We start from the raw sequence: 126,520 nt of genomic DNA, 5'->3' as shown, positions 1-126,520 counted from the left end.
GATACTTGAATCACAGTAGTGTAAAAGTGCAGCCATGATATGCTGGAATTAACTTATTTTTAAGTGATCAGTGTTTTCTAATGCTATCTAGTATGGATTTTTTCCTTCTCTTAACTGTGATTAGTTATGCAACAAGTGTATTGTAAAGCATTCTTAAAGGCTAGCCTTAGAGTTCCCTTTAAAGGAAGATGTCTCAACCAAGAATGCAGTCTTACTAATAAAAGTGTTCAATTAGGTTGATGAGTTAGAGACGAGGAAAGAAAGGAACTTCTGTGTTGTGGAGGGGGTGTTTAATACATAAATTTATGTTCAGATACATTAAGTCAAGGTAGAAGTTAAAAATATATTAATAAAATTTAAATTTAACTCGTGTTGATCATTAACATGGATGTTTCTATGGATATCTCCCAGTACCATCTGAAATCCCACTGCAAAAAATAGTGGGCTCAAAAGGTTACCAAGATTTTATAGAAAAAATAAACCACAACTTTTATCTGTCAAGAAAATCAGCTGTGTGCAAGTTCAAATTTCTGCTTACAAAGCTGCTGTTCAAAGCAGTTATTTCTATGTATAATCTATTTGCTTCTTTATTAGGTGTGCATAGCCAGATGGTTTGTGCAAGTTCCTTTCCTGAGCATGGAAAGAGGTTTCTTGGTTATTCTAATCAGGGATATGCAGCAGTGTCAGGAAGAGGTGGGTTGCTTGGTTTTCCCTTCACATTTTGTGGTTAAAGGCTCTTGCCAGTGGTCAGGACACAGTCAGATTTTTATTATGGTGCCTGAAACGTCACTGGGAAGTTTAGAGTGGCTGTGCACATTGCAGATTCCTATGTTTCTTTATATGTTCTGATGAAACCCATCCTGTCACGTGTACTCAAACAGAGGAAGAAAGGGTTTTTTTCAACCCAAACCATCTATCATTCATCTTGAAACAGAAATATAGCCAAGTTAGATTATTATGAAAGCAGCTAGTCTTTCATGTTAAAAATCTAAGAAAAAAGTGTTATCTTCAAAGCCTTCTTTGAATTTCTGCATCATTTTCTTTCCTTGTAGTCAAAAGCAGAGTCAGGTGACAAGCAGCCTGGAACTTCACAGACAGAAGCTGTTTTAAGGGAGTGATTTGGAAAATACAGTAAATTCAGGGATTAAAGAGGGATAATATGCCTAAGCAAGTTCCATGGGGATTGACTTGGGCAACTGAAGACATTTTGCCAGTAATCCTGCAGTGAATGCCACAATGCAAGAATAATCATCCAGTTGGCACTTTAAAATGGGAGAGAAGGGAAACTTGGACAATATACTTATGTGAAATAATGTCTTTCAGAAACCAGGCTTAATCACAATCTCTCTTACACTGCTTAGAAACCTCTTAGTTACCTTTGGCAAGTCTCACCCATGAAGATTGAACACAATTGCTTTTACTGGTGAAAGGAGCACATTTGTTGAAGTGCCCAGCCCTGTTCCCTGCTCTGCTTGTCCACAAACCAACATCCTTTATTTCCCACCCGTACCTCATTGTGGGAAATAAGTGGCATCTACACATGATGCTGAACCAAAATAGAACAGAACTGGAAAAATGAGGTCAATTCTGTCTAGACAAAGAAAAAAGTGCTGAGACTGGTTTACTTGGGTAGAAATAGGGAAACTCCACCTACGTGACTAAGCAAATTTTCTCCACTAAAATGACTTAAAAGTTTGGCACAAATCAAAGCTAATTTTTTAAGCTTGATTGTTGAAAGTTTGAGGGATGCTGCTCTGAAAGACACACTTCATGTGTGCAATTGAAGAGGCATTCTATGTAACCAAATATACACTTAATCTCCTTATCCTGAGTGGTTTAGTGCAAGTAGGTCCTAAAAAGCAGTTGACTTTTAATCGCTTGAATCACAATAAGTGTAAAGGTACTCCCCAAAATAAGCTAACCTTTATTTATTTACTTAATTGTAGTATTTTATTGCAGGAATGTGTTGGCACAAAAGCAACATCTAAACACAGCTATGTCAGAAACAATTGATGGGACAGATATGGAAACACGCTGAGAGATGAAGTATCTATAGAGGGGTTAATATGTTGGGAAAAAATAATAGTTAAAAAGCAAAGCATGTGTGCCAGAGGCTTCTTAAAACTTAGATGCAATATATATTGCAACAAGAATTCTCTGAAAAGCCAGGAACCATTCGGAAAAGCTTTTTGGAGCATAGTGGGGAATTAAGGGCCAAGGTCAAATGTACTCAGCCCACCAGTGCTAGCTAGATTAAGAAAGAAACCTTTCAAATTTTTTCAGTTATGAAGATAGTTGTATTTACAATAGTCTATGCAGAGAGTTTTAGAAAGGCTGCTTGAGGTTACGTGTGCACATTCTCTTCATACTTAGGGTGTTACCTCTGTAACTGCCCCTCAGGCTCTGGGGTGCCTCATGCTGGTGGAATGGAAGGTACTGGAGTAGGGATATGTGTGACAGCAATAGTTCCTGCATGCACCATCTATTTTATTGTCTCTGAATTTGTTCTGTGGGCACCTGCTTGAGAAACAGGTACAGAGGAGCAGCCTCTCACGGGACCTGTTTTGACTTCTTGTGCCTACCACTGGCTGTGGAGTGGAAAGTAATTTTTTTTCAAAAGGTGTTTTTGGGGTTGCTTTTTCAAGACAGGCTCAGCAGAACTCAAAGCACATACAGCCCAAAATAGCCCTGGTTTCAAAGACAGCTATTCCAGCTATTCCTGTCCATGCCTTTCTTTTCCTTGCCACTGGATAGCATGTTATCACAGTTCCAAACATAGCTTGCACTTCAACATAATTCACAGGGCTTTACAGATCAATTTATGTGCAGCAATAGTAAAACATTTTCCTGTAGTTGTAGAAGATTTCTGTTCTTTCTGTGAGGTACTTAGTCCATTCCTCTAAGAGTTAAAAGGGCAGTAACAGGACTCTGTTTTCTGTTTAAAGGATAACTGAGGAAAGAAAGTCTGGTAAGAAGCTTAACAGCATGAAAATCTGATTCTGAGCTATTCCTGAGTTTCTGAGACTAAAGAAGTTTGCCAGGAGAAGGGAGTATGGTTTTGTGTAGCCTTCAACACCAACATGCAAACAATAGGTAAGTACTGATGGATTGTTAATTGGGGCCTTGTTTCCAGCAGTGTTTGCATATTGGACAACACAGGGCATGTTACAGCCCAAGATTACTGGAGAAGCTGTCAGAGGGAGGCACTTAATAGGACATAGGAGGTGTTCAGGAGAAGGGAGCTGTTCCCTTAATATCAGATCTTATTGAGCTGTTGAGAGACTCTGTTCCTTTTCATTATTAGAAATAAATAAAATTCTAATAAAATTCTTGTGCCCCTTTCCTCCAAATTTTGGTGAAATTGGATTCAGACTGGATCTCAGTGTGAGTCATTTAGAAACATTTGGGTTGTTGGTGTGCTGATTATGCCCATTTTTACCACTTGGTGTCACCTTTTCCAGGCACACGGAGCACAGGCAGCAGACAGTGACTGCAGAGCGGTAGGAGTTGTGCATGCAGGGCTGCTGCTGGGACAGATCGCTGCGAGGGCAGGGAGGAACAGGCGGGGTGTCCGCGGTCCCACCGGGGTGACTCCTGCAGCACCACACACGGGTGTGCTGGCACCCTGGGTGCTTTCTGGAAACAAGTGATCGTGTTAAGAATCAATTGGAAAGTTGGGAAACCAGACTGAGTATTATCTCTGTGGGGATGTATATATTTACAGTGAATGGATGGTAAGGTATGAAGGCAACAGAGGGAAAATTTTTGTGTTAATCAGGGTTGCGCTCTTTAAAATAAAAACCTCAACTAACAAACCCACATTTTTCCCTGGAATAATAAGTGCTTCCTCTTGAAGTAGGTTTTAAAATCTCATTTGTTGTCCTAGCTTTCTACGCTAACTGTTTAATTTAGTTATGTAATTACTGAATAGCTAATTTAAAATTTACCATGTGATCTCACTGGGAAAATATTTCTCTGTTGAAAGGCAGGTGAGTTTTAATTAGACCTCTTTTAATAATTTTTTTTTTTTTATTTAACTATGTCAGTACTTTGCTACTTAAATATTTCTTGAAGTAATAAGGTAGAAAACTTGGAAATAAAGGTAGAAGAAAATGCATCAGGAAGTATAAATGAGATCTGGAACTGTAAAGTTTCTTTAAGTTCATATTAATATCTTTACTGCTATTTTAAACAAGACACTAAGAAAAATACATTTAAATGTAATTAGGTAAAGTAAGGTACTTGGAATGTTCTGGAAGTTACTGTCTCAATAATAGTGACCAAGGGGAGCTCTAGAAGATAAAAAATAATGCTTCCATGCTATTAATGTGTTTTTGATTGTGATTAAGGGGTCAGCTTCTATATTTTGATTAAAATGAGATCTTGCCTAGCTGTCTGAAGAAATAAGGCAGTAGGGTAATGTCTCATAAGTAATAGAATAAGTAATGGGAATGAGTAGGGGGTGGAGGAGAGGAAGGGAAAGATCAACAAAAGAGCCAGGGGAAGTCAGAAGCAGAAGCATTTCAAGCTTTTTACAGGAGCCAGTCACTGAAATATGTCACTAATAAGGTGCAGATTTTGACAAGATGAGAAACAGGCACAACCTCTGCAACTGGGCATCTGAGACAGGGCCTGGCTGTGAAACCCTGGAGGCAGTCCAGTAAACAAGTGCATGTTTATAACCAGGTGCTGGCAGGTTTTACTGGAAGAAACCACCCCTGAAGGAAATCTTCCTATGAACTTGGCTAATTCAGCTACAGTTAGAGGCTGAGGAGTTACAGGGAAAGATGTTCTTTCTGGTCCTTTGGGGGGTTGCTGCAAGAGGCTCTGTGGGTTGAATGAGAGCTGTGCCAGAAGAAGCAGAAGGATCTCACTAGTGGGAAGGTTTTTCATTATGTGTTGTAAGGAAGAGATCTGCAGCAGGTCTTTATGCCCTGAGCTTTGCTAAAAGTTCTGCTGTAGAGCACTGGAGGGCACACACCATCAAATAGGGGAAGGGCAGCTCTCTGTGGCAGTTTGTCTTTGTAAGGGACTGACTGGGTGTAGTCTGTGAGGGAGTGTATGCCATGGTGAGTAACACCACACCTAAGGTTTGTGGAAAGATTTTCAGCTGACCAGTTCCTGCTTCTGTCCTGTCCAGCAGGTTGTTCTTTTCCTGTCATTCTCAAACATGAACACCAGGACAAACATAGACTATAGAAAGCAGGGTTAGTTGTATGCGGATAAATTCTCTGTAATTAGAACATTATTCAGTTGACTCTTGGGTCTGATAATGTGTATCACAAGGTTCTGAAACTGTGGCAATCTCTAGTAACCTGCAAAATAATCAGCTTTCTGAAACTGAACCGAGAGGGTAATCTATCACAGCTGTTTATTCTCACTTCATGCAGAAACTCTTTGTCCTGAGTTGCCACATAGCTAGTGATCCAAGTTAAGCTCATAATCACGTTCTTATCATTACATACCTCTCAGCAGCAGCCTTCTCACACTGGAAAGCTGAGTCTGCTAGAAATAGCTAAGCTGTTTGTTGCCATATTCATCATACACATATTAAGTCCTCTACAGTTGCTCATTTTAAGTAATGACAGTAATTTTATTGTCTGTATTGCTGTTAGGGCTGACAGAAAACTAGCAGAACAGCATCAGCCTTTATTCTCTTGCATGAAGAAGAATGTGGTTTTAAAGCAGGCATGTTACAGTATGCAGTGTTACACATTCACTTGTACAAGGAGAGGACACAAACCCTGTGTGAGAGAACTGTGCAAATGTATTTATCCACTTGAAATAGTTGGATACCTTTTTCAGATGACAGGGAGCAAAGTGAAACAGGGGAATAGGGAACATCAGTAGGAACATGCTTGCATATAGAAACCTGCTTGGAAGAGGAGCCAGGAAACTTAGGTGCATAGGAAAAGCCTTCCCTTTCTCATATCCATTCTCTATGTGTCTGGCTTCATCCTGAATCCATACAGTGCTGAAGTGGCCACATGTGTGGGCCTAGTCTTTCTTTCTAGTAACAACACCTTTATTGGTATAATAATTTCTGCCCAACCCAATACTCTGAGAAAGTCTCTGCATAAAACATTTTGTGTGGGTTCAGCCTGAGCTGTAGAACTTACAGAAGTTTGCAATTAGAAAGCTCCTTTCTCAACCATCTCCACAAACAGAAAAAAAACACTGTTGGAAATAGGATCTGTGAGCCCCGTGACTCTGGTTACTCAGCATTGTTGGATGATAACACACTGCAGCTAGGAAACAGAAGTGCTTCAGGCTTCCAAAACTGTGTAGTCAGGGGTCTCTCTTTTGCCATTTAAGGCACTTGTTTGCATTTCTGTGGGTGTCTCTTCTCCTCTCTTTCCGTGCCCCCAAATTCAGAACAAACCAAGAATATCTTCCTGTAATGAAGTATGATTTATAGGATCATTCTGTGTAGTTTATGACAAGCAACTACATGGTCTAATTTAATAAATGCTATACTGTATTTACAGGCTTTCCTTTTCCTATTAGCTCTTCCCTTTAGTGAGTCTGGCACTGACTGAAGCTGAGGAAGCAGAGTGCCTCAGGGAAGGGAAGTAATGATGACAACTTTGGAATGTTTTAAACTGACTCCCACGAGCTCTCATGTTTTTGATTGCTGTTGTAAGATTCCTTCTCCATACAAGGCTTATGCATCAGCAGAAAATGCATTAAGGATTTTGGGAGGGAAATTCTGATGTTTTTCTTCCCTCTGTAAAAAGAGGAATTGAGTACCCAAGAAAACCCCCCAAGAATCACACTCACACGGTCCTAGGAGTCTTAAACCATACACAGATGGTAGCTATAGCACAGCAGGGATGAAAAATATAAAATACAATTCTGTACTAATTGTTAGATTGGGATATGACTTTTATAAGGTATAAGGTATATACCTTTATAAGGTATTCCTTCTCACGAATACAATGGGTATCTTCTTTTAAGGCATGTATAAAGTGTTGAGATCCACAGCCAACTACTTCCAAGATTATTTTTTTTCCTATTCTCTTGAATTTCTGTGTTTTGTGTATCCTGGCCATCATCATTAGGAGTTCTCATCTCTGGGGCAGGCCCCATAATGCCTTGAATTAACATCAGTACCACAAGCACAAGTACAGGTAGCACTATGGGAATGGAAGGAGAAGCTGTGAGTGTAAACCCTGACTAATTGCTCATGTAAGTGAGCAGCAGAAATGTGACTCAGGACTCTTCAAAACCTCCAGTTGGGGAACTGTGGCTTCTCCTTGCAGGTACCCTGATAGTCTGCTTCATACACTTGTTATTGTGGCAGCTTGCCTACACTGCTGTCCCAAAATAAGTTTCCTAAATGTATATTTAATTTCATTCTGGAATGAATACTGTACATTGTTTTGAAAAGGAAAATACAGACTTATGTTTCCAGTCATCTTTATTTCACTAGAAAAGTATAAATTACCACCATAAATACAGATAACACCAGTATAAAAATTAGATTCTCATTTATAAAATAAATACTAAAAGTCAAAGCAACAGATATCTCCAAATCCCATCACCAAGATGATTTGAATCTCCACCACAGAAAGCATTCATCAAGTGTTTAATTAAAAATTATGTTCAAAATGCAGTAAGGACTGCTTCCTATTCAGTGCTAACTGAAGTGAGTTACTACTGACTCAAAGCCTGTAAAGTATTTGTTCTAACACTTACTTGGAACCATCAGACTCCCCTGTCTGTATAACTCTAGGTGTAGTGTAATTGGATATACTCTCCAGATAAATAACAAGTATCTGCTTCAATAGTGTTTCTTACAAGTTGCCAGTGCAGTAGTTTCAATTTGTTTACCTTTGTCTATATCCAAAGATAAACAAAGTTAATTTTATCCGAGAAGTGCAGAAATAATAGTAGCAATTTTGTCACATCTGAACTAACAGATCATTTCACTAGTTAAAATGTTAAAAGGCAGATAAATACAGGGTTTGTTTCATAGAAACAGAAAAATGTTCCTTTTAGTTAGGTAAAGGACACCTATTTTTCAAAAGTAGTGTGTTTTCCCCTCACAAGTACCATAAATCTTCTGGCTCAATAAGGCCATACTGATCAAGTTAAAAGTACCTCTAGTTCAGAATCCTGTTTGACAGGACAATAGAAGGGGCTTGGGAACAGTCTGGGAGCAATCTCTCTGCAGAGACCTTGACAATTTAGAGACAGGCAGTCACCAACTCTAGGCAGTTCCATGAGGGAAAGTGCAGGATCTGGCACCTGGGATGGGGCAGCCCTGGCTGTACAGACAGATTGGGAACGAGGGGCTGCAGAGCAGTGCCATGGAAAGGGACTGGGGGTCCTCATCCAGGGAAAGTTGGACATGAGCCAGCGGTGTCTTGGCAGCCAGGACGTGATATCCCTGTCCTGGGGGGATCAGGAACAGCATGGCCAGTCAGGCAGTGCAGGGGATTATCCCCTCTGCTCTGCACTGGGGCAGCCTCACCTCAAGTGCCAGGGCAGTTTGGGGTGCCACGATATAAAAGAGAGGGTCCAAAGGAGGGTAACAAGGATAGTGAAGGGTCTGGAAGGGAAGCCATGAGGAGTGGTTGAGGTTATTTGGTCTGTTCAGCCTGGAGAAAAGGAGACTGAGGGGTGACATTGTGGTCTTCAACAACCTCACCAAAGGAAGCAGAGGGGCAGGTGCCAATCTCTTCACTCTCGTGACCAGTGACAGGACTCAAAAAAAAGCATGAAGCTGAATCAGGGAAGGTTTCAGTTGGGTATCAGGGGAAAGGTTTTCACCCAGAGGGTGTTTGAGCACTGGAACAAGCTCCCCAGGGAAGTGGTCACAGCACCAGCCTGGCAGAGGTCAAGAAGCTGTTTAACAAGGCTCTCAGGCATGGGGTGTGCTTGGGGATGGTGCTGTGCTGGGCCAGGACTTGGACTCGATGATCCTGATGCGTCCCTTCCAACTCAGCACATCCTATAATTCTATGCTTGTAACAGATCACCAGAACACTCTTCCAGCCTCTGGCTACTAATGACGCAGGGCTTCCTGTCTGGATTTTTCATCTGTACTGTATAGTGGATTTTTTAATCCACATAAAGTTTGGGCTTCAGAATTCCTGTTTCAGCGAGCCTAAAAGGCTCCACCCAATTACCCAATTTAGGTTTTTTGTTGTTCAGGTTTTTTTTTGCTTTGGTACTGCCACTAGTGTCTGCAATACTTTTTCCTTATACACCATTAAGCAGCTCCTTTTCTCTCACAGCTCTTGCTCTCTTTGCTTTCTTGCGTTTACACAGAACCACTGGAAGGACAATGGCAAGAGTGATGACTGCAACTGCTATCACTGCTAAGATGATAAAGACTTCTGTTCCATACTCTGTAGAGGAAAAAAAAAATCCAAGATTCAGTTATCAGAACCCACAATGCCACGGTGCTACAAACTCTTAGTATTCATTGCACTGAATGAAAAAATGCTTTCTGTATTTTACAGTCTCGCAGAATTGGAGTCACCACTTCAGTGTGAACTGAATACATTTTAACATGAATTTGTTGAACTGAAGTAAAGCTTTCTTTCACCTGGTTCACTCTAGGTTTTAATCTAATTTAGTTAGTGCACTAAAGAACCATGCTAACACCGTAAGAATAAGTCACCATTCCCCCTGCCTGTACATTATTTCTGTCGTAGTGAAAATCTATTCTAGGTTATAAGCTAGAAAACACCAAGAGAAGATTTTTCTGTTTAAATTGTAATGAAATTGATCACCTTTGTGATAAATTTCCTGGATAAGAAAGCTAAGTTGAGTTAATTTGCCATTTTAGAGTGCAAATATTCTGACCCAGGGAGAAGAAAGATACAGTACAGCAATGTGATATTATTTAAGTAATATAGATCAAATATATATTGAAGAAAGTGTTATCCAAATGGCTAGTCTGAAATGGCTGGCTAATTCACCCACATTTGCTAACTTATTTACCAGTAAAGAAATCTATCTGCCAACCTCTGACCTTGAAACAGGAAAGAAAGTCTTATTCTCATCATCTGCTTTTGGCATAAACTAAAGGTCAGTTCATACTACAAGTAAATGGATATGCAGGTTTCCAGTACTTCTATGTTTTAGAGCTAATCCTTCAAGCACTTACTATGGCACCTGCTATTGGAGGATCTGAGGAAAACAATTGGAAAGAAAAATGAAGCTGAAGGCTAGTGATGAAATCTGGAACCTCAGACACCAATCGTCAACTCAGACAATTTAACCAAAACAGTTGGGCAAAACCCTAAAACCAGCTTCAACTAACTAAAGATGGTGGACTCTTACTTAAAGTCAGCTCTTCCCATGAGTTTCCACATTCCAGCTGTAAACAGCTTATTTCATAGCAGCCATCAAAATTTAAAGGTGTGTTTCTTTTGTTAGAATATGAAAGACTAAGTGACAAATGTCACCCAGTACTCACCATCTAAGATATTCCTTCCTACACTGGTACAGAGCACTGTGCTTTCTCTACCATTCCGGTTTTCCCTGCGGGAGGGAATGATTCCCTGGACATAGAAGCAATAGTTCTTTCCGCTGTCAACACTTACTTCAAAATTATGGCTTTTTGTCGTTATATCTTTCTGTAAAGGAAAAAATCATTTCAAGTGTCAGCTCTTAAGGAAGCACAGAAATTGTGTAAGTATACAGAATATAACAATTATTACAGGACAAAAACTAGAGTTAGACCTTACCTTTCCCGAACTTTGATCTTTCCAGTAATAGAGTTTGTATTCTAGGTCATGCTGGAAAATATCTCGAATACTTTGAAAGCTTCCATTAGGAAATACATATGGTGTAAGTGGATCTTTGAACACGACATTCAGTTTGGAACCATCTTGTGAATAATTCTTTATCTCTGGTTTTCCAATAACAGCTAAACAAAGAGTTTTAGAATTTAAAAACTGACAATCTTTTATATATGATGTGCTCTTTTTCTTTCCTCCCTCCATTACCTTCCCTCCTCAAATCTATTACAAGTTTAGAAAGCCAGTGAAGACCTAGATTATAAACAATCTTCATCTAATAATATTAACTATGTGGTCTACTGACTGCAGTGAGAAACAAATGGTAACTAAAATCTTATATGCTCCCCTACAACATAGAAAGCTTTATGCCTGAATATCTTCTTCCCCAATATCAGTAGGGCTACTGTAAGAACCTATAGAAAAAACTTTAAGCTCAGTCTAAACCTAGTTTAAACCAACAGAAGTAAACTTGAAAAGAAATTTATACTAATATTTAATTGGCAATCCTACTTACTCTGACTATAAGGTGTAAATTTTTCAGAGACTACAAAAGGTGGCTCTTCAAAGTTATCCATCTCTGCAGGCATTACAGACAGTATGTGTGCTGTATAGGTCTCCTTTACATTCCTGAGTGCATCAGTAACATCACACTCTGTTTCTGAAGTCAATATGCATTTTCTCTTTACGTCAGATGTCTGTCTGAAAAGAGCAAGAAAGAAGTGTCAACACTTTTAAACAAGACACATATATATATATATATATATATATATAGTATGTATCTAGATATGTTGAAAAACATATCTAAAATTTTTCCCCTCAAACTATATAGATTTCCCTCATCCAGTAGAACAGTCTTGCAGGTATTAGGCTAAAAGGAGAAGAGAAAACCTCAAAAGCCACTATCCTGTACAGCTGCATTTCACAATTCAAAGCAAAATCAAATACATCAAGTATGATTGATATTAATTACAGAAATATTCTATAGGACACATATATGAATTAAAAATTCAATCTTTTACATGAATTGAATAGAAACCATAACTAGTTCTGATTTTGCATTTTTTCGCAGTTGCAGAACGTATTTTAAAAAACATAAGATCCATAAATCACTTTGAAGGTGTTATCCTTGATGCATTTGAAGACGTTTGCCTTAAGAAATATCAGTTTTTATAGGAAGCTCTACTGACACTGATTGTTTAATGTGACAACAATGTCTCCATGTAGAGGTAATTTGGTTTTGCATCTATGCAAATGCCACTAAGAACCAGACAGTAGTAGCAAATTTCAATGCAGAATTACAATTTTAAAACACTGACAAAAAGCAGGACCCGTGCACTTCTCTTGATTTTTAAATGACAGAAAGCAGGTCCATTTACTTGCCAAGCACCAATGAGACCATGAAAAAGCTGTTATTTTCTTATTTTACTTCTTCCCAAGAAGGAACAAAAAACCAGATTAGATATCACTCCTTCAATTCTACGAACGTACTTTGTAAATACACATACACAAGAAAGCAAACATTTAATCCCACTTCCTCCAGAACGGCAACTTCAGTCAAAAGAGGTGCCTCTGCTGAACTACACCTGATTCTATACTGAATCTTGGGCAAACAGATTTCAACTTTTTGCAAGCAAGATCTCTGGAAAGAAACTCCAGATTCAAAAATTTAATAAAATGTGCTCTGCTAAGTGTGTGCTTTTAAGTCCATTAACCTAATCACTCTCTTAAAGAATGAAAAAGCACATTAAGACATTACACTGGTATTTTACCTGTTAGTCATGAGAAAACACTAATTTTTATGCCGCTTTTAGAGACAGTAGAGACTACATTACTACTTTTTCATTAACATGAAGGAATTTTGATGATGCATTTTTCCTTTAGGGCATGTTTAATAATGCTCTGTGTATTAAAATGGGAGCTAAAACCAGCACAGATGTATTACTGAAAGTCATGGAAGGTTTTGTGCAGTTCTGAAGGAGGCATTAGGCACTTCACTAAGCTGGCTATGTTTTATGTCCACGATATTTTACAGCTTACATAAAACATGATATCAGAGGAAGTCTTGACAGAGGTAGACGAACAAAGGTAATTTTTAGTATTACCCAGCAAGACAAAATTATTAATTACTGTGATTCACCAATTAGAATAAAATGCAGACTCATTTATTAGATGCCTCTCAAGACTGAAGACACAAGTCCAGACACCTTGAAAGACATAAAAAGGTGAAGTACTAATACGTGGTATGTCAGATTGAGTATCAACTTTTTCAAAGTATCCTGGCTAGGTCTCTCAAGCAGCACTGAACCCCAGAACTGAAATACTAACCTAAAACTCATCTCTCCATTTCAGAAGTGGGCTAAAACAGAAGTCTAAACCTGGGTAATACCAGAAGTATTAACACCTGGGATAGCAATTTTCCTAAATCCTAACGTTTGGGCACTTTTCCTGTTATATTCGCTTTCAGAAATACTCAAATATGCTCTCTTTTCATTTTCTTCAACTGCCATTAATGAACGTATCATAGTGTTATCTACTTACCCATGTATTTCTACAGTATAGAAGTAGCCTGATGGTTTTGGTTGCCACTGTAGTATAGTTTTAAAATTGATTGAAGACCAAGTTATATTGACTGTTCTTGGTAGTTCTTCATAGCCTTTAAATACAGAGAAGAAAAGAGTGCCAAAAGTCATATTATATATAATTCCTGCAGTCATTGTTCAGTTAAATGAAGCAGTTGCCGTTAATTGGAAAAGTCTTCTTGGGGATAAAGGCTCAGTCCTGCACTTACAAAAGGACTGTTCATCTTACTAAAGGAATGTGTCCCAGCAGAAGTGAAAAATGAGAAGAAAATTATTTTCTGTCTTGTAACTACTAAATTGATGAGTTAATTTGGAGTTCTGTTTAATGGTTCCTTTTTGATCCAAGACCTCTGAAGAAGATACAAAAGCTTGAACATGCATGAGAATGTTCAAGCGCTGAACAAAAGAGGCATAGTTCAAAATCATCCCTAGTTGTATCTGTTGCAGAAAGCGTTAGCTCCTGGATTCCCGTTTACATACTTTGGAAAGATAAAGTCTTTTTACAAATCAGTGGTCACCCTACCTACCTACAGTATCTGAGAGGGATGAACTCGTGTCCCCCTCAAGCGGATGGGCGGCCAGCCACAGCTGCTTCGGGGAAATGCCTGGGACGAAGCCGGATGGGAAAACCTCTCTCAACCCTGTAACCTCTGGAAACCCCTCACCCTTTACCTTCTCTACCTCTCCGACAAGCTCGCAGCCGGGAACAAGGGCAGGAAATCTTGCGATTTCACTGCAGCTGCCGACCCCCGGGGCCGCCGCTCCCCAGCCCGGCCGCGGCCAGCGCGGAGCCCGCAGCAGCCGGCAGAGCGGCGGCGGAGCGGGGCGGCGAATGTCGCTGTCCCCTTCCCGCCAGCGGCTCTTCCCGGGGCGGCTCTCCGCGGGCTCCCTCAGGGACACCCCGTCCCGGCGCTCCGAGGGACCGATCCCCGGCGCCGATCTCTCCCATCCCGTCCCTTCGGCCGTCACTCACCGGCGGCGGCCAGGCGCCACAGCAGCGCGCCGAGCAGCAGCGCCGGTCCCCGCAGCATCCTGGGCGCGGTGAGGGAGCTGCGGCGGGCCGCCCGCGCCGCCATATATGGAGCAGGGCAGCAGAGGCGGGACAGGCCTCGCCCCGGAGCCGCCCAGCGGGGGCGAGGGGACAGAGAGCGGCGGAAGCGCCGGGCAGCGCCGGGTTGAGCAAGCACTGCGGGGGATCTTCGAGGGAAGGGACGGAGGGAGGGGCTCTGAGGGACGGACGTGTCCCGCGGGCTCCAGCCCCGCCGCCGCGTCCCCCGTGAGGGGACACTTGGACATGCCTGCGGTCCCTCTGCCGGTTTGGTCATCAGGCACTTGTACCACCCCTCCCTTCTCTTCTTGGAATAGTGGTGAAACTGGACACCTCTGGACGGTCAGTTTCATCCGCTGAAAACCTTTAGCTGGCTGTCGGGGGACACGCCGGCTCGGAAGTGGCTGCTCTGTGGAGAAGCTGGTCACGCAGAAGAGATGTTGGGTTAAGTAACTTTGGTCCCGTACATTCTGAAGGGCTGAATATGTCAGTCCTTGCTTCAGCACACTGGACATTGGACACAACTGCTCAGCTAGATCCCGTCCTCTATCCCCTCACACCTGCGTAGCGAACCCTGCCAAGGCTCTCCGCCACAGCACACACAAAGTAAGTTTCAGGTGTTCAGAGTACCTCACCTCTCTCATAAACCAGGGGCTGTTCACCCTTTTCCTACAAGGTCACGTTGGAAAGGTGTGCCACTTTCAGAGGAATGGGAATCTGTTTCTGGCAGGTTTTCCGAATCCCAGCTCCGGGCCGTGCGTGGCGGTCGCGGCGTCCCCTGAGGGCTTTCCCCGCGGGACTGTGGCTCTCTCCGTGTAATAAACTCTAGAGGGAGCTGTGCTCAGGGGCTCGGGACTGCCGCAGGAAGGTGGGAAACAGACCGTGCAGTGGAACCTGCGTCATAATTCAGGGGAACAAATGCATTTAGAGTCTTAGACTGACTCTTCTTTTTATTTTGATGCTGACTTGGTACAATGTACGTGGAACATGTAGGTAAGAGAGGAAGACTAACGGAGAAGTTGCATATTTAATTACCTTTAATTTTCATGGTTGACATACTTATCTGCAAGCAATCGATTCTCTTTCATAATGCAAAATAAATGCATATGGAACAAACTACAACCAGAGTCTGTATCAGAATTCATATAATTCTAAGGCGCACCTAAACCTTTGATTTTTAAGTTATTGGCATACCTTCATTAAAATCCAGGCATACACCTTCTCATTTTCCTGCTTTGTTTTTGATCAAATTTAAGCACTGTCTGTATGTAGTTGTATGCCAACATTACATCAACCAAAAATATTGCCTGCTTTTAACTTGGTGTAGAATACAGATCTTGTGTGTCTAGCTTTTCAAGATGGTGACCTTATAAGATCACAGTTGATTTTCAAAGGACTTTAAAATGATAAACAGTACTCACATGTTTAAAGAAAGAGACGCTTATATAAACTTTAATAACATCTTTAATCTTTAATTCCACTTAATTTCATGCAGTTAAATCACAAAAGATGGAAAGTGAGTCAGCAGTGGTTTCCCATTTTTATGCAGGTAATCTTGGCATCCCCTTCTCCTGCCCGTTCCTTCTTATTCATATCTCTTCTGTCAAGAGCTCCCACCAACTAGTTGTCCAAACTAACCAGTGTGACCACTGCTATCTTATTCCAGTTTCCAGCAAGGTATTTCAGTGTTCACTAACACTAGGCTCCTAGATGTTCTCCTTGCTGCAGCATGAGAGAAGGAGAACACCAGTTTGCCAGAGCTGATCAGGTTGGCATGGCAATGGCCTGATGGAAAAGGGAGAATCACTGAGGTGAGGAGCAGCTGCTGCCACCTCTGCTCTTCTTTCTTTTCTTTGGCCAAGAGCAGATTTGACCAGAGAATGAGAACTGCTCAGCACTGCCTGGCTCCAGGCACCAACCAGCGTGGGAGATGAGAGGAGAAGAACCTCACACAGCCTGACATGGGCTGAAGCCTCTAGGGTCTACTCAGCAGCCAGTGACTTAACTGTGACATTCTGGTCACATTTCCTGCCCACTTTATGATATTTCAACAGCTCATTTAACACAGAAAAATTGTGCCTTATTTCAAACATATGTTGCTACATGCAGGCGAGCCTTCTGCTGATGTAGAGCTCTGGCAATTTGTCTAGAAACTTAGTATTTGGCTCCCAGAGTGGAATGCCAAACTGTAGGCACCGTCTCTGTTCATGTCTCTAACCCATTTAGTCATCCTGTGCTCATTTTACAATCAGCTGAGAAAAAATTCATTCCTAAGGTGAAGTACATATTTTCCTAGTGTAGGCATCTAAAGGAAGTCAAATGAATCTATTTCTGTGTTGAAATAAATAGAACATTTCTATTGATGGAGATGAGGATCTTGCTGTGACTTTTTAGAGTATGTGGGAGATACTGAAGAGTACAAGCCTTTCTGCACAATTTAGCTTAGACCACCTCTTCCACTCTGTGACATCTTCATTCTGATGAACTGGATGGAATCATGGTTGTTCCACATTTGGAAGGTTGCATTTGCCAGAATGCAAGCAGATTCTACAGATTTTCTTTCCTTGATATGTATGCTATGGAACCAATGGATTATGGAAAAAGTGAGGAGAAAAGCGAAACTAAATCTGTGAAACTCCATTTTTTTTTAAAAAGATGCACGTACTTTTTTTTTACCATAGGACCTGCCAAGTCTCAACTGGTTTGCTTAGAGAGAGCTACAAATAATTCTTTACTTAGCAAAGCAATTGCCACATCATGTTTTCTGTACTGTCATATGTAATTATTGAAATGGAATGCCTCAGGTGACATCAGTGACAGATTGGTTTCTTTACGCTGATGGTTTTGCAAGACTGTGAGTAAAATTTTGTAATAGTAATTAACGTTTTGAAATTTTGTAGTGCTATAAAATGTTCATCACTCCTTGGCAACATACGAGTCAGCAATATCATTGTATCCAATAGTGTGAAATTTACTTGTATGAGCAGGATTTGAAATCACTGTGAACATTGTCCATAATGTAATTGCTCCTGATATTTATCTTAAATTTAAAACTCTAATTTGTCTTAGTGACCCATATGTTTGGGTAGATAAAGTAATTATACAATTAATTGTATTTCATTAGAAGACCCACAAGTTTAGATAACAACCTGTGACTTGGTGTTTGCTTTCATAAATATCTTAGCATTTATTTTGCAGAGCTGCTGTATCATAAATACTGTGTTATAAATGCATACACAAACTCACAAATGCCACTGAGAAATAGTATTTGTAATTAAGAGGATTTGTATTATGTTGTAAAATTATTTACTAAGTTCCCTTTTTGATGCACAGAAACTTAATTTAGTATAGTCTCCCTTCGGTGAGCAAAGTCATTAAACCCGTGTAATGGAGTGAAGAATCAACTTTTATACCTGAAATGTGTGTTTTTCTGTGAAATCTCTATACCAGTGGAAGTCCATGTATTGTGGATTCCTTGTGGATCCCTGATTTTCTTATTATTTAAACTATTATAAACTATTCTGTGATTCTAAAGCTACCTTGTGATTTTATAAAATTGCATATAGCTGAACAGAAAATAATAAAGTTTCACTGGGATAGAACTAGTTAAAAATTTAAATCCAGTTCCGACATTCCACTTCTTGGAAGAAAGTAATGAATAAACAAAATTTATAGAAAAATTTGGATTAGTAAAAGAGATTTCTTACAGGGGGATCACAGGTACAATATTAATTTCTTGTTGATAGTAGAAATCCTGAAGTGAATATTTGTATGTTTTTCTGATATTCTGCTTTCAAAATCTGTGTTGTTGCCACATTGTCTTCCACACTTCTCACTTATCATATGGATACGTTAAAAAGAGACGCTAGCACAGGAACAGATCTCATGGGAGTTTTTGGGTCTGAATGGGCTCTGGGATCCTGTGTGGAATTGGTGCTTGCTTGGGAGGCAGGACAGGCATCCCAGAGAGGGAGGCTTTGAGCCTTTTCCACTCTAAGAATTCTTGTCAGCATTGCTTTGGTGTTACCTCCAAGTTCCTGTCTCTCACTCACAGAATGATGTGTGATGCATTTGTTATCCATTTAAAAATCTTGTTTTGCAGCACTATTTAATGAAAAAGAATTTGACAAACATATTTGTGTGTATTTTTTTTCTGTGATCTTCAGTGATGCCTTGGGGTAAATACAGTCATGTAAATGAAGACTGAAACCACACTTTGGTTGATTTGGTGCATGGAAGACTTCTGAAAGCGAGTGGCTGCAGCAATAGCACAGCTGTGCTGTGAGGAGTGCCAGGGTGCTGCTCTGGGGCTGTGAACAGCTGGGCTTGTTTACTAGTGACGCTCTCCTGCTAGAGGACAAGCAGTTACAAAAGCCGTAATAAATGTCACTGGAGCACAACAGAAACTATGGAGATAGAGACACTAAATTGTGTCGGTTCCTTCTGTGCCCAGAGGCTTTAGTTTAGCCAAACCAAAGAGTTAAAAGATAGAATCTGTTGTTTGACACTGTGATGCAGACTGGCTTCCCTTTATTCCAGGTGTTCCATCACAGCTGTGAAGTATCCTTTTAGGATAGCTTTCCCTGTTATATGTTAATGACATAAATTTATCTATGGATCTCCCTCATAAGATTTATTTTTTTCAAGTGTTGTTAGACACAAGTGCAACTACCAGACCTTGTTTATTTATTTATTTATTATTTATTTAGGTTTTCTTCTCATGCCTGAGTTTGTGAAGAAGCAAATATTAAATATTAAATAAAAATTATATAAAAAGGGGCAAGTACATTAAGAGAAACCTCCTTTTTTTCATATTTAATCCAGTCTCAGCTCATAACCCTTAAATTTCAGGACTGAAATAAATCCATTTTACTAGACAGCTATTTTTACCTGTTGGTAAAACTTGTTCCCCTTTCTCATAGATTGTTAAAAATACGGACTTATTAATTAGATGTGGCATATATAACTTCTCAGTGAAGGTAGTGCTAGTCAAATTCAATGTTCTTTAAAAATATTTGGTATGAGCACGCCTTGAAGGTTAGGCAATTACATGGGTAAAGTAAACAAAGCTGCAGTTTGAACAGATGTGGTCCCTAGGTTGTCATTAAACCTATTCTTAGGAACTGTGAGAGAGGAAAAGGTAAACAGCACTCTGTTTGACTTTGCTATTGTAATGTTTAATCTCTGTGTAAAATGGCTTTCTCTTTTGGAGAAATTTGATACAACAAAAACCGTGTTCTTTTCTAACCAACAAAATTAAATTGAGTTTCTTTAATATCCTGCGTCTCTGTTCTTTGGCATTACATTACCCGATAAGGGTCAGGGTGTGCACTGGCTCTCAACTCAATCACCACTCCCTGTGCTAGCAGCACGTTAGTTTTTGAAAGATACAGAAAGATTTGGAAAGATTTAGCTAGATATAGGTAGCTTTGCCCTTGTTTGTGATTAATCTGTAGTGTCTGTGCTGATCTTTACCTTTATCAAATACAATATTGTGCAATATTACAAAACTCTGAAGGCAGATAACAGTGTACTGATTTAATTAGCAGTCCCAAGAATAGTAAAAAATCTTTGGATCTGCGAGTGCATTCCTTGATAGGGTTTCTATTTTCCTGCCTTTTTTGTTTCATGATCAACCCTGATAAATTGTCCTGAAACACTTTAGAAAAAAGCCTGTATTGTTATCCAGATTACCCAATTCCAATCTTAAATATTATATTTTGTTAATAACTTTGTTGGAGCTTTAAGATCTTAAAAGTATTTCAATTAAACATAAAACCTGGCTGGGCAAACAAAATCTTGAACTGCATTTTTCAGATGCTTCATAGGATGCTTTCCTCCCTCTCTCCTCTTATTCTGAGAAGCATGCTTGACATAGGCACCTTTGACAAACAGCAGAGGCTTGAGCTAAGATTGTATCACCTTGGAATTTTAAAATCTCGGGAGGAATTTGAACTCGAGGTGTTACATTTTCAAAGTACTGCCAGGCGGAGACAGACATTCAGTGGGGGAGGTGGAATTCCAGTGCAAGAGCCCAGAATTAGCTGAATTTCAGCTTCCAAACTCTTTTAATATAGTATTTAAACTCTTACTGCACAATTCTGCTTAAACCCAGACTTTGCTATCTTGTCTTGAGTCCAAAGCTATGTCACCAGAATCTGAAAGATTGTATCCAATTCTTCTGTTCTTCTGGCTTCAATATTTCTAAATACTTTCTAGATTCTTGTCCAAACCCCAAACTTGTTCAAAGTTCAGGGTTTATTCCTTGTTACGTGTTTGAAAAGACTGAATGAACTAATTGGGAAGACATGTGTAGTGGTGTGGAAAACACATTCCTAACAATTTTGATTCTTAGCAAGGTTTTAAATTCAGCATGCACTGAGAATTTTCTTTCGTTAGTTGTGCTAATTCCTGTGCCTTTTTATGATAAAGATTATGCTAATTCCATTTTCTGGCAAAGAAAGGATGGCACACTAAGAACTGAAGCTCAGACACTTTTGGAATATAAATATGGCCTGCTTTGCTCATGAATTGACTAATGCATGCTTGGTGATTCACTTGAACCAGGATTCTGAGAAACAAAAAATACTAGACTCACAAAGGCTTTTATGTACTACTTGAAAGGAAGAATGGGGTCAGACACTTTTTTGGACTAAGACTTGATGACACAGGAGAAATTTAAAGTCAAAAGAAACTAAAAGAAGTATGCAGGGAAACATTTCTTGCTGCCAGGAAAGAAACAGGCAAGTTTTGTTCTGCCTCTTTGGATATTTTGCCAGCAATCGGTAGTGTAGACTCCCATTTGAGAAAGGCAGGCAGAGGACCAGCTTTTATTACACTCTTTTGGTACCTCCCCCTTCACTGTAAGTCTCCTGTAACTTACATTCATAACTTGTTCTAATTTAATTCTGACAGACAACTGTTTTTAAGAAGGAAGATTGCAGCTAAAATGCTCTTAAGCTAAACTGTCACCCAAGTATCCATAACAGCTCTATATTTTGCCTTGATCACTTGACAAATACATCATGTTTTCCAAGTGTCCATAGGCTTTGCCCAGCAACTAATTCCCGTATTAGTTGTGTGTTTTAATTGCCTTCAACCCGCTAGGTTCCTCATCTCCTTTCAGGTTGATTCCACCAACCCTCCCAGTTCTCTCCCTGTCAGTAGCAAGGGAGCAAGTGCAATGGAGATACTGTTAATATTAGGTTATTTTTGTGTCCTTAACTTTATTTACACTTCAGAAGAGTAGTCTCAGGTGAAATGTTTTATAAGCATTTGCTTTCAGAGACAGGAGTAATTATTATAGGAAAAATAATGCCAAATATATATTTATTACATGTGTTTTTAACCTGTTTTTTTCCCTGTGTAGCTTACTTGTGCCAGATAAAAGAATTGATCTATAACAACAATATGGCTGGAGAATGCAGAGATCTATACAAAAATCTTTTTACCAAGAAAATTACACAGGTTTAACTGTATTACAAAACTTTTCATCATAAATCCAGCTTCACAGTCAAAATATTTTTCTGTTCAGAGGCTTTGTTTTCTCTTAATGACATTTTTTAATTGCAAAAAATATATTTGAACTGGATATACCCAGAGACCCAACGCCAGCTTTTCAAGTATTTTTGTCATCAGTCTTGGAAGTTTTCTGCAGTGCATAATGGCCTTTTTGATTTTGTTTTCTTTCAAGTGTCTTTTATTTGAAGATGAGTGGCCCAAGCTGGCTGAATGCTAAAGTGTTTACTACTGAGACAGATCAAAAACTACCTTGCATTACTAAAGAAGCACTAATTCTCTGTAGATCTGAGAGAAGTTGCCAGAAGATTTTTCCATTACAACCTAGATTTATAATTTGATGGTATGTAGTTCATGACAAGTCTGAACCTGTAGAACCTGGAACTTTTAGATCATTTAGTTCCAATAAATATGCATTTATTTGTAATCTTTGTGTAGTTGTGCAACTCTATTAAAAGGACACGTATTCTAATCTTGTTTACACTGTCTTTATGAATTTAATTTGATGATAGAAAGGAGAAGAAAATCAGGTTCAAAGTGCATGAGATTTAGACGTGTTAAGGCCTGCATGTGTCAGCAATAGTGTCTATCTTGTTAGCAGGCTTAAAGCAGACATACATAGGTTTTGCTTCCTTCTCAAGACCAGTACCTCTGTGTCAAGGGATCATCAGCTAATGTCATCTTCTGACAGCTCAGTGAATATCACATCAATCCTTCTTTAAATTTGCCAACAAAATTCTTCTACTTATATCCATTAAAGTGTGATCATTTCCAGACAGGAAATAGCTGTACTCCCGACTGCTAACCCTAGTGGGGAGGCAGGGTATGGCCACACAGCACAGCTGTATCTTGCAGACTTTCCCAGCCTTGTGGTGTCTTGTGTGTCTCTGTGACAGCATAAAGTACACAAACCTGCCTGTACATTTTTATGTTTGCTTCTACCCAAAAGGATGAGCTGCTGCAAGTGAAAAGGAAGGAAACTTTGATTCTTGTTTAATATGAGCTTGAATATGAACTTAAAATGCAATCATTTACTTTGGGATAGAACCTGACCCAAGGACCAGCTCTTTTCTGTTTCCCAAGTGGGTACCTATATTAACACAGATGCACTGAGATATTGCTAAGTACCACTTTCAGCTTGACAGAAGAGCTTTGTGCAAAACATCCATTTCAAATCTTTATATTGATACTCTAAAATTCTACAGCACTAATTTTAATGTATTTGAAGAACCAAATTATCTCACTTTATTATTCTCAAACTCTAGCCAGCACCAGTAATCAGCCCCTGAACTGTGTAATAAGGTTTTGTTTCAAAACTTTGATGTTTTTTGCTTTTCATTTGGTCTCTATTTGAGGCCAAGTGAATTTTTCCTTTTTGTGCCTTGAGCTGCGGTATTGCTTGGTATACTTCCTCATGTGCTGCAGCAAATGAAAAGGACATGAGAGACAGAGAAAGGATTTCTGAAGAAGAGGATGTGACATCAGAAAAAGGGAAATTTGGAAATTGTAGCTTTTCAGTGCATTAAGACACTCTCTGTCATGCCTTAATGCAATGCTGGATCCTAATTTACCTGAGTTATGGTATTCCTGTTACCATTTGCTCTTGTAAGCAACATGCTCTCAGAAACAGTAGTGCACGTGCAAACTGCCTATTACTAAGTTTTGACTATGAAATTTACTACTTCGATTCTGTGGTGTAATCACCTGCTTTTTAATATATGAATGGCTTTATAAGCAATGAGACATGGAAGAAATGGGCCTCATTTTATTAATGTCTGTGAAAATTAGTAAAAAAGATTCAGCTTGAACTATTTTATTTTTTGCTCTTCTATGCCACAGGTCATGAAATCACAGGAATTTTTTTATATGTGTTGTATTGGTGACAGTAATTTATTTGTGGTGTGGTTTTATTCCTTCCTTATTTTTACTTCTGTTTGCTAGTAGTCCTAGTTCTCTTTACTTAAAAAGGCAGTTTTAAAATGACAAAAAAAGGCAGCTCCCCGTGAATAACATCTAGATTTACATGGTATTTTCAGATATAAAAATAAACTGATATAATTTAAAGGCAAGAATTCCGAGGAATATATCCAAAAGTGACATTATCCACATGTGTGATTAATATTATTTAGCTGAAGACTGCCAAGACCAAACTAGTGATTCTCTTTTTAGTAGCACTGTGAATACACAGCTAAGAACTTCCCCCACCTTGCTTGAATTCTGATTTTATTAAAACAAAAAAAATACTTTTAACGATATGGTACACTTCATTGTTTTTATCCCACTGCTTTTGGTCTTGAACTCTTCTCCAGAATTCCAGACTTATGCTCAATTAGTAATGTTATTAGCACAGGGCGTTCAAAACCTGGAAGCTGAGCTCATGACTGACTTGGTCTGTACCTACAGTACAAGGAATACAGGGAAACAAGTCATTTTTCATCAGTTCTTTTGATCAAAATTCTTGATTTTGAGACAAATTTTGTTTTTAAATCACTGAGCTAAGTCTATTAATTTATAAGATCTTGAAAATGTTTATGTAGTATGACTTGTAAAACTCAACCCATTAATTCAGCTGTTATTACAGCATACAGTTTTGAAGAACAAACTTCAAAAAAGAGACCAAAAAAACCCAAAGGAGAACAGCTAATACCATCACTGGGAATTTTAACTAAGGAACGTGACTCCCTTATTTAAAAAAACATTAAACTGAGAAATGTGCAAGTTATTTCAGAATATAATCTACTCAAATAATTAATTCTTACACGTTCTTAATATTATATGAAAACAGCAGGGACACTTTTTTTTGTAATTATAGCAAGCTTTTAGAGGAAGCAAGGCTTGTATTAAAAAGAGCATCATGTTTTCCTTTGTTGATCACTTGATCTCGTAGATTTTCTAGGAATCTTAAGACATGACATACAAACTGCAGAAGCTGTGAAGGAGCATCATGTGTAGAGATGGAATGATGGATCTGACCCAGCATTTCTCAGCATTCCCACTGCTGGGGCATATTGTAGGAATGCATAACATTGGTAAATTTTCTTAGCTCCAAATCTGCACCACATTTAATGTTTTTCTTTTTTTGTTTGGTTGTTTTGTTTTTTTTTAAATAATGCCTATCTTATAATATCCACTAGCACTCTCCTCACCCTCAATTTATAGTTAAAATGTTTGGGTTCAGCCATGTCAGTACATTTTTACTTGATTCATTGAGTAAAATGACACAAACTTATATTCAATGTTAACTTCAAAAATTTCACAATATTAGGAAATAGCTTCAGCCAATTCTGCAGTTATAAGGCTTTTGATTACTTCTGATAAATCTAAATGTTATCTAGGGTTATTTGCTTCCTGAGTGACATTTGTAGTTCCAGTCTCAGCATGTTGATAAAATTGAAAACAAAAATTTTCATCACTCTAACCGAAATTGTATATTTGTAGTAAGGCACAGCCAATTGACCCATGTGATGAAAATGGGCTGAAGCCCAAGGAATTCCAGGTCACCTGAGATAAAACACTAAAGCAGTATGACAAAACAATGAGCTTGTGTCTCACTATGCAGCAAGACAAATAAACCAATAGGAAATGTTTCGTCTTAGTAAGATAGAGAAATTGTATTTACTTAATGTAATGCTGATTGGGATTCATAACTCCAGTGAGTGAGACACTTCTGGGTGTGTACTGTTATAATAAATACACACATTCCACTGAAGAGATTAAAGCTCTTGGCACTAATAAAGAAAGTGATCAAGGTAGCATTTATTGCTTAATGATGTGTGTCTGCTGCATCTGTTCAGAGGTACTAGCTTGCCCTTCAGTAAAACTTGCAACAGACACTCTAGAGATAAGTATGGGTGGGTACACGAGTGAGTCTCTCTCCAGTCTTGCTTCATGACTCGCACAAGGACATGCCACAAAGCCAGGTACAGGACTGAAGTACATTTTTTTCCAGTGAACAAATAATAAAGTACTCCAGACAGACTAAGGCTTGTCAAATCAAATCACCCCAGCTTCTCTCACCTTGGGAGACAGGATGAGAAGAAAGGGCTAGTTTCAGAGCCTCAAAAAGGCTATGCAACTGATGGTGTGGTGACCACTGCTTGATCAAATGCAGCCAAGTCACACCCTCAACACAAGCCTCTATGTAAATTGTACCATCCAGCCCAAAATGCCTGGCTGCAGTTTGCTAACTTAGGTTCCTTTTGGATTTTATTTCCTGGTGGTTTGTTTGTTATGCAGCTCTCTCATCATGTCTTTGCCTCTCTTTCTTCAGAATTATATGTTTTGTTGTGTGCTTTGGCATTGATCTCCACAGTCAGTGGTATGATTTTCTCTCTATTGTTATTTATTTTTTCTTGTACGTATTCCGATTGCTGTAGCAGGTCATGTGTGCCCTTCCTCAGAATGATTTTTTCACTGGGATGAGGGTGGGAGCAGGACATACAGCCATATTGTGACTTAAAAAGCCTATCTTTTAATTGATTTTCTTACACATAGTCTATAGTATTGGTAACTCAAATTAACAACAGTAAATACTATTTAGTTAGCTTCACTGCGGTATGTAAACATAAATAGTCACACCTGCTTATACAGCCTGATAAAGACAGATAGAGAGTTAAAAAGGAAACTAATGAATCCAATGACTGCTGAAACACTGGAATTACAACTAAGGCTGGTAAAAAGGAATTAAATGGAGCTTGTCCTGAAATAGGCTTTCTGGCAGCATTTCAAAACTTGACTAGACTAATTGTAACAAGAAAGGGCTTAATGTAATCCTGCTGTTGATTTGATTTCTGATGTTGTCTTTGTCTGCAGTACTAAATTAATTACCTTTCAGCTTCAGGTATCTTCCCTATTCTTCAGCATAGCCTAGTTGTGATCCTAGCCACTTAAGTTTACTAATGGTAACACTTTAAAGGCACACATTGGAAGTCTAACAAACGAGATTTGTTATAACACCACTTTTCCCTTGATTCATAATATCATTTTAATCCCTTGTATACTTTCCCTAAAAGCTTTGACAAAAGGCAGCAGCAAGTCTACTTGCTATGACTATAAGCTTGTGATGAATATGTTGTTATACAATGTCAGTATGCTGGGATGTATAGCAAAGAAGAGTTGGAACAGAGAGCTGTTGGAATTTGAGACTATTGCAGATACCAAATCATGTAATCTTTCATAAAATTCTTGATTATTTGAGGCACATTTAGTCTGGATTTTTTTTTTTGTTCTGTTTTTCCCTCAGGACTCTTCTAAAGTGTGACTAATAGTTGCTTAATTCCTTTGAAAATTAGTCTAAGATAGTCATCTTGTACTCATTGGTTCTTGTACTCAAATTTGGTTTTAACCTAAATAGCTTTTTTAAAGCTTGTCTTTGTCTCTGTGCACGTGGCACAGAGATCATAGTTTGGGAGTTTCCATGTGTTACTTTTAAACAAGGTAAGCTCTCTGAGGTTTCACTGTCAGCAGGGATCTCTTATCCCCTGATCAAACTGTTAGCTCCTTTTAGCACTTTTGGAACCTTCAGCTCTCCTGTCATTAATGTGGGTGATGACTTGCACAAAGCCACTAATAATTCTCTGTTGGAAATAACTCTTCTCATACATCACAGTGTCAATATGTCTCATCCAGACAGGAACAGCTTGAGTGCCTTAGAGCTTGCCTGCCATTCTGGGATTACTGAATATCCTAGGGCTTTTTCATCCTACAGTTTGTTTCCAATAAGGCTCTCTTTTATGCCAAAAGACTGGGCATTTGATGGGGCAGGATTAACTGTCTGTTGGTCATTATGTTTGTTTATTTATTTTTATAGGTGGGGTTTTTTACATTTTTTCTGTCTACGCTAAAACATTACAAAATATTAAAGTAGGTCTTTATGACCAGTACTTGTCAATTTACTATTTTATGTGGTGAAAGTACATTTTATAGTGAAAGTACAGTGAAAGCCAACAGGTTTACAAAAACTTAAAAAGAAGTGAATTATATTAGATTGCTTTGTCATGACATTTTTTTGCCTTGCTTACTATACATTACCTGAACTTGGAACAACATTTCTGGAGTTAAAAGCCAGTGTTTCTGGCAAGGTAACTACAACATACAGAACATATAAAACTCTGTAACCCTTTTCAATATGATTTGGATATCTTCAATTGCCATTGAAATACAGTGGCTACTTTAAATGAAAAATGAAGAATGAATGTGTGTTTAAAATGAAGTGGATCATGATGGGTGTGAGTAACAGCACTGAATGTACCTCAGACATGAGGATAAGAGAATATTCATGTGGTTTGGCTTCATACCTTTAACTTTAAATATTGAGATTAGGACTTTCAGTTTTACCTCAGCCCCTTTTCAGTCAGTGGAGATAGAACAAACTTGCCCTCTGAATGGCTCTCCAGAGTAGCCCAACTTAATTTTAATGGTTATACAGGAAGATGAAAGAGAGAAGCCTCATAATTTAGACTAAAGTTGAATGCTAATTAATCTAAATACACATCTCTGTTCAATCCACTGGTTGGTACTGAAATATTGACTTTGTAATGTAAGGCAGGGCAGACCGGTAGTGAGTTATGATTGCTATTCTTTGTGTGCAAATCCACAAACTTGGCTAGGTGTGTAAGGCATGTAGGAAAGAGCATGATAAGAATTCAGAAGTTTGGTCTGCAGCTTTCAATGTCAAAATTCAAATACATATGTCTTTATGAAATAGCTGAATTGTATCTACAGCCAAGAAGGAATTTATTTAGGTAAGATACAAAAAGATACTATCATTGTATTGCTAGAGTTGCATTTGTCTTAGAGAACTATTTATTGTTACTCTCTTAGGCATTTTGGGGAATGTCCATAGTAATTACCTGGAGACCAGAGAGAACATAACATGAAAGCATTTAAAACTAAAATGGACTAGTTCTTTAGTCTTAGAATTTGCAGTTTGCAATCTGCCATCACTGTGAAAATTACATCACTTCAGAAATGAGGGAAAGAGAACAACTGCAAGAAGTTTCAGGAAGTTTGCACGGAAAATAGCTCTTGCTTTGCTTGTGATGACGTGACACTGTGAGCGTGGTCCTATTACAGGGAAATTGGTTTAACTCTAAAGTTTTTCATTTCAGGCAGTGAGAGACACATGCTAGAAGATTTCTTTACCAATGCTGTCAACTAATTATAGTTACTGCTGTGAAAAGCACTGTGGAAATACTGAAATTGTTTTTCTAGCATCTTAGGTAGACTTGCTGCAAGATGCAGTCTGCTAAAAGGGCACTAGTTATAGATAGAATACTCTATTGTAACTGGTGAGTATTATACTGTAACTGGTGTGCTTCATTGTCTAATGATGAGGGACACGGAAAACAAAGTTTCACTGACTCTGCTCAGTTTTGGAGTATACTAAGAAAGGGGGTAGTACTGAAAAATGAAGTGAAATAGAAATGGGGCTGTGGATATGACTACATGTGCTAAGTGGACTGGGGTTAAGCATGGCAGGTCACATGCAGTGACTGTAATGAGCAGGGTGGGCTCAGAGTAGAGGAAATAAAACCAGGGGATTAGCAACTGCACAAAAAACTCCTCAGCTACTGAACCTGTGACCCTGCAGCTTACACTGGACAACAACATTTTAGTCAAAGAGAGAAAGCTGATCAAATATTTTAATTTAAAATGTCAGGATATATTTTTTTGAAACTCTACTGATACTGGGAGGAGGAGGCTTGTTGAGAGAGGTTAGTATGCCTGTAATACTGATCAATTCTTCCTCTAATTAAAAATATCTGAGACCTTAGAAGTTCTTTTCTAAACAAATAGATATACCAACTTTATGATTTTTCCATTTGAAAATAGTAGTATTACTGAAGGAACATGCTGATCCTCAGGTTCCTTTGCTTAGACTTAGAAAACTGATTCTTATGTGAAGTGTAAATGGTGCAACTGCATGCATTATACAATGATGGTACTGCCTGTGAGCACTGAGAGTGTTTCCTCTAGGGTTAGCTTTCCAAGACCAAACTGAAGACAATCATTTGCTTTCCTGTCATGGTCACTCCTGAAAATGATGTCATAGGAATGGCCAGATCAGTGGAGTCACATCTCCAACCAGAGGAACTGTCAGTTTGACACATGGCTTTCTAAGTCCGGAAGATTGCACAATTTCTTCAGGAATATGCAAACACGTCTTTGTTTAAATATCGCTCTTTTACTTTCTTTTAGTATTCTGTCACGTAAAGCAAAGTATGCAAAAATATTTCACAATTTTGAAATTTCAAATAAAAAAAAAATATTCCCCAATTTCAAAACATCACTAGAGGAAAAAAAATGACATAAAATTCAAATTCACAGGTGGTTATTTCCCCATATCATTATCATCTTGATCCTCAGATGAAATAAATTCATGGTAGTTCCATTATATTCTGCAGTTATACAACTTCATATGAGCAAAAAATTTAATTCAATATTTTAAATTTAAAATGTCCCTAGAATTTTAAAATGGTTCTGTAGTTATGTAGTCTTTTGAAATTCTTGTTATTAAACATTGGCCATTATTCCTCTTTAGACCTTCCAACCATCTCAAACACTTGTAATTACTGCTGCTAATACATAAGGTATTATGTATTAACATAATGCATAATATAAACATATAAGGAAAAATACTAAAAAATGTTTAAATCAAAACATTGAGAATTTTATTGAAAGAGATAGGGCTATTTTCTTATGAGTGAACAGATATTAAATGGATATTAAATGGATATTAAATGAATATTAAATGGAGCAGTTAAAAACTAATTGTGTTAAGTACTTGTAGCCTTCCACTGCTTTGATCTGTTACATAAATGTTCTAGGTTAGGGGATGTGTGATATACAAACACTGTGTAGTGAGTATATTGTTTAGTTTGGGTCAAAGCCCAGTCTGACATGGCATAAAATTCCGTGCAGAAAGATTTTATGATGTTTTCTTTAGTGGACAGTTTGGGCAGAAATCCAAACAGAGTCAGTAAAAAGTCAGTGTCAGTCAAGCTTGGTTTTGGTTTTCCCTGGTTTTCTGTAATTTGTGTTGAGGTTATAATCTGTGTATGAAGCTTAGAAAGGCTCTTTTGGGCTGCAAGAATTTGCCTGGCTTGGGCACTCAGAGCTTTTAGAAACTAGAACAGAATGCTGTAAACAAAAGAGCACTAAAGCCAATTCTCCCTGTTCTGTTTTCTGTCCCTGGGTCTTTCACCGGGCTGAGCAGCTGTTGACATGTGATGTGTGAGGACAGGAGGCCTCGGAAGGGGAGCAGGAGAGCCCAGGGAGGGCTTCTGAGGAGGCACCAGAGGGACCCCAGGGGCTGTGCTGTGCCTCCTGTTCTCCTGCTGGAGTTTATGACCCCTCTCCGAGCTGGTTGCACTGTATGTTGCGTGCAGAGCCATTTTTAATATAATCCCAAGATTTAATGCTCCTGGAAGAGTTCCTTGCCTCCTCTGGTGTCTCACATGCTGTTAGTGGTGGAAGGAGCCAGAGGAGTAAATGCATCAGAGCTGAGCCAGGCATGGGACACCAAGGATTGAAGTGCTACAGGGGACAGATGGGGGGGAGGATAAGACAGCAGGCTAGGCAGGGGTATGGTCCTGTACTGAGGTCTGGAGAGCAGGAAGAGGATGAGGAAAGTGCTGGGAGGCAGCAAGGTGGAGGTGGGAATCCCTATTCAGTCACAAAACCACAGCCACCTCCGCAGTTACGCAGTTCATTATAGTCTAAGGCAACCTCTGAACTTCCTTCTCCCGGAGAAGCTCTGTCAACCTTTGTCACCCCTGTGACCACTCCCCGTGACAATGCCCCAAAGACCCCATTTAATGCACCAAGGCTCTTCAGACTTTGTTAGCCCCTCACAGATTCATTCTTGGAATCTTCTTTTCTGCCACTGCAAAGCTGAATGCTGCTTTTCACCCCTCAGGCCATAAGAGTAATTTTGACCTTGCTTTTTTCTAAACTGAAGCTGAACAACTTGAACTTTCCCAATATGATATGTTTCTTTAGTTACTACAACATCACTGCTACAAGTATAGTAAGAAGTAAGGCTAGAGTTAAAGCACACATCTCTTGCTGATTGCTGGCTTTGCTGTAAAGAACCTAGAGCATAAATCATTGTCATCTGCAAGAGCATTCTTGTTGCCTAGAGTAAATAGACTCATAAGAGATGCTTTCATTTGCAGATGTTAAAATCAGATCAACCCTACAGCGAAACTGCAGCTCCAGAATGACTTCAGCCAAGTTAATTTAGTTTTGGCACAGCCCTATTTACTTATATGTTTTGACATAAACATTTGGTGTAACAATTTTGACAGATAAACTGCCAGAAAACTGATAATATAAAATAGTAATTTTCTACTAGCTTAGCTCCTAGAGTTGACTCACCATAGATCAGAGCATGGTAACACCATACATTTAAAACATTTCTACGCTGCACTAGAGGCACAATTAATGCTAGTGATTACAAGAGAAATAATTGTAGTCCTTCCTTTCAGCTGAAGACTAAAAGGAAAAAGGAACAAAGCATTATGTTTTGTAATACCTTCTGTCTCTTTCCTGGCTAGACAGATGAACTGATTTGAGTCATAGAATCAGAAGAATTATGATCTCTTCCAATTGTTTTACTTTCTCTAATTACTGAATTATTCCAATTGTTTTTAGTCACTATCCAGTGTCACTTTTAGAAACAATGAGCAATAAATGGAGAGTTTAACTATTTCTTTTTAGTGTAATAACAAAAATAATTAGTATAATAACAGAAAAATTTTGGAATAGAAAACTATGCCTTCCTTTAATAACAACTTTAATTGATAATAACTTAGTTCTACCCCTTTGCTTGTTGACATGAAGAACAAGAAACAGCTGCTGCTAGCCTAAAAGAAACTGCCTGCAGAGGAGGTGACTCTTTTAAGTCACAGATGCACTTATGATGCCAGATAGTGTTAGGTGTCAGATTTGAAAATTAAAGCTAGACAATCTAGACATCAGTAATAAGATGCAACTTTTCAACAGCCACTGCAAAACAGAACATTAAATTACTATAGGATTTGTAATGCTTGAGATTATTCACAATGGCAAAATATTATTATGAGGCAGATGCTATTACTCAGATACTATTAAGCTTCAAGTTTAAAACCTCTAGGACTGGGCTGGGCTGCTTCCTTCACAGAAATGGCTTTAGTGACACGTCTCATGTAAGTTAATCTCAGATAAATGAAAAAAAATTCTGATCATGCATCTTTGCATCCTCTCTGTGCGCCTAATGAAACCTGTGTAATTTGGGAAAGGTGCCATATACAACTAACAAGGCTTCACAGTTTATGGGCAAATCACTCAGAATGTTGTAGAAAGGCATATAGTAAAAACAACTTGTGTAGTTGAAAGTTTCATGACAAATACGGAGATCTTGGAAACATAATTTAGTAGTTAATCTATTTTAATCAGGAAGACTAAGTGTGACAGGCTTAGTCCTGAGTTAATATATTTAACAAGTTAGTGAATTAGAGCTGTAATGCCTGATGGCATCACAGCTGTCTCCTGTGGTAAAGCTCATAAAGCAATAGGCTTTATCAGTACCTCTTTTTCCTCATAGTTTCTCTCTTCTCTAAGTGGAGGTCATTTGTTCAATCTTGGGCAGCCTGAGTCCCACCAACCAAAAAGAAGGACAAGTCATTGGAAATCTTTCCTTTGCACTGTCCTTAAGGGAGAGCTTAAGGCCTGATTATGCTTTGCTGCCTTCTTTCTGCTCATTTTCCCCCTACGCTTTGGGAAATGTCCCAGTGTGTGTTTCTGTGCCTGCTCATAGGTGGGTACAATTTGTTCCTTTTGCATAACTTCTGTGGAACACTCCTTGACCTCTGATGGGTTTAGTTTACCCATCAGATTAGCCCACAGGGAATTATACAGTGCAGCTGCATTTGAAGCTGCTTGCTGTATCAGGTTCCTGTACTGATGACTGATGTATGTATTGACATAGTAAATGCCACTCCTCTTGGCATGATCAAGTTTCTTGTCCTTGGCCATATTTAGTATTTGTGTAGCTCCACTGCTGAAAATCTCTGGAGTGAATGTATCACAACGTGTCCTGTTCACAAGGAACTCTTCCAATAACTTATTTTCTGCAGAAATTACTTATTAATTATTTTTAGTTATCTGTGCTAGTACATCTCTCCTAAGGTCAAGTGTGCTTCATTACAGTAAGCACAAAGAAGTAGATGGAATTTTTTTTTTATTCTTTTAACCTGTGGGATGACAAGGTGGAAGAAAAGATAAAAGAACCAACTATAACAAAACCCCCAAACTATCCATTTTTATATTCCTGTGATCAAATTGGCTGGGCAATGGCAACAAGGCTCAGAGGAGGAGACCAAATCTAGGTGTTAGCAGTCCAGCTGATGAAGTCTTCTATTACTGATGACAAAGGCTTTTAAACTGAAATACTGTTTGCTTCTCTTTTCTTCAACAGTGATCAAGATCTAAGAAAAAGTCATAGTAAAGGAGCCAAAGTTGCTTCACTCTAAAAATGAAATCAGATAAACACATGCTGATTTCAAAATTTTTATAAAATGAATTTGCATTTTTCTGATTAAATAAATTAGTTCACATCTTGTGCTATTAGAGAGAATATAAGCTGAAAACTCCCTTATCCTCAGATATGAATTCATGGATAAGATTTTTGACACTGTTTCCTGTACTACACCTCTTCAATGATCAGTATGTAGAGATACTTCCTTCTCATTCTGCTGTGAGCTTGTCTTTTAGTGCCAGAATTTCCATTTCTCATTTCCTTGTTTTATCATTGCATCATAGGATGAATGGTGAGAGCTGGCTGCACAAAACAAAACAAAAAAAAGGGTCTGGAATTTATTATTAATACTAAAAACAATTTCTTCATGTTTGTGAGTTTAGTAATGCAATGGAATTATCTTTAATATTGTTACAAATGCAGCAGCTCAGGATTCCTGGGGTACTGGTTCATTAAGGAAGAACAAGATGGCTGTTCTTCAGGTGATTGACAAATCCACTTTGACTGTTATCTTTTCAGTAAGCCACAGAACATCCTCATGGGTATAGAAAACAGGAAAATACAATATTGAGCTGAGCCAGTCAAAAATGTGAGGAGGACCTGAGGCTCTTCCATGCCACATCTGCTTTTTCCTTTAAGATAGGTTGTACATCATTAGAATTGTGTATCATTAGCTATACAAATAACAAACCAGAAGAATGTAAATCTATAATAATAGAAAGCACCATTCTGCTATGTTTTGCTGCTGGACTCTCTGTATCTGCCCAACTATAGCTGGGCTTTTTGGCCACAGGACTGTTCTAGAACTTGTCTGTAAAACCACTGCAGATATCGGGTCTTCTGAACAGGTGCACTCCTACCTTGCATTATTAAAGCTGCCTTCTACCCATCATGGGTCATACTGGCACTAGAGCTGCTCCCTGCAGCAGGTGAGTCCCCTTTACACTGGAGTCTCCTGGTCTACGTGGATTTCTTGCTTACTCAAGCAGCACTTACTCTGTCTTCCTCAGGCAGCTTTTCCACTCTGAGTGTGCCCTGTTGCTGTCAGGATGAAGTGCTCTCCTTTCCCAGGCAAGCAGGCAGCTGTTCTTCATCTGGTCACAGGAGTTGTTCAGCAGAATGCTCAATAAGCCTCTCCTTAAGTAAACCCAGGATTCAGATGTTACTGCCCTGGAAGCACTGGTGGCTTTTTGGCATTTAATGTAGTTCATAATCATGGGCAGCAGATACCCCAGTGTTAAGGGGGAAAATCAGATTTTTCATGCACCTGTTTCTAGGCATGGCTCGAATGGGAATAGTGGAGCCTTCTTTGCAAAAATATTATGGGATGGAGAGGGGTTTGGGACCTATACAGCTGTCTTCCAAAGTATGGATTACTATAAACAAGCTTGGCAACACCCCTGAACAGAACAGTGGGGAGCAATGACGTCTGCCTCTAAAGAAAGGGAGTGGAAATTAGTCAGCCTAAAAGGTTAGAAGCTGCTGGCTTTTCTTATACAAGCTTCCATAAAATAACATTATATCAGAGGACTTATTGGGCAACTTGGATATTTCATTGTTTCTGGGGAAACGAGCGAGCAGCTGAGAAGAAAAGCACATCTGAACAAACAGAGGATTGAACAGTAGGATTCTTTAACACAAGGATCCAAACTGTAGCTTTGAGTTATGTGCCTTTTCTGTGAAGTTCAGCTTTGATGCTGGTGGGAAGTGACTGATCAAAAGTAGAATTGGTATAGGGGATATAATTTGGATCAACAGCAAAGAAATAAAATCAGGAGATGTTAAGACTGACCCCACTGAATCCATTTAAGCTCACTGGCATCTTCATCCTCAATGCCTTTCTGTCTCAGATACTATAATAACATTCTCCTTATCTTGTTTACTGAAACAAATTGTATCATTGATCAAGATACAGTTTTCCTTTCTAATTCAGCATTTGAAATTTCAGGATTAAAGTTCTTTAAAGCTAATAGTAGAGGACAAGAAGTGTCCTGGCAACATAAAAAACATGCTGGCAATGGGAAAATGCTGAACTGTCACAGATATTTTTCTTTTCACATTAGGTGCTGTCACATGAAGGGTAATTTCCTGCTTTTCAAATTCCTAGTCAGGACTGTCTCATTTACCAGAGGGTGTGTCTGCTTGTTCTTTTCTGGAAATAATAGTTGTGTGCAACTACATTGAAAACTGCTCCTGAAAACATCATGGTCCACAAACTTTTCATGCTCCCCATTGTCTGGCTGCCAGTACTCCTGAAGCACTTCAGTGAACATTATAAGAAGTATTGCAACTTTTGCTGACTGTGGAACCAGGGCAGAAAAACATATTGGTGTTTCTTTTTTCCATAGGCTTGTTCTTAACAGGAGCATTGAAGGTAACTGAAAAATAGGCATGAAGTCTTTGGACTGCAGCACTAAATCTGAAAGTATTTGAAGTACAAGTTTTCCTGGTAATTACAATCAGGCCATTCTAGAAGCAGCATTGTGTAAATTCCTATTAAGAGAGAATGAGAACAGGTTAAAAAAGAGTTTGAGAAATCAAGGACTGTGAGGGGGAAGAGAGAGGTGGCTCATGAGTTTTTAGGAGTAGGGATGAAATTCTACTAAGAGGGGAAGTACTCAAAAGGGGAGACAGTATAGGAGAAGAAGAAATACTTAATGGAATGGACAAGAGACTGGAGGGCAGAGGGAATGATACTAGAACCCAGAGACCAGAGGGGAGAAGATGAACAGGAGTCCAGCTGAACAGCCCTTATCAGCAAAAGGACAAGAGTATTCAGAGTGCAAATGTGACAAATTGTTAAGCATTGAAGGGGATTTGTGAAGTCTGGCACAATTCTGTGTTCCACATAAGCTATACCCAAGTCCAAAAAAGAGGGCCACCCTTGTCCAGCATCTCACATTCCGATGTGTTGCTGTGGAGATAGTGTCTCCTTCCGCCACAGTTTCTCATCTATACAGCTTTTTACAGCTGACCATCTTTTTACAGTGTGAAGTCACCATGCTGAGGTCTTGGTGTTCACTAGTATAATTAGGCATTGTGAAAAAAAATATAGAAATTATATAGAGAGGGATAGTGTATGATCAGATGAACCTATGTATTTATACGGTATAGATAAAGATATTTTTAGCTATCCACCAGTTATTTACAGTGAGATATTCCCATGATCTTTCAGTATTTCACGCCATAGACTGGATAAAGTATCTCTTCAGAAGAACTGAAAAACATACTTGTATAGGAGTATAATTAAAGTATCCTAAAGCAGCACGACTGGTATAGAATACATTAAGAGGTACAGGCATTGTGAAAGTAGATATTTTTATTTCTTCATTGTATCCATAGTTACTATTACATACAGCTAAAATCTATAAGCTGTGTATTTGTGCTTCTTCAAGTGGGGCTGTTCTCCAGTTTGAAGGGAATTTTTACTTGGATTATGCAGACTCTGACTATAATATGAAGCAGAAAGTGGAATGGAGCTTTTATAAAATTCCAGAATATGCTGAGTTGGAAGGGACCCATTACAACCATCGAGTTCAACTCCTGGCCCTGTGCAGGACCCCTCAGCAGTCACACCCTGTGCCTGAGAGCGTTGTCCAAGCGCTTCTTGAACTCTGTCAGGCTGGAGCTGTGTCCACTGCCCTGGGGAGCTGTTCCAGTGCTCAGTGGCCCATGGGGTGAAGAACCTTTTCCTGATACCAACCTAAACCTCCCCTGACACAGGCCATTCCCTTGGGTTCTATCACAGGTCAAGAGAGTGAAGGGATCAGTGTCTGCCCCTCTGCTTCCCCTCACAAGGATGCTGAAAACAGCAATGCTGTCTCCCTTCAGTCTCCTCTTCTCTGAGCTGAACCTATGACTCTGTTTATTCTCTAAAATCTTTATTATTCTCATTAAGTGAAACGATAAAGACTCAAGAATCTCTCATAATAAACCAAATTAAGCCATGTCACTGGAGACTACTGATAGCTGTTTTTCCCTTTGTATGTTTAAACCCCTACACTGCTTAATCCCTGCAAGCCTTTTCCTCACCGTACATCTGCAGGTTTTGGATTACTTAACTTTTTATTACATACAGATCATGCAAAACTATCTCAGAAAAATATGCTGAAGACCAAGCCAGGGAAAAACCATATAAGGCATTTCATAGCAGTTCCAACATGTGTCACAGAGCACAGCTGTGAGCACAGAGCGCTTTCCACTCATCATCATAGTATGTGAGTCAAATCTGCAATGTCATGGGAGAGGAGCTACTTCTTAATATGTGTATGAAATAAAAAGGGGGTTGAGAGAAAGTGTCCTCTAAAAATGGAGTTATTTCTTTGTCACTCTGAAGATCATTTATCTATTTTCATTTGTAGCAAAACCAAAAACCATACAGAAAATTCAAACTGATGTTTAAGCATTAGCAAAATATATTCAGATATTTTGTTATGCTAGGAAAATATTTTTTCTTAAAAATAAAAGGGGGAATGAAGAGATGTCTGAATTTTTCTAAACCTGAGGGTTTCATTTAAACAAATTGAAATCAAATAATGTATAGTTCCATAATAAAAATTTTGTTTTAGTCAACTAACTTGTTACTAATTTATATTTTCTGCTTTTGTTTGCAGGCAAGCCATTGGTTAAACTTTTTCATTTACAGGCAATCTTTCCCCTCCCCTCACCACTCCAGTGCATTGTATGTATGGCAATCAAATAGGTTAAGTTTTTAAAAAGGCACAAATAACCTATGCCCTTAAGGTGCCTGTAACTGAAGTGATTGATTCAGCCATTAGTGTGGGGTCAGCTGCAAAATTCAGACCTCAGTTAGTACATCCCCAAAATATGTGAAGAATTTGGGCCTGGAATTCAAGTTTCAGTTGCTTTCAAATTCACCATTTTCCAGAGAATTGAGGAAGGAGTCATGTACTACAGGATGAAAAGAATCCTTTGGAATTGGAAACCTCTGAAGTTAACATTAGTCTTTTCCCAATTATTTCTTTAATGAGCTTTAGACCTGATTTCATAGCCTTTTGACATTCTTCATGGCTTTCTGGTGAAAACACAATATCACAGAAATGTGATATCATCGGCGACACGCTGACAATAATGCAGTAAGCACAGGGTTAGTAGAGGGTCCTTTCTGCTGTTTATGAACCTTTCCCAGCAATAGCCATGGGAATCTGATATAGAAACCAGAGTGCTTTCTGCAGAACTATAATTATTAACAGATTTTTTCAATAAAGAATACATGTGGCGAGTTCCAAAAGGAGACAGACTTGGCAAAGGGCTGAAACTTTGACTAGAAATTGTTACCATCTCCTTCCTACCCTTGCCTCCCACACTAACCACTAAAAGCTAAATTTCTTTGTGGGAGCTCAGGACAGCAAATCCAATATTTATTTTTCTTTAAACTATTTGATATACTTGCATTTTTGTAAGTTTTAACAAGTGCTATTTGAACCAGCCGTGTGTTAAAGTTGCTGTTAATTCCTTGAGGAAGATCCCCCTCTAAAAGTGGCTAATAAATTTTGCTGGTTTAAAAAAAAAGAAAAAAAGTAGGAATTAGACTATTTATAGCTCTAGTGACTAAGCATATAGACTGCAATAGTCATATGTGAGAGGAATCTCATGATGTGAGACCATCTGGTGCTCTGTGAGAGAGGCTAAAGGCGGTTTTCAGTACACATCTGTAGGCCATCAGTCCTGCATATCCCTTCCAGAAAGAAGAGGTCCTTTCCTAAAAATTGCATGAGGCTTCGTTTCAGAAATGAACGTTATGTTCTTAGGTTGCTATCCACATAGGATGTTTTGTCTATCTGGCAGCACAGAGTTTAAGGATGGGGCTTACTTCTTTTAAAAAAGGTTTAGAACTGAGTGAATTGGTATATGCTCTTAAAATAGAGTACAAATTAAAATTAGAGATCTGTTCCTTGCATTTATGACATAAAGTCAATAGATTTTGCAGCTCTTGATGTGTGCCTGTTAGAGATTACCTATTAGAGATTATAATAGAGTTTAAAAATTGATGATTTGGGTTTCATAACACTGGAGGAAGACTTGGAATGTGAGATTTCCATTCCTGTCCATTCATCTGACTAGGTTTTTATTGCTTTAGCTTTTTAGTTTTAGTTGGATCTGCTACATCTTATTTTGAAAGACCAAGTGGAACAAATTTTTTAAGAAATAATGTTTCTTCCAACTGTGAATGGAGGCTTTATAAAAAAGCAATAGTAGGAATGGTCATCAATTTTCTATCAGTAAGTTTTCACTAGTAAACTGTGATTTATTTAAATGTTTAATTTAAAGGATATATATATTATATATTTATATATATTTTAAAGAGTTTGTGATACCATGCAGTATCTCGTTAGAGAGCCTTGTCTGCTTCCTTTCTAACTCACTCAGTTTGCTGCTGTGGAGCATTGGCTTTCACAGCTTCACATCTGGGGCATATCTGCAATCTGTTTCAGGACTGGAGATTGCTAAACTGCCAAGAATATTTTACTGGTTCTAGTTCCCAAGCATGAATTTCCTCCTTCAGGTATGGTTCTAAGCATGTTCTGGTCCCTAGGACTCAACTTCTCAGCTGATCATTCTTTCATAGGGGTGAAAAACCGTAGTTAACCCTGCACTCTAGTTTGCTCCATCATAAAAGCAGCATGCACTCCCCAGTATTTCTTCTGAATATTCTGTTTTTCTTTGGTTCTTTTAGGTGCAATAGAAATGACAGGAATATCAATCAAGTCACAATTCTTAGTCATCAAAATTAGGAGGGAAAGAAAGTTATCTTTCCACTTAATTTCTTTTTTCTTGTTTTTGTTTTCTAGATGGTGTAGATGGAGTTCAAATTCTACTTAGAGAAAAAAAGAAAGGTTGTGGGCAAAAGATGCTCTATTATTTTACTCTTTTTAAACAGTTCAATTTAAACTGCTGGACAGGTTTTTTAAGCAAAATTCCTGTATTTTTGTATTGTGAAACAAATTAAAGCAATAAGCTGGAGTTTGTGTTTTAGAATGGGTATAATTCTGTGTCTCAAAGAGGAAGAAAAAAAGAGCAGAATTTTGTTTGCTTTCAGGTTCTTCCTTTTAAGGGTTGAATTGTATTACTTTATGGAATATGTTTTGCAATGAAAATGTAACAATCTTTTACCCCAAGCCCTCTGGAACCTCTAAGCAGCTCTATTAGACAGCCATCTTAGATGAAGTTAATATCTCCTGTACGTGCATTTCAGATATTTTATACAAAACTTTATTGATTTCCTTCTTATCACATGAAATGGTGAAGATTTTATTACTCTAATCATCATCATCTGCAAGCAATATGCTGAAGGAAAAGGATGCCAGGGTTGCATTCCATTGCAGTTTCTGGCCTGTGAGCACTGTTCCAACAAAAATACTGTCAGAGAATCCAGTTTAATTATGTATGTATTCATTGGAATAAGGAATAAGTTCACATTGTGCCATTGAACTCCACAGTCTATTCAAAACTGTTTAGTGAGAAATTAAAAAGCAATAGAATGCTGAGAAATACCAAAGATTAGGTAAATTTTACCTGTGGCAAAGAAAGTACAAGCATCTCTTGAAAGCGTTATGTGCAAGTTTTTCTCAGTAAGCTTATACTGACTGCATTACACACATATAGTAAAGGAGGAATTAATTATATCAGCCACCAAGTAGCAACCAAAATCCCACAGGAGTAAGTAGACCATTTAGAAGCACCCAGCTGCAGAGTAAACTCTAGAATGCTCTACAATTGGCTTTGTATCTTGCAAGTACATCTGTACAGGTCTTCTCTACACTGGAGTGTTACTCTGCTTTCACATTGTGGGCAAATCATGTAATGGTTTTATTGAATGGTTTCCTTATTGAAACCATCCAAAAAATTTCCTTTGTTGCTCAATAGAACAGGAGATTCCAGTGAAAATCTTACCTGACCTAAAGAGGGCTTATCTTAATTCTTGATGAAATGCAGTTTAATCCTTCAGGCTTTACCTCGTGTGTTTTGTCTATTCATGCCTGACTCGACATTTAGCTAAGTTGATGTGGAGACTCCTGGGCAGTTTGCACATTCTGCAAAAGCTCTGCTCTGACCATAAAATTCTTGTTAGAGACCATCAAGGTGTATCACCTGCCTGGAAATCACTTTCTAGAACATTACTGGGACTCTAAACAGGAGAATGAACCTGTCAGGGCCTAGAACATGCACCAAGTAGCTCTGGATTCTGGCATCCATGCTGTTTGCTGTTGTTGTTGTGGTTATATAATATTATGCCTTCCTGGACCCCTCTAGTGTTTCATCCATCCAGGATGTTGAGAAAACATCAGATCTGGATGCTGCATTTACTACGAAAGACAAAAGAACAAACAGACCCTCTGACCATATTCCCAGGAGGACTCCAGTATTTTTCTGGGCTGCCTTCCACACAGTCATTCAAATGGTGAAAAGCTCAAAGAACATATTGTTTCTTTTTAGGTGCTTTCAATTCCCTGTCCACTGTGTCGGGGATTTTCATCCCCAGGAAACCTCAGATTAAAGGAAGCCAGTCAACCATCTGCTGAACAGCATGTGCAAAACACAAGGTTTTCTGACCTTGGACAAGATCTGTCTTGTTTCCAGGGAGTCAAAGTCACAGAGGGATTGCAGGAGTGGTCTCCCTCCCAAGATATTTCCCCAGGGCTTTGGTACTACACATCACTCCAAGGCTTTTTATTCCCTCCTCAGGTTCATTTGGCTATGGACATGTCCCTGCTGTATCAGGACTGTTTTCAGCAGAATGCTGGCTAATGATCAACAAATGAGGATCAGGAAGTATTTTTCCTCTGAATGTTCCAAGACTCTTTTCAGGAGCCAGGCCCATGCAGCCCAAATGTTCCTCTTCAAACTGGTAAGTCTTGATGGTGTCTGACCACACTCAGGATATCTTAAGCCAAACTGTGACAAGAACTGTTAACATTTGGGTTTGCACCCTACAAGATGCTTTGCTTTCCCAGCTCTCAGTTGGTAACCCAGTACCATTTTCAAGTAATTTTTCATCGGATATTTTTTCTTTTGTAGCTGAAATACAAACCTCTAGTGGGTCCAAGTTCTGTCTTAAAGACACATTGTTGCTCCTGCCCCTTTAGCACCATTTCAGGATCGTTGTGTTCCCACAGCCGTGTTGTTCATGTTTTCCACTGCAGTCAGGTAACCCAGCCCGAGCAGTGTTTGTCACAGCTCCAACAGAAAACCTGTCTGCCCTTATTGCTAGTCAGATCAGAAAGAATGAAGTGATTCAGCTGTCTGCATGAAAAAAATAAATAATCTTTTTAGGCCAGTCTGGGGACTAATAAGGAGGGAACAAGCCTCAGTGCCTGCCCCTATATCCAGCACCCCTTGCACTGCTACTGCTCTAAGTGACAGTGGCCATCCCTGGGGACTGGGACCTTAGCCAGCCCTTGGCAGTGTCTCTGTGCAGCTGCTGTCCCATCAGCCTCTCTACTCTCACATTTGGAGAGGTCCCACGTGCCCTGCTGAAATTCTCCCACTTACAGTGCCCTGGTTACTTAATTTTTCATGTGCAAAGGAAATATTTTGAGATCTCAGGTGTTAAAACATTTAATAGTGGACATCACTGTATAAGATTTTGCTTGGTAAAGACAGGCCTCCCATATATACAATAAAGGCAACTAAACAACTAAAACTATTTAGTAATGAAAAAAATTATGACATGGCTCAAGTCACATGCTTTACTGCAGTCTACTGTAACAGTTCCAAATATCAAAAAGGGGCTCCTTTTTTTCCAAAATAGAGTTGTCTTTGAGTACAAACATTAAATTAAGCAAGTGATTGCATCATTTTGAGCATAAAAATGGATTTTTAGTCAAAAGAAAATTTTTATTTTGCTTACATAATTATCAGCTTATTAATATTTACATATATACACAAAATTTAATATAGAAATATCCAAACTATTATTTTGAAAACAGGCCTTAGTAAGTGTGCATTTATTTTATTAGGTTTTATTAATTCAGTGGTTACTTGGGTTGGTTTCTCTCACATTAAGTTTAAGCGTGTGTAGGTGAGTACATGTTTAGAGCAGTACACCAAATACAGAGATTCACACAGGCCCATTGAACACAGCTGGCATTTCTTGTTTCAAAATAGTTTTCAATTTTCCCAGGACATTCTACCTCCTCCTTGCAGAATAGTTTGGCCACGATTTCTGATTGTGTGAGTCAGATGTTCATCCTTTTCCATAGCCTCCCATTTTTGTATCAATCTTTTCCAGATTCATGGAGAAAAGAAATAAAAAGCATTTGAGAACTGAGTGATGTAATGAAAGATTCTGAATTTTAAAAAATAGTAGTCTCTGAAAATAAACTGGCTAGTTTGTGAATTGAAAGTGTACAATTACCAAAAAGCAAGCAACACATATTTTTTGATACAAATAGATTTTCTTTCTGTAAATATGAATTTTAATTTAATAATTTTCCAGTCATTTTCTTGGCATTGATTTTAAGCCACAGATGAGACATTTAATTTTTTTTTTTCTATTCCCTAGCACACAGAATTCCAGTTTAAAAAAAAAGTAACTCTAATGACTCCCTTGCATCAAATAGTCAGACTTGAGGGGCCAGCACTGAAGCCAGATGAAAGTTTCTTTTCCCACACTTGTGAAAGCAAAAACCTAATTGCAGACAAATTATTATGGCAGAATGTGTTTCCCCTAATATTCCCCAATGCAGTAAGTGTTTGGATAAAAGAAAGCTGAGCAAAGCAATTTGATCCCTTCTTCTGCTGGCTATAGGGCCAGCACTTCAGCTTGTTAGCTTGTTAGAAACCCAGCTAGTCTGACAACAATTAGGTAGACCCAGTCAGTGCCAGGAATGTACTGATTTATTGCAGCTTTATTGCAGAAAGAAGCCAGATTAGTAATGAGGAGAAAGTGCACTAGCAGAAACTTTTGAAAAAGGAGGGGTTTGGCATCCAGTGACAATTTTTTCAGTTTCTTAAAATATGCCATCCAAATAGAGACTTGAAAATAGGTAAGTGGACTGATAAACTTTACTGCAGAAGAAAATAGTCTGGCTTCTGATCTGTTTTGCCTGTGTCTGTTCTAATTAGGAACTCTGAAAGCTCTTCTCAGAAACTCAAAAAGTACCAGTGAGCAGTGGAGAGCATGACACTCCCTCAGGGGGCCAAGCCCCACCAACAGGCTAATGACAGACATCTGTCTCAAATTAAATAAATATGCTGGAAACTAATGAAGACAGATGTTTTTTAAAGTCAAATATATGGCTGAAAATCTTTCCAAATTCATAGGAACTTTGCTCTTAATGTGTGATTCCTGTGTACTCAGAACTCTGCCAGAGGCCTCCCACTCCAACAATCTGTTCCAGGACCCTACAGGAAGACATTAAATACTGAATTTCTGATTCTTCCAGAGTATTTGGAAATAACAGATTTCAAAACAAAATCTATTGGAAATGTTGCGAAGTATTTATACCGAAAGATCTTTATTTATGTGGGAACATGTATGAGACAACTCTCTAACCCTGTTTTGGTATATAGCCCCCTTTTATTCTGCCAGAGGAAATACAAGTCCCAAGTCCAGGTGGGCTGGGAGCTTGATGTGCTCTAGGTACCTGCATTGCTTAAGACAGGTTTGGTAACCTTTCCTTCTGGTAAGGCATTTGTGTGTGAAAATTTAAATTGTGGAACAGCATGGCACCCTGGCTGGCAGCTGACACTGCTGCAAGGTGTGAGAGGGTGGGCAGTGGGAGGCACGGGCTGAGCAGGCAAAGCTGTGCTTGTGTTCAGGGAGTCTGGATACACAGCTTAATTATAAAGACACGCTCATGTTTAAACCACTAAATAAGCAAAGCTGTCAAAGTGTAGTCTGAATATGTGGATAACTGTTTATACCTAACAGATGCTACTTCAGGAGAAGTCAACATAATTCCCACCAACAAACCCTGTGCAAAAAGCCCACAAAAACAGATTCATGCCTTCAAAGTCAACAAGACCTTCTCCAAACAAATCTCTAAGCTGAGAGTTCTCTGTATCTATGACATTTTCATTGGCAAAAATGTGCTGGATGATTCCGGTTATCACAATAGTGCATAAAGACAGATGTCCTGTAAGTCAGGCTCCAGAATGTCTAGCATGCAGATAGTCTCAAGCACTACCTGAAATAATACTCAGAAATGAACAAAGAGAGTAAACACCATGCATTCTTTATGGTTTGCATCATCAGGCAAACAGACACATATCTTATGTCGTCATTACTAAACCACATTGTTTGAAAATTTTGTCTCTTAGGAAAGAGTACTTGAAATATTGCAATCTCAAATTTAAGAGGCTGTGACTGTGCAAAACTAATCCTTATTAGTATTGTGTTAGTTGTAGTATCTCATACCATATTTGCATATGCTGCAAAAAGGATTTAATAGCCTAAACCATAGATTTAGGACTTCTGACCAGCATCAAAGCCAAAGGCATTGAAATTCCTTCAGAAATAATGTGCTTATGTTATTTCTATCTCCATGACTGTCATAAATGCGTTGGAGACAACAATCACTTTTCACAAAGTCATCATTAGGGTTTCAAAATCTTGGTAGGTTCCAAGAGTTTAAAGATACAGTTAAATACCTACTCTGCATCTAGAACCATGCTCAAGTTTAAAGTTTTTAGCTGTCTCTGCCTCTGAACCCAAACTAATTATCTTCAAATAGTTCAGCACTGTAGTGATTACTGACAATATTCCATAAAGCACTTCCTCCCTGTGGGAGGAAAGTGTACAGTAGGAAATGATGAGATGTAAGGATATTTTTAATATCCTTTCCCTACTACCAGACCACTAATAAGGAGCATGGGTTTGTATTTGTTGTAAGGTTCCAAGGTATTTTGGAGAAAGCAAACCAAAGTAATTATACTAACAATACTATCCTTTTTTCAACTGAAAAACACTGTAAAAGGAAGGTAGAGATTTGGTACTGTCTTTCATTCTCAGATAAGGAAAGTGGGTCATGGAGAGCTAAGTGCCTTGGTCAAAGACACCTACAAACTTTATCAGCTCTGCTGACAGCTAAGATGCTTTTGTTTATATGTACAAACACATATATCTTTTTATTGCTGTAAAGATAAGTCATACCCATTTCCATATTAGCTCCGCTCAAAAGTAGCTGTGAGAGCCATGATCTTTACTCACAGTTTTACATCTGTAAAATGTCTCATGAAATAGAAATACTATTTGATTGACTGTAGTGACACATCAAAGCAAGTGGCATAAAGTCATGTGCATAATAAGCAAAACTTCTGGGTCAGTGGAGAAAAGCCTTTGGCAAAGGGATTGGAATCAGCAAGTATATGTTGATGGGGGGATTAGAGAAAGTTTCACTTGTATAAGAGACAATGGCTAAACCTTCCATGACTTCAAAAGCCCCTCTATTAAAATACAAAACTGTGTTCTCTTATTGTCATAACTGAATACATCCCAGATTTAGCTGCTGTTTCATATTCTGATACTTGAGATTTCACTGCATTTTTTATAAATGTTAGAAAAATAGGTTCATATTTTTATAAACCCATTCCAGTGTGTTTAGAGGTTATGTATTAGATAGTATGTGATCCATAACTTCCACATCTTACTGTGTTTCTGGACTTCTTTACTCATGAAACTGTTTAACCAACAAAAGATATAAGACTTGGAAGATCATTGATTGTACAAATTATTTTTTCTACAATAAGATCTATTTCTGGGGTAAACATGCCATCATCTCTCTGGTCTAGTGTCCTATATTTTAGGACTGCTGTGGTCATGTCAATATTAATTCACAAATCCACATGAAATGACTTTTTAAATCCTAGCTTTCACTTTACTGTGCTTTATCAACTTTGATAGGAATTTAAGGTTCACAAAAAATGCAGAACTAAGATATGGTACATTTTAGTAAGGTAGATAGAGAACAGCTTCTCCCTTTTGTACTGTTATTTTCTGCATAAAGCTTTATTTTCCATGACACAGAATTAACTCTTTTGGTGTTTATTTCTGTCTTCTTACCAGTAGGCATTTAACTCTATAATGTCTAAGCTTTAATCCTTTATGTGTAAAGTACTATATGCAGATTATAGGACGTATGAACTGCAACATTCAGAAACACCATATTTTGGGTCATGTATACAGCAGTGTGTATATATATTGAGATACATGTGTATTTAAATCTGTATCTATAGGTGTATCATCTATATCTATGTATACATATGCTTGCCACATACTTATGTGTATGTGTAAATTTACCTGCACCACACAAGAGAAAAATCTCAGTTAGGAATTACTCTTCTTTATGAAGAAGCATTACTGCTCAGTGCTAAGGAATGTAACAGTCCTATTCATAGCAATTTCTGACACAGCGTTTAGTATAACCATGCACAGACATAACAAGCAAAAGAACTGGAAAATATTTGTATAGTTATTAAGTGCTAATAAAGATGATAACAAGCACAACTACCACAGACATTATGCAACATGGAGTAGTAAGGTCTGTTTATAAAGGATGTGGTTTGCAGGAGTTGGAGTAGAGTTTTTTTTAAGGGCTAGCATTACTCAGCAAGTTTCATATGTTGGAGTCAACTCATTTCTCTGGGGATTTTAGATGCTAAATTTTAGCTTGTCATAAGGAGTATATAATTCATGTTTGTTTTTTAAGTTAGGGAAAGGACATATTTTGGAAAAAGAAAAGGAATAATAGTAATAAAAGACACAATAATGATACCATGAACTATTTCAGTTCCGTAGTTTAAAATAATTTAGAAATGTAATTTGTCCCATGGCTGATGAGATGTTAAAAGCAACCCTTCAGCTGAGTAGATGGAAAAGGGGAAAAGGAAAGAATGACAAGTTGTTCAATCAACTTTGCCACAAAGACAAATATATTAGGCTGCAGTCTCATGCCTTGCCCCATATGTGCTGAAGACAGTGTTTGGCTCCTCAGACATGTTGTTGCCACTTGACACAAATCACTGTAGACAGCAACCCATGTTTTGCCAGGTGTTTCCAGGGAGGATCATGGGCCATGATCAGAGCATGTTACTGCTTGCTCTGCTGCTCTTGCTTTCTCTTTCCTCTTCATCACTGTGTGGGCACAGAGCCAAGGTCTGGCATTTCAACATTCTGTGGCCTCCTGGCTGTGCCGTTCGTGCTCTCACCGCGCCCGGCCGCCACGCCTGTGCCTGTCCTGTCCCTGGCCAGCAGCCCTGCAGGGCCTGGCAGCTGCCCCTCGAGCCCCAGAGCTCAGCCAGCGCCTGTGCTGCTGGGCAATGGCTTCTCTGTAGCCCTGCCGGGGACTGGCTGTAATTCTGGCCCATCCTGGTGGCTGCCCTCAGCCCCAAGCTCCACAGCTCCATGCCTGCCCCCCATCTGAAGTAGTGCCATGAGCTGCACCTCCTCATTATGCTCAAGGTTCATTCTCATGTTCCTCCCTTGCCCCAGGTCTCACTCCTTCATCCCTGCCTTGTCCCTGGAACCCTGCCCTGCCATCTGCCTTCTTACCACACCTGGTTCAAATCACCCTCCCAGCCCCTAAGCTTTACCCCACTATATTCACTCTGCTTCCAAAAGAGCACGAGGTCCCAGCTCCTCAGTGCTGCCCTGCCTGTCCTACCACCTTTCTCAGCCCCCAAAGCTCTGTGCTGCACCCACACTCACACCACACCTCCTACCAGCACTCCAGATTCCATATCTCCTCTCTGCCTTTCCACAAACTGAGCTCAGTCCCACTGTCCTATATCATGACTGCTTGGTGGCACATAAAAAACTCAGACACTGTCCAAACCTCAGTAATTCGTGGTTTATTCTCTAAAGATGAACACTGAGTTTATGCTTTACTGAGTGTAGAAATCTATTTGTTAATCTGTCAGATAAGCATGAAATGAAGTGCAGGACAAGATTTCAAGTGTCACAATGCTCAGATGATTCCAGGGATGGCAGGTCTCCACATGGACCTGATGTGACTCCTCTCTATATCTTCTGTAGCTAACTTCACATGATTAGATGTTTTCCAAATTTTATTTTTTATGGCCTGATCTTCTTAGACTTAGACAGAGTCCACTGACAACTGTGGTTATCATTAGTTCTAAGCTACAAAAACTCTTAAGCTATGAGAGATTTATTTTTCTGAAGTTCTTCTTATCATTATGGCATTAAGTAAGTTTGACATCTTTTTCTTCCTTTTTTTCCTGTCTGCTTAAGTGAAAGTGTGAAGAATTAAGTCCTTTCTAGTTTCAGATTTGATATCATAACCAAGAGAGTTCTCATATACTATCTAAGCACATATGTTTTTGATCATCAGAAGAAAACAAAAACATCTTTATTTCTGGCAACAGGATCTCTGACATATACCAGAAATACATCTTCTGCTTGTTGACAATGTCTTGAAGACAAAACATTGTCTTTTCATCTTGTTTTGACATGTCGTTATATTACTTTAAATTACTTATTTAAAATGAGGATTTTCAAATCAATTGTTAGGGTCTGAAGTGCAGTTCCACTGGTGTCTGGATCCTTGTTAATAAATAACTACACTTAGTCTTAAAACTCAGGTGCAAATCCTCATCTTCTTCAAACTCTGAGACCTAGTTGGCAGAGGAGAGTTTCAGGTAAGTTTCAGAGTTTGCGAGAGTGTAAATAATATACTTTTATTTTACAAACACATACCTGGAGTGAAAATATCAGTCTTACTTATAGTGTTTCATTAGTGCATTGAGAACATTTTCATATTAACAAAAGTATTTTATGAACATTTAACTCTGAAAATACTTTGGCTACAGACTTACTAAAACAGTGTAGATCCATGTCAACTCACCCAGTAATGCAAGAATCAGAATGGAGAGCACCATCACTGAAATGTATTTTCATCACAGTGAAATATTGACTCTTCATAGAGTTCTGAAGAAAAATAAGAACCGAAATGCCAAAATACTGCATTTTGACATCATCAGAAAAAATCCCCCACATTGAAATATTCATTATTCTAAAACATTCATATCCATTTTCTTACGTTTCAAATTGATTCAGTGTGATCGGTATTTCCTTCAAGGTCTTCAGGGAGATGGAGTTTGAGGAGTTTTCATGTCCCCATTTTCTGAAGCATTCCAGTAAAAAAACTCATTAAAATGCACCTCACAAAGATTTTTAAAGGCATCATCCTTTGCAAGTTTCATTAGTTGCATCCTACAAGAAACAGCAGTGGCTCTGATGCCAAGAATGAATCTGCAGCATCTGCAATCTACTGAGTACCATCAGGACTGTTTATAAACATGTGTTATTAGTTTAGAAAGACATTTTTGTCTTTGCAGGATAAATACAACCTCTCGGGAGCCAGCATGATATATATGGTTCTTCAAGCCTCACTTCTCTTACTGTGTTCAGATAGCAATGTCCTGCAAATGGCAAAGCAGGTAATGGTTCTGATCATCCTTCATGTGTGTCTGAAAAGAGGGCACATCTTGTGTTAGCACCACCTCCCCCATCTGAGGCATCTTCTGGTTAAGTTAATGAAGTCAATGACTCAATATTGCAATGACTTTTTCAGGGCTCCATACATAATGTGATATAAACATTTTGTATTTACTGCTACTAATCCATCAAATTGTTATTTTTGGCAGTCATGATCTCCCCAGAGGAATGAAAACTTTCATTAAATTGAAAAAGGCTGGACTCTGTATAGTATAAATGAAGGAGAACTAATGATGTCTCTTGTTTCCACTTTTATGGGTTTACTTTCTGTTAATTCTAAGCCATCATCAGAGAAGACTGTTTGGAGCAGCTGCTTCCTTTAAAGATGATTGTTAAGTAAATATTTTGCAATGGTAAGAGACTGCATAGCTCCTTCCTGCATTGCTTACAGACTTTCAGCCCCATTGACTTCAGGCATTTTTACAATATTTTCTACATCAGTCAACAGCTAACTGACAGAGGGAGTAAGATGAATACTGACAATTCTGCCAATGGAATAGCACCATAACAGCAATAATAGAATGGGAAGGAAAAAGACTAATAGGCTAATTCTAGGGACCATAAATAATCCACAGTAGAATGACAGAATGACATTTTTAATACCAAAATATCCTGCAAAAGTGCCAAAACCTTGATCATTTCACCTCGGTCAACACTGATCCACATTCAGCTGTTCATGTCTGGCATCCTCTTAAAGCCTTAGAGCAGAACAGTTAGCAAACACATTTTAAAGAGTTTGAGAAGTGTGTGCTCGGTTAGTTACCAGTAGTTACCAGGTTTTGGACCAGATGCACAATGGCTTGGAGGAGCTGGAGCAAGGTGAATCTTTCTGTTCCCTTCCAGAGAGGCAAGGTCAGCTCCTGGAATGTATTCTGGGGCCCCTTGTCTGTCTCATAAGGACCCTTGCAGCAGGGCAAGCATTGGTCTGGTGCTGTGCCCCATCACCGCAGGGATGAGCACACTATTTAGTCTAGATTAGTGTTGCCTGCCTTTTCTGGTAAAGTGGCTGTTTGACTGCAATGGGGAAAAGCCATTATGTAACCCACTACTATTTGGTATTTCAAGGGAAGATAAATAAATTCTAGTCGTTTGGGTAAGCACTCTGTTATTTATTGCTTTATAGTATTACAGCTTAGCTGTTCTACACATATTAATGAAAAATACAGGGAATATAGACATAATGTGACTTTTGAGCCTGTAGGAGCCTGTGGGTGGTTGTGTCTGACACAACTCTGATAACTGCATGCACTGCTGTGCATGTGTGAGATGGATAGAGGAATAGACTTTTTGCAATAATTTTGCATTTTGCATTCTGTTGTCTTGCTGACCTGCAGTGGTGCCTCTCAGTAACAGGCTGATTACTGCCTGCCTAGGGTTCAACTGGAAGCATAGACATACACACAAGATTTATTTTTATACTATATTACGTATATTTGTCCATTCATCTTTTACTACAACTGGCTTCAGTCAATTTTAATTATTACAGAAATTCCAGCCTGGTAGTTCCAGAGACATTTTCTGTCTGTCCAATAGGCTGTAACTACAGAGCTACTCCAATTTAGACCACCTGAACTCTCCAAGCCCCATTTGATGGGGCTGTGAATCAGAGTGAGTCAGTGTCTATCACTCATTTTCCTTTATCTACTTTAATTTGTTTTCTCCTTTCCAACAATGGTGTAATGGGATAAAAAAAAAAGATTAAATAAATCACAAAAGGAGTATATTAGAGACAAAAAAATAAGGTGTTGCATATTCTATTTTCTGTCTTCCTTATATTGCTTCCTTTCAAAAGGAAACAAAGCAATGACTCTGCCCATCTTTTATTGTGCCTGTTCCACTCATTTCTATGAATCAAGGCACAGATGGATAGTTTAGCATTGCCTGCTCATCTATCCATTGTTTGCTCATATATCCACCCCTCCTTACTGCTCTTTTAGCTGTTCACATTCATGCTCAAGGTTCACAATCTTGTGACCTAACAATTCACATTTCAGTTTAGAGAGCTCTACAAGGTACATATGGCCATGAAGCCATCTAGTAACCAACTGATCTGTCACGTTTGCTTTCAGGAATGCCCTGTAACTCTAAATATCTGGTCACCTGTATCCTCACAGAGACATTACTTTCAGGTTAAATGGTCCCAGCATACTCATAAACAGGCCTATATATCCCTGGGAAAGATGCTGGCAAGTGGATAGGCCTGAGTCAAAATAAATACAGGCATCACTTATTAGGCTTAATCTAGTTTTTAAATATCAGTTATTCAACTATAGTTTTTAACTATTGTAGCTTTATTTGACAGCCTCTGATATTATTTTGTCATCACTTTTTAAATACAGAAAATACAGACAATTATCTCCTCAGTGTTATTAAATGTATGCAGTATATTGGCAATTACAGCTGATTTGTGCTCCTAACCATACACCAATCAGATTTGCAAAAGCACAGGGCAAGAAATGTCTGTGCTTTTTGTCAGCAGCAAGTTGATTATAGACATTTATCTATTTTTTTGCATCCAATTTATGTGCAAGAACACTTGAGCAGTTCTATTTACCATCGTAGAATGTTTATTATGAAACTGTCCGTTTGGTATTTGCTTTCTTATAATTGGAAATAACAGTAACATTTCATCTTTTGATCAGCCATGTCACAGCTGAATAGGTAAGTTGGGTTTAGACCTGGTCATCAGTGAAGGGGAAAAATGTTTAAAAAAATGTATTAGTTGAAAAAGACAACATAAAATAAATTAGCCACTGTCATTTAATAAACAGCTGAATCAGACATTGGAATCATTATTCAATTAGTTTCATTTTAGGAGGAAAACGTATACACAGTAACTACTGTAACAGAGGGTGAGTGTCTCAGCAGCTGTTACCTTGTGGTCTGTGCTCTGAGAATATCAAATAAATGGCATCAGTAACTAACAGTATGGCTGATTCAAAGTCCCTGGAAAAATGGGTACAAACCACACAAAACAGGAACACTCTGACTCTCTCCTTCCATCCCTAGAGAGGTCTAGGCATGAGGTGTGACAGCTACAGAATTAATTTGTTGAGACATCAGGAAGGGCAGCAAATATTAGGAACAGTTTTGTGTGTTCTTCTACATCTCCCTTTCTCTTTTATAACAATGAAAAATTACAGAGGAGAATAATATTGAATGCCTGCTTTTGGTTTTGTCCCCAAACATTACTGTTCTGTTGCTTAGTATTTCCTAATCCTTCTGCATGTTTCTTAATAGAAAGAGAGGATTTAGTCCATTTCTATATTTTGCCACTGAAATAATTACTAGGAGTGAGACTTGTGAGATTTCTGCATTCATTCTGTCTATAATATTCATTCTTACTTGTAAGTAAGAACAAAAAAAAAATCACAAGAGATTGTCTGAGAAACTTTACTGTCTGACTTCTAAAATCTGTTTTCTCCCTGATGACTCAAGTGTTTAATATCTTTGTCCTGAGGCACATCTCTCCTCTCTCTCCCTCCTTAACTTTTCTGTTTCTGGAGCTTTTACTTCTGACCATGGGACTTTTGAGACATCAGTAGTTTTGTTTTCTCTGTCTCACCAAATTTTCTGTACTACACCAAGCACTCTGTGCCACATGATATATCGAGATAGAATCTAAATAAAAATGGACAACTACTTGAAAAATAAAACTCTTTAGCCACTATTAAAAAGCTTCTTCACTGATCACTAGTAGGCAGGAAGTGAGATTTACACATGGGGATTTCTAAATTGTAAAAACTTGCAACAAACTTGAGTATGGGCAAGAAGGAACTTCCTTCCAGTTACCAAAATTACAGATACTTCCGAAAATCTATACTGTTGTAGAATAATACAATACCAGCATTTGGTTCTCATGGAAAAGCCTGAAAAGCAAGTTGCAACATGAAAGATGTGACTAGTGGCTTGATTTATAAACATATTTGCAGAAAAGTTTCCAGAAGAAGGTATAAAGGAACACAATGCCATGTTTGTAAATTATGTTGCTTTACACTTTCAATTTTAACTAAAGGTTTTACAGCATTCTGCAGCAACACAAACTGAATACAGCTTGTTAATATGGATAAGAGAACTTACAGCTACTTCCAACAGATCTGATCAGATGCCATTTAACAGGCTACATCTATGGCATGCATTGTTATGTGATGGCTGAAACACTATTTACTTTGGCCCCCAGTGCTTGTTTCATAACCCTCTTAGAAGAAGAGTGATAAGTAATGCAGACCACACATGCCAAAATTCTGTGGGTTTTGCCTTCCTCTCTCTTTAAAGTATCAGATATACATTGAATATATACTTCTCTGGGACCAGTGAGAATGGAAATTGCATTATTCTTTGGGAATATGGCATAAAAAACTATTGTGTTTATTAATGATTTTCAAAATAATTCAAGGAACTCTGGCTCCAGCTGTGATTCCTGATGATGTGGATGTTGAAACTTCCTTGCAGATAGCTGATTCCTGAGGGAAACATATCGCAGTTGAATGTTTTTATTTAGATTACATTATCAAAAATAAAAATACTTTGGTTTTGGTGGCTACTACCCCAGTAAAAATGGAATGTTTGAACCTTTAAAAATAAATCAGATGGCAATATACACTGGTATTAAAATTTCAATAGTCTTGTTACATGAATACTGACGAAGTTATAACTTATATGCAATATATTTTTTTTTTCTTCTTATACTGAGTATAGTGCACAGCAGACCACAATCAGATAAATACAATAAGCAAAGCCATTTGTGGCAAAGCCAGCACATTTTTATGCATAGATTGGAGGGTGCTTGAGGAGAGTAGATGAAAACTGCTGCCAGTTTACCAAGCAAGAGGCAGGACTGAGGCAGCGAGGGCTGAAAATACTTGCTGAACAGCAGAAAGGCACAGAAGAAAGGGAAAACCATCTAAAGGGCATATCCCTACATTTAACCCAAATCTTATGCAAATTCTGCCTGAAAGAATAAGCAAACAAATTACTTCAAATGAGTAATTAAATGGGACCTAGTGTGAGTGCAGGTTTCTGGTGTGCCCTGGAGAGCTTTCAGATAGTCCATTTGAGCCATGCCAGCCAGACCACTACAACCCATGGGTTTCTGTGGGCTCAAAGAGAAGCCAAAAAGAGAGCAGAATCACCTTTTACCTCTAACTCTCCTGGAACAGTTACATACCCAAGGCATCCCATTTCTAAATAGCTTTTTATATGACATTTGTATTCTGAGCCAAATGTTGACAGAAAGCTGGATTACTTTTAATTGACTTTGAACAGGGAAATTGAAGTGTAAAGTTCACAGGTCAACAAGGTGAAGAGCAGCAAACTCTATGAATAAGAGTCTGCATGACTAGCCCATAGATGTTTGTTTTGTCTTATTCCTTTACTGGTATACAGGAAGGACCATGGGAATTCCCAGATGCATCCACATCCTTTGGGTTATACACTTTCCTAGTTAGTGTTATCAGCAACATTATGTTGTGCAAATATGTTGCGTGGACAGGAAATTGTTATACGGCCATTGCTCATGTCAGCTTGACAGCTTCAAATTTTAGTCACTAGAAAGAGGGCCATCCTTTTTTCAAAATATCTTTCCATTATTAAACACGCAATGATTGCTGCAAATGTTGCTTCCTCAAAGAGCTGCTCAAAGAAGAGAAGGAAGTATTTTTAGCTTCTATTGAGTGTTTTTGTACCATACATTGCCTAATAGTTTTCTTCACTGTAATGATACACAGTTACTAGGACAAATGTTGGGAACAGCTAGTAGCATGCTAACTCTGTTTTGCTGCCTGAATGCTCTCAAAGAACAGTAACTATCCCATGACTTTACCCATAATGTGACAGACTAGGATTAGTGTGTTCTATGGTTTAATCACAACAGATGAGTGACAGCCCTTGGTTTATGTGTAAAGATTAAAATAAATCAAAACTGCAACAATATCTAAATATTTACATATATTTTGCTTTACATAGGTCTCAGCATAAGTCTGTGTCTCCTTTTACCTAATACCACAAAAACACTTTACACAATAAGATTGCTTATAACAAGCATTATGAACAGAGTGATGAGTTGTTGTTGCAGAAGCAGATTTATTACTAGAAAAGAAGTCTCAGAAGAATGCAGTTCTTTAATCTTAGTAATGGAAAAAAGTTAACTTTAGTGACAATGTTACAAGAAGTAGTTAATATTGATCTTCCTGCTATTATAGGGAAACTGTTTCTTCTTTCACTTTAAATGGTTGATGGAAGCATTGACATAAAGTGATTACACATTGTATTAAACTGTATATTGATTCTGGAAGTACCAACAGGCAAATGGATGAAAGCAGAGTAGGGCTTGCCAATGACATGAAGCTCTGTGCTTCTGATTTTAGAATCTAGCTGCTCTGCCTAGCTGAACTTCATGCAAGTGTGCAGGATAAAATTTTGTAAGAAAGTTTCATATATAACATGTATATTCTTTTTTCTTTTCATGTATATATCTTTTTGGATAATGGAAAAAAAATTTAAATATCATGGAAAGGACTTTAGATGTCAGGACTCCTTTCTCTGAAAAAGTTACTTATAACATTAGATTCCAGGAATTCTGAATAGAGTAGGAAATATTTCTCTAGCTATTTCATATTTAATTAGGTTTTGCAGAACTGGACCACAATTCTTAGCAAATATTTCAGCTACTGCACTCTTACCCAATAAATAGGTGTGCTTATAAGAATGGCTGCAGAATTTCTATGAATTAGAGCTAATCATCTGAGAGAGTGATGATTCAATGTAACTTGTATGAAGATGAATAAACTGTTTACGTAAGTCTGTAACGCCACCAGTGGCTGCTGGTTCCATGACTGGTTCCATTCCACTCACTGTTGATTTTTCTTCTCATGACGAATTAAGTTGAAGCGCAAACTGAGCAGGTAATTTATGAGAAGTCTCTGGAAAAAAATGAAGGCAAACCAAAGGCACTATTAAGAGTAGGTCAGATAAATAACAGACGTCTGGGGGCCATTTTCTGACTCAGCATGACTGGCCATATACTGATATTATAGATGTGCTGCTCAAACATCGGTGTTTGGAGAGCAGATTGATGATTCTTTGACGAGGGAGCCTACTGCCACTAAGTAAATAGATAATCACCTTTCCTCCTTGTCTTAATAGGCTGCACAAAGCAGGGTGTTCAGTATTTCCTTTTCAAGCAATAAAGATACCATATCTTTAAGTCTTTTTAATGTCCATTGCAGTGGAACTTTGGATCCTGTCTAGTTTGGATCCTTTGGATCCTATAAAATATATGCAGAAACACGTTATTGCCTATGAAGACCCTTTTCCTGGAACTCCTGACTAAAATAATGATTATTCTTGTGTAAAGTAATTGCAGGAATTGGCCACACTGTGCAGTGAATACAAGGAAATCTACAAATGGAGTAGTAAATTGAGTAGATTCTGTGCTGTAGATGGGAGCATTACATTTGAATTAACTGGATGATCTAATCCCTTCTCTATATAAAATCGGTGTTATTTTATGGAAGAAAAAGTGGAGTAGTATATGCTGTTGCCCAAGCCTCACTAGACTTTGGCAGGCTTTGTTTTAAAAAGACAACTAATTAATACAGAGAGAATTGTACATGCTGTTAAACCTCTGTACAATAAACATCTAGACACAATAAATCCATGAAATTAGGCTGACGTTTCCAGTAGAGGAATGAGTGAAAAGCAGTGCTGGTGAAGTCCAAAACGAAAAGCAGCAAGGCAATTACACGTAAGGCTCTCAGCAGGCAGCGTGGCCCCCGGAGCGCTGTGCCTGGTGCGCGGTGCGGGGCTCGGAAGGCGCGGTGCGGGAGCGGGCTGCCAGAGCTGCCCGACACTGACATCCAGTGGGAAAGGCTCGGGACAGCCGCTCCTTCTGCAGCCGCGGCACCTACAATCCGAGCTGTCTCTCTGGATTCAACACCATCATTTTTTGCTTGCAAACATTCAGTAGCTGATTCCAGTGATGTAAATTGTCCTTACAAGAACTAAACTATCGGTGAAGCATCTTGTGCTTTCAGAAAAGACTTCCCTCTAGTCCTTGTAATGATTCTGCTTCTTATCTTAGTGTTGATAAAAACCACATTTTCCTGGTCTCCACCCAACTAATGAAAACATCTCATTGTTTTCATTCAGAACTAGACCTGACTCTGTAGGTCACAGATATTTCTGCAGACTCCATGTGTCCAGCTTGATGTCTTTTGTAGCCCCGTGTGATTCAGATTTATCCTAGGTTATTCCATTCTCTTTGCTGCTCTCAAGAATGTCTTCCATTCTTTGTTTTATGTACATAATTTAGAATAAGCCATTCCTCCCCAGCCTTACAAATCCACAGCTTTCCCTTCTCAATTCCTCTGAAACTCAAGCAATTCCCTTCCCTGGCATTTTGAGGAGATGTTTTGAAGAGCAGTGTTACTTGTCTGTTTTCTGTACTGAGGCACTGAGATGTACTGGCATGTCTGTTCTTTTGACCAGAGAGAGACATTAACAGCCCTGAAGCACAGAAGTTGTTCCAGTTCAAGCTCTTTCCTCTTACACTACCCATACAATTTACCAGAGTTAGAACACTGGGTACGCAGTAATTCTGATTTCCCACAAAGGTACAGCTCTAGCCTTGTCTGGCTTGGTAGATAATGTGCTGTGTGATCCTCAAACATTGATCCTCTTGCTCTGCTCTATAACCTTGAAATGAGTCACCTTTAAAGTTTATTATCAAGTTCAACTCAGCAAACACTTTCCTAGGGTCAGGCTGTGCTCTAGCTTGTGTATTGACGGGAATGAAAGGGCTCTTTGTGCAGATCTCTGCATGCTTGTGTGGCAAGTGGAACAAATTAACTTTGTGGTATTATACTCATTCCTTGAGTGATTCATATGTTTGGTAAATCACCGGAGGGATGGCAATTTGCAGCAATAATCTAAAACTATAGAGGCAGCAAGGTGTGCCCACTCCATTCTTCTAGACCACTGGCTAATCTACTCTCTAATCATTATCCTGAAATAAAAATAGACCTTCTCCATGCATTGGAAATACCCAGAAGAATTTGGTTAATTAATGTGATTATTAATTTGTTAAATTCAAGTGAGAAGGCTGAGAAGTGAAACACCTCAAAAATCATTAAATTACTAGAAAAAATACTGTGTATTTTGTGTTTTGTGCATTTTCATCATTATATTTTTGAGTATTTTAAAATTCCAGCTGTAAATATGTGATCAAGTGGGGTTTTCTAGATGACCAAACTGAAAATCTAACATGGAGCACCATAAAGAAAATAACTCAAGTCATTAGAAGGGCTGGATTCTTTAGGTGTGTAGGACAGAAGTCTTCCAGTGGATCTAGTGGAGCAGTGACAGTACTGGCAAGCTGATCAGAAATCTGCCTGGCTGTTAGCCAGGCCTGAGTCTGCCAGGGCACTCTCAGCTCAACACAGGACATTTGTTGACAGGAGAGGAAAGGTGATTGCTTGTGAAAGGGAGTGGTGGCAGACCCAAATTCTTTTGATCACTTCCCACAGTCTTAATCCTTTATGTACCTTCAGGACTTGCTCTATGGCTTGTTTATGCCCACACAGCTTTCATGACCTACCCTCTTCTTCCCTGGACAGTTTTATGCCTCCCTATACCAGTTCTAGCCTCCCTTAGTTCTCAGGTTCCTACTTTTTTTAATATTCACTTCCTTTTTTCAGCCATTTCCTCTTGTTTGTCAGTCCCCTTCACATCCAGCCCCTTCCCTCAGATCCTGCATGCTGTCCTTTGCATGCCAATCCTCCCTCCACCTCCAATCTCTGGCTGCCATTCCTCTACTGTCTTAAACTTCCATTTAATTCTGTTTCTGGTGTCTTTGCTGAGCCAGTCCTGGCTTTCAGTCTGTTACTGTGGCTCAACAGAGGCATAATGGCCCACTGTCTACAACATTAGGATAAATGGCCCACTGTCTACAACATTAGGATAAATGCTTTCAGGATACTGACCTTTTTGAATCTCTAATTCTCAGAGTGCTGCAAGGTCCTGCTTCCCTTATCAGCCAAGGTATTCCCTATCAATTCCAGGAACCTATTTAGCAGCAATATCCATTTCTTCTTTTTCCTTACATTCATCTCAAGACCAGTCTTTTTCCACTGTGCCTGTGTCCATCAGGAAAATCAATGATGTGAAAATAAAACTGATGTGAAAATAAAACAGATGTGAAAATACATGGCAGGTCAGAAGCACATTTCAGGGTTGCCCAGACTGTCTCAGCAAGCCCTGGTACACCATGCAGGCACAGTCTACAGATCCTTTAGCTATGAAGCTCATCAAGTCAGGTGATCATACACCATGATTTATCAGAGGTTTGGGTAAATATGGATGAATTTTCTCAAATACGAGAAAAAGGTAGAATAATTTCTTTCTCCATGTCCATTAAAAATCTCTGATCCAAATAATGTGCAAGAATTTCTTTACTGCTATCCAAGAAGGGATACCATATTGTCTGGTTCCTTAATTTCTTTCTTAAAAGTGTCTAAATAATGTGTGCTGATTTCCAAAAATCTTCAGCACCTGCCATGAGAAATTACAGAGTGAATGGTTCAAGTGAGATGAGATCATAAACACCAGGTCTTAGAATGCAAACCTGACCAGCAGCTTGAGCATAATAGGAGGCATTATGTTCAGTTTCTGGGTGTTACAGTTCATATTCCAAGAAGCATAGCTACGTACAGTGCCTGCCTGCTAAGCTATTGCACACAAGCAAGACCATTTGAGAATGATGGAAATTATGCTCGGCTGCACCTTCTCTAATGAGGCAGAAAAAGTTTGCTTTTGAGTTGAGTTTCTCAGTTGCTGTGTCCTGTAATTAAAGTAATTGGTCTCTGTTCCTTGTCTGACCCAGAAAGGGGATACAGATAGGGATAGTCATCTCACTTAACCAGTCTAGCAAGGAACTGTCATGTTCCCATTTAGCACCTTCCTCTCCCGGTCCACATTCCTTCTCCTGTTTTCACCAGGTGAGTTTCTTGGTAAGAAAGTTGAGCCCTAAGTGCAGCAGCAGGAGGATTCATTCTCAGTGAATAAACACTGCACTCATTAGAAATAATAAGAACTTTGTTACTAAAGCATGGAGTCAGGAAGCTTGATTCATGTTTGATTTTCTCTGTATAATGTATAATTTCTGTATAATGAAAAACAAAGAGTTGAAAAATGCCCGTGAGTTTGCACTGCTGCTCATCTCTGTTGTTGATGCTGATAAACATGTCTGAAGATGGTTAATATGTAAAACATCCTTTAAAAATGACAAGTCTCAGAAGTGTAAATGTTAATCTCCTTTGTAGTGGTTCCCCCTCTGCAACACACCAAGCAAGTTGAATTGCTAATGTCTTAAAACACAAATAAATCACTGTGAGATCCTGGTTACTCCGAGACTGTAAATATTATCTCTTCCTTTACAAGAACACTACAAACTTGAGAGATCAGTGCGGACTTATGAGTGAATGTGGATCCTCACCCTACTGGCAGTGACTGTAGTTGGATACAAAATTGAAATGAAGATATTTGTATTAGGAAGTCATCATCTTGTCCATGTAGACCAGGGGACTGAGACCAAAAGCTCCAACACGGGCTTCTCACCAGAGAGAGAGCACAAGCCAGTGGACACCTCTCTGGCCAAGTCATTAGTGCTCACATAAAAGGGCCAGTTCTCTAATCCGATACTCTTTCCCCAGAATTCCTTTTCATCTCATTTCTATTTCAACACTAAAAAATATCACTTCTAAAACTCCCTGCTCCTCACTGAGTGCTCAAATGACTCAGTTGCAGAACCAGGCTCTATCCCGTGAAAGTGATAACACAGAAAATCCAAAATCGATCTTTTGAACAATTTTTGGCAGGATTGGACATATAACAAGTGAGAGTTTCCGGTGTTACACTTTGGATGTGTGTGTTTAAATCTGTTATCCAATCTGAGCCTGGTTTCCTGATATTTTTCTTCAACTGTAGCATGAGGATCCTCATTTGTGAGTGCTGGCTCACCGTGGTGTAGGGCTCCGTGCACTCATCCCGAATGCTGAGCTGAAGCTCGAAACTGGGAGCCGAGCCCCACCTAGTGACCCGTGATAAAAGTACTCAGCTGCTACTAAGTAAAATAAATGTTTTATTGGATCATGTTTGAAATTCAGGGGAAAAAACTTAATACAATTAAAATATTTATTTTACAATTTAAAAACCCACTAATTTAATAGTGAGTTATTTTCTAACATTTCTAAGATAATTGCACCTAGACAAGCTGAAGAAATACAAGAATTCTGATTGATATTGCTGAGTAAAATCAGGCCTCTACTGCTGATTCCAGTGTTTTTACATGAACTTCAGTTACCTGGATTCTGGAGTTTATTAAAAAATATTTGTTCCACTTGCTGTTTTCCTCTATTCAGAATAAGAATGGAACACAAAACCTGAGGAGGATCCTTCAAAAAGTGCCAGAACAACAGCAAAATATTAGCATGTGATGACAGCAAGTCATCAGATTCTAATATAGGCCTTCATCACTAGCATTGTACTTCAAGATGATTTTTCTTAATCAGATAATGATTCTATCTGAGAGTACTCTTTTTGTCTAGGTTGAAGGGTATTAATAATTTTTGTTATTTTTCTTGATATAATAAAAATTTGAACTTCCCTTATAAAAATAAGTTAAGTTTCATGTGAAATTTCACATTTGTATTTCAAGGCAAAATTACCTTTCCCACATATTTTACAAGTGCAACAGCACAAAGTAAAGGGAAAACTATTTTCTCTCTTTAGGTTTTATAAGCAGAAAGCTACCCTTTTGGTTTTACAATTTTATTCTAATTTTCACCCAAATTTTGAAACTTCCCAAAAATTGATGGATAAGAAGCATTAAAGGACAGAACGCTGATAAAGACAAGAACGATGAGCTGGCTGGAAACTAAATGCTTTATTTGATGTGTGCTAGTTTGTCACCAAGGTTTCATGCTGCCCTTTCTCCAGAGAACTGGAATATATTTGGCTTTCTTTTGCTTTCTTTCTCCAGACAAAACTAGCCTAGTGCTCCATCTCCTATGCAAGATGGACCCGTTCTTAAACAGTTCTGCAAAACAGCTTCCATTTAATTAAATTTTATTGCAGTTGCAGATGTTATATTACTTCTTAAAGGGGACATTTATTTGTTGCACTAACCATTAGGAAGAGGACAAAACCTTACTTTTAATATCCTTTCAATTTGTAATTTCCTCTAGATTATTGAGCTGAATTTAGTGAACTAAAAACAGTCAACAGGGACAGCAGAGAGAAAACATGTTATTAAAAGTGGCTAATAATTCTCGCATTCCCTGGTCGTCTGAGTTACAAGGGTTGGCCTAATTCGGTGTTATACCTGTTGTAGCAAGTTATTTCTTCACATGCAAAATGCATATGGACATAGATGAGAGGTGTGTATAGCATAATACGGCATGTCAGCGTGATGTAACTGTACAAACAACAGCCAGACAGAAGCTGTAAAGGATCTATGTCTGACTGTGTGTTGATCATGCATTCGGAGCAAACGGGGATCAGGGGCAGTGGGCTTTGCAGGACGGAACAGCCCCGATTTTGTGCCGGCAGTAACAAGTCCTCAGCTATTCCCAGAAACAAGCTAATGAGGGTGAAATGCAGATCTCCCAGCCTGGCCGGGTGTATAATCCTGCGGCTGTGACGGAGCTGCCGGACCCCCGAGCGCCTGTCCCGGGAGCCGGGTGCGGAGCGCAGCGCCCCGGGCAGCGATGCCGCTCCCTCCCTCCCTCCGTCCCTCCCTCCCTGCGGCTCCGGCCAGAGCCCGGCCGAGCTTGGCCACAGCGGCGGGCGGAGCTGCCCGAGGTGCCCCCGCCCGGCCCGGCCCGGCCCCGAGGCGCTGGAACCGAGCCCCGGGCAGCCGAGCCCCGCCGAGCCGGCTGCGCCCCGGACCCGCCCGCCGCCCCCGCGGAGCACGGCCCGGCCCGGCTCGGCTCGGCTCGGCTCGGCCCGGCTCGGCCCGGCTCGGCCCGGCCCGGCTCGGCTCGGCTCGGCTCGGCTCGGCTCGGCTCGGCTCGGCTCGGACCGGCTCGGCTCGGCTCGGCTCGGCCATGGAGCGGGGCGGGGGCCCGCGGCAGGTGAGCCCCGGCGGGGCAAGGGAGACGGAGTGCGGGGGCAGCGCCAGGTGTTCGGCACCCAGAGTGAGGAGCTGAAATCTCCGCCCTTTGGAACTCGAGTTGATTTCGCAGGAAGTTCGTTCTGTTGTTTTTTTAAACTTTTTTTCTATTTAGGGCTCTGGAGATAGTGTTTCTGAACGGCTGGAATGGAGACCAGCCCTTTACAGAAAGTGCACAGACACTCTCTGGCTGCTCCTCTTCTGCCTTTTCTGGGCTGGTCTGGTAAGCACGCATGTTTGTTTCTTTGTTTGTTTGTTTATTTCCTGGAAAGACAAATCAGATCCAAAGTTAATGGGGTTCTAAATAGTGTTACACTAAATCTAAACGGAAATTGTCTCGGGCTCCCCGGGATTGCCCGGGGATAGATCTTACCTTTGTGGGGGTGCAGTGCTTCATTGTGCTGTCACACTTCTAAGTTCTGCCCATATGCTTTAGATACCATGTATACACAGGGCTCGCTTTTTTTGAAAATCAGTCCGGGCTATGACTGAGCTCTTTATTCTACTTATTCATTGTAGCCTTGATATCTAGCAACATGTGTTCATCTGATGCTACATTAAGTCACTATCTTAAAACAGCGTGCAAGCTTTTGGGAGAAGGCTTTATCTTTCCAAAGCGTTTGATCGTATTTTTAAAATATTTAAGAAAATGTGATAACACCAATTTGTTCACATAGTGAAAAAAATTGAAATCATATTAATAGCTCTGTGGAAATGGGTATCACAGCCATGGTCAGATACACTCCTGCAGCTATTGCTCTGTTACTTAACAATATTTATGGCTTTTATCCAGCATCCTGCACTTAAAAAAAAAAAAAAAAAAAAAAAATCACTTACACACTGGACCTGTAATGCCCATCTTTGGATGGATACTAGGATTTTTCTAAAAGCCTATTTCAGCTGAGTTACAGTACTAGCTTATTTCCTGTTTTCCTTCTGAGAACACTTTAATTATTAACAAATACTTGCTCTGTAAACAAACTGGATCTGGAAATATTTTGTTATTGTAACAAATCACATCCACAAGTAGTATGTTAACCTGAATTGAAGAGTCTCTACAAAGATGTCCATATTGAGACAGCATTAACATGCCTTCATAATTTAAAAAAAATTCTGGACTAGTTAAGACTGCAAAGTAAGAGTCGACTATAAGCAAAAACGAGATTGCTCTAAAGAAGCACATCTGTACATGTTTGTGTATGAGACATGTTTTTCCCAGATCCAATCTGTAGTCACGAGTACTAAAAACAGAAAAGCAAATAAAAGCTCTAAAACTTCAGTAAGAAGGCAGTTGTGCTGGATCTGATATGTGCAGTCTGTCTCGAGCACAGCTGATGTTCGGCCATATTCATTGAAAGCAGCAGTGGTTAATGTGGGACTGGGAAGTCTTGCTGCTGCCAGCAGCTGGCACAGAGCCACAGAGCTCAGTGATTGTCCCCAAGGACAATGTGTGTGAAATGTGACTTGCAGCCCATGGGACAGAGGAGAAGCTTGCATCACTGAGTTCTTCAGTAGCTGGAGTGATGGGGAGATAAGCCTTGGGTAAAGTAGTACCCAGGACTCCACCAGTTTCTCAGAAGAATTGCTGCTTCTTGGCAATTGCAAAGGTTCTTTCCAGGGATTGTTTTGGCCCTCACAATGTGCAGGAGGATTTAAGCTGCATTCCTAGACAAGGTGTTTTATTTTGTCTAAGGGTTCCTGCTACTTGGCCAGCAGAGGTACTTAGCTGCCTTTGGGGTTTACAGGAAGATGATAGACTGGAACTTTGATCTGACAGCACAACAACTAAAAGGTCAGGGCAGTGTCACCTAAGTGCACAGTGTGGCTTTCTCCAGGTTTTTCATGTGTGCTAAAGTGCTCCTTCCTGAAATTTCAAGTAATCTCCATTTAAAATATATTTTGTGTTTAAAAATCGCTCTGATTAAATTCACTAGCAGCTTCAAGGGCCCATCATGGTAGCAGTTATATTGCCCAAGTGTGTCTTGAAGGTCACCCTGTAAAATGAGATGCAGTGAGGGCATGAAAAATCACCATTTGAGTGATCATGCTGAGTGACATGCATGAACATCACCAGGGACAGTGTTTAGCACTTTAGTAATGCTTTCCTCTTATTTTAATCAGGACCTCTATCTTTTTCTTCTCCCATGTTATTGTGCTTAATTTATATAGTTGCAAGAGTAGATGAAGAAAAGCTCTAAGGAAGCAACAGGGCTAAACTTGCCCATATGACTTGTGATGGCCTTGTGCAGAGGAGTGAATTTAAGATTTAACAACCAGAAGGCAAAAAAATCTATGACTTAAAAGGATTATTTGTTGAATGAGAAGGAAAAACTATGGCTGCATGCTTTCACATTAAAAATATTTTAACAGATGTTTATAAGTGGCTATTCTGTGGTGGCTGGTGCTGCAGAAAGACTTGTGCTTGGATATGACAGCTTTGGGAACATATGTGGTCGGAAGAACACTCCTGTAGCAGGGGCAAATCTTTCTGGATTGGACATGACTAATAAAAAGTAAGTACATCAGATAATGTCTAAATAAATCAAATGTTTGAGAACTTAGTAAAATACACATCTTCTAGTTGTCAGTCATATACATTTGTGTATCTATACATGTTGTATTGAAAGGCAAAAAGGATGGGAATACTGCAAAAGAGTGGGTGAAATTAAAAAGTTAAGATAGAATTTGAAAATGTTTTGCTTGCCACATTGTTACGCTTTGTGCAGCTGCCTTCTTAAAGAAGATCTTAAATGAGACATCAGCCAAACAGGCAGTTTGCAAATGGCAAATCTTGCTACTTAAGGATGTTGCATGTTGAAGTGCCCAGTCATTCCACTGACTCCTTTGGAAAAAATTTCACTTGCTTTGTAGCATTTAAAAAGATGGAAAGAAGGTTCAGAATTTGAACTTATAAAAAAACAGGAAAGTTTATTTTTTGAGAAGAGGATATTTTTTTCTTTCTAGGTATGTGTTCTTTCTGAATTCATGCAGCCTGGAAATACAAAGCCTCGAAAGCAGTTCACTTTCCTTGTGCGTGTCAAGTTGTCCACAACAGCAGCTCAACTCTTTGGAAGATCTCCAGAGTTTTGCAAGGAGTAATGGTGTGCCACAGGGAATATGAGTACCTTAGTGTATCTATAGAACAGCTGAGCAACTTCCACTTTGTTTTTACCAAGTTTCTTACACTAGGGAGTCATATCTTCCCATTAATTTCCTGAACAGTTCATGGTAACAGTAAATAAAATGTCTTGTTTCTGCTTTATTTATCAAACCCATAGTTTCTAGATATGTTATAGCCCTCTTATGCAAATTAGAAAGTTGTTGATTAGTCCCTGCACAGTGCTGAGATTATGTAGCAGAAAACTGACTGCTGAGAATGAACTAGTGAAGTTTGGTGAGGGTGCTAGTAGGTGACCAGAGTTTGTATGCTGTTGTTGGACTCTTGTCCAACTAGTTCCTTTAAACGGAATTAAAGCCATGGTGGAATTATCAATTCCATGAAGACACAAGTGAATTTATCCTCCAGACATGAGATCCCAATGGTTGCTATTCCATTTTGTTGTAGTTTAACCCCAGCTGGCAACTAAGTACCACACAGCCACTCGCTTCCCAGCAAAACCAGGACGCACTTAGAAATTTTATTTAATTCTGGTGTTCAAGATGAAAATGCTGTCAGAAGTAGCTGTTGTGTCAAAGAGGTCCAGTTTATTCATGTCCAACATGTACATAAAATCATTTGTAGCCTAAGCCTTATTTCATAGGGTATAAACTTCAGACCATATGAATATTAATGGCTATTTTTGTTGGAGGTCAGTATCCCGTTCTTTTTTTGTTTTAATATTTTATTTGACAGGGACTGCTATTTAAATTAACAATATTTGTTTTAATTTAATTTTGGGGTAGTTTGACATAATTTTGTATGTGCAGAAAGCTGTAAAAACCTGTGAGATTATGGAAGTATTGTCAGTCTAACTAACCATAATTGCATCAAATTCCAGCTAAAAATGTTTGCATGTTAATGTCAAGGCAGGGAGAAGTCTTGCATTTTGAATGGCTTGGATGTATCCAGCCTTTCTTTCCCAGAAGCACTGTCTCATGGAGCAGAGTGTTGTTAGCAGAGTACCTGGTAATATTTCAGCCAGATCCCAGCACAAATTAGGTTACTGGATATGTATATATTCTATTCTAACTCAGGAGGGCCTAGTTCTATTGTAGCTTCCATCATTTCAGGTTTTTCTCTTAGCCTAATAGCCAAGTATGGCACTGTGGAACAAGCAGTGTGCCTGTCCTCCAGGAACATAAGTGGTAACAGTAGTTAAGTCTAGAAGGCAAAAGATTCTGCAGGGATTTGTTTAGATTTGCTCAACTACATAATTTGTTATTCACATTCCCACTGGAATATCAGGGATGAAAATGGCCTGCTAAGGGATTCAAACCAGAAGTGCAAACAAAATTTAGCTGTTAATGTGTTTTTTCTCTCATTTTTTTACTAATCCTAAGTTAGTTACTTTTTTTTTTTTTTTTTTCCTTTTTTTCTTTTTAGGTTCTTTTCTTTGTGTTTACAACCTGGATGCTTCCAGTTACACTCTAAATCCAAAGGCAGCTCAGCTATGTCCCACACTTCCAGTTCCACCAAGGTAAGAATGACTGGGTACTTTACAACCTCAACAGTTTCTTCCAGATTGTTACTTTCTCACATTTTGTATTTCAGGATGGTTTTGCTTTTTTTATTTGTTTTTGTCCATGTATCCCTACAAGTTCTCTTATGTGCCTGTGAGCATGCCAGTGTTCCAGTGTCCCACAGAATAAACAAGGACTGCATTCCTTCCATTCCTCTACCCTTTATTCCTCTACCCTTCCATTCCTCTTCCTTTTCCAAATTAGGAAAAAGCACTCCATATGAGGAACAACTTAGCTCCTGCACAGATTTTGCTTTCTCCCTCAATGCCAAGGATGTGATCTTTGGCCTTGCTTCTTCTCCTGAGCCCAGAAATTTCCATCAGAATAATTTTATAGGCAGATGGCATGAAGCACAAATCTGTGGACATTGCTTTCTTTGTCAAATCTGGCATTTGTGAGTCAAAATTCTTAAACCCATGATTTTTAGTTCCACTGTCATGAAAATGCAGCAGAGAATTGGAGTCTCTGTGTTTGCAGAGCTAACTCATCTACTCTGAACAGCAGAAAATGGAAGAACAAAGTGAAGAGAGCAGGAGACATGTAAAATCATTACATACAGCAGATCGAAGGACAACATGTAAATTGATGAAAAAACATGGCATATTTCACTTAATTCCTCAACTTTCTGGGCCTTTTTCAGTTTGTCAAAGAACTCTGCATATTTACTCACCTTGCACAGTAATATTACATAGAAGAAGCAAAGCTAGTTAGTGAAATTTTTAGCTGTTGATGACAAAATCTCTCCCTTTCAGGTATGAATGTGCCATTGACTGTTGTAGGGCAGCACTGCCAAAGTGGAACAATAAATACATGCAAGAAGCTTGGCTGGGAGTGCCAAATTATTTTGTATAAATATTTGGTGCCATTAATTGTACCTTGCAAACATTGTTTTGGCGTGGCTTTTAGAATGCTTAAATATCATAAAAAAACAATACAAAGTGTTTGTGATCTAGAATTATCTACAACAGCTAGGTTACAGCTATGTGAGCATGAACTTTGTTTTTACATAAAGACATTGGAGCAAAGCAGGTGAAGCCAGACTAGAATGGGAATAGGAGCTATGGGCTCACAGTGAGAGTTAATGGGAGAGTTATTAATTTATTTCCCCAGGTTGATCTTGAATGGATCTGTTCTGGTATAGTGATATAGGCATGACTCCATTAGGAATTTATTTTGCAGATGATACATAAAACTACTCCTTATAACAGAATGTTCTCTGTGGAGAATGGCAGGATGGTGGATTTTAAACTGTTTGTCCAGTAATTAATCTTTTTTGCCACTTTCTTTTTTTTAACCTTTTAGTAAGTCCTTTCCATTATTTAATCGATGTGTTCCACAAAATCCTGAATGCTATTCCAAATATGCATCTGTCCTAATAAATATGGTTAATGAAATGGATGTTTTTCACCGAATTCTCAGTGGAATATTGGCAGGAAGAGATACTGTGATAGGACTGAGTGTCCTTGCACTAGGTAAGATTTTAAGTAAAAAGTGAATAATTATATTCAATTAAAAGGTTAAAATGTTTCTGATAAGTCTATATATTTAATTCAAAAGTGGACTTTTTTAATATTTTCTGGGTAGAGTTATTTTTAAGGAAGAGTGATCAGGTTTTATCTGGGGACACTTAAAAGACTGGTGAAATGCAGATCTCTATCAGATTCTGTGTTTCTATGACATGGTTATATACCTCATTTTGGGGGACTGTAAGAAATTGTTGATTAAAAAAATGACATCAGCATGAATACTTAAACTTAACACTTACATAAAATGTTGTTAAAGAGCTAGTATTTCCTGTGGTGAAATATATCATCTGTAAGTTCCTTTTTATTTAAGGTAGAGGAAACTGTGTGCTTTAAATTTAAAAAGGTTGCCAGCTTTACTAAATGCTGTTACTTTTACTGTTTAAAAATAAAAGCCAAAATTCTACAAGAACCATAAATTTATATTTAAAATAAAAAGGGTTGCAACACTCAAACTTTATATGTTTTTCAGCCTTCTCTTTGATGCTGGTTTTAGCCTTCAGATTCATTCAGACCTTCCTCATCCATACTCTGATTGCACTGGTTGTATTTGGGTTGTTGTGTGAGTATATTTGCTGTTTCACTGCACTGAAGGATTAGCAGGTGAATAAACAGCTGTTCTTTATTTCCATGGCCATCCTCAGTAACCTTCTGCTTACCACAGTCATTTCCAAGATGAGGCCTGCTTGTCTTTTGGTGCCAAGGTCTGGCTGTGCTGCTCCAGCTGCTGAGTGTTAGGATGATGGTGATATTTATTGTTTTTATAGATGCCTAGAAACAACATTTCTTTTGGCAGATGGATGCAGTTATGAAAATGCTACTGTTTCAAAGAATGCTTAGAGAACTCTTACACTGTCTGCTTTAGGAAAGGAGAAGCATAGGAATTTGCCTGGCCAAACCTTGTTATTCCGTGAAACTTAGCTTTGTGTCTCCACAATAAAATTACATGCCTGAGCCTCAGCATAACTGCAAGAAATCCAAATGTTCTGCTGTGGTTTTACCTCAGACTGACAGGCCATTATGGGAAGTTTCTCTGAGATCACTGATCCTGAGCCTCACTTTGCTAACTGACAGTATTCTCAAGATGAGTGTGGGATAGTGGGGAGGGCAGGAGACTGGGGAGGGAGGCCAGGCAGGCATCAGCCAGCAAGAGCTTGCCCTGCCCACCCTCATGCTGCTCTGGTCTGCTCAGTTGTCTCAGGTGTTCTCTGGTGGCTCCATTACGACTACAGGAATGACCCCAGCACTGAACTGGAAACAGAAAAGGAAAATGTGAAGTTCCTTCTTGGATATGCCATCTTCTCAACAATAGTTACTGTAAGTAGTATTTTGCCCTAAGCAATGGCTGAGGCTGTAACTTGAAAACTTGAACTACAGTGCTTCTGCAACAATAAAAATAGTTCCTACTTCTTTTCAAAGTGGCTAGTCAGAATAAATTCTAAGATCTTCCTAGGTTCACTTAAATATAATCATTAAATAATAGAATGATTTGGGTTGGAAGGGACCTTAAAAATTCCTAGTTCTAACTATATTTTTAGGCCCCCATCAAAACTACTAGTTTTGTATTTTTATTATGAAATTTGTTTGTCAGCCTTGCCATACCTCAAACCAGTACAAACAGTGCTGGGGTTGTCAGCGTAAAAATGCAAGAATTGTGCTCCATCACCATTTTGTTCTGCATCAACTCACTGGAGAATCATGCTGAATAAACACAGGGGCACTGGCTGAGTATGAACATGAGATCTGTGGATTCATCCCACCCTGTCAGCAGGAGAAAGGGATGGCAGCTCTTTTAGGCAATGAAAGGGGGAGTGAAACATGTGCAGCAGTGTCTAGACCTCAAGTTATGGGGTTACATTCTGGTTTTCTCTCATTGACTTTGTTTTACAACAGAAAAATGGATTGTGTCTTGCAACTTCTGAAGTGATTTTTTCATCCTGATATTGCAATGTTAAAATGAACCATTGCTCAATTTGAGGGTACAGTCAATTTGTACTTCATGAGACATTTGTCTAAGCAATTGTCCTGTTGTCTTAGAGATGAGTAAGATCCATATGAAATTTGCCAGATATGAACAGCCTGACAGTTTACAGTGACAAATATAAATGTGTCACAGATCAGATTTTTTTTTTTATATCCTTCATAAGTTATGACCTTTTTACATCTGCTGATACTAAAGAGGTAAGAAAAAGCTTCTCTGAATGCATGTGTGTTCCAGTACAACTAACTGCAGAACTGTGGGAACATCCACTGCTGCAGGTGGTGCTTCTCTTCAGAGCTGGTGGCTTCTTTCTAGAGCAGGCAAGAAAACTAATGAAGCAACTGCCACTGGTTCTATTTATTGTTTTAAAGATTCCAGCCTCCCTTTTAATTGCTGTTCATAGTTCCTTATCACATACAAAAAATTTGGGATATTGTGGGGTTTTTGACTCAGGGTTTTTTTATTGGTGGGTTGGGTTTTTTACTTTGGGAAGACAATAATTTATTTAAATAAGTTTTCATTTTATGTCTACTTTGCTCCTATGCATAAATAGCTCTCAAACTAGTTTGGTTGAGGACTGCAGGAAAGGACTGCAGTCCAATGGTTCTCCTATCATTGTGAAAGTGAACAGTGGCAAGCTGACCTGAGTAGAAAGAGAGTTTAAAAGTTCATAACATGCAGGGTATGTGAAGGCAATGTATGGTGTGGAATGTACATTTATGTTTGCTATAAAGCAAGACAGATTGTTTCCATTAGAGAATTAAAGTCTTATGAATCCTATTTTGTTCAAATAAACCAGCAACAACTATTGCAGAAAACCAGGTTTTAATCCACAGGCTCTTTAAGAATGTAGGCAGTATCTTGGAAGGATTTTCTAATGTGTAGTATGATTGTGTAAATTGCTTTGCTGTCATGTCTTTGTGAAATCTATATCCTCTGATCCCACATTTGACAACTCTGATAATTTTCTTGAGATAAAACCCCCAACAATTTGTCTTTTTATTTCCTGAACAGGTTGTTCTACTCTCCCTTATAATTGTACTAAGAAAGAGGCTTCGGTTCGCTGTACAGCTGTTTCAAATTGTTGGTAAATTCATTGGCAGAATTCCTTTCCTCCTCTTCCAGCCACTCTGGACCTTTCTGATTCTTGTTGTGTTCTGGGTATTTTGGGTTGCTGTGCTGCTCAGTTTAGGAACTGCAGGTAAGTATATGCTTTTCATATTTTTGACTGTGTGCTATCCATTTCCTAAGTTCTCTTCTTAAATGTGGGATCTCTTGGTGTAGGTGTACACAATGTGGGCTAGCATTGTTACATATCTGAACTATTTTATTTTATTTTATTTTATTTTATTTTATTTTATTTTATTTTATTTTATTTTATTTTATTTTATTTTATTTTATTTTATTTTATTTTATTTTATTTTATTTTATTTTATTTTATTCCCACTTGTTGGAGTCTTTTACATTGGCCTTTTTCTTCCATATGTGGACTTGAGTTTTGTTCTTTCTCATTTATTTGTTGACGGATGGTTGTAGGTGCAGTATATGTTTGTTGTACTTAAAGAAAGTAACAAGAAGGAGGAGACAGCTTTTAATGAAATTGTTACAAAATGAGCATGTTCATCTCTGCTGACTATAAACAATATTGAATTGTCACAGGGACAGAACATTGCTTTGGAGCAGTAGTTCAGTGACAATTGCTATCATTTGGATAGTGCAACAGTATTTTTCAGTGGTTCTTGCAGTTACAGAGAGTTAAGCACTATGAAAGATCTGGCAGAAGATATTTTTAGTATGGAAATGGTGTTACTGAGGGATATACCACTCTAAGATTTGTCACTGATTAAACCAGGGTAATTTGGATGCTGCAGCCTTTCCACAGGCGAGCCCATTTGGCAAAGCTGGCTGTATTCCCTACCTCTATGGATCAGGTACCTCACTCCTCTTCCATCGCAACTGCTTCCATCTTAGATGATTCTGCTCTTTATAAGGCTCATTTCACTTCTAACATGAGAAGCTGTCTGAGTCCATGCTGACATTGCAGATCACACACAGTCTTAGGCTAGGCTGGGATCTGTTTCCCTCCAGCTTTCATTGGAGGGTCATGCAGATTTGCAGGTCTGTTTCTGCTGCCTTGCAGCTCATGTCTGTCAGGAATGGCTGCTTGAAGCAGCTGCTGACTGGCTTCTCCTGCAAAAGGGTCAGACCTAGCATGGCCAAATGTCTGACCTGCAGTCTCTTTGTGAATTGTTCCTCCTCACTAAATAGTAAAGCCAGTGCCCTTTGCTTTAGATGTCATGCATGTTCCTTCTCCACACTACTTTGGGCTAGATTTTCCCAGCACAGAGCAGCATTGTGTGCTGGACACAGCTCTGTGCTGTTCGCTTTTCTGCAGAATCTTCATGCTGTTTATATACGGATCAGCCAGGCAGCAATAATCTTGAAACTGGCCTTGTGGGGTACCTTATCCCTGCTCAGACCATGCTTTATGGAAAGGAGCATCTCCTGAGCTATCGACCAGCTGCTCATTTCATGCACCTGCTTGGATCAGATACAATTTAAGATAAACATTAACTGTAGTAAATTTAGTAACAGAACAATAGAATTCATTATAAGACACCGATTTTCTAAATATATAATTAACAAGAACTATGAGAGCAAATATTACATCCTTGATGTTAAATCAAGCTGACTTGATCTTAATATGCACACATAAGGATGTAAAGCTTGCCCTTGTTATATCTAAGTTTGGGAAATGCCAGCTGAGTCTGTTGTATTCAAAGGCTTTTGAAATGCAGCAGTCATTAGAAAAGTAGAAATATTTTAGCTCTTGTGACAGAAAAAGCTTGATTATAAGAGCAGGATGGGAAAGCATTGGGTATTTTCTGGATGCTTTTACAAACTTTGCAGTAAAATAGTGACTTGCATGTGATATCCAAAAGCAAAGTCCACATATATTCACAGGGGAGTAAAACCCAATGAAAACTGCTTTTGAGAGGCTTTTTATGCTTTTTCCATGTTGTGCCATTTTCCTTCATTGGTTATATTCTGTGTTTCCTGCTAGGCATTTTCATTTAACTCTTTTTCTTTTTCCTCTGCCCTCTTGGAGAGTAGGATTCAAACAGTTTATGACCTGCTGTTACATTCATAGTGCAGCACACAACTCCTGACTCAAAGGTATTTTATGTTTAGTCTTCTCCCTAGCTTAATAGGAAGTCTGATGTTTCCAGCAAGTGATACATACAGTACGGTACAGAGGGCAGCATATACTTGCTGCACAGCAGAGTAATAATAAAGTTGCAGTTTTGAAATAATCTACTTTACTCAGATTTAGCATAAGAAGGGAAGGTCATTTCCAGGCACTTAACTGTCAATATATGGCTTTTATGAGCAACCTAGTAAAACACAGGTTTTGACTGAGGTATTCTGGCAGGGGATTTTTAGTGCAGATATCCATCCTTATAAGATCTTCTTGTTAGAAGCACATTAATGTTTAGAAGGGTACATGCGCATTTGATAAGTAACCCAAATGACTCCTCAGATAAAGCTGGGCATGAATGCGGGTGGGAAGATGTGTTTGGTGAGTCTAGGGGTAAGCTGGGCGCTGAATCTCTCCCGGCTGTGTGGGTGGTGGCAGTTTTGCGGGGCTGCCGCACGCTCGCTGTGTCTGAGCAGGGACCCCGCGGCAGCTCCTCGGGCCCGGCAGGGGGCGCAGCAGAGCCTCGGGCCCGGCAGGGGGCGCAGCAGAGCCTCGGGCCCGGCAGGGGGCGCAGCAGCAGCTCCTCGGGCCCGGCAGGGGGCGCAGCAGAGCCTCGGGCCCGGCAGGGGGCGCAGCAGCAGCAGCGCCTCGGGCCCGGCAGGGGGCGCAGCAGCGCCTCGGGCCCGGCAGGGGGCGCAGCAGAGCCTCGGGCCCGGCCCGGCGGGCGGAAGCGGCTCCCGAGGAGCGCGGGGACAAAGGGCGGGCGCCTCCGCCCCTCGGTGCTCCGGGAAGGACCCAGCAGGCTCGGATCCAGCCCTCGGGCTGAACAGAGCTGGCAGGTCCGTGACAGCAGCGCTGCTGTTTGTGTTTCCAGTCCCTTACTCTACCTCCGGTGTGTTTTGTAACTCACGTCTTGGACCACGAACGCTAAACGATATTTGGTGTTGAGAACGTTCCGTTTGGTTGTATTTCAGATTTTCGACCCAAATATGAGTCCTCTGAGATGCTGTCTGTTAAAGCAGCTCACCGTCAGAGAAGCTGGGGGTTGTTCTGCTGTTCTAGGATAACATACCCACACATCCCGCAATGACAAATGTGTACAGTACTGTACAGTTAATAAAGCACTGACAGGACACCTTTGTATTATTTATTACTTTTCTACAATTGCCCTGTAAGTCGAAGACATTTCTTTTTATTTTGAATTTTGGGGGCTTTTTGTGCCACTTGAGAGTACTTCTCTGAAGATCTCCAGGGATACACTTTCTCTTACAGAGCAATTTGTTTTCTTCATTGACAAATAATTGCCTGTCTGGGATTCAGCTTGTAAAATACAAGTGGTGATTTTCTTGGGTTTGACACTTTGACGTTTTCTTCTCACAGATATATTTTCTGGGGCTGTGCAGGCTGTATTTTAAATGCAAATATACCAAGAAAGCTGAAAAAATGAAACATTTACAAAGACACTAGTTTTTTGTCTAATACAGAGAGATAGATAAATGAAATTGGCTTGCTGCTGTGCTGCACCTGTTCTTAACATTTTATTTGTATCTGCACTAGTTATAAAATGTTTATGGTGTCTCTGCACCTTAATGCTTCTGGAGCTCTTGATCCTTGCTTCAGCTGTGGCACACCTGATCATTATGTGACCATGCAGGCACCTTATTTACACCTCCTCCAACACTTAGTGTTACTGTGAGAAACACCCCTAACTTCTTGGGAGCTATAGAAAGCTATAGCCTGCACTTGAAAGGTACTTATGCACATGACTAATTTGAAACACATGGATAATCCTATTAAAATCAGTGGGACTACTTATGCATTTTAGGGTAGGCACCTGCCTAAGTACCTTGGTTATTCAGAATCTGTAAGAGCAGCAGAGACTGAGTGAATTCCAGACCTAGAAAACTAGGAGAAATGCCAAGACTTCATGAGACTTTAGGTAGCACAAGCAGTGGCACCAGTTAGAACCATTAGCTGGCTAGGAATGGAATTCAGCTGTTCTTTGGAAAAGCTGATATGTTTTAGGGTTATTGAGTTTTATTGTTTGCTAACTTGTGGGTATTTCACTGCAGAAGTGGCTGTGTGGCACAGCAGAACATGTCTTTCAACTTTCCAGCATGCAGGAGCTGTGAGGTCCACATGGTGTAAATACTTGGGTGTAGGATGAGAAGGTGTGATTTATTTGGGTAGTGAAGGTGCATCCTACAGGCAAGTGAGCAGCAGAACTACTATATAAAGCTGTGCAGCAGGAAAATGAGCAATAAAAACCTATTTCCTGCAGGGCCTTGACATTCTAATGTCAGGTAACTTACGTGTAAATACCTTTACGTAGAAAAAACACTAAATAAGATAACACAATAAATTCTGTTGCAGGAAGCACTAAGATTCAGTGTATGATTCCAGAACCTTTCCTCACTTAACAGTGGGAGGGACACAACATATTTTCATGTTAACAGGAACTGATAAACAGGCTCTCAGTATTTTCTTGTCAGTGGCTCTTTGTTTGTGGTAAGGAAATTGCTGGACTAGACTTCCCAAGAATTTTTGTCTCTTACAATCTCCTGTTGCTGCAGTCATCATCAAAACCTCTCAGCAGCAGCAGCTGCTGGGTAAGGACGCCTGACCTAAGTCTGGCAGTCCCAAAATGTAGCTGAAGGTACTGCACACACCCAGCACTGACTGGTGCCTCAGTGCACTGCTGTGCTGGCTGCCAGAGCAGCACTGGGCTGAGAGTCCCACAGGGAAATTCTCCTGGTTCTGCTGCAAACACTTGTGCCTGCTCACATTGTGAACATCACTTCTTTTGAAGTATTGGCAGCAGATCAACCCTTGTACTGATTAAAGGCTTCCAGACTTGGTGATTCAGATGTAGGGACTTCAGTTCTCTACTGAGTTCTTAATGTTATCACTAAGAGTGTATGGTACACTAGGAAGATTCATGATTGTGTACTTGGAGAAAAATATTCTGATGACAGATTAAACTGTATTTCAGGGCTTTGTTGAAAAAGTTTAGTTTGTATGAACAGATAGATCATAGTACAGTGATAAGGAAAATGCCATTTTCTCAACAGGTTATCTAGGATAGCTTTAAAGTTTATCTGAGATACTGATATAGAAAAATAGCCTTGCCTCTAGTTCTGTTGACAAAATTATGCATGTCTGGTAGACCCAGAAGACAGCGAATCAGATATATTTATATTGTTATACAGATTTTTGTGAAGCTATTTTACCATATCTGACCAGCAAAGTGATCAAAGGTGAACTCCCAGGTGGCTCTGCCTGATTTCTGTCCAGCTGAGCACAGCAGTGTGCACATGTACAAGTATAAGGTTGTCCAGGAAAGACAAAGCCACTACTGTTTTTACTGAAGGTGGTTATTTCACTAGGCTGGTAAAAAGCAAACAGAATTAGCTTGCCATATGTACATTTATCAGTCTTCATGACAACACTACAGAAACAAAGCCATATTTTGGAAAAAGAAATGTTCAGGTGGGTTGTATGGTGGAAAATGTCCTTAATTCTGCTGCCAAATGGCATAATGTTTTTGCATGAGAATGGAGAGATTGGACACCTTGTAGCTCACTGACATCTTGTTTGCCTAAGTTCCCTTAGTGAGGGCTGTAGGCTGTGGATCATGAGCTTATTTGGCTAGTTGTGTGTGCTACAGGAAATGGCAGTCTAGAGTCTCTGGAAGAAGTATGGGAAATGAAAAATTTCTTGAATTCAGAATTATATTGTGCCTCATTTATTTTAATGACTTAAGTAAATTATTATATCCTCAAAAACTCCCCTTAAAAACTCCTAACTTTTGCAAATTTAAACCAGGGAGGCATGGGATGGGGGGAAACGAGGGAGAGTTTGTAAGAAGAGATCTCAATAGTAGTTTTTTCAAACCATCAAATAACTTGCACTTCACAGACTTAAAATTTATTAGAATATATTGGAGGCATAACAGTATTTGTATGAATGACCAACCATACAGCACTGGAGAGAGCTTTCCTGTTCAGCCAATATTGTAACCTCTCAGAAAAGAAAATATTCTAGAACATATGTCTGTATTTATGTACCCATGTAGCATTTTTTTATTCTTCAAAGCACTTAAAATAATGTTGCAGTGCTACTATGGGGTAGATGGGTATTTTTCTTAATTTACAGGCAAAAAGACCTTGCTTCTGAAAACTTAAAAAAAGCTTGATGGTATTGCTGAAACAAATCTTTACTGTTTCTACTTCTAGTTATTCTTGAGTAAGAAGTCTGTGGCTGTAGAAAAACAGCCAGAAAAGAACCATTTCCTAAGCAGCTTTGTATATGGTAGTTTTGAGCTTGAAAGTGGTGTGTTCCTCCTGTAGGAGAACACAGAGTCATAGAAGCACTCTATTGAGAAACACTCATTTAGCTTGGAGAAAACCTTTAAGATCATCAAGTCCAGCTGTAAACCTAACACTGCCAAGTCCACTAAATGAATACATGAAATATTAAAGCTTAAGTTGTATTGCTATTTGAGCAGTATTAGCCAGTTCTGTCTCACTTGATTATTTCTTTCATGGAGTTGGAATAAGAAACTACTCACCTTCAATTGTTTTATTTGGTGAGAATGTTTCTCTTAATGTTAATAAACTTAAGGCTTGGTAAAATTAAAAATAAAAAAAAAAAATTAAAAAAAAGAAAGAAAAAAAAAGAGGCATGTTAGGAACCTAGAGACCTTTTACTAGGGCCAAAGGGTCCTAAGCCATTATCCTCTGACTAGCCTTCAGAGTCAAGTGCCACAAATAGGATTGCACAGAGAAAGGTCTGATTGTTGAGGAATCTGAGTTGCCCCCACCTTTTGTGAAAAGCCAACCATGAGTACAGAACAAATCCTTTGTTAGAAACAGAAGTGGAAGGAATGTTTTTAGCTTGAATAAGTTAATTTGTCCGTGTTCCTAGATACAGTAGTAACATTGGAGCATGTACTACCGTACAGATATCTGCTTCCCCCCCCTCTCCCCAGAGCTTATATTTATGTGCCTGTGTTTTGCACAGAGATTGCAAAGCATAGAGAACAGAAAATTAATGTCCATGGTTCTGATTAGTAATAGCAATTAAAATATTTGTTTTGTTTTCCTTCAACAGAATGTTTTGTGTCCTTAATATTTTTCTGCAGTCTTTCTCTTCTGCTTCTTACAAAAATACCCATTTCATAACTGTGCATTTATTTCAAATTTGAATAATGAAAATTAGGATTTCATTTACTTCTGGACTCTTTGATTACTCAAGTCTTGAGTAATGTCTTCTCAGATATCTTTACTAATATAGCTTTCCTCTTTATTGGTAACTGCGTCTCAATCCCAATTTAAACACAATATTTTGCTTTTTGTGAGACCTTTTTTCAAAATCCGGTTTGAATTATAAAGTGTTGTTCCTTTAACTCTGTTAGGAGGGACAGAATTAAATATCATCAATTTTTTTTTTTTAACTTTACTGAATAGAAGATAAGAACATGCACAGAAACACTTCCATATACTTGTTTGTCCCTGTCCCCTCTTTCCCCCCTTGTCTGGCATGTTATAATAACACAATGGTGTAATCCCAACTTCAGGTACTGCACACTCCACTTCAGGAGGACAAGTAGAATACAGAGCTCTGTCTGGAATTTGCTACATGGCATGGTATCATTTCGTTGGCCTTATCTGGACTAGTGAATTCATTCTTGCCTGTCAGCAAATGGTGATTGCTGGGGCAGTGGTTACTTGTTATTTCAACAGGTGAGTGCAGAATTGCCCCTTGATAGTTTTGGGGATATTCCAGCATTTACTTTCAATCATTTTCTAGGAAAAATTGTCTCAATTAGACTTCAGTTTATATCAATATCTGTAATCCAATTTACTATAAAACAGTGTTGCTTGTTGCAAGATCTTGAGTAGGATTTTACAATGTGCAGGATTTTAATATGACTTACCTCTGCTGCTGTAGATGCTGGGCCAAACTGGGCCTTGATCTAATCCACTAGAGCTCTGTTGGCTCTGGGAGAATTACCATTCAGAAGGCATAGGCTGCACTGCACCCTTTGCCAGGAGACTGCATTAGCTCCAAATTAGAAACTATATATTGTTCCTTGGTAATTTCATGTATTCATGGGCAGTTTGACCTCTTTTTAAGTGTTCATCCCTGCTCTGGGTTTCCCTTTGTTCTGCCTGCATAACTGCTGGTCTAATACCTTTTTTTTTCATTCTGTGTAGATATTTTCAGTTAACAATAAGTGCTTTAACACACTGTAAAGTGTTTAAATGTGTGAACAAACTTCCATGAATATTATGTACCCTGGAATATAAATGTGGAGGAAAAGAGGAAAACTAAAATGAAATCAAATTTGGTTTATGCAGTCATTGCAAGGGAGGATTTAAATCTCACACTGTGTTGTTGAGTTTTTTGACAATGAAGAGAGCATTTTCCTGATAAAATTTTTCTTTCTATGGGCTCTCTCATCCTCAGTGGTCTGTTCTTCTATGGTCAGTGATGAGATTTTCTGATCTGTGAAAAACTGTGTCATTTTAAGACATTTCTTCATTTTTTTTATTAGAGGAACATCATGGTAACCTTAATTTGTTGAAAAATTAACCCTTGAGGAAGGTGATGTGAGATGGAGATGGAGAGTCTGGGGCCCTTGGAGCACTGGTGGCTTGGGCTGCTGGGAAGGATGGCTTTGGCCTTCTCTGAAACTTAGGGAGCAGGGTGCTGTGGATGGTCTCCAGAATGTACCCGTGGATGCTTCAGTCACTGACCAAGAGGCTGCTGCTGCAAGGTCTCCTAACGGTGTGTTCCCCACTGCCAAGAGACACCAGAGCAGGCTCTGCTTGTGGGACTGCTCCACAGGGTTTTCCTGCAGCCTAAGGAGCCAGAGCAGCAAGGCTGGAAGATGTAGGAACAGCAAGTGCCCACCTCTGGTTTAAGCAATGTTTTATTATCCTATCCAAAAAGCCAGGGCAGGACAAGGTTTAACATGTGTATCAAGAGTGTGAACCTGAGACGATTAACTATCCAACAGCTGTGCCACTGAACTGGTGGTTAGGTAGGAGCAAATAAAACCTAAAATGCTGCTTTTTTAAAAGTTGAAATATTTTTGAAAGAGTGACATAGTCTCATCCTTCTATTTTACATGCTGTAATAGGACCCGAAGAGGGAGGAGCTCTCCTTTCTGATGTCATCTCTTTTTTTCTTACTGAAGCTCTGGAACTCCCACTGCTGTGCTGCTGTGGATAGTGAGCTGCTCTTCTTTTGTAAGCACACTGATGTACCTCAGTTTTAGCAGCTGAATGCTGAGGCACTAAAGGTTCATTTAAATTGGCTTGAGAAAGCACAGGAAAGTAAAGTAGTTCTGCTGAGTTCCTGGGCTGTGTGCTGCAGTGCATTTTGATGCCATACACCACATAAATCCCCAAGGCAAAGGCACTGTCCATATCTTGTTCATGCAGAGCAGGGAAGCACCTGTGGAAACTGCTGTGATGACATTTACTGCTCTGCTAGGGGCTTCCGCTTCCCAGCTATTTTTTACTGCTGCAGGAACTGGCTGCCAAGTACAGGAGGTTCCTGCTCCCTATTGTATTGGTATCATTTTGTACAATACCATTGAGCTCTCCTCTTTCTTGCCAGGTGACCTGTACTGTTGAGAGTCGTGTTTGCAAGGGGAAATGCAACTTTTCCGTGGTGGTAATCCCTTGTCCTGGCCTTTAGGCTGTCAGCACAGATCTGTAGAGATGCAGAGGAGTGCAGCAATGGGGAGAGGGTGGTTAGCTGCAGGAGCAGCCACACCAGCAAGGGCAAGGGTTATCTCGAGCTGTTCCAGCAACTCTGAGCTTGTCTGCTGTGTGTTTTTAATATATTCCCTAGGGCAGCATCATAAAGGCATGTCACAAGGGTTTGTTTATGGGATCTTACAGACAGGCTTTCTTCTTGCTCTGTAAGTGCTCCGAGGAAATGGCACAGCCTTCCCATGTGGAAACCTCCTTCCACAGCACACTCAGCACTGGGCTGCACGGCCAACAACCACAGCTCAATTGCAAATGGGGTGGGTGGGGATCATTTTACCTGGATTAGCTTTACAGGTTACATAGATTTGACCTGTAATACCACGACTGAAAATGGATTTTGCCTCTTATTTTAGATGAAACATGAATACACAAGAGGTTTCATGAATTTAATAAAAATAAATTTTTTTGCTTAATGATTACATTTTACAGCTTGTGAAAAGGGCTCAGTCTTTTAAAAAACCTTCTTTGTTACAATTGCCATTTTACATGAGGGTTTATTCTCACCTCAATGTGCTTAGGTGTTATGTATCTACCTTTGCAGGGAGATGAGCCTTTCCCCCTCTGGGAGTAAAGGAAGGTGACATGGCAACTTGATCCATGTCACAGGCATCACTGTCCTGTCCATGTCTGAGCTTCTTTAGTAGCTCCAGTGCACATATATCACTGCACAGATTTGAAATTAAGGATTGGGGTTATCTACCTGACTAAGGTATTCAGTACCAAATGTCCAGGAAAAGTGAAATACATATCTCTCCCAGTAAGACAAAAATGAAGGTTTATGGATGTGCACCAAAGTCACTGAGAGATGAACTAGAACAAACTTTAAAAGGCTTCCTCTTCAAATGTATCTGCAATATTTATGGACATCTTTTGCCCTACTTACGTACTTGAGCTAAAAGAGCCACCATGTATGTAGTCAGATCTGTCCCATGTGGCTTTGAGGTAAAAGGGCAGTTGGAAGTACAGCCTGTGTGGTCTCTGTTAGTCTCATAATGTCTGTTTTATTACAAATCTTGTAATTTGTAAAGAAAACTGTAAGCATAGCTCTTAAGAAAAGAGGACTAATGAAATGAAGAAATACCCTTTTCTCCCATTCAAATGTCTGTATCTGTTGGGTGTGTCAAGATGATGTTTTTCGCTTCTCACAAAAAATGTTTTTAAAATGAAAGATGCGTGTGTGATCATTTGATTCAAGGAACTTAGTGTTAAAAAAAGATACTGAGCGTCACAGAGCTCACAAGTAAATGAAAGCAATTGACAGTAGTGAAGAAATAAAATTATTAAAGGATAATGTGGTATTGAATACAGGTCCACAGGAGTTTGGAATAGTAATGTTGTATGTAAATCAAACAATCTCATGATAAGAAAACAGAAATATCAAAGAGGAACAGCAAGCTGTGGCTCCATTCAGTCTTACAACTAATCAGGCAGATTCCCAGATTTCCCTGATACCTTGTGCACATGCAGAGGAGTCCACTTGCACAGAATGCACTGCATAACGATTGTGCTTGTGCTAGTCACTTCAGGATTGCAGCCATGTACTGCACAGAGGTGGGTGGAACTTCAGCCTTGAGAGCAATGGGAGTAGGTGGATAACTGAGTCTATCTTGAGCTTGTTTACAGTCATAACCATCACCTGTTGCTGTGTTTAGCCTCTTTCCTACTCTGAACCAGAATTACAAGGAAAATCTGTTTGGAGGCAAAGCAAAATCCTTGTCAGACTCTGTTCTTGTGCTAGTTCCTTTGCTAGGAAAAGGAGGTGTGGAAAAAACATCTAAATATGTAAAAAATTTATCTAAATTAAACTTTATATTTTGACATTCCTGCTCATTATTTAGTCATGTTAGAAATATCAAAACCCTTCTTCTTTTTTCTCTTCAGTAACAAGTACATTATTAACACAAGAATAAACTTTCTCCTTTCTGTGTTTTTTATCACTAGTTAACCTTTAACTTGTTGAAACTTAATAATTTATATTCTGAGATCAAATGGACACTGTCATATATAAGGAGAAAAAAACAATGGCTCAATATGAATAGAATAATTCATTCACACTACAATGCATGTGTTTCTAACACAGAAACCTGATGACTCTAAAAAACCCCAAACTACATTATTCACTATAGAATTATGCTATCCCTCAAGCTGTTCTCCTGGTTTTAAGACAAAAATAGTAAATGTAGCAACTGCTTTGCTGGGATTTCCTATTTCAAATAATTTGGTATATTCACATATATAAATACAACGTCTCCACTGCAAAGTTTTTTTGTGTTTTGAATGAACTGCAGTGATACCTTCAGGATTCTTGCAGAACTGTAATCCCTCTCTTGAATATAATTTGTATGATTTAAATCCTTGCTGAAGTGAGGACTTAATAAAAGTATATTTTTAGAGCTTCTTAGCCCAAACCAGTCACTCTCTTATTGGTGCCTTAAAAAAAAAAATATATTGTGCAAACTATTGTTTTTTCAAGATAAGAGAGGTTTTGAAGAAATCAATTCTGAAAACAGGCTTCTTATTTGTGACATTAGGTCTGATCCTTACGTAGCTACTTAGTCAAACTGCTGCTGGTTCTGTTGCCTAACTAAATATTTCAGGGCTGGGCAGCTGCTTAAGTGTTACTTTATGGAAGATCTAATTATGACTATTGATTAGTATGGTTTATTTTTAACGCTGTGAAACACTTCTAAAGGTATTTAGAGTGTTAGTCTAGTAGATTTTTTTTTTTTTTTTTTTTTTTCAGCATTTGACAAGGGGTGAGGGAGTGTCTTTAAGTTGATTTCCTGAAGTTTATATAAATTCTTGAGAGCTGTGTCATATTACTGTCTGTAAATGACTGACATTAAACTGACCTTTATAAAGGAAGCAAAATAATAAAACTTGTATTTAGGCCATTTTTTGGTCTTTGCTTTCCGATTTTGGCAGAGACATTATTTTTCCAAAACAGTACTGTTTACTGTGCACTAGAACTGCAAGTTTTTTAGTTCAGATTTTAATCCTAAACGTATGGTATGATATTCCTTTTTTGCCATATTCCATTCTAAAAGAAAGCCTGCTCTGTGGAAAAAACCCCAAACCATTAATCATTTTAACAAAATTGAAAACCCTATTTGGTCAAATTTGAATTGTAAAAGTAGATAGTAGCTCTCAATTTGATGTGAGAGAATGAGAGAACTTGTGATTTTTTTTTCTAGTTTTAGTTTTACCACTAAAGAAGAAATAGTGGATTAATTCCCTAAGACTAAAATCTTGCAGAACCAAGAGTCAAATAAAAGATTGCTGAGAATAACAGAAGTGACAGAAACTGGAGAGAGGTGTTCAAGGTATATTCTCAGATATTGTTCACTTCTCCTGTTTTCCATTGTAGTTTTTTCCCTAGGTATTTTTCCATTCCAGAAAACAGAAATTGCTTAAGAATTAAACTAAAACAGAAATTTTAAATGTGACTGCTTTTCTTTGTACTAAGGTGAACATTCAAATGGAATCAGTAGAAAAATTGGAGTAGTTCAATAAGGAAAAGAGATAACAGCTTAATTCTTAAAATACTTAAAATACTGAAAAGACAGAATACTTATTTCCTTAAATAAGTTGTGAAACCATTTTTTAAATTGTTTGTTTTTCTTTCTAGAAATAAAAATAACCCACCACCTCACCCAGTCCTGTCTTCCATATCAGTTCTTTTCTGCTACCATCTAGGAACTGCTGTAAAAGGTTCATTTCTCATCACAGTACTGAGAATACCAAGGATTGTTCTCTTATACCTTTACAATATCCTAAACCACAAGGTAGGTAAATACTTCTGTAACACTATGAAAATAGTAGTTTAAAGATGAGATCGGGGCAAAGAAGTGAAGAATATATTTCTTGTTTGAAAGTAGATTGTTGGAGTCAGATGGCAGAAAGGACAGGCTTGGCCCCTTTCACTGAGGGCCAGAGCAGTGGGAGTAAGGATGGAGAGGGGACGCTGCATTCTTGTGGAGCTCGCCCAGACCTTCCCACCCTTGCAAAAAATGCTGCTGTTCTCTATGAACAGAGGAGAAGTCAGGGGCCTGCAAGCTTGCAGGTAAATTTACAGATTTTTTCTACACAGCAGTCTTCAAGTAGAATCAGAGAGAAGATTGTATGTGAAATCTCTTGGTCTGGACTTTTAACAAACAGTCCTTACTGACATGACATAGCTTTCATAAAATCATCTCTCCAGCAATATGTAGCAAAAGTAAATTATTTCTGTCAGGAGTTTGCATGCACAGTCACCATTTTGAAGGAGTTACTCCTGGAATATTTTCATGAACTTTTTGGAAAAAGTTGGGAGGTTTGTGGTTTCTGCTTGAACAATAGTAGCTGTTGGGACTTGAGTTTTCCATAGTGACTGGAAGATCTCTGCATTCCAAAACAAGATAAAAACATTCTGACCTCTGGAAAAATAAGATTAATAAGACCAAGTATCCCTGAACTGAATTTCCTTTTGTTGAAAAAACAGACGCTTAAATTTGGAAGTCTACTGTGGATACCAAGTTGTCTTGTTCTTGTCTTGCATCATCTCTGTGAAGAGCTGTTCTGAGCTCACGATGTGATGGGGGAGCATGGAGCAAACCTTAAGCTTTACTGCTCAGTTTTTGCTATGAAATTATTACAGCTCAATGATCTATGAATAACCTATTCTAATACAAGATTTTCCTTCCTGACCTGAAAAATGAGTGTAATTCTCTGAGTAAAAACACATATATGCTCATATAAGCCCTTCTACCCATTATTTTATTTTTGTTCATTAGGGTACTGGTCATTTCAGAACTGTGAAAGGTTTTTGATAATCAGGTTTAAAATCTGTCTCTGTGCTTCCTGATGACTGTGAAGTGCTTTAAGTGGTTTTTGCCTACCTGTTTTTCTCCCCAGGCAGCTGTTAGCTCACAAAGCTGCTTGCAGCACTTACTTTCTTTTCCCAGAGAAGAATCTTCCATCCACAGGAAGAAAGAAAAAAATGCACAGATCTCCAGTCATTAATATTGATGAGTCTGAATTAAAAACAATTCCTGAAATCCTAATGGAAATATCTGCTGCCTAAGTGAAAATTTAATTAGAAGAGTCAGTCACCTGTAAAGCAAGTTTTTATTAGAATGGTGGTTTTGTTTGAGGCTAATCATGTGTCCAGTAACCAATAATTTCATTTTATTGCAGGAGAATGCAAAGCACCTGTTCAACTGCTGTTTCTGCTGGATTTGCTTCCAGAAAGGTTGCTTAAGATACTTTAACCAGGTATGTCATCTCTGTCCCTCAGCCTAGTCTGGATACCATGGTTGGTGCCTGACTTTAGCATGGCTAAAAAGCCACTGCCAGTGCATGCTGGCCACCTAAATTAAACAAACAAAGTGTAGATGAAACTTGGTGCAAAGAAACAAGGAATTTACAAAGTGCTAGATTTTAGAAAACTTGTTAATACAACTTGAGATAGTCAGCCATTTCAGAGAGCCACTGGCTATTTCTGTAGGTAACATTTTGTTGAGTTGTGCCAGACAGACTCCTGAAACAGAGAGAGTCCAGGTAGAAGGAAGCAATGAAGAATTAGGAAACATATCTGGAGATGTGGCATAAAACTAGTTACAGTGTTTTCCACCTGAAAGTCCTGAATAAAGAAATTCAAATTCCTAGTGATTGTCAGTATCAGTAGATCTGGAAATACAAACCGTGATGATAGCAGTCTTGTTTAAAAGTTGTTTTAATTGAAAATGGATGATTTCTGACATACAGCAGTTTTACAGACACTTGACACCTCCTTTTACCTTCATAATTCTTTTCCCCAAATGTGTTCCGGATTTATATATATTTGTAAATAGTTTTTGTCTCTGTCATTGCCTTGTTTTTATCTCTGGGGACTGTGACATTCTTAATGTGAAAGGGAATCATATGTTCATGCTGATTCCACTCTCTGACTGCTGAGTTCTTTGTTCTCATTGCTGAGGGTAGTAGTGAAGTAAAACAAGACAATTCTGATAAAGGGTCTCCTTTAAAAGGACTACTCTTAAGTAGGTGCATAAATTAGGTTTAATCTTGGACAGTTATGAAGAGAAAATTTTCAATTAAGTTCACCCTAGATTAAATACTTGTGCAGTGCAATCTCTGAATTTTCCAGGCTTACATTTTCTAGGTAGGTCTTGTATCAGTGCCTTGGTGAGGAATACCAGAGTTCATTTTGCCTCCAGGCTTTCCATTTGTAGTCACCCTTTCCCCTTGGCTTGGCTTCCTGCCTTTCAAAAAGATATCCAGCAGCCTAGTGTTTACTTTCTCCAGCTGTTGTCTGCTATGTGTTTGTTAAAAGAATTAATTGCTGTAATGTTCTTCCTTTTGATTCAAAAGACTGTGTTGTAGCTCTTGTTCCCTTAAAAGATTTCCTGTTTCCTAATCTATTGTTGGCAAATTTCTGTTTTTATATGAGTTGTGGTTTTTAATCTAATGATCATAATAAAGTGTTTGCTTTTGTTTTGTTTTTTGAATATCTTTTTAGCAAAGGTGATGGTGGTCCACATGTTCCAAATCCAAGGCAATTTGGGCAACAGTTAGAGAAGAAAAAAGCAAGAACAGGCCACAAGATTTTAATAGAATTTTTATCTGTATGAAATTTAAACTTTGGTCTTGGGTTATTGCATCTCATAGAGTAATTCAGGGGTCTATTTATTGCTTTCTTTTTTTTTTTTTCCCTATAACTAATCTGTTCAAGGTTATTTCTTAAAATTTTTTTTTACTATGATTGAAAGTCTTAGTCTGATTCTGTAAAATCTGTGGCTAAATGTAAAAGAGAAAATAAAAAAAGAAGGAAAAAAGTCTGCAGTTTTAAGCAGCTTTGAGATATTTCTCAATTAACAGAAGTAGTCAACTCTTGAGAGCTCCTACTGAGATTGGTGGAAGCTGCTGGAAACAACCTAAAAATTTCCCACAGATGTTGAACATGGACCTGAGAATAGAACTTGAGAGGGAGGGTTTAAATTTAATTGTACCTGTGTTTCTAACATTTTCTTAAAGAAGTATTCTTTAAGTTCAGGTTTTGATTTTTTGTAACCTAAAATGTGGAACAGCTGTTGTAAAATTTGGTCCAAAGATCATTGTGTACATTAGCATTCCTTACTATTTACTATTCTTTTGATTTTTATTCTAGTATTACTTTCATTATAATGAAAAGCACATAATTACCTGAAGCTCTAAAAAAAAAAAAACAACCAAAACCAAAAAAGAAAATATTAAATCACTTTTGCATCATTTTCTTCAACTTGTTGTTAAACTGCTTAAGTAATTGAAATTCTTTCTGTTCCTTCATTCACAAGTTTAATCAGGATTAAACAGTACTTTGTTTTCCCTCTGAGAACTTGCAGATGAGAAACAGGTGCTGGAGGAAGTAACCTTGGTGATAGAATGCAAGCTTCTTTCTTCCCATGCAGAATCAACCAAGTGCTCTATTATGTTATCTAAGAGTACTTTCCAGGCAGCAATACCATCCTGCATGTGGGATTTAATACTGGCTTCAATAGCTGCATGCATCCCTGAAATGGCTCATTCTCTGCAGGCTCAGTTAAGTTTTGCTGAGCTCTCCTAGAAGTTAACTGGAACAAGCCAAAGGGTTATGCTGTCATCTTCCCATCATGACAGAGTGCTGTGCTAGATGCTGGCAATTGTAATACTTGCAAGGGTGGTTGTTGGAGGAGGAGTAATATAAGTCCAGTGCTCTGTGCAGATTGCAGTATGGACAATTACATTCAGCCTTCCTAAATTCTCTTGGATTTGCAACTGGATCCTGTGCTAAACTGTGGTGTAGTGTTGCTATGTGCTGTTAAACAGTTCACTCCTTAAGCTGTTCCACTTCAGTCATGGGCAAAGTGATTCATGTGTGTGTATAATCCATTAGCAACAATTGTAAAGCACTCTGGGTTCTGTGGCTGAAAAGTGCTTTCTGAATATAAAGTCACTATCCTTACTTGACAGTTCTGTTTGCCAGCACTTGTCAGAATTACCACAGATTTTTCATCTGGCTCTGATGGTTTCAGTATGTTCCAGATAAACATATGCAATCATCTCAAGTAAAATCTAGGAGATTGAAATTTTTCTTCTGTAAAAAGAATATACTGGTTTTTAATGTGGTTTGGGAATTACAAGGTCTGTATGTCTCCTGCTTTCTTAAGTTGTAATGGCAGTCAACTTTAGGTACATCAAAGTGCTTGCATATTCTCCGTTTACAGCCTTAATGCAGAGATTTTTTTAAAACAATACAACTGGATAGTTTTGCTTTTCTGTGTCTGCTTTGGGTCCATCTGCAGCCAGTTGGCAGTGACCCCTCCAAAGTGTATGCCTGGGTTTCTAAGGGGTTTGCTGAGCCAGATGTGGTTTCTGTGTCCATCAGCATGCAGTGTAGCCTGGGCTGTCAGTGAATTCAGCAGGGTGTGAGCCCCATTTCCTAGGACAGAGACCCTTCCCTGAGACTGAAAGCCAGCAATTGTACAGTGTAATAGACCAAAAGCAAGTCTGTCTAATGGCTGCATATGCATGGTTCTTGATTGTCTCATAAGCTTTGGATGGAAACCTATCAGGAGGTTTCAGTAGAATACCTTGTAGAGAATTCATTGAGATAAAACCAAAACTCATACATACTATTGCACAGCTCTCTGCATGCCAAACACATTGTGCCTCACCCCATCAAGTACTTCTTTTTCCTCTTTCCAATACTGCCTTTTCATGTTACTGGCAATATTGCTTCTAGATATGGAGCTAATTTTTCAGTCGTTGAAAATACAAGGATAAAATGTTCTTTTGCAGTGAAATAATATTTTAAATATGTTTATTTTCTCTCTACAGACTTTATGTTTGTGATAATAGGAAGTAAAATTACTTAGGTCTTTACTAGATCTGTAGGATGAACCATGTAGGGAATAGAGTTGAAGAAAGCTGACTAATTCTTGCTTTGATACCTTTCTCTTCTTAATTATCCCATTAAGAGGAAACAAAAGGGGAAAAAAGAGAGAGAGAAAATAAAAAGCAATTAAGCAAGTGACTGGTAATTCTGTGCTTTTAAGTAGAGAAATTTATTAACAACTCTGGAAATATTCAGTTTGATTGATTTCAGAAATCCCAAATAAGAACATTTTCTCACTAAGTGCAGAAGCACTGAAAGCAACCCCAGTAATGATGTAGTCATGATGCAATGGGCACATAAAGCAGGATCTTTCTGATCCAGCCCCATCATGGAAATGGAGGCCATGTGTAACACTGTGATGCAGCAGGAAAGGACACCTGACTACCCTCTGAGGAGAAAGTTGTGTTGGTCCTACCTGGTGAATGACAGCCATGGAGGGAGTAGATGACACAAGGAGTAGGAAGCAAGGAAACTTGAAAATTTTCTCCAGTAAGTCCAGACTGAAAATATAAGGTGGAATGGAAATAAATGAAAGTTGTGCTTTTTGGACTGCTTGGGAAAATTCAGGAGGTTATTGAAGGTTTCTTACAGATAGTAATTAGCCTAAGAACAAAAAAAATAACCATTTCTGTATTAGCTGTGAGTTTATTGATTAGAAGTCAAGGAGGAGAATATTCTCCATGTGTTTGTCAGCCATAGGAAAATAGCCTTTTTTTAACAAGGCTGCAGGAAGCACAGAGTCAGTCCTGAAAGCTACAAGATGAAACACTTGCACTGGAAAGAGGGAGATAAATGCCATTGTACTAGTTTTTGGTTATGTGCTCATGCTTATCTCATGGGGGGACTGGAATATCCTGTGACAAATGAAGGGTAAGAGCAAGCCTGTCAGCCATCTATGAGACAGCAGGGAGGGGTGAAAGCCAGTCAACAACAGCAGAAAAATGAGTAGATATAAATTGTTCATGAATAAATGTCGTCTGGAAGTTGGAAGAAGGTTCCTAAGGATCAGCAGGACAACTGTCTGGAACAGCTCCAAATGTAAGGCCTGGGAGAGGGGAAGTCCTAAGTGACTTAAAGAGGGGGTTTTCCACTTAAGAGGAGATTTGCATAATATGCTAGTCAGAAACAGGCACTGGAGTGGCTGAAAGTCCCTTCCAGTCTTGTATGTCCTCATCTCTTCAGGGGGGCCTCACAAGGCCCATCTTGCTCTCATTTCCCACCATCTGAGTCATGATAATCTCTCACCAGACCACTAGCTGCTGCACAGCAGCACACTCATTGCCTCTTGCTACCACTGGATTTTGTTTTCTGAGGGGCTTCCACTGGCATCAGTGATGCTTGCAGGCTAAGACACTTTAAAGTCCAACCTGAGCTGCACTGCATTGCACTTGGGATAGCTGACCAGGGCAGCCCACAAGAGAGTTGGCAGCAGTAAGATCAGATCAGGCTGAAAATACCAGCAGAGCAGAAAAAGCTGAACTGGGATGAGAGACCAGCATGTCTCCTTCTTCCTTTTTAAGAAGATTCTGTTGCTATGGCAATTTTCCCCAATCTCATTTTATGAAAGCAAGCCCTAGAATGGAGGACTGAATTCAGCTGTTACACAAAGTAGCAATTATTCTCAACAATTGAGGAACTTACAGCCTGGATCTGAGCCACAGCGCCTTTCTCATGAAACTACCAGGTCACTTTTTCCAAGACCTTTGACATTCTGTGTTGTGAGGCACAGAAGGACATATTCTTTAAATAGGTTTTTTTTGCTTACTGTGGTATTTGGAAATATGTAAACATTCACATTCCCTGTTTATTCATCCTGACACTGAGAAGTCAGTGTCTAGTTCCCAGGCCCCAAGCCAGAAGAGGCTTGTGTTCTTCAGAGAGGTGGTGATACGAGATCAACTTGCTGGTGCAAGGATAAATGCTGATCCCAACCCACTGTCTCCTGGGCTTTCTGACCAACCCTATGCCATCAATGCCATCATTACTTGTTTGTCACTAGAGCAGAAACTACCACTGTAAAAGATCAATTAACCAGGCAAAGATAAAAATATAAGAGCTATAATGTGTATATAAGGATCAGACTGAATCTCTTTCTAGCTCAGTATCTCATTTCAGCAGTGACTGTGAGTAAATGCTAAGGTAAAACAAAAAGATATTTCCCTGCCTCTATGCTGTTTCTGAATGTATTTTCAGCCTAGGGACTTCTTGAGCTGTGTGTTTTCTGAGTGTTCAATAACTCTCTGCAGATTCCTTTTCCCTGAATTTCTCCTTCTCCATTGAGCTCATGTGAACTTTTAGCAGCTAAAGCATCCTTTGCCCAGAAGTTCACAGTTTGCAGATTTATGGCGAGAAGAAAATACCATCTGTTTTCAAATTTGGCTCCTACTACTTCATACTGTCCTGCCCCTTGCCTGATCTTTGTTCTGGAAGGAGCAGTGAGCCATCTAACCCCACACAGCCTCTCTGCATTTCTCATGAGTCAGCAGCTCTCTTACTGCATCCTCCTTCAGTCATGTCTTTTCCAGACAGAAGAGCCTCGCGTTCCCCAGACAGAAGACATTCCATACCTTTTGGATCATTTCCACTGCCCTTCTCTAAAACATTTTCAAGTCCACTAAAGCTTTTGTGCATAGCAAAATATATTCTGTAGAAACACATATTTAAATAACCTGTTTTTAAAGGTTAGCAGGTTCTTAACTGACAATGGTCTACCATTTTAGCCTTCACAACCATCTTCAATTTGAAAGGCTTTGGATTATTGCACATATCCTGCAGTTTTAAACTTAATGGGACATCTAAGCCTTTTAGTCCAAAGTCCAAAATGATTTGCAAATATAGGTAATAGCTTGTGTGTTTTAGGTGTTTCTTGATGAGCAATAATGAAAAAACACTTGGGCTCATTTCTGTGCAATGCTGAGTTTCATGGAAATGTATGCTAGCTTAAATGTTTGATGTGTATATTTCTATGTGTCTGGGTGGGATCAGGGCATGGGGTCTGCATGAGAAACTTGAGAATTGTAAGGCAAGTGTATGGAAGACTGTTGTACACTGAACAAGAAACCTTTCAAATATGTTTTTCTCAGAATTTTTTTTTTTTTTAAAGGTAGAGATCACTTGGCTAAGTCTCCCAATTGTGCTGGTAATATTCTTTCTTCACATATGTCTGACTAGTTTTGTAGCCTTCAGCAGATCATTAATTTCTGTCTCTCTATTCATTCTAGAATGTTAAATTATTACCTTGCTGCCTTTATTTCTTGATTATTATCATTAGGTAATACTTACATGATTTGTTTAAGTTGTAACTGCTATAAATGCCATTTTTTATCAGCTGGTTTGTAACACAACAAATGCCTGTTCAGGTAGTGTACTGTCTCCAGCGTCATTTTCAGTTTTTCCAAGATAACAGTTCTAGTTAATAAATATCAGAAATTCTTTTCATTGCACATTCTTTGAATACCAAAGTGGCTACTTCAAGAGTGCAAACAAATGGGTATTTATTTTACATTTGGAAACAGTGTTTATACAAGCTCACGTGCTTTTTTAACATTCTTTTTCATTTTTAAAACACATTTTTTGCAATTTATAATGAATACAGAATCTCTAAATTAAATTTAAATTTATTGGCAAAATTTATACTGACGTCATCAGATAAAGATCTGCTCTGTGAATTTAGTTCTTAAGGGACAAAAACAAACTTAGAAAACACTTTTCTACTTTGTGTCTCAGTTCCCTGTTTAATGGGAGCGATGAAACAAACTGAACTCCCAGCACTTTATAAAGAGAAATCTGTCCATGTCTGAAATATGCAGTGACAGCTATGGATAGAAGGCAGAGGCAGCGTGATGTGAGGCCATCTCCCCTCTGCCTGCGTCCTGGGCCAGCAGGGCTGGCACTGGCAGCTCTCCTGCCGCCGCGTCCTGGGATGCTGGGCTGTGACAGCATCCTGCCAGGAGGGGAACAGCATCAGCAGAAATGACACTTACCACAGAAAGCATCTTCTCCTATTTAGGAATGAAGTGAACTTGCTTGTTTAAACATATTTTTATGCAGATACTCTTTGGGTTTCTATAGAGTTCATTGGGGTCTCTGATGTTTTCGTAGAGTAGGCAATAAATCCATGGTCTTTATTTATACTTTTTCCATCTATGGATGTATTTGCTAATATGTAAGTATAGTATTTACAGAATTTCACTGTTTTTTTTCTTTACTATCAGAGGAAAAATAACTATTATTCATATAAATAATATCCACAATAAAGAGGTGAAAAATTTTTGATTGTATTTAATCTTTCTTTCTCTCTTTCTCTTTCTCTCTCTAGCTCTTTCTCTCTCTCTCTCTTTCTCTCTTTTTCTCTCTCTTTCTCTCTTTCTCTCTTTCTTTCTTTCTCTCTTTCTCTCTTTCTCTCTTTCTCCCTTTTCATACAATGTCATAGCTTTGCTATGCTACAGAAATTGCTCAAAGGTAAAACTGAACTCTACAGAAATAATTTTTTTTTGCTTCAGATATCAGAAATTATTTTAAATTTTGAATTGTAAGTAAGAGAAGAACAGATTTTTGAGCAGGAAGGGTTTTCAGTAGGCCAGTATAATTCACTTTCAGCAAACCCCTTATGGGCTGGTTTTTTTCACTTCCAGGTGAAGCAGAAAGCAATGTAAGCACCACACACACTTTTGGGTTTATAAATTCCTTCAGAACAGTAATCCCTTGCACGCTGTGGTACTTACAGGCCATATCAGACGTGACTGAAGTTTTTGTGGCATAATCTGACTTCTAAGAGTGTGAATAAAGGGAAACTACTCTTAAGAATTGCTGGTAAAGTCCAGAATATGTTTCATATATAGTGAGTGCTGCTTTTCTTAGCTGATATTTTAGACATAGTTTCAAAACCTTGTTGAGGAGTTCCCTAAATGGGACATGTATGTTAATTGACACATCAGTGTGAAAATAGTGAAATCTATGAAGGTAAATATTCTATCCTCCCCACCTGTCCAGGAAAGTTTCCACAAAGCAATATGATACAAAGTTCTCAATACATTGAAAAACTGGGAGTGCCCCAATTATCTGTTCAGAGTGGGGTGTGGCACATGACCTTACAGTCACTGGTCTGGTCCAGGATCCTTCACAAAAAGGTTTGTTTAATGGCTATGACCATAAGCTTGGATTTCACTAAAGTGTTTGAAAGAGCCATGTATAAAAGCTTTTTAATCATCAGCCTTTAACGACCCAGTAAATACATAACATCATTTTTCCACTTAGATAGTTTGCCAGCAGTGTTGTTGATAGATAGCCAGTAGATTTGGATAGTGTGACTGCAGGTATTCTCTGGTAATTGTGTCATATTAATTCCAAATTTTGGGGTAGAGAACTTTGGCCTTTTAAAATAAACTAGATAAATGTGGCCTCGGGAATTTATTTAGTCACTATTGTAACATTTGCTAATGGTGGAAATTACGTAGGAAAACTATTTGAATTTAGAAGCATGGCTATGATAGTAATTTAAAATAAAATTTCCGTATTATACAAAATAACTTTATATTCATAAAATCAGAAATTCCAAATAGAGTTTAGGGCTTTGGGCTTTGCTGAAGTAAAATCTAGATTATAAGTCTTTCCTCTCTCACTGCATTATTATCTTATGTCATTTCAGCATGCATACACAACTACAGCCATAAATGGGACAAATTTTTGTACATCAGCAAAGGATGCAGTCTGCATTTTGGCAAGGAATTCTGCTAAACTTGCATCCATTAGCTATTTCGGAGATTTTCTCCTATTTTTAGGAAAGGTAAGAGTAAATAAAAATAATTGTTCTGTAAAAATGAAGTGAAAAGTCAGGTTTGATTATCTTTTCATATACCTAAAGTAAATAAAGTTTATGTTCTTTAAATTCAGTGTTGTCAATGCTATAAAATAACCTTGAGAGAGAAGAATATTTGAGGAATTTAACTTTGCAGAGTTATTTAGTTGTATGAGAGCAGTGTCCTTGGAGCCACTCTGGCAGTTCCAATTGCATCAAGTCTTTGGTAAATACATGGCAAAAGGTTCCCTCTGCCCTATGGTATTTACACACAGAGTTGAACACAAAGTGTCACAACTATGTGAGCTGGAAACTGCTTAGCTATCTCCCAGATGAGATATGCTCTTAAAATACTGGCTGTAATGTATTTGCCTCAGGGTTTGGGGGGATTGGTTTTCTTATGAGAAGCATTTCTGCATGATTAATGAGGCTGCACTTCTCTCTCACTGCCCTTTACAGGTGTTTGTTGTGTGCTTTACAGTTTTTGGAGGATTGATGGCCTTTAACTACCACCGGGAGTTGCAGGCTTGGGTAGTTCCTCTGTTGCTCGTTGGATTTTTTGCCTACATGATGTCCCATAGCTTTCTGTCTGTGTTTGAAGTGACAGCAGATGCCTTGCTCCTTTGCTTTGCTATTGATATGGAAACAAATAATGGAACTGCAGAGAAGCCATACTTTGTGGATCAGGAGCTGCTGGTAAACCCCACTGATTACAGCAAAGATATTTGAGACATTCTAAGCTTTTAAGTACTTTTTCTTTCCCCAAGACCTAGTAGTCTGAACCCACAACCCATACTATTTCCTTTCCAACACCTTAGAACAGGATGGCCTCAGGGATACAAGTACATTAATTTATAAACTGAAGTAAATGGCTTCCTCTTGCCCCTGTGTGCTAGCTATGACCTGCTGCCTCCTTTTAGATCATATTCTGTAAGTAATGGCTGACAATTTAGGCCTCATTAGATATATCTTCAATATATTGTTGGTAATTAAAATACTTAAATAAATAGATGAGCTAGCTACAGAAATTGATCCATGGGGTGCCCTAAGATTAATGCTTATATTTCCTGTGATTCACTGTACACTGATGAGAAAAAATTACCAACAAGTAGCAGGTCAGGGATCTGTTCCGCATCCTACAGAATGCTGTAGTTCTGAACAAATTTCATGCAAATCTGAGTTTTTCTGCTTCATACCTTTACAGATTCTTTTGCCAAAACACTGTCTTCTATCTCTTGATTAAACTCTTCTGTCTCTGGACAGCTTGTTCTGTATCTTTACCCTTGTAATTACTGTATTGTATTACCCTAAGTACCTAGCTAATAGTGATGTAGTGCTGTAACTGAAGCCTTTGAATATATATGTCATCTCTTTGTAATTAAGAGAATATCTGAAGATGCAGATATTTTTTTCCTTTTGTGCTATTTTTGACTCTTCTGTCTTTTCCTTCACAAATACGCAACAGAAAAAATCTTAGTGATCCATGAAAACGAATAACCAGCAGCCAGAGTAACAAATGCCTTGGATGGATTTCTTCAGGACAATGCCAGAACTGTTTTTGAGTTTTGGTTTTTATTTATTTTTTTAATGCTGCTGTTAGACTTTCTGTAATATTAATAGAATTTTGTTGACAACAACAGCAACAGCACAACAAAAGGCAGCCTAAAGATATGTTTAACCCTTTGTAGAGCAGATATATATTCTTTGGCTTTGGTTCAGAATAGTACTTAAGCACATCGCCTGGCTAGGAATATGGAGCTGAATGGAAAACTCTGAAGCCTTGACCTTTCTTCTTCCCTCTCTGTTTTGTCAAATTCTAAAATACTTCTTAAGCCAATTTTCCTTCATGAAACAGAGGCTCTCCTTTCTCTGCTTCCAAACTTTGTGGTAGTTTCTCTTTAACTCTGGTCTTAATTCTGTGTAATTAGCCATGCCCCAGAGCTGTGGGTAAAGAGAGGATTTCCCACAGGGACAAGGAGTCTTCCAAACAGGACAGGCTCTGTATCCTTCTATGGAAAAACTGTGGGCATCACATCCAAACTCCTCCTCATTGTATGATCAAGAGTAACTTTGCTACACAGACAAGAATTTGGAGTTTCCCAACACATGAAGGCATTTGACTTGTCTGTGTTACAATCAGGTTACAAACATCCTGGGGGTGGAACAGAAGCTTTGTGGCCCTCAGGACAATATGCAGCAGTGGGCGGAGAGCCGGGGGAGGGATTTCATACAGCTGAATTCTCATTCCTGCAGTAGGAGATGTAACTGAGATTTTTGATTCATCCTTCTCAGTTGCATTCATCCCTTTTGCTGCCTCTGCAGTCCCTCCCAGTATCACTCAGTGTCATCCAACCAGGAACCAGCTACAGTTTCTTAGCCCTGGGCTAATTAACTTTCTTTTACCAGGTATTTTTATTAGCATAATGGTTTCCTTTTACAAACAATCTCATCCTGGATTTTGCTTGTAGACATTTGTGAGTCAGAGTAACAAGTTAACAGACAGGCGAAAACACAGAAGCACAAGACCATTCCAGGATAATGAAGATGGGACAGAGCTCCAGCCTATGGTGAGACAGCAGCATGGGATATGGATTTACCTGCCAGCTAATGTGTTTGCCTTTATGTTCCAAGAAGAAAGGATGGAGGTTATCACGTATCTCCTGATGTCTCACAGCAACCAACATGCTGTATCCAGTGTCCTTTTTTTTCTTCTATTGCTTTCCCTCCTCAGGAAACTCTCTGCCAGTACAAAATGGATGGATGAAAAAATTATTCTCTTTTTTCTTCACATTCCCCTTTGTGCCCAGTAGAAGAAGAGGAAGTTTTGACAGTGCCAAGGGGATGGAGGATAAATCACATTCTGATAGTCTTTCATGTGCCTGCTGTATCAAAGTCAGAAGAGTGGTAGGCTGCTTAATTTCATGCCAGAGCTACTGAAGTTCCAGACCTCTAAGACTAGAGCTTAGAGGCCTTTCCTCTCCCCCTAACCCCCTTGATGAAGAAAAATTTTTTTCTTTTCTCTTTTTTTTTTTCCTTTTCCTTTCTTTTCTTTTCCTTTCTTTTCTCCTTTCCTTTCTTTTATCTTTCCTTCCTTATCAGTACATATATTTATTTACTCTGTTTTATGATGGGGTAACATACCTGAGGTGCTGTAAGGGAGTGTTTCCCCACACCCAGGCTTGGGAAAGTCCTCAGAGTCAACACACACTCACTCACTGACATCTGAAAAAGTACTGCAAATTGCCCAACCTGAGAAGCTGCCCCAGCAAGTTCAGAATCAGGACTGATTTTCCCCAAGCATTGTGGGGGCCAAGCTGGGGCTGCAAGAGGAAGATTCTGCAGGAACTGCTCTGGCACCAATGCTTGCTGGGCACTGCTACAAGTCCTCTGCTGTCACAGCTACTTACACAAGTGTAACAGATGTTGGTGGTTTTTCTTGATCTGCTTTCAAAAGGTACCAGGCTCTAGCAAGTTCTTACACAATCCTGTGGACATTCTGCTACAGGCAAAGCACTCCTCCAGTTTGTTACTCCAGTGAGGGATAGTTGTACTAAGTTTTTTCATTGTTTGGGTCTGTTATTGCATTCTTCAGTAATTTTTTGCCAAGCACAGAAACCAGAGGCTGGGTGGGTGTTATTCCCTGCAAGAAGATTGTGGATTTGAGATACAAAAGAACCTTAATTGTTTTCCCAGTTTACTCTTATGACATTTAAATGCAGAAACAGAAACAGTGCTACACATTATTTGACTCCTTTTTTTTCTCTTTATAGACTTGAATGTGAAGCACACCAAGAAGTGTGGAAGCAGAGCAGCAATAGCAAAATGGTAATATCAGTAAAGGTTACCAGTTCCCCAGGACACAGTATTAGTTTTCTAATCTGTTGTATCTTCTGCACTGGTAAAATTACACACAATCTGTTTGGACAAATAAAATATTTTATGTGTCATCACATCTGATTTTTATTACTACACTTGTTATGACGGTCTGGAAGTTGATAATAAACTCACTCTTTGTAAATTTTCTATGTTGTCAGACTAAATTAGTAAGTCAAAAAGGTCATGGAACTAACATGATTTTTTCAGGCTTCTCTGGGAATGCTGTGCCAATCATCCCTAGAACAGTAAATGCAGAAACATTAGTAGAGGAGGCGCTCTGAGATGACTGTGTCCTGATTTATTCTGCATATCTGAAAGCCAATTAAGGAACAGACTGAGCTCACTGATGGAAATTACCCTTGATACAAATTCTCTGTAGTCAAGATAATTAGTGGTTATGAGGTAGGTGTCTTTCTGTTAATTATACTCTTTTGGGAATGGTTTTTACAAGTTTGTATCCTAAACTGTCCAGCTCCTCTCCAAAGGGCAGCTAAGGAATAGTCCTTCCTTACTTCTTTCTGGAATTGAAAAGATAAAGCAGAAAAATTTGCATCTGGATTTAGAGCTTGACAAAGTAGCAGATGACAGAGATAAAATAACAGGACAGACATGAGATAAAAATGTTGTAAATAACACTTTATAGAAATATTAACTGTAGCATGGATGTGGAATATATCACAGAGGAAATGGAGTGACTGTCAGAGCTCTAGTCAGAAGAGGAACATAAATGTTGACACTTTAAAAAAAAATGACTTGGTGACAGTCTGCCTTTTAAAGCAATTTTAAAGCTTGTTTAAACTTTGTACTTGGATCCTGACTGTAACACACTTTGTGGGCTCAAACTTGTTCTGAGTATGGAGTAGTTTTAGATTTTACTTGGTGGCACATTTTATTCTCTTTGTTCAAAAGCTCCTTTAAATTTTATTTGAGGAGAGCTTTCTGGTGGGAAAACGATGCCAACCAAGGATTTCAGTAAAGTAACAATATAGGAAGTGAGACATCACTGCAGGTAAGTGACTCAGAACTGTCTTAATGAATAGACTGATAAACATTGATTAGTCACAGCTTGGAAATGATGTACAGAAAAGCTCATTGATGCCTGAATAAAAAATCTGTTTGATTTAAATACTGTATCTCGTCTCCTGCTGTTGAAAGGAGACTAGTTATCTAGAAATACTAAGAAATACTTGCTTTTTATCTGTCATTTAATTAACTTAATACTTTAATATGAATCACTTCAAGAAGTTGTGGAATATAGCATAAATTAGGAAAAAGGGAAAGAAATATATTAATTACTTTCTGCCCGGCAGGTGAAGCTGATTATGTACTGGCTGTGTCTCATCACCTCTCCTTATTTAAATCTGTACTCTTGGATACTTTTTGTTGTCGGCTTGTGGGTGCTGTGGGAAATTCTGAAAAGTCCTGAATAAGCAATAGCTCTCTAACCCTGAGGAAGTGTACAGATATGGTACTAACAAAGGGGCAAAACTTTTCCTCTGCTATGGGTTTGCCAAGATTGTTTCCAAGCAGCCGTGTCTTCACAATGTAAACATTATATTTACCAATTTACAAAACATAAGAGGTTTGCTTTGAAGTTAAAAAGCTCCCAGTTCTTATTACACATTCAGGGTTTTTTTCCTGTTTGTATTTGATACTCACACTGCAAGTTTTGGCCTTTGACTCAGGAACTTTAGTGGAAAAAAGTGAAGGAAATTTTTATCTAAGTATGTCCTTGTTTTCAGACAATTGCTAGATGACCTTCAGAGGTCTCTTCCAATCTCAGTTCTGTGGTTCTGCTCATTGCAATTATGATGCAGTGTCATTGTCTTCGCTGGAGTTCCAGAGTGGAGAAAGGCCTCACACATTTCCTGCAAATTCTGGGCTAACTTTTAAAGAAGGAAGGTACTGAAAAATGCCAGGAATTAAGCTGTACTTGATTGCATTCTGCTTAAGGAATTTACTGTCATTAGTCCAGAGATTACATTATAAAATAAGTTTTGAGAACTGTGTGTATTTTTAGAGCAGACTTTAATTAAATTTATACAGAAAGCATAGCTTTATAGCTTTCAGTTCCAACTCAAGACCTCCCAATCTTACATACATTGCACTAGCAATTGTGTCAACAGCCTCCAGCTGCAGCATTCCTGTGTGGCAGGAGCCTTCACCTGAGTTAGAGGGATAAGGCACTCCTACAGAAGCTGATGCTATTTGTGTTTCTCAGGGCTGCCTTCCCCTGCAGTAGTCAGTAGTCAGGCAGCTGTAAAGGAGGCTGTATGTAGGCACAGCTCCTAGGAATACAGCTCCTGCTGGTTTTGAGGGTGGGCTAAGCCACTTCCAGTAATTTGAGGTCTGCCTTGCAATGCAGTAAGTGTGAACTTATCTTTCCTGCAGCTATGGAAGATTGGATTCAGCAGAATGAAAGGTACTTTTATAACCATGTTCCTTAAAAATAGGAGACAGGGACTACTGGTGTCTGCTAACCAGAAAATGGCTAAGTATTGCAGCCTATTGTTTTAAGCAAGGCAGCTTGATTTTGATCTTGCTTGGTGTCTACTTCAAACTCTCAATTCAGTTGCAATTCCACTGGATCTCTCTGTAGATGAAAGAAAATGTGCATTCCGACAACAGCTTGTGTTGTTTGTTTCTTCTGTTCAAGTATATAATAAGGGTGTGAAAGTAGTTCAATGCCTAAGTTTTGGATTCAGAAGGAAGGAGGGCATAGTCAGACTTTCAAAAAGAGATTGCTTTCACCCAAACTACAAAAACAAAGCTTTTGCTGTTAATTGTAGAACTGCTTTTCAGTATTCAACACAACAGTCCTACATAATTAAATGCTATTATTTTGAAGGGAGAGAAATGGTATCATTCAGGAAGAGCAGGTCTTAACAGATCTGTTGCTAATAATTCTCTTGCCTCAGATGCAGGGCTTGGACCAGTGACCTCTAGAGAGCCTTTCTAATTTAAATTCTGTAAAATAAATAAGCTTAAGACTTACACAACAAATAGGTCAGCTGAGAGTCAGATCACCACATCACAAAGATGACAGAAACTAATGGAGCATGCACAAACAATTTCCAGTCTTGAGGAAAAAATCCTTTATAAATCCAGAACTTGCAGATGCAAAACATTTTTTATGTGAATATAGTAAGTTTAAGCTGCAGTGAACACTTTTAAGATAACCTTAATTATTTTATAGAAATTAGAAACTGCAGCATTGGCCCCCATTGACACATGCTCTTTTTTCTCCTTTTAAAAACAGTGCAGGTAAATTAGTGTAGCTTCTCTGCATTCCATGGCAAGGAGGAAAGCATCCTCCTTTAGGAATAAAGTTCTGCTATCAGTAACTGAGTACCTGGGGCTGTAGACCAGCAGGCACCAAGACTGTGTGTCTCTTTACATAATCTAAAGCAAGAGTGCTTTGTGTTCTCCAAGTGATGGTATAAAGGTAACAGGCTGAAGCAGAGGCAGCAATAAGTGTGTGCAATCCTTGTTTGCCTTGAGAAAATGGCAGGGATTTAGTGAACAGCTAAGGATCTCTGGTCATAACCTCAGAGTCATGAAGAGGGGAAGTGAACCCAGCTGTGAAGGACCTACATTCCTCTCCTATTAAGTCAGTGTCACTCATTCCTGAGAGATTTTTACAAGATTGTTAGATTAAATCCCATGGAAAAGAATGAACCCAAACTGCAAAACAGACCAGAGTTCTACATTACCCTTAACACAGGCAAAGGTGATGCTTATCTGGGAGCAATTCTTATGACATCTAATCTTTAAGACCGGTATCATAACAAATGAGACAAGATCATCTACGTACCTTTAAGAAAAAAATATTTATTTATAAAAATACAATGGGATCAGTTTGAGAAGTGTGGCAATAAATACAGTTCAAGGAAGAAAAAAGCATTTCTACATGGATATATTATGGCACAATAAAAGGTAAATGCACCATCAATCATGGAACTTCTGTTGGCTCAAGACTTTGTACAAGCTCCCTTTTTAGTAAGACAACTATTTCTAAGTTTGGTCAGTGTTGATAATGGAATGAATACACAATCACAAATGCACACTTAATGTCTAATGCAGGACATACCATTAACAAACAATACCTTAAAAACATAGCAATGATATTAAATCACTAATGAGATATCTTAAATTTAATTGGCAAAGACCACATGTAACTTTAAGTATGAGATTCTTTTATCTCCTCTGGAGAAAAGCTGTAAATATGTAAAATGAAGGCTTAACTTGGTATGTAAAAACCTACTTAAGTAGAGATTGTGAGAATGCATAGCTCCTTACGAAACAACCTGGCTGTATGAGAGCACTCCCCCTTTCACAGTATTCCTTTTACTTCATATGCAGTTATTGTTTATGCTGTAGACTACAACTGTTACAGCACTAAAGGCAACTAGACAGGGAAAGGGCAGAGAAAGTAGAAAGGAATGTATGTAAGGCAGTATTTCTTTAGGTACATTAAGCGTAGTGTGTAGGAAAGACAGGTAACGATTCCACAAGGCTAGTTTCGTTCTTACTGAATAAAATAATGGACTAATACTGAACTTTTGATGCAAAGCTAGTAATCAATGCCCTGGTCACTGTACTGACCATGGTAATCTCTTTGATAGTCATCTTGGTACTCTCCGTGATAGTCATCTGGGTACTCTGCCTGATAATCGCTATCGCTGATTTCGGACCCGTTAGTTCCTGTTCCTTGGCTGCCGTTATGAATGACGGGCTCTGTGGGTGCAGCACAGTACTTGGGGTCATACACTTGCCGTCCAAGCCCGTACACACTCATTCCCTTCTGTGAGGCTACTTTGTTGGTACCCATTTGTAACGAAATAGTTGAGTTATCCACAGGTTGTAATATGTGCTTCTGATCGTAGATGTCTCTCCTGGTACCTGGTGCCAGCATACCAGCCTAATAAAACAGGATTGTAGAGGTTCAGTAAGAAGGGCAAGAGCTGTGATTACAAGATTTATTATTTCAGCTAGTATGTCTCACTGAAAGTGCTGAAACATAGGAATTAAAGTATAACAAAACAGAGCACAGTAACATGTGCTCACTAGAAGGTAAGTCACAGAAGAAAGCCCTTGCAGAAAGGTCCAATTTATGTTCCTCTTCGGAAAGAATATACTAAGCGTTCTGACTAAAGCAGTGCCTCTGTCTAGTTAATACTTAAAATGAAGTTACTGTTTTCTCCTGGTACAACACTGCCAGCAGGAAATTCTAGAAGCACCGGGACATTTTTATGCCAAGACACTCAGCACAGAACACACTGGTTCTGATAAGAGATTCAAGTTCCTCAACCACTGCTTAAGAGCACAGCTGAACTGTACCCTCCCACTGCTCCTGTTAACTGGGCACAACTCCAGGCTCTCCTGTCCCACTGGGCTGAGAGCTGTGTCCATCCTGCACGTCACACACAGTCCTGCTTACCTGACTGGCACCTTTGTTAGTGCCCATCTGTAAGCTAATCGTCGTCTGGTCAAACGGCTTATCAGTTTGCATTTTTGGATCATAGAGGTGTCTTCTAGTTCCATAAGCAGTCATGCCTGCCTGACTGGCACACTTGTTGGTGCCCATCTTTATTGGGGGAAGGAAGAGGTGGACAGAAGAAATTATTTTTATTTGTACATTAAGCATAGTCTAAGGAAAAAAATATGGTTGGTAACTGTGATGGCTGATCAAAAAAAAGAAAACTAATTGTAGTGCTTGTTTTCCTCATGCAGTTTGACCACTAGCTATAATAAATTACCATTTTTCCTTACTGAGTTTCAAAAGGAAAAATAAAGACCTCCTCCTAGGGCATTTCAGTGACTGTCATTTGCCCAACTGCATTGCAACTGGAATGGAAGTATGCCTCAAAATGTAAAAAGTAACTTCTGCCTTAGACAGTAATGATTCATTTATACTACTATAATTTCACTACCACAGGTATTTAAAGATTTTACTTTGGCTTTTATGATTACTAAGGAAAGGGGCAAGAAAAAAGTTTCTGCCATACAAAGAACTTTAACAATCCAAACCACCTTAAAAGAAAGAGGTGATGCTGCTAATATTAGCTGTTTCTTTCCTCCTTATCACTCTTACAGCAGATTTAAAACAAACAAACCAACCTTCAGGCAGTGACTTGACCTTATAAAGCCAATCAACTGCTTACAAGAATTAAAACCTCATTCTTCCTTCTACGATAAGAGCATATTGTTATTCTGCACCTGGTTTTGCATAAACAGTATCAGTTAATCAAAGTAAGAAAGTTGTTCTCAAATGTAACAAATTAACTGCAAACTTGAATTTCATACTTACCTGCAGGCCAATTACACTTTGACCAGCTTTTAGTTTTCCTGCATCAAAACTTCGTGCTTGTTTCTCTGCATATTTGACACCAATATCAATTGTAGTATGAAAACCTTTAGTTTTTGCCTATTTAGGGAGAGGGAAAATAGAATATTCAGTGTTTGAAGTGTATTTTCTGTCTCCACATCCTAAGCCTGGGCTCTCAAACAATGCCACAAGCAGGTCTATCTCCATGAGACTGTCAGGGCTGAGAGAAGGCACCAGCCCCCAAAGGTACCATTTGAAGGTGGCACTGCAAAGCTGAGTCAAAAGGATATTCTGCAGGGATTGGAGTTCTCCTGTGAGCCTCCCCTGTTATGTGTATGCATATGCAAGCAATCAGGAACCCTCACTCTGAACTCTAAGTCTTCCCTGGGGCATGTGGGAGCACACAGCCCCCTGAAGTGCAACCTCTGCAGTATCTCAGGCTCTCAGCACTGTCTGTCCTCTCCTGACAGGCTGGATGCCGTTTTCTGTATTTACATGGGTTGTAAGGGTGCATCTGAACTGGCAACTCCAGGGGTACAAATACTTACCAGACCTGCCAGTGCCACTAGAGTAGTCTGTACTTGAGTCATATTTCCATTTTCAAAAAGATCATTTGCTTCAAAAATATCATGTGGCTTCATGCCGTAGACTTGGATGGCTTTAATAAAATTCCCAATGTTCTCCAGCTAAACAGAAACAAAAGAGCCAGTTTTCTACACAGTGCTTCAAATCAGAAATTAAGTAATTTTAAAGCCTTCTGGTGTTGGTTGGTTTGTTCTTTGCCTAGTGCAAACTGGACAAAATGGTATGGTTAAGAGTGACTGCTGGGAAGTCTGTGATTATTTTTTGTTAGTTTTAATACTGATTTCAGAAATCAGACTAAGAGGTTATCCAGTTTGGCATCCCTCCATCAGTGAGTACCATATACTTTGTTAGAGTGGGCTTTGATAAGACTTGCCTCAACTGTCTGTCCCTTCCAAGAGAAAATCTAATTTAAAACCTGCTTCAAAATTAGAAAATGTGACATAGTATCCATGCTATTTGACTTCAGCAACTGATCATTTTGAATAAAATAAAACCATAACTATGTGGATGGGATCCTCATATGGGCTGAAGGCATTATCTCACTTCCTCAGACTAATAAGCTTTGGGGTTTATTAGCACTTTGTAGCACTATGTGCAGTAGAAATTGGAAAGCAATATGGAATACAAAGAGTAAGAACTGAATCTCTTTTTTCCTTCTGAAGTCCTAAGAGGTATTAAAACTTAAAAAAAAAAAAATCTTCACCCATATTTAGAAGTGTTCAATGCCAAGAAAACAAGGAGGCTGACATAACAGTATTAAGCTAGATGCAGCAACAGCAAAGGCAGGAACTCTAGGCAGAAACCCTTCCAATGCTTGATCCTAATGCATGTTGCATCCTCTCCAGACACCTTCTCAGGAAGATACTTCACACAGAGATGTCTAGGTACAGGCAAACTGTTGACCTAATACCTTTCAGCATTGCCTGGATGGAAAACTCTGCTGTGATTTAAAAAAAAAACAAAACTTTTTTTTTTTTTTTTTTTTAAACTAGAAAAGGCCTTGCTATAGGGCTCTAGATTGTTCTTCCATCTGATACTTCCCTGAACAGCTAAAGCATTCCTATTAAATACAGGTACTCAACTGCCATTGATGAATCACCTCAGCTGTAGCTGCATTCTGTTAAACACTGCTCATGTCTGCAGCATCCTCAACTCTTAAATATGTATCATATGTAAACTCTGTGCTATTAAGACTTTAGATGTACCATTTTCACAGCAAATTTGTTAATACAGAACAAAAGTATTGTTTGGGGGTTCAAGGGGTTAGAAGTGTAGTTCTGAGGTTGGTTTTTTTTTTGTTTTACCTGGTGCCAATTTAGTTTTGATTGATTAATTTTCTTCACTGATCCTGGCTGCAGCTTATTTATAAGCCTGGGGAGGTGAAAAAGAGGGAAATGCTTAAACAATAAATCTCATCCTTATATCATCTGTGCAGGCATTATATAATACTTTCACTCATTAGTTGCATTATTTTCTTCAAAATGGTTAATTTCTTGGTTCAAAGAGTGGACTAGCTCAGTTCTCAGGTCTCACAAGTCTAACAGACTGTAAGAATTTTTTGGATTATAGAAATAAGCTATGCCATTAAATTCAGAAACACTTAAAAATTTTATCTGATATATAAAGGAGATTTAAGCATTCATTTTTCCAACAGTTTTCAAGAAGCTTCCCACCCTACAGTCAGATATCTTTGACTGTAATTGTTGATGTCTTTTGAAGGGGAATCTTCAGAAATTCCCTTCTTAGTTCCTTGAGATTAGAAAACTCCTAAAAATAAGGTTACTTAATAAATGCTTACTCGCATAAGATTATGCCATCTTTTAATCCCAGTTGAAAATTTGCACCAATACTCAGCCCTGTAACCTCTTCTATCCAGTTACGCAGGTCTTCTTCTATCTGGGGGTCATATTTCAGGGCAATCTGTAACACAAGCAGTCATAAAGTTACTTCAGGAGAGAAATCTCCAACTCTTCCCCACCCCAATTCCATTTCAGAGTATGCTATAGCTGTCATCCAGTAATTTTTTTTGCTGGATTTTTAAGTTGTATTTTGTACATCAGAGTACAGATCTAAGTACTTTATCCCTTTAACTATAATCTTCATGGCTTTACTAAAGGTCTGTTTGGAAAAAGCACTTTAATGCATGTAGCAGTTTCTCCTTACTAAGAACTCCTGGAGCTCCTGAAAAGTCTTTTGACAGCTGCAGAGGAATGATTTTTGAAAACATATTTGACCCAAGCTGTATTTTGGCAGGAAGTAAGGAAGGGAAATAGTATATTATGAACACAAAAATTCTGAATTGCCATGCCATCAGTACTACTGCTCACATGTAGATTTCTACATGAGAAATTTTATATAATAGATTTGAAGTTATTTAGCTGAAGTTTATAGTAGGTTTGCTTTTATAGCTAGTTTATGATTAATGGAGATGACCTAGTAAGTTTTTTCCTTGTTGCTACAACATTAAGAGTTATCTCACTGGGGATTCTGGGGGCTGTGTGTGTGTCTTGGTTTATCGTTAATCTTTAGTATCCCTGCTATTTCTTTCTTTTCTCTTTGACCTTCCTGGAAGACTCTTCTGGAATAAACTGTGATCTCATATTTTAATTGCAAAGGAAGAAAACCTGCAATAATCTTTGAAGTTTAAGGCATCAAGCTGAGGCCCAGAATTGTTAGCAAGATGACTTAAAAATTCATTTTCCAGATGTTCAGACTTCACTACTTTGTGTGTAAATTTATGCTTCAGTCACTAGAAATCAATCCATGTGAAAGGAATGCTTAAAAGCAGTGAACTTCAACACCACCAGCTGTCAACAGCATCCGTGTTCTTTCACTCTGCCCTTTGCTCCCCTCTCCTCAATGCACCAAAAAGCAGCTCCAACTTCCTTCAGGCAAAACCTGTCACCTTTACAATCCTTTTCAAATTGGCAAGTTGGACAAAATGGATTCTATCACTGAAATCATCACTGCTTTTTCTGCAAACAATACAAGTTAACTGAGCACAAGATTGTGTGGGATAAATAACCTCCACTGGTGCAGAGGTTGGCAACACTTCCACCTTCCTTAGCTGTCCTGCATGGGTCAGTGAGCAAGGTGGGAAGTGAGGGAGAAACTGTGAGAAACCTGAAAGGCAAGCACAGAATGTACCTGCAGGATTCCTGACACAGGGAAAGTCAGCTCAGCTGCACCAGTGCCTACAAACACCTAACAAGAAACTCATGCACAGCCATTCACATTAGATCAAAATGTACATTTGAGACTTTTTACATATAATTTTAAGACTTCAGCCAAGAAAGACCAGCTATTTGCAGCTATATTTGTACTGAATGAGATTATAATTCCAACATATCTGAATTACTTGGATAGAGGCAATTGCTACATTTTGGCTAGCATTAGTTATTACTGACTCCAAACTGACCAAACTACAAATTACAGTACTCAGTTCCCTATTTTTCTTCTAATGGGAATGGAAAATTCCTGTATCTCTGGCTTTACTTCAAAAACTTGTCTGAGTAATACTTATTTTCCTTAGACTATTTGTAATAGTAGTCCTATGGTGCCTTAGTTACAGATCAGGATAATAGACTAACCCATTCCTACATTCAGATCTTGACTAAGGTATAAAATTCTGTGCAGCATTCTGTACAAGATGACAAGGAAAATGTCATGACTTCATGTTTTAATCACATCTTTTGGATATTAACTAAGGTTAGAAACAGACTAGAAAAGCTAACTATAGAACATGGCTGTGGTCTTATCTCTTGGGTGGCAGATAGCCCCCATTACATATAAAAGAAAAAAAAGGCAGAAATTTCCCTCATTAAATAATAAGTGCATTCCATATGTGAGATTACAACTGAACTGAATATTAAATTGCTGACCCCACTGCTTGGGTACCTTAGAAGTAATCAGGTGGAATTTTATCACTTCTGAAAAATATTTACTTTATGTTGGAGTACTTTACCATGTGTTCAAATCTTGAGATTTTCAAGGGGGTTTTAAATTGCTCTGAGGTGTCACTACAGTGGTTATCTAGAGATAGGAAGTAAAATACATTTATACACATGAAGAGAGTTCTTACTGCCATTAAAAGCATTATTTTTATTCTGATTTTTGAGCCGGTGGGAAACTAAGTCACAAAAATTAAAAACTGGTACTGGTTTCTCTGCAAATTATATTCAATCTACCCAAAAAGCTAGAGATGTGGAATCTTTAGTATCAGGCTTTAAACATTTTAGAAGAAGGGATTAAACAGGGAGAGCTACAGACACTATCAGAAATAAGGCATTATGCTTATTCTGAATTCTTAGCTCTTCTATTCCCAATGGCACAACCAGAAGTTATGTAACACTCTTACTGAATATTTCATATTTTCCACATGTGGATATCAGAGATGTTCCAGTTTTCTTTTGATTGCTATCTATGAGGTGAAGCCAGAGGCTTTGATATGAATGTTAGAACTTATGTCTTTTTCCATTACTACTAACCAAAAATATGCCAACATTTGATCCTTTGTAAATACTGAATCTTCATAGAAGATACTTAAATCTTTCAAGTCTACAGCAAAAGAAAATATTGTCTACTGAAGATGAAAGCAGGTAGCTAAGCAGCTCCGTTCTAAGTATCACCAGTGCCATGAAAAAAACCCTACAATTTCAGAATACTGTAGAAATGGTTCAGTCATAACAATGGATATAAGATTTTACAGAAGTTTAATATAAAATAGCAGGGAGCCAACTGTTCATTTCTTTTTTCTGACAAATGTTGAAAGATACATAAAGTTGTCAATGTTGCTCTTTCTGTTGATGCTTCAGAGATCCAAGTTTAATAGAAATATCTTTGAAAGGGAACTAAAGTTTATACAAGTGGCCAAAATTATAGATAATTCAAGGCTGTGGAAGGAAAAAGCTGCCTGTTACTTGCCTATGACAAACTGATACACATATTTATTCCAATGTATGCCTCAGGCTGGAATCCTTGGGTTAAACTTGATTCCTCTGGCAACTTCACACCTGATCCTCACACCTAACTCTAGATCTGTTCAGGCAGGACTTTCCTGTTTGGGAGATCTTAGTGTAAAAACCCTCCCTCCATGTGTAGTACAGGGACAGAAACAATCACACTGTTTTTATCAAGCTCATGAATTCCTGGAAGCTAGCAAAGTTCTGCTGGACAACTTCAATGATGTGTCTGTGTGACCCTTGAAGTTACTCAGTATGCCTGTAGCATGTTTAGCTTGAGTGTTGATGTTAACCAGTACTTCACACCATAACTGATATCATACAGACTTTGAGTTGTCCTTTTATACTAATCTTTTCCAAATGACACAGTACACACTGTACACTAAGGGCTTCGTGTGTGCCAAATCTCCAGTTTGAGAGTTCAGCTGGCTATACTGCTGCTACTCTGGAAAAATCCTGTAACAGGATCTCAGGGAAGAGTTTAAACACACTGCACTTCTTTTCACGCTGGGACTAGCAAACACAAATCTTACTAAGTTAAAAAGCAGGTATCAAAGATAAAACTTGAAGTTAAACATCATGTCATAACAGCTTGCACTTCTTAGTTCTGATGAAATTTCTGATTAAAGCTGCAGGCTTCCTGCCCTCCCCAGCAGGAGCCAAAGGTTTAATGTGCAGCAAGCTAAATTTAAAGTACTAGTAGGCATTTGAAAAGAACTGCTCTCTAGTCATAAGTTTCAACGAGAAAAGCACGTGCTTGTCAAAGTACATCAACAATTCTATTATAGGAACTGTGTTTGTCAACAAAACTTAAGATGTATATACATATAAAACTGCACCTAAGTAAGTTGTACGTTTTCGTTTTCCAAGGTAAATAAAGTACAGACAATGTACAGCAAGAGAAATAACCAGGACTTCACTCCAAGATAGCATAGGAGGAGATTATATATATGCTTTTTCACCAAAGTGAAGAGAAAAATAGCTTGAGCCCTAAGTTTTGGATTTTAATGTTCTTCATAGGGAAAAATTTGGTATGACCCATATTCTTGCTTAAAGTGACACAAAATTACTAACTTTTCAATTAAAAAGCAAGATTGACTAGAGAAAGCGTACTGTATTTTTTAGTAAGTACAGAAGCATCTTCATCTTGTACAGAATTTAATCCATGTCTATCCAGGGGGTTTAATATTAATTTTACACAATTAGATTACAAACTACAGAAAGCAAATAAAACCAACAAATTAACAACTCCAAGTTTTAAGACCTAAGGTTGTACAGTTTCAATTTTAAGCAGCAATTTGTTCCTGTATAAACTTTTCAATCTTTATTAATTCAGAACTGTCTGAGTGAAACTGAATTGCTGTGGTTTCAGTGCTGCCTTTGCAAACATCCTTTGCATTGGAATAAGCAGTACCTTCAGTAGCTGCTGAGGCCAAAGATACCAGTGCTGATACTTTTTTTATTTGCTTGGCACTAGTTTGTGATTAAATCTTTTTCCTCCCCGTTTAAAGGATTTATGATGGTATGGGGAAAGATGAAAGCAAAATTCTCTCCTGGTATCAAGGTGGGAAAAGCTCTTGACAGCCCTTAGTGCTTGGAAGTGGGAGTCAGAGAGATCACAGCCAGTCCCAAATTGTTATCCAGAATTTCTCTTCATCACCTGCTGTTCCAGAACACACTTTTGAATCACCTATCTAAAATTTACACAGCAAAATACCTAGGAGAAGTAAAATGTTAAGAGCTTAGTGGTTATGTAAATAACCAAGAAAAAGGCACAGTAAATCATTCTCATTAGAGAAGAGGGAGAAGGATTTTTATTTTTTTTTTAATTTATACAAGCAAGCTAAAATGTTCTGGTTAAAATTCTATGGTGTAAAGAGATTACTGCACATATCTAATCTTCAGCTTCGAGGTGATAGAGTGGCAAGGACATAATCACTGATTATTTAGTCATAGCTAAGTCAACTCTGTAAGCTGACAGAGAACCCAGGAAAATATAAAGTTTTGGATTTTACTGAAAGTGGTAAGAAGAGGAAGTGCCAGGGTACCAAGGTGATTGTCAAGGGGGCTTCTTGCCATTTGAACCACTAACCCAATGAGCTCTCATCATAAGGGCAAATTGAAATTCCCTGTTAATTTCATGTATGTTGACCTGGATTGCATGCAAAAACAAATGTCAGAGGAGGCATATTTGTGCACAAGAACCCCAAATGTAACAGGAATGTGACAATCCAAAGAGGAAAACCAAGGAGGAAAGTACTCCAAAAATTCAAAGCCAGCATTCAGTATGCCCTGGTATTTGAAGATGCATTTTTTTCTGTCATTATGGACTGTTGTACAGGAAGGCAGAGAACATTGCATTAACACTACCATTGAAAGATCTCACTATATCCCAAAATGCTACTTAGCACAAAAATGTTACAGCTGTATCCATTTTGCTTAATATTCAAACTGTATTATTTTTTATGTGTAGGGTAACTGATACCCTGCCAATACCTCACTGTTTTCTCTGTAAATCAAAATTTAGGCTACAATCTTTAAAGACGAGATGGATGAGCATTAATCCAAAATTCCTGGCACTCTTCCCACAGACACCAGTTTAAACTCTGTGAAGTGAGAACAAACCATGCCTCAGAGTTTCCAAGTCATCCCACAAGTACAGATACCTGCAGTCATGCATGGTGCTTGCTGCCAGATCAGCTGGCTGGAAGAACTGAGTGTTCTACTCCCTGGATTTCCAGTAGGACTTTGGGACATTTTGCAAGCTTTTCAAGAAGCTAGGTCTTCCATCTCTCCCCCCAGAGTGCACCAACAACTTGGACACAAGCCTGCCCTTGGACTGAATGCTGCTTGTTCTCAGCCCTCGCTTTTTCAAATGTTCTCAGTTTTTCTTGCACTTTTTGCTCTTACCACGTTTTGCCATTGTCACAATTTTCTGGCTTGTAACTCCAATTATCCTCAGCCATCAGCTTCCACTGTCACCTGCAGCACCTTCTGGTCATGCCACCATACTTTATACTTCTTGGTATTGAGTTCCTTTGCTCTTCATTTAGTCTGTATATTGCTGAACTATTTATATTTCTTTACAGAACACGGTTCCAGTAGTATCCACTATCTGTTATTTTAAACCACTGCTGGGTTTTGTTTCAAAAAATCATTGGGACATGAAATTTCTTCTCAGCTAAGACACAGCTGATCCAACCCAATGAACAAAAGCCTGTTAGTCCCTGATGGGATTGGAATTCTCCTTGCTTTGAAGCCCATGCCCAAGATAATTGGTATGACACAGCAAATCTGGACAGGCTCTGACATCACGAACAGTAATGTCCCCTGAGACAACACACTGAGTGCTGCTTGGAAAATCCTCAGTGATACCTAGTTAATCTTCTTTTGTGGGGGAAAGGGAAAAAATCATACAGAACAATCTGGAGCATAAACAGAAAAAATATTCCAAAGCATCTGAAAACAATTTCGTTTTTCCAGTAGTAACCCAGGAAGCATCTCCTGAGATAACTGTTACTGTAACTCTGGTGGAACAGTAGTTCTCAAAGCCTAGGAGTGTGCAAAGAGAGAGAGTAACATCCATGATCACTCAGTCTTTCTCAGAATACTTTTCTAATCTATTGTTACTACAGAAGCCCAGGAAATAATATTTTCTTTCAGGTTTATTCATTTTTCTCCCCAATAGAATGGCTTTCAAATATGTAATTTTATAAGCAAACTGTGTTGTGACTCAGCAGCCCTTCCCCAAGGCCCAACTTTGTTGACAAGTCTTTCAAATTTACCTTCCAAATAGGACTGCAGGTTATTTCATTCTCTCTCTGCAGCTTTTTTCTTCTCTCCAAACTCTCTTCACTTACCCAAACCAGAGTAATTATGTTCTACAGCAGCAAGCAGGTAACTGGTAACTCAAACATACCTCTCAGAAAAGTTGCCTAAAGAAAGCTGAAATGTCACTGCAAGTGTTGCTACCAAAGTTCCTCAACGTGCACATTCCTTCTGCCTCTCCAGCAGGCACAGTCCAGGCTGCATTTTCTGAGCACTTTTTCCGAAGGTTAACCTCAAGACTCTTATTGATCTAATTTGCCCCCCCCAGTAAGCTCCGGTACTTGATTCCTTGCTGCCAGCTGTGATGCCAGGCATAGGCTTGACTGGGGAAGGAAGAATGTCATGGCAGGTGCTGAGGTAACAGGCGCTTCCCAGGCAACAGTGCTCAGTGCTTCCCACCAGCCACACTGAGCACTTGGTCAGCCTGCATGGATTCCACTCCATGAACTCACATCAGCTCACAGGCTCACTGAGGTGTCTGTGACAGGGATTCATGAAGAAAACACAGATTCCTCTCATTCTTACCATCCTTCCGCATAATGCTTCAATCCGGTTTTTTGGTTTTTTTGGTAATTTAGGTGAAAGACATGGTTTCTTGAGAACTTCCTTAGCTGCTTCTAGCTACTAAGAGCTGCCTTTCATAAAGGTAGTAGATCAAAATCTTTCAATTCATGCATAGCGTGTTTTTCTGGTTGAGGTAATTTTCCCCAATGCTAGTTTTCTTAGCAGAAGCACAAGTAGTGCAGATTTCACACCCAAAGCTATCAACAGCTTCATACTCTTATTTTACTTTACTGCCAGCAAAAATATTGCAAGAATGAACTTGGCACAAAGAATGAAAGACAACAATAATCTGCTGCTCCTGGCCCTCCTCCACCTCACCCCCTCCTGGGTATATCTCTGACCAATTAAAGTTGAGTAGGTGATGCACAAGGTTGATTATAAACCAGGAAACATTCAAAAATATTTTGGATTTGGCCACCCAGTCAAATTGTGCTTTAACCACATAAAAAGTGTTATAGTGATATCTTTTTTTAAGGGTGATGATGTTAAGGGTGATAAACACATTAGAAAATGCTTATTTAATTTTCTAATAATATACATCTTAAGAAGAAAATCTAAGAAAAGTAAGACAAAGTGAAAAAAATTACAATTGCATTAACTTCTAGCTCAATCTTTTATTTAATGAAAATGTAGTTTTAGTAATGTACAAATCAAGCCATAAGCCTGCAACACTGCAGTTTAAGAGTAAAGAAGAAAGTACAAGTGTGAAAGCTGAAAAGACAGTCAAACCCCAAAGTAACAGGTTCTGATTAATACCCTGTAGAAACTTTCAAAGCACTATTTTTCAGCAATTCAACAGGAGTAGAAAGAACAGCTGGCACTGCTGGGGTGGGTAGATGCACACACACACTGCATCCAAAACTCAGGATGCCACAAGGCAAGTTGTGGTGTCATTTTGCTGCTCTCCTGAATTGAGAGTAGGTTTGAAAGCCCACCCAGCAGAATGTGTGGGCAAGGCTGTGCTGCAAATGACTGAGAGGTCTCAATCCTTAATTATTTAAGGTTCCATTATTGTTAAGTAGAACAAAATGCTCAGGTGCACTGACTGAACTTTAATTTTGGTAGTTATATTTTGTTCCAATTCTGTTCCATCCATTCCAAGACCAGTGCTTTACTGCTGATATTTAATCTCACAATCTTTTTTGCTTTAGACACCTATACTCTTTCAAATACAAGTAGTTTTTCAGGTCAAAGACATTTTCATACCATCATTTATTAATGATAAAAGCTGCCATCAAGACAGACCATAGTAAAAAGGTGTTAGTCTTAATTTTCTTCAAAAGTTACTTGTATTTTTTACTTGTATAGGGCATGATTAATACAACAATGTCAGCAAAGTAAGGGAACAGTTTCTTGCAAAATTTAGCAAAGACCATTTATTCTTAGCACACCAGATACATGCCTGAACTGCACATGCTTCATTGACTTAACACAGTATTGACTTCCAATTATGACATATAATGGAACTTCTAATTGGTCCCCCACAGTGTTACAAAGTGAACCAAAGCAGTGGCAGCTCAGGCTGGTCACACAGTGGGAATCTCAACAGGAGCTGCAGTACAGGTCCTGCTCCAACACATCCTTCTTGGTGTGTACTGGCCTGAGCTCTGACTTGTGTTCTGCCCATGCTCAACACAGAAGGAAAATACTCTGCTGGGGTCCACAGCAGCAAGGCAGGAGCTGCTTTTCACCAAGAACATCTAATTATAACCAAATCCCTCCCCAAATGCATTAGATGCCTTACCTTTTTCTGTGAAGGCTTCTAGTATATAGTCAACTGATTAGGGAGAACAGAAAAATACTTTTAAATTAAATTATTCTTATTAAAGCAAAACCAGGGATACTAAGATAATGCTGTCTATAAATAAGAGGCTGTACCAGTGGAAATATCAGCAGGAAAGCAATTTAACAGGAAGGCTTTCTTAGCAAGAAAGCAAGTAAGGTTTTTGCAAGAATAATGTCCAGTTTTATTCTGGGAATAGCCATGGTATAAACATGCAAAGCAGGACAAGAAGACTTCTTTAGAATCAATCTATAATTCAGCCAGCTTGGATTTTCAGTAGATCAGAGTCCATGCAAGCATTTCAGAACAGCAGGAAAGTACGGAAGTATTTAGGCAGATGCTTGCAGTTCAGGTCCTGTGTGTATGCACAAGTCACATACTGTTTCACTTCACTGTAGCTCTTAAGGGTTACTCAGTGACCAAAAGCTTGTATAAACAAAGGTCTGACGAAATGGAGTCCTCAAGAAAAATCCTGTGCTGACCCCCCCAGCAGAGGGTTGGGCCTTGGGAGGGAAGCAGCAAAGGCACTGACTGGTTAAAGTCTGGTTTTGATGAGCGAGTATCAGTGACCAGGGCAAGCTCAGGCTGCTGGGACCAGGAAAGGCACTGGGGACAGTCCAAGCAGGGCACTAGAGCGTGGCTGTGACAGCAGCACTTCATCCTCACTGCCAGCTCCTCCAGGGACACTGAGCCTGCCAGCTCTTGCCAGTTATACATCCAGAACAGATCCACTGCGGGCAAGAGAGAGTTTTGTACAAAGCAACAAGTTTAATTATGTTTCCCCTCTAAATATCTACTAAAATCTGCACTAGTTTGAGGAGGAGGAGAGGTGAAAAAAAAAGTGGAGGGAGGAGGGTGAGTGTGGGTGGTAGGAAGGAAGGGTTATTGCAGCTTTAAAAAAAATCCCATAGAACCACCCAACTGAAGAAAGTCAAAACAGTTTTTGAGAAAATCACCGTCATTCAACCCCACTAAACAGAAACAATGACATAAGTTACTATGAGGCATTACTGCAGAACCAAATGTATTTACTCAAAAGAAAGTATTTGCTGCTGAACATAGCTATACAAGTTAACAGTTGTTTAGAATCGGATACTTACAAAAAGCATTTTTAAGCAAGAGTCCCTCTTAAAGAAAAAAAGGATTTTCACATGATCTCACTTAGAAAAAATCTGTTTCAAATTGCCCTACGTGTCCTGGCCTCAAGCCCATCTTTACTGAAGGCCTTTCCTGTACAGTTCCATAGGGGATGGGAATCTCTACAAAGTTTGCCTTAAAAGGACGTGTCAGATGCCCAGTGTATACCGGGTTATGCAGCTACAGAAGCTAACAATTCTGAGTACAAAGAAGTTTCTATCCTTTATTCTCCAAGGCAAATTATAAACTATTTGCAGCAAAGAAAAAGCATCCAAATTAATGTTCTGTCAAAAAAAGACAAGGTGAGACAGAAATCAGTGATGTGCTGCTGTCGCACAAGAATATGTGCATCCATCCGTCTGTTTTTATGGGTACTGACTCAGCAACAGGATTATAATAAGTATTTTTCTCCAAACTTTAAACTAAGTCTAACTCTGAAACCACACAAAGAGCACATTCATTTGTAAATTTTAAACAAGCAAGCATTACTGTAATGCAAATCATAGTTTTTATTTTCTGAGGCTGCTAATCCCATTTAACTGTCATGACTGTCAAGCTCTATTTACTTTCTTCAAAAGTGTTCTAGTCATAGGAGGTACACTGTGAGCTTGCATTCAAAGGATGCAAAATACTTATATCCTTAAAAATTAACCTTACCAAGTTTTATGATTTCCTATCACAGTGTAAGTTTTACTAAGAGTTTATTAATCCACCATAAACAAGGTCACTGGACAGAAAAAGCTTTAAATTTGAAAGTGCAGACACAGGGTGCTTACTAAAGGTAAACATGACAAAAGTTTCAGCAAGCATCCTCACTGTTCATTTACTCGTGCCCTGGGCTGGTGCAGCAGTGGCAGCTCTGTCTGTGCTCTGTGCTGTCCCCTGCACAGGAGCAGACCCGGGTGGGGCTCCTCTGCCTTGATGGTCGTGAGGCAGCAGCAGCTAATCCTGGCTATGCCATGCTATTCATCACCTTCCTCCTAGCAAAACTGGTGTAAGATGAGAGGCAGAACTGGAGATGCCACCCCTCACTCAGGCTTAACACGGGCTGTGACATCTGCCCCGCAGCTCAAGCACAGCTGGTGCAGCTCCACGCCCAGGTCTGAGGACTCAAAAACCACTGTCAACTTGGCAGTGAAGTGCCAAGATTAACTGGGGATTTAAACCACTGGGCAAGGCAGCTAACTCCCCTGTCAGTGGTTTACAGCAACTGCCAGATGTCCCTGGGGCAGCCACTTTCACACAGCTGCTTAACGTACCCAGGGCTCCTGAGCTGTGACTTGGGGCAGGGCACAGCTACAGGTGGGCTGTGCAAGGGCTCCCAAAGGTGAGTGCTGTTTGTGGGCTCAGACAAGCATCCAGAGCAGGCATGGCTGCTAACATCCAGCAAGAGAAGTGCTTCCATGGCAAATCACCTGCTTTGCTCAGGTAAGAGATGTATCCTTGCTATGAACTGTCAATCCAATGCTACGTGGTTCCAACCCCATCACTCTGTACCTCTTAGGAGGGCCACTTATTACTGCTGCAGTGTTAATACTTCTCTTGAAGTTTCCAGAAGAACTGGAAACCCATACTTGATCATGCCTAAGAGAACAGACCTGTCCAGAGATTGTAACAGTGAAAGTGTTAAATGGGTTAGACACATCGAGGTAGAGCAGACACACTGAGATAGACAGTAAAGGATGAAGATGAGTGGAAACACTGTAGTTAAGATTCTCCACTGCTGGATTATCTTCCTTGTTTAACAACAACAAAAAAATCCAATTAATCTAAATTAATACCAATTCTCAGATAGTATGAGAACCCTTCACACACAGACCTAACACTAGGAGAATACAAATTAATAGGTTATTACAGCTTAATAAAGACAGTGATTCACTGGATTTCTCAAAAAAAACCAAAAACCTTTGCAAAATTTCCAGCAAGAGGCTAAACTCATGCTCCAGTGATTGAGGTGGCAAACACATTCTCAAAAGTGCAGGAGGGGTCTGCCCAGAAAAGGAACATGGCATGATCTGGAAGTGCAGGGCAGCAGGGCCATGCTCAAGCAAGTGTTGTTGAACACAATTGACTGAAATTTAATACTGTCAGTCAAAGTGAAACTAAGCATCAGAAACAAGTAACCAGCAGAGAAATTGTAAACAAATTGGAGAATTCTCATAAATTGATTGCTAATACATTTAACAAATGCATCTTAAGACTAACTGACTAAATAGATGGTTTCATTTTTATATCAGTAATGTGCTTTTAGTGATGCATGTAGTTATTGTGCCAAACATAGATTGATTGTAAGTTTAGCTATGGAATTATTCCACAGTCACATTTATGGTTCAGGGACAGTTTTGATATGGACTCAGTTATCAAAACTGTGCTGTTAAGTACAAAGTTATGAAGTTCATTTGAACTGCAGATCTGTTACCAATGCCTGGATCCAGCTGGAAGAAATTCACAGTTCTATGAAAAAAATACAAAATTTGGACACAAAGAGAAAAGTTTTAGTGCTTTCCACAGTGAAATCGATATTTAGCTAGGAAATGTTTGGCTAGGAATGGCTAGGAATTCAAGAGCCATGATCAGCCATCAGAAACCATGAATTAACTGGAGCAAACTAAAATTTAATGCTTGCTCCTATAAATTCTTCTGCCATTTCCTCTGAAATTCCCTTTTCAGTATACATTTCTATTACAATATTTCTAAGAGCACCAAAATATGAGATTTTTTTATTTATTCCCCATGCAACAAAATGAAGATTTGTGTAATGCAAACGGTCATGGCAGGCTGATTTTAAACTAAACATCTGAATTTAATTCATAACTTATAAATCAAATATATTACTTCTTTAAAAGGTACATAGATGTCTATGTACAAGAGAATAGGAATGCAGAGATCTTATACTGTCACTTATGATGACAGAAGATATTCTCCTCTGCTCTCAAAGCCTAAGTTTTCACTGCCTCTATCCAGTACAGTCTCAATTTTTATTACATCATTTCAGACAACATTAATAGAAATGCACTTTTATCAGCAGCAAACATTCTTACCTAAGGTTCACAAAATTTGGTGAGCAAACCTAAAGGTTCATAAAGGAAAATAGTCTAGAGGAAGCATATAATGGTCAAACAAATACATGGTAGAAAGAGTTGCACTTTAAGAATGGAGGAGGGTATTCTTTCTGTTTTGAAATTAGACGTATGAAAGAGGAAAGAGAGGGCCTAACAGTTCAACCACAGACAGCCCAAAACTTATCTCACTACTAAATCACTAATTAAAAAATATGAAAGTTAATGATTTTAACCTGGTTCCCAGATAAAAATATTTTTTTTTAAAAAGTAATTTCTGGACTAAGCAATTAAATCTGCTTATTTGGCCTGTAGCAGGTAAAATAGATGACAAGAATTTTCTCCTCAGTAGTTTCAAGAGGAGCACAATAATCATACTTAGGACTGGTTTGTGCTACTCACCACAGACTTCAATTCTTTTTCATTAATCTGTATTTGCCCTCAAGAAGGAAAGCAGGAAACACTACTGCT

At 38.8% G+C, this 126,520-nt stretch overlaps 3 protein-coding genes across 6 annotated transcripts in view; 1 reads left to right on the top strand and 2 right to left on the bottom strand.

The window, feature by feature from the left end:
- Positions 1-7,402: 7,402 nt before the first annotated feature.
- Positions 7,403-14,661, bottom strand: F3 (coagulation factor III, tissue factor). Its single transcript, XM_056497657.1, has 6 exons — positions 14,310-14,661; positions 13,296-13,410; positions 11,272-11,456; positions 10,704-10,885; positions 10,433-10,592; positions 7,403-9,356 (listed from the first exon to the last, which is right to left on the bottom strand). Exons 1-6 carry the CDS (start codon positions 14,659-14,661, stop codon positions 9,208-9,210), a joined length of 1,143 nt encoding a protein of 380 aa, XP_056353632.1. The 3' UTR covers positions 7,403-9,207.
- Positions 14,662-14,917: 256 nt separating this feature from the next.
- On the top strand, positions 14,918-103,949 carry SLC44A3 (solute carrier family 44 member 3). Of its 4 annotated transcripts, XM_056497653.1 has the most exons (17): positions 14,918-14,990; positions 43,129-43,291; positions 66,184-66,291; positions 68,439-68,581; positions 69,033-69,169; positions 70,612-70,705; positions 72,051-72,220; positions 72,744-72,833; positions 73,464-73,588; positions 75,267-75,453; positions 83,030-83,195; positions 88,867-89,023; positions 90,414-90,491; positions 99,779-99,916; positions 100,388-100,624; positions 102,397-102,495; positions 103,699-103,949. In XM_056497653.1, the coding sequence occupies exons 2-17, from the start codon at positions 43,181-43,183 to the stop codon at positions 103,702-103,704; spliced, it is 2,046 nt and encodes a 681-aa protein (XP_056353628.1). In that variant the 5' UTR covers positions 14,918-14,990; positions 43,129-43,180; the 3' UTR covers positions 103,705-103,949. The 4 variants fall into 4 exon arrangements, with proteins under 4 accessions (XP_056353628.1, XP_056353630.1, XP_056353631.1 ...); XM_056497655.1 differs by lacking the exon at positions 83,030-83,195 and having other exon boundaries at positions 88,935-89,023; XM_056497654.1 differs by lacking the exons at positions 14,918-14,990; positions 43,129-43,291 and adding an exon at positions 65,769-66,030.
- A 3,666-nt stretch (positions 103,950-107,615) lies between these two features.
- Positions 107,616-126,520, bottom strand: part of CNN3 (calponin 3) — a 22,609-nt gene continuing 3,704 nt past the window's right edge. The window contains exons 2-7 of the mRNA XM_056497658.1: positions 112,516-112,637; positions 112,022-112,088; positions 110,681-110,818; positions 110,115-110,231; positions 109,245-109,391; positions 107,616-108,725 (exon numbers count right to left, since the gene is read on the bottom strand). Coding sequence (XP_056353633.1) covers positions 108,378-108,725; positions 109,245-109,391; positions 110,115-110,231; positions 110,681-110,818; positions 112,022-112,088; positions 112,516-112,637 — 939 coding nt within the window. The 3' untranslated portion in view covers positions 107,616-108,377. The remainder of the gene's footprint in view (positions 108,726-109,244; positions 109,392-110,114; positions 110,232-110,680; positions 110,819-112,021; positions 112,089-112,515; positions 112,638-126,520) is intronic.

The sequence above is a fragment of the Oenanthe melanoleuca genome, chromosome 8 (genome assembly GCF_029582105.1).
Source record: "Oenanthe melanoleuca isolate GR-GAL-2019-014 chromosome 8, OMel1.0, whole genome shotgun sequence".
Classification (NCBI taxonomy): Eukaryota; Metazoa; Chordata; class Aves; order Passeriformes; family Muscicapidae; genus Oenanthe; species Oenanthe melanoleuca.
The sequence above is the reverse complement of the archived record's forward strand: the minus strand, read 5'-3'. Positions and strand labels throughout refer to the sequence as shown.

Excerpts from the sequence above, each read along its gene's own strand:
- SLC44A3 (XM_056497653.1), top strand. The coding sequence starts at position 43,181 with ATGCTGGCTAATGATCAACAAATGAGGATCAGGAAGTATTTTTCCTCT. Across the intron at positions 72,834-73,463 it reads GGTTGTATTTGGGTTGTTGT|TTGTCTCAGGTGTTCTCTGG; the intron begins GTGAGTATATTT and ends TGGTCTGCTCAG. Across the intron at positions 75,454-83,029 it reads GCTCAGTTTAGGAACTGCAG|GTACTGCACACTCCACTTCA; the intron begins GTAAGTATATGC and ends TCCCAACTTCAG.
- F3 (XM_056497657.1), bottom strand. The coding sequence starts at position 14,661 with ATGACCAAACCGGCAGAGGGACCGCAGGCATGTCCAAGTGTCCCCTCA. Across the intron at positions 11,457-13,295 it reads TATACTGTAGAAATACATGG|ACAGACATCTGACGTAAAGA; the intron begins GTAAGTAGATAA and ends TGCTCTTTTCAG. Across the intron at positions 9,357-10,432 it reads AGGAAGGAATATCTTAGATG|AGTATGGAACAGAAGTCTTT; the intron begins GTGAGTACTGGG and ends TTTCCTCTACAG.